Source organism: Emys orbicularis, chromosome 3, assembly GCF_028017835.1.
Source record: "Emys orbicularis isolate rEmyOrb1 chromosome 3, rEmyOrb1.hap1, whole genome shotgun sequence".
NCBI classification, from domain to species: Eukaryota; Metazoa; Chordata; order Testudines; family Emydidae; genus Emys; species Emys orbicularis.
In genome coordinates, this window is record NC_088685.1 from 201,019,491 (window position 1) to 201,163,669 (window position 144,179).

Sequence of the window (144,179 nt, forward strand, 5' to 3'; positions counted from 1 at the left end):
CAGCATCCCCACCACATATATTCCTTTTGAAATTTGAAAGTCCCCTTCCTGTTTGCTCGGTGATGGGTGCAGTGGTCTCAGCGCATCTTTCCAGGTGACCATGCCTGCTCCACGCACAAGGCAATTCGCTGCTTGGAGCAATGCCGAGCTGCTGGACCTCATCAGCATTTGGAGAGAGGAGGCTGTTCAATCCCAGCTGCACTTCAGCCGTAGGAATTACGATACCTATGGACAGATTTCACAATACATGCCAGAAAGGGGCCATGACCAAGACACTTTGCAGTGCAGGGTCAAAGTGAAGGAGCTGCGGAACGCCTACCACAAGGCGCGGGAGGCAAACCGCCGCTCTGGTGCTGCGCCCACGAGCTGTCAGTTCTACAAAGAGCTGGACGCGATACTCGGTGGCGACCCCACCTCCACTGCGAAGGCCACTGTGGATACTTCGGTGGCTCAGGTGCTAGTTGAGAGTGGACCGAGCCAGGAGGAGGAGGGGGACCCAGAAGCAGAAGATGACTCAGAGGTCAGAGATGCATGCAGCCAGGAGCTCTTTTCGACCTCGGAGGAGGCTAGCCAGTCACAGCTGTCAGAGCGCAAACAGGAGAGGAGGCCCCTGGTAAGTGGCTTTGATTTTGGGAATCACTGAAGCGAGTTGTTGGGGGCAGGAGGGTTGCAGAACGCAGGCTGTGTCTGTATGATGCGCATACCACCACATGCCTACTCTGAGCAGCGGAACAGGCTGTTGATTGATTCCCTCACTTCACGGGAATCTGCCTCAGAGATCTCCAGGAAACTCTCATGGAGATACTGGGCAATCCGCTGCCACAGGTTCTTTGGCAGAGCTGCTTTGTTTCTTGCCACTCTGCCATCACTGGAAGGGAGTGGGGGGAGACCACTGCTGCACACAGGCGAACCACATAAGGGCCAGGGCAGAAGCCGCAGGCTTGGAGAAGACCCTCCCTTGATTCCCTGCTCACCCTCAGCAGCGAGATATCTTCCATAATGAACACAGCCTGGGGAAAGTATGGGGACAGGAATGATTATAAGGCCCCCCTACAGTGCTGGCTCTCCCAAAGAGCCACATACCCAGTGTACAGTATGGTCCTGGAACACTGATTTTCCCTGCCCCTGCGGTGACTCACCATTTTGGGCGGTCTTGTGGCTCATGTGTGCTTGCCTGGGGTCAGCCACTTAGTGACAGGTATGTGAATAGTGGCTGTGTTTTAAATCACTGAATCAGTGGTCTCTGTGTTGCAAACAATACTGCTTCTGTAAAATGTTGCATTTTGGCTTCACAGATGTGACCTTAGGAGCCCAGCCTCCCTCTTTGTTATTGCTGGCTGAATGGCTGTGCAGAATTAGGAAGCGGCCATGAAGAACTAACGAGGACTTTCTGCGTGATGTTGTTATGCACTCCACAGCTGGAAAACAAGAATTGAAGCAGTGGTGGGACAGCAAGAAGAGGGACTGAAAGGAGAATGCAGCACGCTAGAATGAAGCCACAAGCGGCTCTTAAATGTTATGGAGCGCCAAGCGGACACGCTCCAGGCGCTACAAACTGAGCAGCTATGCACCCGCCCTCCCCTGCAGCCACTGTCACAAAACTCTTTCCCATGTGCCCCCAGACACCATCATCACACTCTTATCAACCTCCTGGCTCCAGTCTATACCTGCTGCACTCCACTCCTGCCCCATCACAGTCCAGCCCTGTGGACTCCCAGTACCCACTGCACTCAACACCTGTCCCTCTGCAGTTTAGCCCTGCTGAAATACAGTACCCACTGCACTGTACTCCAAAGGACAAGGCTGCATATGATATCTGGACATACACAAATCTTTAACGGTCCCGGGACCCCACCTCCTCCTAGGACCCTCCCTTCCCCCATCCCCCTCACTGCTGATGTGGTTATTTTTGTCTCTCTCCTCCGGTTGTTGTTTTTTAATAAAAGAATTGTTTTGGTTTGAAAGCAATCTAAGCAAACAGAGCCCTGCAAAGCAACAGAGAATTTTCTAAACCTTCACAGTGCATTGTCTGCACCAATTACAATCGTTTCCTTGCATAGCAACAAGTATTAGTGGCTTTCGGCTTCAACTTGCTGCCTCAAGGCATCCCTAATCCTTATGGCCCTGTACTGCGCCCCTAATAGCCCTGGTCTCTGGCTGTTCAAATTCAGCCTCCAGATGCTGAGCCTCAGCGGTCCAACCCTGAGAGAAGCATTCACCCTTTCCTTCACAAATATTATGGAGCGTACAGCACGCGGCTATAAGCATAGGAATATTGTCATTGGTCAGGTCCAGCCTCCCATGTAGGCAGCGCCAGAGGGCCTTTAAACAGCCAAAAGCACACTCAACAGTCATTCTGCACTTGTTCAACCTGTTGTTGAACCGCTCCTTGCTGCTGTCAAGGTTCCCCATGTATGTAGGGCGATCCCTAGCTATTCTGGGGACCTATGCAGCCCCAGGCCTCTGCGGAGGGGCGGGGCTGGCTTGTGGGGCAGGGGGAAGCACTCACCAGCGGCGCGGCTGGGGCTGGGTCACTGCACTTCCTGCCGCCGGTGAATGCAGGCCCGGCCCTGCTGCAGTCCTCAGGGGAGTGGGGCAGAGCAGGGGTGGGAACAGGTGGGGCTGGGGTGGGGGCCATGGGGAAGAGGTGGAGCAGGGGCTGGAGCAGCATGCAGCGCACCAGGAAATGTGGTGCCCCAAATTTCCTGGTGCCCTAAGCAGCTGCGTACTTTGCGTATGGGTAAGGACGGCTCTGCATGTATGGCTTCATAAGCCATGGCATTAAGGGATAGGCAGGGTCTCCCCGGATCACAATGGGCATTTCGACTTCCCCTACGGTGATCTTCTGGTCTGGGAAGAAAGTCCCGGCTTGCAGCTTCCTGAACAGGCCAGTGTTCCGAAAGATGCATGCGTCATGCACCTTTCCGGACCAGCCTGTATTAATGTCCGTGAAATGCCCACGGTGATCCACAAGCACCTGGAGAACCATAGAGAAATACCCCTTCCGATTAATATACTCGGTGGCAAGGTGGTCTGGTGCCATAATTGGAATATGCATACTATCTATCGCCCTTCCGCAGTTACGGAAGCCCATTTGTGCAAAGCCATCCACAATGTCACGCACGTTGCCCAGAGTCACTCTTCCATCAACGCAAGTCCAACGGTCGACTTTCCCACTCCGAACTGGTTAGTGACTGGTAGCTGTCTGGAGTAGCCAGCTTCCACAGTGTAATCGCCACACACTTCTCCAACGACGGGGCAGCTCTCATTCTCGTGTTCTGGCACCGCAGGGCTGGGGCGAGCTCATCACACAGTCCCATGAATGTGGCTTTCTTCATCTGAAAGTTCTGCAGCCACTGCGCGTGATCCCAGACGTGCATGACGATGTAATCGCACCACTCAGTGCTTGTTTCCCGAGCCCAAAAGCGGCGTTCCACTGTGGTTAGCACCTCTGTGAATGCCACAAGCAATCTTGTGTCGTAGCTACTATGCGTGGCGAGATCAATGTCGAATCCTCTTGCCTTTGTAGTTTCAGGAATAACTCCACTGCCACTCATGACGTGTTAGTGAGAGCGAGCATCATATTGATCAACAGTGCGGATCCATTCCTGCAGACCGAAGAGGCAGAGCATGTAGTACACAAACCATTGAAAGATGGTGCCAAATGCGGACCGAAGCACAGGGATTGCTGGGATGTGAAGCAGTGCATCACGGGGCTTTGGGACAGGACCCAGGATGCCCCGTGACCCCCTCCGCCTTCCCACAACTCTTAGCGGCAGAAGAGGAAGAGGTGCTCTGTGGGATAGCTGCCCAGAGTGCACCACTCCGAATACTGATGCAAGTGCCGCAAGTGTGAACACGCTATTGCGCAGGCAGCTGACAGTGTGAACATACAACAGCAGTTTCCCTTCAGCGCTCTCTGAGCGGCGATGTAACTCTGCCAGTGTAGATATACCCTAGGTTGTATCACTATTGTGGTAAATTCCCTTGTTTAGATAAGCCCTTAGAACCTCACTGCTTCAGTTTAAGTGCTTATGGTCAGTCCAGAGCTTGTTCTAAAATGGTTATGGCCTATTTGCATTAGCCAGTCAAACTATGTCAAACTACCACATCCAAGGTAGAAGCCAAACTCGAACAGCTTAATGGGACTAAATCGGGGGGCCCAGATAATCTTCATCCAAGAATATTAAAGGAACTGGCACATGAAATTGCAAGCCCATTAGCAAGAATTTTTAATGAATCTGTAAACTCAGGGGTTGTACTGTATGACTGGCGAATTGCTAACATAGTTCCTATCTTTAAGAAAGGGGAAAAAAGTGATCCGGGCAACTACAGGCCTGTTAGTTTGACGTCTGTAGTATGCAAGGTCTTGGAAAAAATTTTGAAGGAGAAAGTAGTTAAGGACATCGAGGTCAATGGTAATTGGGACAAAATACAACATGGTTTTACAAAAGGTAGATCATGCCAAACCAACCTGATCTCCTTCTTTGAGAAGGTAACAGAATTTTCAGACAAAGGAAACGCAGTGGATCTAATTTACCTCTATTTTAGTAAGGCATTTGATATGGTTCCACATGGGGAATTATTAGCTAAATTGGAAAAGATGGGGATCAATATGAAAATTGAAAGGTGGATAAGGAACTGGTTAAAGGGGAGACTACAACGGGTTGTACTGAAAGGTGAACTGTCAGGCTGGAGGGAGGTTACTAGTGGAGTTCCTCAGGGATCGGTTTTGGGACCAATCTTATTTAATCTTTTTATTACTGACCTTGGCACAAAAAGTGGGAATGTTCTAATAAAGTTTGCGGATGACACGAAGCTGGGAGGTATTGCCAATACAGAGAAGGACCGGGATATCATACAGGAAGATCTGGATGATCTTGTAAACTGGAGTAATAGTAATAGGATGAAATTTAATAGTGAAAAGTGCAAGGTCATGCATTTAGGGATTAATAACAAAAAAATTTGTTATAAGCTGGGGACGCATCAGTTGGAAATAACAGAGGAGGAGAAGGACCTTGGAGTATTGGTTGATCACAGGATGACTATGAGCTGCCAATGTGATATGGCAGTGAAAAAAGCTAATGTGGTCTTGGGATGCATTAGGCGAGGTATTTCCAGTAGAGATAAGGAGGTGTTAGTACCGTTATACAAGGCACTGGCAGGACCTCATCTGGAATACTGTGTGCAGTTCTGGTCTCCCATGTTTAAGAAGGATGAATTCAAACTGGACCAGGTACAGAGAAGGGCTACTAGGATGATCCGAGGAATGGAAAACCTGTCTTATGAAAGGAGACTCAAAGAGGTTGGCTTGTTTAGCCTAACCAAAAGAAGGCTGAGGGGAGATATGATTGCTCTCTCTAAATATATCAGAGGAATAAATACCAGGGAGGGAGAGGAATTATTTAAGCTCAGTACCAATGTGGACACAAGAACAAATGGAATAAACTGGCCATCAGGAAGTTTAGACTTGAAATTAGACGAAGGTTTCTAACCATCAGAGGACTAAAGTTCTGGAACAGCCTTCTAAGGGGAGCAGTGGGGGCAAGAGACATATCTGGCTTCAAGACTAAGCTTGATAAATTTATGGAGGGGGTGGTATGATGGGCTAGCCTAATTTTGGCAATTAATTGGTCTTTGACTATTAGCGCCCAATGGCCTGTGATGGGATGTTAGATGGGGTGGGATCTGAGTTACTACAGAGAATTCTTTCCTGGGTGTCTGGCTGGTGAGTCTTGCCCACATGCTCAGGGTTAGGTGAATGCCATATTTGGGGTCGGGAAGGAATTTTCCTCCAGGGCAGATTGGCAGAGGCCCTGGGGGTTTTTTGCCTTCCTCTGCAGCATGGGGCATGGGTCACTTGCTGGAAGATTCTCTGCACCTTGAAGTCTTTAAACCATGATTTGAGGACTTCAATGGTTCAGACATAGGTTTGATACAGGAGTGGGTGGGTGAGATTCTGTGGCCTGCGTTGTGCAGGAGGTCAGACTAGATGATCATAATGGTCCCTTCTGACAAAGTCTATGATTATATGATTCTGTTTGCTGACAGCAGTTTAAACCAAAGTTAATTAGCCTAATATATAACCAGGGCCCTGCAGTATTCTCCAATTTGGCAGCATTCACCCCTTATCACAGAATTATGGTCCAGAATCTAAACTTTCATTTCTTAAAAATTATTATGCTAATAACTGCCATCAAGGGGGACTTTCATCCAAAGGTAATCACAGACCTTATTTAAAACCAGTGCATATGCTTAACACCCTCTTTCAGGCTCAATGGAAGGAACAATTAAATCCCTTGATATAGCCAAAGAGCAGCAGACAATGCTGGAAGCACTAAACCACATGGCCAGGTTTGAGCAGAGCTAACCCAGGAGATTAACACTATCACTTTTTAGCTGGTTGCAGATACAGGGGCTGGAATGTTGATCTGAAGGGTGTGTACTTTGGATAGCGAAAGCCTGAAGAAGAAGCTGCGACTTGATGGTGACCCTGAGAGGAAGCAGAGAAAGAGATTCTTGGACACATACTTCACTGGAGCAGCAACCCTGCAAGACCTGGAATGCTCGCCAACCACTTGGCTCAAAGAGATAACGTTACGTAACTATCATTCTAGGTTTACACAAAGTCATGAATCATCATGGTATCTGACTCCCCTTGACGAAAAGTACACAAAAATCTCTACCAGCCAGCAAGAACAACCTTAAGGTTACTAGCAGCATAAAATATATGTATAAAGTGTGAAGATTATATGAGTTTGACAGAGTGATTATAGGAAAACTAAATTGAAGAAAAGAATTTTGTATTTAATTCTCAAGGCCTCATCTGCCATTATGTTGCCCATTTGATTAGCTTTGTTAGATCCCTCTGAAGTTCGAGAGTCTTCTGTCCTGATGTGAACCTAAAGAATGTCATCTGCAATTTTGCCAGTGTTCACCCTGTTTTCCAGATTAATAAATTGTATTAATAGTATGAACCCAGTGGTTCCACACTAATAAACTTTAGCCAGATTAAAACTGACCATTGATTCTTACTTTTTCCCTTCTCCTAGCCAATGTCTCATCCATGACTATATTGTGCCTGAATCCTTGACTGCTTGATTTCATTGGCAGCTTCTTGTGAGGGTTTTGTCAACAGTTCTTTTTGACCGTGCAAATGCATTAAATCAATTTATTATTTTATCTGCCATTTTGTTGACAAGCTTAAAAAATTCTAATGGATTATTAGTGAAGCACAGTTTTCATTTGCAAATATATATATGCACATATACTTTGTTACAAAAAATTAAATGTTACCTGTCCCGACGTAGCCTCATTTTTACTGGGGGTAGATTCACTTCCAACTTGCAAAGAATAATGTCCATCTTGGCTACAGGCAGCCTCTAGATCAGGGGTCGGCAACCTCTGGCACGCAGCTCGCCAGGGTTAGCACCCTGGTGGGCCGGGCCAGTTTGTTTACCTGCCGCGTCCGCAAGTTGGGCCGATCGCAGCTCCCACTGGCCGCAGTTCGCTGCTCCAGGCCAATGGGGGCGGTGGGAAGCGGCACGGGCTGAGGAATGTGCTGGCCGCCACTTCCCACCGCCCCCATTGACCTGGAGCGGCGAACCGTGGCCAGTGGGAGCCGCGATCGGCCCAACCTGCGGACGCGGCAGGTAAACAAACTGGCCCGGCCCGCCAGGGTGCTTACCCTGGCGAGCCGCGTGCCAGAGGTTGCCGACCCCTGATCTAGATTCAGTCCAATTGCAAACAATGGAATATAGTAGCCATTTTAATAAGGGCAAAATTTATGAGCACATCCCAATTCTATCATGACATTACAAACATTAAAATAAAAAAAAAGATATAATTGAGACACACAATTATATTAAAAAATGACAACACTGTCTTCTAAGGAACTGCCCCCAATATAGCTTTTCAATATAACCAAGCAGAACCATAGATGGCTCTACACATTGTTTATGTCTGCGCACCAGCTGACTAATACTTGGTTTGTAACCCTGTCAGCTAAGTATTTCACCCCTGCAAGCAGTCTAGACTGGCCTGATTGCATTCTTACAACCAGTTTGGTGCTGTCAGCTGTGTACCTGGCTTGGCCAGTCCTCCTTCCTTCCATCTCATGGTGTGGCAGAGCACAGAAGTGCACTACCCCAGGCATTGCTGAGGCCTGTGTGTATTTGCTTTAAGTACTTTATCTGTGCTTGTTGAGGCACTAAGGGACAGCTGCCCAGATTTTCCCAGAAGGCACTGATGCATGCCAACAGGGTTAGGCAGCACTGCCAACCCCAATTGTTCAAAAATCATGGGAGAAAAGGTGGGTGAGGTCATAACTTTTACTGGAAAACTTCTGTAGGTGACAGGTTTCAGAGTGGTAGCCATGTTAGTCTGTATCAGCAAAAACAACGAGGAGTCCTTGTGGCACCTTAGAGACTAACACATTTATTTGGGCATAAGCTTTTGTGGGCTAACTTATGCCCAAATAAATTCGTTAGTCTCTAAGGTGCCACAAGGACTCCTCCTTGTTTTTTCTGTAGGTGAGAGAGACATGCTTTCAAGGTTACACAGAGCTCTTCTTTGCATCCCTGGGGGAGTGCAGGTGGCTCAAGACTTGGAAGAAATGCTCTGTGCAAGCTCAAAAGCTTGTTTCTTTCACCTATGAAAGTTGGTCCAATAAAAGATACTACCTCACCCACCTTGTCTCTCTAATATCCTGGGACCAACACAGCTACAAAACAGCATACAAAAATGATGAGCCAGGCCTCACAAAAATCATGTGAGTTTAAATATATATGTACATATATTTTTTATGGGCCTTTGGATTTCTGAGCCTTTAGCGTACTCTCAGATCATGTTTTCGAGACATTCTCTGCAGCCACAGGGGCTAGAAACTTAGCTTTGGTTTCGTTTTATAACGAAAGCTGAGATTCTCCCGTAGGCACTTGATTCCAGGAGCTGGGGCTTAGAGGACCTCCCCCCCGTATTGCATGACTGGTGATTAAAATTGCCAGCGTCCTCAACGCCGCAGCTGGGGATGGATACAGGGGACCCCGACTTCAAGCATTTTTATGGTAAGGGGCTGAAGGAGCGTCCCAAAGGGTTGCAAACAGAAACCCAGGGCTCGCAGTGGGGCCACGGCCTTCCCCAGCTCCCCTGGCCCAGTCCCAGGGTCTGCTCTACCCCAGAGTCGAGCCCAGCCCCGGGGTTGGGGCAGGGCCTGCTTGCACCCCGGAGAAGGGGGCCCCGGCTGGGCAGGGTGCTGGGAGGGATGCTCGGACGCTGCTGAGGCAGGATTTGGCGGAGGCTCCTGTGTAACCCGCTGCCCCGGGCCTTCCCCCGTCCTGCCGGCGACTCTGGGGCTTTGTCCCTCCCTGTAGCGCCGGCGGCTCCTCCCCGTCTCCGGCGGGGCTGCGGGGAGAGGCGGCGCCTGAGCGCGGCCTGCCCGCCGCCGGCCCGGCACAGCTCCCTGAGCCGAGCAGTGGGGGCGGCGCTGGGCAGACGGGGGCGGCGACGTGTCGCTGCGGAGGCGCCGGGGATGCGCTAGGCCGCACCGGCTGTTCCGGTACCCGCCCGAGCCGCGGCCGGGGATCCCGCAGGTACAGAACAGCGCCCGGCCCGGCCCCACGGAGGCCCCGCGGTGGGACGGGGAACCCGGCCCGAGCCCCCCGTTCCCGGCCTGGTCCGGCTGCACTCCCCGAAAGCAGGGCAGGCTGGACACCGGGCACAGGCTGTGTCTGCCCTCGCTCCGGGGACAGGACCTGCCCTCCCTCCGGTGCATAGGCTGGACACCAGGTCCCTCCCCTCCACCTCCAGGGCATGGGCTGGACTCCATGTCCCCCCCCCCCCGGACCCCCGCCAGGGCACAGGCTGGACCCCATGTCCCCCCCGGCACGGGCTGGCTCCTTCACCTTTCCCCCAGTAGAGCTGCACTTCGCTAATGCACAGACCAGGCAGCTTTTCCCCTTCCTTCCACTGCACCGGGAGACAAGTGAAGTGTCCCTCCTCCACTATCATAAATCCTAGAGGCCAGGCCCGGTCCTTTTCCTCCCTTCTGCCAATCTGTCCTCAGCCAGGCAGCTCCTTCTCTCCTAACCTGCCATGCAACTCCACTGTCCCAAAGGACAGGCTGGCTCCTTCTCTTCTCCCCTCCTTCTCCTGCCATGCACATGATCCCTGGGGACGGGCTGGCTTAGCAGCTTACAAAAGTTACGTTTTTCCAAAATGTCATTTTCAGGTGCTTTTGGTGTGTTTGTTTTGACTCAGTGTTTCCCATTGTGTGTGTGTGTCTATGTGTTGGGGAGCGGGGAGAGTTGGAGTTTCACTACTGTATTTCCCTAGCCCTCCATACACACTGTCTTCTAGTCTGAGGATGACTTTCTGTGATTCCTTTTGGAGCCTTTCAGTGCTGATCTTGATTGGCTGAGAGAGGTTATGCTTCCGGACCTTTTCAATCTAGTAGTCACAAAGAACCAAGTTAAACTATAAGCTTGGATGTTGCACGTGGTGTTATCACACATGGGGACTTTTACTAGCTACCAAGCAAACCCACTCATAAACAGATTTGTTTCCAAGACCATATGCTGAGTAGTTTGCTTTTGGTATGGGGGGGGTGGGGGGGGGGGAGAAAAGGTAAAATAGAGTAAGCATTAAGGTGAGGTTATAAAGTAATGGGCATATATGTTGCAAAGATTTGCATTCTGCATTGCATATGCCTTACATTTGTATTTCCATGTTAAAATTTGAATATCACCTTAGAGTGAAACTGACAATTCTGAACTCCTGCTGTGCTTTCCCCCTCCTTACCACAAGGTTGAGTTAAGCATGGAAATGTTAACTTTAACTTGGAAGTTCCTGGGTGTTATTCACTTTTAGCAGAACCTTTACCTTAGTTTAATGTGGAGTTCTTCATTTAGGGCATCAAAATATTTTCGTGAGTTACAAAACCAGGATTTTTTTCTGCATGATGGAACTGGAGGAAATATGAAGACTGCCTTCTTGAGATATTCTTGGAGTATTGTCACTAAGGTACTGTAGAGTTAATGGCATAATTTATCAGATGTGTATTTTATAAATAACTGCCCCCTGCGTAAAGAAATAACATGCTTATATTTGTGAGAAATGCAATGGGTTTTCCTAGAGATAGTTCCAGTCCTAATGACAATTATGGGAGTAAGGACATAGAAGCAAAAAAAGTTTATTTCTTTGCAATAAGGATTTGATGGCCTATTGGAGCCATACATTTGATTTAGAAATACTTATGGGCTCAGGTAGCAAAAAACAGTATTTAAAAAAAAAAGGGTTAACATGATATGAGAAGATGGGGAATAACTCTTTCCTTGATAGAGTAGGTCTTGCTTATGTATGGGAGATACCTGTATGCCATAGCATGATGTTATCCTGCTATTATATTTTTGTATGAAGATTACCTTCTATCCCTTTGACTTCTCAGTTTATTTCTACTATTGGCATCTTGCAGGAATTTCTTTCTACTTGTTGACATTTTGTAGGTTTTCTCTGGTTTTAAATTTCAGTGAACCTAATTCTGTAATTTATTAACTTTTAGACAAATACAAATTTTTGTATAGTTAAATCTAACAGTCTATCTAACACCATTTGTCATCTTTTCAGGGCTTTAACTTTATTACTCTAGCTATATCATGGCTGAGGAAGACTATCTTAACAAGGCAGTCCTGTAGAGAATGGAAATGTAATGTAGACACAGGGCCTGTTCCTGTTCCCATGAAAGCCTTTGGGAGTAGGTATGAGTAAAATGTAGAATGCCTAGAGCTTACTAATTTACCAGACACCTACTGCCATCTAGTCGAAGGCTGATAGGAAATATGAGTGTGGCCTCCCTGGAGAAGTCTGGGGGTAATTCACTGTGAGAGGCTGAGGCTCTTCCATCCCACTCTCAGCTGTTGAGAAGAGTGCTGGGATTCCTACTGACTTCTCCCCCACCTCCCCCGAGGCTCTATCTTTTATCACCTGTGTGTAGCAGGTGTCTGATAAATATGAAGTCATATCCCCCACCCCTCTTTCCTTCACCTCCAGATAAGTCTTAACAAAACACTTGCTTGCGGTAAAATTGTGCGTGTGTGCATAGAGCTGGGGAGCCACTGATTTCTGGAGGGGTTGGGGAAGGCAGGGAGCAGAGTGATATAGGCACTACTTGCTCTTTTTTAGGAGCGCAGGGAGGGGTAGGGGCTAGAACTGCACCATTTTTCCTTTAAGAGGAACTGCACTATTGTGGAAACCACTTCTGTTATTCCTATTGAGGCTTTGGGGGAGCAAGGCGTAGGGGGTCCCTTGTGAAGAAGGGGAACTGAGAGGCCAGAGGCGGAGGTGGTTCATATCTGACGTGGGTGTCAGCTCCAGAGGAAACTTGCAAAGAAATAGGGAGGCCCAGTATTCATTATTTGGGTGATCCCAAAGTTCATTAATGGAGGGAGAGCTGAGAATTCATCAGTTGAGGGCAGTAAGACAAGAAGATATTCTACCTGTATGTGAAGTATGATTTTTTTCACAGGCTCATAATTCAGTTAAATCAAAAATAACTTTCAGCAGAACATTCAAAGGTGCTTCTTCTCAATGAGGGATATTTACCTGCCAAATTTTAACTTTCTGATCCTAGCCATTTCAATTGTAGAGTTGTTTAAAAGAAAGTCACAATGTTTTATTTTTATAATGGGGAAAGAGTCATTTGTGCATGTGCCTCCCACTCAAAAAAGGCAGAACCATTTTTGCTCAAATGTTCCAAAATATTCACTTTCAGACAGAGACCAAGCCTAGAACATTTCAGTCTGAAAACTGGGATTTGCAGAACTTTGAGTGACTTAAAATAGTGGGTGAGAATGGAAATGCTTATACAGTCTTTAATAAGCAGTTGCTGCTTCTTCTGAGACAAGTGTGGCACAGAATCCCTTTTAATTATTGAAAGTGTTTTAAACTTTTGGGGATATATATTTTGAAAAAGAATATTATAAACAGTGATGTAATACCATCTGCTTTAAACATTGTCATAATTGTATTGTTCTGAGACATGACAAGCTCGTGTTCTGCTTTTTAAATTTATATAAGTACATCCATTTATTATTTTAGAAAATGGAAACCGTCTGATGGCCATTCAGTGGTTTATGTGAAAAGAATTGATCCTCTCGCTTGAGTGCCTAGTGGTCCGGCGTTCATATCACAAAAGCTACCATCAGAATTGACACTTATTGGTGTCCTCGTTGATGGTCAGCAGAGAAGCAAAGGATTGGATGGTCTTTTCTGCTGTCTAGCTACTCACCCTTAGAGGTGACTTCCTGTCTAACCTCTCCCATAAATGCGTTGAGGCAGCGTGATGAAGGCTGAATTGCTACAGAGCATGCTGTACCTGTTTGTGGGTATACAGCTCTTTTGAAAACCTGACCATTATTTTTAGAAAGTTAGGGTTGGATTCCCCAGTCTGCTGTGGGCACTTTGCACTGCATAAGCCGCACAAATTGGCCCTAAAATGGCTGAAGATAGTTGGTGGAGAATTCCCTTTCCACAGGGGAACTCTCTTTGGCGTAAGGACTGCCTCTGTGCAGCCCTAATTTGTACAAGGGTTGGGTGGGCCTCAAACAGCTCTTAACCTGCCATGAAAATCAAGGCCTTAATATTTTAATCTTTTTGCCATGTTTGGAGTATTTTCTCATTCTCTCCTTAAAATACCCCATACTATAGCTATTTTCTTTAGCTGAGCTCTAGGTGGAATGCCTAATGAAGCTCATCAGTATTGCTGTTTGTTCAGCTACAGGTGTTTCTGTGAAGCGACGTGAGATGCTCCTCTCTCGCTCTTTTTCCAAGTGGACAGTGTACCATATCTGTAGTACTACCAGTCCATATCAGCTAAAGGAGCAATATATTTTACCCAGAAATTAAACCAGGGTCTCTCGTGTAGCAGTGTGGACTACTAACCACGAGGCCTGTTCTTATAGATTAATATAATATTTTTATGCTTTGTTACTTGTTTAAGAATAATTCCATCAGAGCTGACATTTGAAGAACTTGCCTTACAATGATCTAAATAGCTATATGTATTCAGAGCATGTCCACTTGGCATTAATTACAGAAGTATCAAAGAGCCGACTGTCAGGGGACCATAATTGTGTCATGTTCTAGAGTTAAAGAAGCTATCTCGTTATGGTCTCTGCATAGGGTTGCCAATCCTCCTGGTTTGGCCGGGAGTCTCCCGGAATTGGGCTCGATCTCCCGGAGGCTTCTGAAGCCAATCCGGTAGATTTGAGGTCGCTAAAAGTCCAGTGGCACAGCGGGGCTAAGGCAGGCTCCCTAACTACCCTGGCTCCGTGCGGCTCCCAGAAGTGGCCGGCATGTCCCTGCAGCCCCTAGGTGCGGTGGTGTGTGTGTGTTAGGGGGTCTCTGTGCTCTACCTCCACTCCGAGCGCTGACTCCGCAGCTCCCACTGGCCAGGAGTGGGGAACCTCAGCCAATGGGAGCTGCGGGGCCGGGGCCTGCAGATGGAGCAGTGCGCAGAGCTGCCAGGCCGCCCCTGAGCCTAGGAGCCACTGCCGGACATGTCGCCGCTTCCGGGAGCCACCCGAGGAAAACACCTCCGAGCCAGAACCTGCACCCCGAACCTCCTCCCACACCCCAACCCCCTGCCCCAGTCCCCTCCCACACCCAAACTCCCTCCCAGATCCTGCACCCCGAACCTCCTTCCGCACCCCAGCCCCTCCCCCAGGCTCAGCCCAGAGCTCCCTTCCACACCCAAACTCCCTCCCAGAGTCTGCACCCCCTCCTGTACTCCAACCCCCGCCACAGGCTCAGCCCGGAGCTTCTTCCCACACTCCGAACACCTAGGCCCCAGCCCAGAGCCCGCACCCGCTCCTGCACCCCAACCCCCTGCCCCAGCCCAGTGAAAGTGAGTGAGGGTGTGGGAGAGTGAGCAACTGAGGGAGGGGGGCTGGAGTGAGCGAGGGGGGGTGTCTCAGAGAAGGGGCCGGGCTGAGGTGTGGCCTTGGAGAAGGGGCGGGGAAGGAGACGGGGCAAGGGTGTTTGGGTTTGTGTGATTAGACAGTTGGCAACCCTATCTCTGCACCTGAAAGAAATGGGCAAGACAAAGTCTGCTGTTAAGTACAATAGCCACATCCTGATTTCAAATTAGTGCTTTTTGTTGTTTAGAACTAAAATTGCAGCAGATGAGAGGAAATGTGTATGTTACAGATGTTCTAACAATTCATGTGGTACCTGCATAAACTGTGAAATTTCAGTTTGGAATAGCTTGTTTATAAGGATACTAAAATATCCCTACAATTCTTCTGGTAGTATCTGTGGATTTCTTATGCCCTGTGTGCGGTTGTGTGTATATGTATATATACATACACACACACCTGCAGAATATACAGTGAAGTCTTGATTTCAGTCTTTTCGTTTTCTGTTCTGTCCTCCTCTTATATTTTAAAGGGATGACATCAACTTAAAATTTATATTTGTCTGTTTTTACTTGCTATTACTAAGATTACTTCAACTGAAAAATGAGAGAAGTGGTTTTGGTTTTTTTGTTTGTTTATTTTCTGTTTGACAACAGCTGCATAAAATTAGTTTCCTCTGAGATTGTGTGGGTTTTTTCAGACACACAAAAGGGAGAGAAAAACATTTTTTTTTTTTAAATTAAAAAATGTGGCAATAAAACTACAGAAATCGACTGGGGCAGTTTTACCTCAAATGGTTTCTAACTCATTTCTTATATTTATTAGATTTTAAGTTGACAGTGTCACTCACTTATTGTGAGACATAAGGAAGGTAATTTTAAAATAATATTCACTGGTGTATTTAAACTGAGCTGCCTCTGCTGCTGGTAGTCCATATTTTATAGAAAGGCATATCAGTCCTGCAGTGCTCCACAAGGTCCTCCAAATCACACTGCACTCAGCACTGCTTTTATCCAAGTGGAAGCCCATAGCATTAGTTTCAATTATCCAAAATAGAGAATATTTGATAAATATTTGACTATAATATTACTTCATCTGATTCCAGCGGAAGCTTAATTACAAAATTGCCATTATACCATTTGAGGTATGTATGATCTGCTGATTAGAACAGTGGTTATAGGCAGCATAGGCAAGCACGTAAATCTGATGCATTCATTTAGAAAGGCTGAGTGGCTAAGTGGATGAGACTTTGGGGCTACTGTGTTAGAAACCTTGGTTCTATTCCCAGTTTTGACCTTGTGCAGTTTGTGCAACCTGATCTACACTTTAAAGTTAGGTCAACATGGCTATAGCACTTAGGGGTTTGAAAAATTCTCACCCCGAGTGCTGCAGCTATGCTGACGTAGCCTCCAGAGTAGATGCATTTGGAAGAATGCTTCCGTTGACCTAGCTGCCATCCCTTGGGGAGGTGGAATTCCTACAGCGAAGGCTCTGGCACCATAGCTGTGCTGCTGTAGCACCCGTAGTGTAGACATCACCTCTCTTGCTTCATTTATAAAAAGTGGGGGAAATGATACTTGCCTGCTTCTTAGGGTATGACCTCACTGCAGAGTTAATTTGGGCTCTTACTTGGGTATTATCCATCATTCTAGGCTAGAATTTGGGTGCCACTTTCACTCGGGATGGTAAGCTGCCCACCTTGCAGTGAGGACATAGGCTAAGTCACTTGAGTGCCAATAGTCCTCCAATGGCTTCCCATGATTCCCCCCATCTCCACCCCATCCTCCCATGTGCCTGGAAGGACAGAGAAGTTCTCCCAGAATTCACTGGGAAAGGCTGACTGGTTCAGCTTACTACAACACAATAAAACATGGGGTATGCCACCAGAAGTCCTAGCACGCATGGGTGAGTGTAGCATCAGTGAGGGCTTTGTGATGTGGCTTCTCACACTCAGGCTGGGCTAGCCCAAGTGCTGATTACCTGAGTTAAATCTGTAGTGAAGACATACCCTTAGTTTAAGTCTATGAGACTTAGGTCACTGTTAAGGGATGTGACGTACATAAAAAATATTAAAACCTGTTAGCAAAAGAAGTGAGATTTCAATCTCCTAGCTTGTAGAGTGGGGAGGCTGGTACAGGCACCTCCTTGAGGCGTGGGAGAGTGCACAGTGCAGTTGGTATGCACATAAAATCTGGATGGATTTTCCTGGGGATTATAAAGGCACCTCTCTGACTCCAGGACTAAGTGTGACACTAAGCATCCCTGAATTCACACCTTACACATTATTGTAACAATCTTTCTACAAAATATGCCTTGTGTGGGATCATTTGAAAACTGATAACTTACTGATCATTAATATTCATGTGTGATGGGCAGCGGGTATTAGGAGTTACGGGTACATGCTAGATTTATGGCTGAAGTGTATTTAAACTAGGCATGTCAGGGGGATTTGTTAAACAGATCAATCCTAAACTTACATATAAGCAGTAAACAGGACCATCAAGACAGCATGGGGAGGAGATGGTAGGAAACAGAAAATTTCAGCAAACAGCAATTAGGGAAGAAAGAGCATGCAGCTTCCTTCACCACCAGACTCCATCTTGTTCTCCGGATAGGTTGAATAAACTTTACTCAGAAGAATCCATTTCAAAGGTTTACTGGTCTATAAAGACAGGGGATCTGAACCTCAAGTGATAAGCAATTGAATCAACTGATTGTATTATAACAGTGTAGAGAGTGAGATCTTTTCTGAAAGCTAATGACACATTGGTGATTAATATCACTATGAAATGTAGGTATCAACACTATATGAGGAAATAAGGATATTTAATGATACTATGTTTTAAAGTCTGTGGCAAAACAGGGAGAAACAAGTTCCCTCCCTGCCAAGAAGAAGGTGGCTATTTACCTTTCTCCTACGTAAATTAAGCATGGTGGAATCCAAACAGTGCAAGCCCCATTTAGGTACAGGGGGCTGGGAAGCCCACAGGAAGAGAAGAACAGCATGAGGCCATCCTGCCTCTTAAAGCAACGTCATTGAACTATGGAAAATATAAGGAAAGACAAAAGCCACCTTTGGCATCCATCACTAGACAGACACAAGGGAACAGAACACTTACAAGCTAAGAAAAATGGGCCTGTCAACCAAGGGGGTGGGGTTGAAGTTTCTGGGAACTGCATATAGGTGAGAAAAAAAAAATCTTGAACAAAGCCTATACTTGGCTAGATTAAGTTTTAGACTTTTTAGAAGCGTGTTTTGTTTTGTTTTACTTGTAACTCTATCCTCTATTCTTGATACTTGAATTCACTTAATCCTGTATATATATATATATATAGATAGATAGATAGATAGATAGATAGATAATAAATTTCTTGTATTTTTACTGTAAACCAACTCACTGCTGTCTTTAAACGGAAGAGTGTACTCACCCCAGTTAAATTAATAAGCTGGTGGGTTTTGTGTCTTTAGCGGAACAAAGGAACCTGATCGTTTCTCTGAACTGTCCAGGAGAGGACCTGGACATTACCGAGCACACAGTTTGGAGAAAATTCAGAACTGGGAGTGTGTTGGGGTCATCCTGCAAGTTGTAACCCAGGTTGGTAGAAGCCAGAGTGGGGCTGTAGGACGAGACACAGGCTGCTGGGGTCAGGGCTGTCTAGCATATAGACACTCAGGCCTGCATGCTGGTAGGTTGGCAATAAGCATCCCAGGCTGGGAGCTATAACAACAAAGAATTGTGAGTCACCCGGAGTTGCAGGGCAAGTGGTAACACAACCCCTTACTGACCTGGATTGGACCTCAAACTGCTCTCGCATTAATTCAATTTGAACTTCCTATTCTAAAATCCTGGAGTGTTAAAACTATTCAAAGAAATAGTCAGAAACAATTTTTATTTTGGCAAAACAACTGATTTTTCCCTAACCTCATTCTCCCAAACAGCTTAACCATTTTTGCTAAAACTTAGAGCGTGGAAAATTTCAGGCAAAGAGTTAGTCTGTTATAAGCAACTGAAAACAAGAGTTGTAATGGGAAGTGTAATACAGTCTTAATATAGATGTTGCTACACACTCCATCTATAATAGTTTTTGTATTATGAAATTAGAAGGATGTTATGTTAACCAGACTTTGTATGATAATGCAGTGACGAATTTAGACACTACTTAGCCAGAAGGCTAAACCTACCAGCACAGCAATAGATAAGGGCCATGAATGAGGTCACAGGACATCCTGTGGGAAGCTCAACTCCTTACCATCCACTGGTGAGAAACAGGAAGACTTGGGAATTTCTACCAGGGTGCTGTCCCTGGACTCTGTTAGAGGCTCCGTCTTTTGTTTCTGTCTCTGGCTAGTAGGTGTCCTTACATATTTATAGCTGCTATCCTACCCTCACCCTAAACTTTCCCAAGTTTCTAGGGGAAGACAAAGCTTTCTTTCTCTCTTCCTCCTCCAGTTCTTCTTGGCTGCTGTAAGGAGGAAGGGGAGGTTTATTTTCTACCTTTCCTCTTGCCTTTATTTTTTTTTGGGTCCTGTTCTCTAATGCAGTGGTTTTCAACCTGTGGTCCATGGGGGTCCGCAGACTATGTCTTATGGCTGCGAAAGGTGACTATGAAAATCAAGTTTCAGATGTCAGAAAAGGCATTCTGTTTTTCTGATCAATCAAAAGTATGTGAATACTCCCACCTACAGATCAAAACCCAGAAGTATTGTCCTTACCATATAAGCCCACAGTTAGTGTCCTTTCTCATGCTGTATCAAACGCTGTGCTGAGCACGTGCAACATTTATACTTGAATTCTGTTCAGTCAGTTTTCAGTCTAAGACTTCTATGGTAGGGGTCTGCAGACCACAAGTTCAATTTCCAGAGGGGTCCGCACCTCCATTCAGAATTTTTTAGGGCCCTGCAAATGAAAAAAGGTTGAAAACCACTGCTCTAATGAATATCTCTAGTGCTTACTTTTTCTGTTAATAGCTTTGGTAAGCTGCTGCAGCAGCATAAAACTAACATAATTTTTGACAGTTCCATTTCTGACCATGGAGCTCCCAATAGCAATAGTGATACTGATTAGAGTCTTGCTGTTTTCACCCTATTGCTGCTTGACAGAGCTGTGAGTAACAGCAGAGGCACTGGAGCTGTCTGTCTTCAGACTCGGGAATAGAACACTGAATCAATTTACACTGGTTCATGTTTGGAAAGTTATTGTTTTCTACTGGAAGGGCTAGGAACTTATTTTTTTAAATGAAAGCTGAGATTCTGTCCAGGGTGACTGGAATTTTCAAGTCGTATATAGGATATTTGAGAATTGTGCCGAAGATTTAACCTTTTTTCTTGGTTTTAACTTAAACGAACTACAGCTACTTTGTTAACCGAAAAGCTACAGAGCAGCTTGTAAAGTGCCATTGTATGTCTTGGTCCCTCCACAGGGATCTCAGTCTGTGAATTGTATACTTCAGCTTGTTGAAGGATCCAGGGCCCAGTTTAGTGAATTCTGATTAACTGTAAAAAGGTGAACTGCGGTTGTGCTTCTCTTTTTGTGATACTTCTGTATTGCATCATTAGGGCAATTGCTCTTTATTTGAATGGTCTGGGACTGCTGGAAAAGTGAGTTGCATTTTTATTCCCCTTCTAAACCTTTATCTTCTGTCTAATCCATGTAACAATTTGTCATGCTGACAAATTGGTTATACAAGTTGTCAGCCAGAATGCGATTAAATTATTTTTAAAAAAAATATTATTACTCTAATCCAGTACTTAATTGCAGAGCATCTGAAATATTAATGTCATTAACTTGCACAGTTGCATGTAGTTATTGCAGCACATATTCTCTTGTAACTAGGAGGCTCCGGAGACTGGGCAATTTACAGTTTGTATTGCACAACTCCCACACAATGGAATGAATTAAAATAATCTGTAGAGGCAAACCTCCACTCTCTTTATTTACTTGCTTTTGTTTCATGTTAAGTTTGAGTTTAGTTTTCCATGAGATTTAAACTGGACGATGTATGCATCACTGCATATTTCAAGAAATGTTTATAAAGTGTTTAGTATGCTAATACTATAAAGGCTATTTTGTAGGTAAACTAGTACAGTGGTCCTCAATCAGGGTTTGGGTACCCCCTGAGGGTACGCAGAGGTCTTCCAGGGGGGTACATCAACTCATCTATATTTGCCTAGTTTTACAGTAGGCTTCATAAAAAGCACTAGCAAAGTCAGTACAAACTAAAATTTCATACAATGACTTGTTTATAGAGCTCTATGTACTATACACTGAAATGTAAGTACAGTATTTCTATTCCAATTGTTTTTTTTTATAATTATATGGTATAAATGAGAACTTAAGCAATTTTTCAGTAATAACGTGCTGTGACACTTTTGTATTTTTATGTCTGATTTTGTAAGCAAGTAGTTTTTAAGTAAGATGAAAATTGGGGGCATGCAAGAGAAATCAGTTTCCTGAAAGGGATACAGTAGTCTGGGAAGGTTGAGAGCCACTGAACTAGTAAATCACAGTAACTTTCAGTGGTCAATTAGATTAACATACTTGGGAGGTTAGGTGCTAGTAAGGATTCTCATCCATTCATTGACTTGTTGTAGTCTCTTTTGTGACTTGGAAGGGATTCAGGACAACATATATTGCAGTTCTTCTTCATTCCTTAATGTGTTCTTATTTGGCTGATTTTAAAATCTGTTTTGTTAAACCACAGTTTTGTAGTACTGTATGAGGCCTGGTCTACACTACCCGCCGGAATCGGCGGGTAGAAATCGACCTCTCGGGGATCGATTTATCGCGTCCCGTCAGGACGCGACAATCGATCCCCGAATCGACGCTCTTACTCCACCAGCGAAGGTGGGAGTAAGAGCCGTCGACGGGAAGCCGCGGAGGTCGATTTTGCCGCCGTCCTCACAGCGGGGTAAGTCGGCTGCAATACGTCGAATTCAGCTACGCTATTCGCGTAGCTGAATTTGCGTATCTTAAATCGACCCCCCCCCTGTAGTGTAGATGTAGTGTTTTCCGTTTCATAGGTAGGTTTGTGCCTTTACAAATGTGGCAGCTTGTTGAAGTTAGTTATCTATAAGGTCCTAAATTATGACTACTAGAGTAGCTGTTACCTATGAATAATTTAGTACAGCATCATATTGCAGGCCATTTAGAAGATCTCTGCCAGAGATTCTTGTTGAAATCAACTCGATGATATGAAAGTTCTTTGCTGCACTGATATTTTAGTGCTACCTTTTTGTTCGGTTCTAAGATTTTGTTAAGACTGGAATAAGGGCACAAAGGTAATGTGAATATTTGACAATGATTAGCAATAAAAATAACTGCAAGAAATAAAGAATGTTTGGTTTTGAAAACAAACATTTGAAAGGTGTGTCTTCAGTGTTAAAATGTGTTCCTTAAATTTTATTTTAAATCTTGTACTGGTTAAATGCAGTTAGCATTTATTCCATTTCGGTTTAGGTAATTGAACTTCTTATTTTAGAAAGCACTTTCTTTTGCTGGCATCCTAATTTATCATTTTAAATAAATTATCAGAATAGGGGAAAACAATGGCTCACAAAATGCTTGATTTCAAGAGCAAAATGTTTCATTGCATGTATAATTTTAAGAAGGGCTTTACTTAATACAAACCATCAATATAGATACAACGAATGTATATCCATGTAACATGAGATTTCTCAGGAGACACTGCTAATGCAGACATTTGGTACAATTGTAGTTGCTGGAGCTCCTAATACCCACTACTTTGTATATTCCTTTAGGAGGCTTGATTTTTACCATTGAAAGCCTGATGTTTATTTTTCTAAAAGTGCTAAAATAAGGTATTTTTCCCCCTCAGCCGTCTGCTTCATGAACCAGTTTGATTAATGACAAAGCCCTAAAAGTAGTAAATGCTAGTATCTGGTGAGGAGCTGCTGAAGGAAGGAAGAAACGTACCTACCGTATATACTCGTTCATAAGCCAAATTTTTTAAGTAAAAAAGGGAAGCACCAGAGAAGGGGGTCGGCTTATGAATGGATATAGAGAGGGAGAGGTGGGACACAGCCCCTCCCCCCCAACAGTGGGAGCAAGGACAGCCAGCAGAGCCAGAAGGGAAGAGGTGGGGCCAGAGTCTCTCCGCTTCTGGCCACGCTGCTCTCCCCCCCAGCCTCCGAAGCAGCTGCAGCTCCGGGGTGCAGCCTTGCTGCTCAGCCCCGCCCCCCAGAGCAGGCTGTGGCCGCGCCGCCTGGCCCACCAAGGCCCGCTGGGGCCGTGCCGCCCGGCCCAGCCCGCTGGAACATGCTGTGGCCGCGCCGCCCGCTCTGGCCCACTGGAGCAGGCTGCGACCGCGCTTCCCAGCCTGCCGGAGCAGCTCCAGCCAGGCCAGAGACCTCCTCCCCAGATAAGATGGGAAGGGATGGGATGGGGAGAGTGTGGGGGTCCTGGGCTAGGGGTGGGCTCATGTGGGGGGTTGTTACTCCCCTGACCCCCAGCTTCTCCCCCCCCCCCAAAAAAAATTTCCCCACCAGTTGCTGTCCTGGCCCGTCAGGATAAGCCGCTGGCGCGCCTGGACACTTGGTTTACTTAGGTTTACCTCCGTGCCTGCGGGTGCTCGAGGTAAACAAACCATCTCGGCCCGCCAGCGGCTTATCCTGATGGCCCAAGAGCCAAAGTTTGCTGACCCCTGAATTATTGGGTCGGCTTATGAACGGGTTATAAAAATTTTCCATTTTTACTTATCCATCTTGGGGGGATCGGCTTATAAACGAACTGGCTTATGATTGAGTATATATGGTACATTAGAAATATGACAAGGGAAGAACAAGCATGTCCGAGCATAAAAATCTCTCAGTGGTGGAGGCAACAGCAAGAGAAAATAAATAAGCAGATTAAAAACCTTAAACAAAATATTTTCTGTTATGTTTGGAAACAATTCTGAAATTCTGGAAAGCTGTAATCTGACACAATGATCTTGTAGTTTTGCTGTGTGGCTGACATCTTTAGCATCTAAAGTGTTTCTGAAGAAAACAAGTACCCAGGAACACCCATTTGGATTTTAAGATTGTCATGAAGTAAGCTTTAAGGGAGTGTCTAAATTAAAAAAAAAAAATCACTGTAAGTAAGGGAACCTGAAAATAGAAAATAAAACTCCTGACTTTGTGCTTTGTTCCTATCCAGAAGGCCTGAAACTTGGTTAATTGAGAAAGGAAGTGATTGTTTTTCCACACACAGTTTAAAACTCTTCTGTTTGTTTTTATTAGCATCTGTTTAATTCTAAATGAACACACAAATACCTAGAAAAAAAGGTCTGTTTTTTAAAGATTAACAGATGATCTAAGTGCTGTGAAAGCCAAAATGCACACTTGACACCTCCAGCCCCCTCCCCCCTCAAAAGAGACAAGATTTGACATTCCTGATATTTCTCGGGTTAGAAACAAATGCAGGAAAAATATATTTTGAGGAAGGAGTTAATTATTAGACAAACAATTGAGCAAGTATTTCATGAATAAAATACTGGTAACATAAAGATTGTTATTGTAATATCTAATATTAATATTCATGTGAACAGAATTTTGTTAGAGTATAGTGAACTGTAAGGTTATCCACAGCTATAGTTACATAAACTTACTATTTCCATTATTTGTAATGGCTAGATTATTTAAACTGTACAATTCTTTGTATTTTTCTAATGTTTATTACTGTAGCAACATTAACTTTTTATTAATTTTTTTATTTATGTCTAGAATAGATTTTGAGCAAAACTGGTTAAGAATATTGTAGTGGTATTTGGTAGTTCTGGAAGTGTCGTTTGCCTTTCTGAATAGAGTAGCTCAGAGGGGTCTGTTGGAGGTGGGCAGGGAAAATTCTTGCCAACTATCTTGCTTGGGGTTTGCATACCCATTTCCAAGGACCCTGAGTCCTGGCCAATGTCTTGGTGCAGCTTGTAGAGAGATTTTAAAAACAGGTTGATTTCCTGCCAATAGCTGCTGCTGCAGAGAATAAATGGGAGGATTGGGGTGGCCTGTGCTTTCTCTTCTTCCTGCCCGAACTGCTCTGCCTTCCAAGTGCTCTGAAAGCAGGGCTGTAGGGGAGTAGATACACCAGGGGAGGTGGCCATAAAGGCCACAGAAACCATGCTAGCCCCTGCAATCAGTGCGGGGGAGGGGTAGCCACCCAAGTCTTCCCCTGTCCCAATGCTTAGAGGGAGCGAGATTGACCACACACAAGACAGAGGAGAGACCTACGCTGGGTGATGATTATGGAACACAGATGGACATTGAAGAACCGTGTGGGGATGCATCTGGGAATGGAGACATACAGAGTGGGGACCACAAAGAATGGGACCACAGTGCACAGTCAGCCTGTGGAACTTGTTACCTGTGGATGTTGTGAAGGCCAAAATTACAGCTGCATTAAAAAAAAAAGAATTAGATAAGGTCATGGTTCATCAGTGGCTAGTAGCCAAGATGGTCAGGGTGACCCTGAGCCTCTAACTGCTAGATGCTGGGACTGAATGACGGGATGGATCACTTGATGATTGCCCGGTTCTATTCATTCCCTTTGAAGCATCTGGCATTGGCCACCATTGACAGATTCCGGGCTAGATGGACCATTGATCTAACCCAGTATGGTCATTCTTATGTTCTTATGTCCTTATGATGAAGAAAACCCTCAAAATCTTCAACTGGCATGAGTGAGAGAAGAAGGGAGAAGGCTGAAGGGGACTGCTGCAGAGAGTGGGACAGAGAGGCCCTAACACCCCACATCCCAGTAGAGAGTAAGTGTGGGAGATTCCCCCGAATATACAGGGGAATGAGCCTGGAAAACACTGGGCCTCCTCACCTATAAAGGCAGGAGGGGGCAGAAAGGGGACGACTTTGAGATTGAGGGAAGAGTGCAAAAGGGAGGAGTAGAAGAAAGGAAGTGTAATAGCAATGGGGTTAAAGAAAAGGAAGAGTCATAAAAGGGACGAAAGCAAGACATGGGGACAGAGGTCACATAGATTGAGCTTTGTGTGTGCAGAGGAAGCAACCTTTTAAAAAAGGGGTGTTTCTCATGTAAGATGGGGATGGGAGCACAGAAGGTTTATGTCCATTCTGGTGAATATTCATTTTTCTGTGCTTTTTTTCTTCTTTTGTGCTTCTAAGAAAAAAAGAGTTTAAAATTCTCCAGGTGTACACAGAACACCCCAGTGGCTGGGAGCCTGATGGCCCCCGACCTGTGGCTTGCTTGGAAAATAGTCCCTGGCATTGAGGTAGAGGGACTTGGTTTTACATACATACATACACACACACACACACACTCTCTCTCTCTCTCTCTCTCTCTCTCTCTCTCTCTCTCTCTCTCTCTCAGAAGCATCTACATGAGGGCCATTGGCCCAGAACCCCCCATGGAGGGGCTGTGTTGCAATCCCACGACCTGCACTTGGTTTGGGGGAGTGTGGAATTTATTCCCTTGCACAGCATATAGTTAGCTCGCTGCACAAGTACCAATCACTTGGCCCTTGTGTAGGGAAGTATGAATTTCACCCTTTTAGTGAAGGTTCAGTATAAATAAAACTGCAGTTTACACATTACAATGTATCGAAACAACTTGGGACATTCATTCCATTACAGTCTGGAAACAGTGAATGGATTCCACTATAATGTAAAATGATAGACCCCTCCCCTGGAGTGCACGCATCACAGGATAAGGTTTTTGTCTGCTATCCATATTTTGTACACAACACGAATCATTCTCTTTAAATACTCTGCAAATAAATCTTTCAACCCTCACTACCAAAAAAGAAGAAAAATTCAGGGAAAAATATACCAAATCATGCTTACGTGGCATTATGAATGAAATTCGCTGCTCGTGTAATTCTGCTTAAGTCAATGGAATTAAATTAACAGAGAATTTGGCCCTTTATCTGCACTCACGAGACTTCTGATATGTGATCCACCGTCATGTCTGTGGGCTTGCACAACTTAGCTCCCATCGGTAGATTAAACAAAAATACCCATAACACACTGGCATTTTCTCTCATTCACAAACCTCCAGAATTTGCATGCCATTCCTGAGAGGAAATATTTCTATGATAATGCTTGAATAATTATGGAAACAGAAAGATTGAATGTGCTTGGGCATTTTTATGTACAATAGTTGTGTGTGTATAAAAATTAGCCCTTTCTTTGTATTTCAAATGTAAAATATTTTTCATACCATGGTTGAAAGATAACTAGTAGTGTTTTAAACTGTTTAGTTTTATGTAGGTGAGTTGTTAAATAAATGCCATTGTTATGGTACAATCAGTAATCAGAGCTGCATTGAAGACTTTGTGTTTATTTTTTCTTTCTTAGCTTCTATCAAGTGGTGATTTTATGCAATGGCATCAAGCCACAGTTCTTCACCAGTGCCTCAGTCAAACAGCAGAGATGCTTTCTTTAAAAAGGAAATGGATTCTGCTAAACGCTTTCGACCTGTGCAATCACTGCCTGATGTATGTCCCAAGGAACCTACAGGTAATTTTGGCTTGTAAGGCAGATGAAAATACTGTTACAGTCAGTGTCCTGAAAATTAACCTGAAAATAGTCAACAAAGTCCTCTTGTTTTCTGGATAATACTATGAAATAAAATGATGTATTTATAGGTAGAGTGGGATTCTACTTACTCCACCTCAAAAAACACCTCATTTTCTTTTTGGAGCACTGGAGATCTCCTGATTTCCACCTTGTTTATATCTCCACCTCACATTGAAGTAGGGTGACCAGATGTCCAGATTTTATAGGGACAGTCCCAAATTTTGGGTCGTTTTCTTATATAGGCTCCTATTACCCCCCACCCCCATCCTGATTTTTCGCATTTGCTGTCTGGTCACCCTACATGGAAGTCACCATCCTTATTATGAAGGAGAAGAGGATGAGACTTCTTTCAGAGCCTGTGAAACATCAGCCAGAGTATAGTTGAGAGACAGGCAATTCTCACCCTGCGGGGCTAACTGCATTGCTTCTGTGACACTCCCCAATCCTTCTGATGTGGGGAGCAAGAGATCAAGATGGGTAACTGGCACTCCCATAAGGCGGTTTTGTGGTTGTATTGATAGCTGTCATATGGAATGCTGAGGGTAAGGGGTGTAAAGTGGGGGAAATAGTGGGATTTTGAGAATTCCCTAAAGAAACATGTGAGAACATTGACTGTAGTTCTAGGTTGGGGGATGCAGTAGTTCTTCAATTTAATATATTTAGTATATCAAGTCTACAGACTTCTGTCTTTCAAAGGGTGCCTGAAGAATTAATTGATATTTGTGTAAAGATACTGAAAGAATATACCTCTAATTGCATGTTTAAAACTTGGTTTGTGCTATCTAAACACAAAAATGTGAGTGTGTTAGATTGTTGGGGAAGGGGATTGTGTGTCTTGGTACGCAATCCTTTCTGTAGATAATTCTAATGCTTTACGTAAATAAAATTTTGAAATTTGTTGTTTGCTTCAAGAATTACATTGAGTTTACTATGAAAAAAGTGCTTTCAAGTTTTTGTCTTAATGGACTGTCTTATCTTTTGTGCTTATAGGTGATCCTAATAGTTTAGATGACAGCCCATCTCTAGTTGCAGATCAGCATAGATGGACAATTTATCATTCCAAAGTAAATCTCCCAGCGGCGCTAAATGATCCTAGGTTAGCAAAAAGGGAATCCGATTTCTTTACAAAAACATGGGGACAGGACTTTGTGGACACAGAAGTCGCACCTTCATTCTACCTCCCACAGATCAACAAGGAAAATTTTGCATTATATCAACAGGAAATCATTCAGGTAAAGTACCAAAGTTAGGTACATTATGGGTTAAAAAAGAAACTTCAGAGCCATTTGAGTCTGACACCACTAACTGATTGTACCCATTAATAGTCCATCATATTATTACCTAATAACTACCTGTCTAGTTCTATGCTAGTTGACTCTTCTCTAGACCTTGGTATGGTGTGCTGTAAGTTCACCATTCTCAGCATTAAAAGCATTGTCTAAATTCTCTCTCCCTGCTATTTCATTATTTTTTAGTTCCTGAGTGCTATACTCTTGTTTTAAATGTACAGACCTTATAATTGCTGTTCATCTTCGCTATTTCCTTTGGTTATTGAAAGCTTATTCTTAAAGGATTATTCAGTAGTTACAGTCTATAATGTTAAAAAAAAAAAAAAAAAAAAAAATCCAGTCACCTGATCAAATGTAAAACATGACTAAATTGTTGCTAAGAATGTCTTTAAAATGGCCTATGTACAAAACACTTAAATATAAAATAATGAAGTAGGAAACAGACTATTGCCATCTGGTGAAAGCCAGAGCTGTTTTTAAAAAAGAACACAGCCTAAAAGAAGATGTGGAAATCTGCTGTGTTCTCTGTTTCTTTGGCTGTAGCTTCCTTTAACTTTTGGCTGCTGTGAGGACCTGATCGTCAACGCTTCCTGCTGAGTGTAGTGCTTACTCTTGTGAATAGTCCCACTGAAGTCAATAGGACTATTTATGGTAGAGAGCACTGTGCTTGGTTGTATTTGCAGGATCGGGCCCCAGAATGGCAGCCTTGAAGTGTTAGACAATTGTCCAGTTCTGATTAATGAACATTTTAAAGGTATTTTTAAATACTACCACCTATATATAATTTCCTTGTGTAATGTATGTATTCAGATTAGGTGAATTATTCTGTATTCATGTTTCTGCAGATTTTTTTAGTCATCTTTTCCCCTACAAATACATGTTATTTGGGTACAAGCTACAGAATTACAAGAGAGAGGGCTTTAATGCAGATGCAGGTTTAAAACAATCTATATTATTATTATTTATTTGTATTATTGTAGCACCTAGGCGCTCTAGTCATGGAGCCCCACTGCAGCAGTCACTGTGCAAACACAGAACAGAACATACTGAACAAACTTGGTTTAAGAGTCAATAACAAATATTGAAAATTTTCAGCATCATAAACCCTTAAAACACTTGTTTGGGGAGTATAAAAAGGTTTAACTGTTCTGCATCAAAATGGTAATAGTACTGGTAAAGTACGGGGGGGAAGAATTGTTTTTAGAGCCATATGTTTGTATAGCCAATATTAAAAAAATTAAATAAGCTGTTGCATTAAATTGAAATGTAACTATTTGATTGTGAAAATAAACAGCGTATTGGAAGGAGAGGCATGAGTTGCCCATGAAAGAATTTCTGATGGATCTTGCAGCTGCTATGAAAAAATAATATCTGAAGAAGAGGACAAAATAGAAGAGTCTTATAAAATGTGGAACCCATGTTTAAGCTTTATAAGTAAAAATAGAAGCTTAGCTTAGCTAAATGGGGTGTAAAGTTTCACTGTGGTGCATATAAGTAAGATGGGGAAGGTCAGTAAAAGGATGTTTTTATTTTAGTGTAGGATAATTTGTAGATTAGACTGCAAATAAATAATGTCTGTAAGTGTGTTACTGCACTCAGTGGATATTTATATTTCATTTTGTGGGGAGGAGAATTTAGATCATACGTCTTCAATAGTTTCATTGTCTCCCTTTCGGTGATGTGAAATCAAGAAAGAAATAACATGCCAACCAAATAACAAACAAGGATTTCAACCTCCAGAAGTCTGGCACCTTTCACATGCACTTAAAATTTTAAGCGGGAAAAAATTAGTTGTGAAGTTGTCAGAATTATTTGGCATAATGTAATATCTTAGATGGAAAATGTTCTGAATATTCCCTTTAAAAGAAAAAAAGATTTTTTCATTATTGTATTGGTGTCAGACTAGTTCTTTAATATCTTTTCTCTTTTATAGAGAGAGAAGATTCATGAAAGATGCAAGAATATTTGTCCTCCTAAAGATACCTTCGACAGGACTCTCTTACATACTCATGGTAAACGCCTAGTCTTCTTTTACTTGTTAAAAAGTCATTTTCTTTTCTATAATAGATAATATAACAATTCTAATCATCTCCTTTTGTTGTTCCTAAGATATTACCTGCAGAAATAGCTGCTGGTGATTTATTTGTAATGATCACTGAAAATCCAGGTATGATTGGATAGAGACATTGTAGGTCAAAAAACTAGTGATTCCTGTTCCTGAATTCTTCCTTGGCATTTCTGCATTCACAACTTGAAATTACATCCATGACACTGTTTCCTTTAACTTCCTCTTATTTAAAAAGAAAAAGAAGAAGAAAAAGAAACTAGATTATGTGATTGTGTTGAGTTTCTGGCTACTGTTCATGTTCTGAGTAATGAAGAATGGCCCCCCAATGGAGAAGAAAAATTGGAATTTGTGACATTGTGGCATCCCTGACATATTGAAAGATCATCATTAGCAAAGGCTGCTTGCATGGTTCTTTTAATGGAGTCTGTAGCTGTAACAAGACTGTTTCTTCTGATATATTTTTGGCTTTGTAGTGAGGTATCTCAGGTGATCAAGGATTGGGAATAGGCAAAAAAGCAGGCAGAGAAAGTATAATGGACAATCTGAAGTTAACCTGTATTACTTCATTCTTTCAGTTTCCCGTAAGAGAGTTTCACTGGCGAAGCACTGCTCATTGAGTGAAAGTTTGTCTGCATCCCCTGTTCCTAGTAATTATAGAATGCTTCCCTGTTTTCATTTACTCTATTGAATTCAGCTCGTCTTGTCAGGCTTTCTAATACCTCTATTACCAGTTTTTTTTCCTTTCCATGAAAAATGAAGTCCAACTTTTTTGTCTTTCATAGTTTAAGTTCTTGAGAACTAACTCTTATATTTAGCTATGCTTTACCTTTGTCAGGACAGTAATATCCTTCCTCTGTTAACTGCCCATAGTACTACACAGGGGATCTTGAAAGTGTAATATTATTGAACAATATCACAGCTTTTGAATGGATAGCCTTTATTGCAAATGAGTACTGTACTTGTTAAAATGTCTGTTTAAGGACTGTATCTAGCCCCCAGAAGCACCCCAGAAGGCTTGAGTAAAAATAACTATCCTGAGGAAAGGTTGGTCGGCTATGCAAAGCCAAACAGGATAAAAATCTCTGCACCAGGGAGTTGGAGAGTGGTTTTGGGAGACCAGACCTTCGGTAAACTAGCTCCACCCACTGCAGCTCCCAGTGTTGGAGTTGCCTATCTTTCTCCAGTCCTAGAAAACGCAACCTGGGGTCTCTCAGCTATAAGAGTTGCTACAGCCTGAGACTGAGGCCAGAAGGCTGCGGGATGGTTCCTGGGCTGCGTTGTCTTTTGTGTTTAATAAAGTAACAACTCTGCAGGCGAGAGAGGTGCTGGAGATGGTAAAAGGTCCCTTTCACCATGGTGGTTATGAGGGGAGGAGGGGACCCTCCAAGTGAGCTATGGACTTCTTATTTCATCTTCCTCCCTTTTTGGCCTGATGGGACTCTGTACGCTCGGACTGAGCTCCTTTTATGTGACTGAATTAAAGTGGATGGAGCCTTAAGAGTGTGAAATCCTCCCACTTCCAAATGAGGCCAGGGCATAGAGCTCCAGTGCAGCTCTTCTCCTGTCCTGATTCTTTCCTTCCCTCTGCGACCACCCCTTATGACCATCACTTCAGCCTATGGACTGGAACAGTACTACCTCTGTGTCACTTGCACAGATTGTTAGGGTCACTGAATCTGTGTGGATCCTGTGGTCCCTCCCCATCACCACCCTGTGTGCATCTGCCCTCTGGGTCTAACCCAGTGTGACTGCTCCACCGGTGACCTCCCTAGGGAGCACCAATGGGAAGCTTAAGTGGTGCAGAAAGCCTTATGCTGGTCCTCACCAGCAAGATGAATTTCACCCTGAGTGAGTTGGAAGCACTGGGTTTCTTTTATAATATGAATAATACATTTATTTTTAAAGCAGTCAAACTTGGACACATCTGAGTGCTGCACAGAAACCGTAGCTAAATCCCCAAAAATTGCAAAGGGCAACGAGGCCTTTAATTGCTGATTATTGAAATTAATTGTTTTAATAAGTTTGCTGATGATTGACTATAGAAGACTGCAATGAAGTCTTATATTTATCATGCTAGTTTACTTATATTTTATTTATTTTTAGATAAATCCAGGACAGATCTGGAACAAGTACCTAAGGTATGATTGCAGTACAGTATAGGCTTTATTAAGGAAAAATGTGCTTGTCAGATTTCTAGTGTAAGACTTAATAGTGTGTGTGTGCATATGTATGAAGGAGAACTATTTTAATAGGTATCCTCTGAGCCTCCTAAATTGTAGTAATGCACATGGAACTTAGACAATGTAATCCAAATGGATAATCCTTCAATTTGTTGGCTATTTTTGTCTCCTGAGCTGTATTTATTCTTTTAGCAGATATTGAAGGTAAAACACAACTGCCATTATTTTCAGGCTTTCGTCACTAAATGATCATAGAACCATGCATGAATAGACAACCACACTGCTTTCTACTGAAGTGTGGCCATGGTCTGCTGGGTACATTTTCCAGAAAAGAAACTTCTGGGAGGAAGGAAGATTTGGGGGGGCGAGAGGGGGAGTTTGATGCAAGTTTTTGAAGTTAGTTGTGTAGACCTGAGTCTATTACTATTTATTGTAGCACCTAGGAACCCCAGTTAAGGATTAGGGCCCCATTGTGTTAGGCACTGTACAGACAAGTTGTAAAGAAGACCATTCCTGCCCCAGTCAGTTCACAGTCTACATGACAGATAGGTTGTAACAGGTGGTCAAAACAGACAAACCTACATTCCATTTTATTCAAACTGAAAAAACTGTCCAGTTGATAAGTTATTAGCAGGTAAATGGTTTAATGTTGATCACTGTGCATGTCCTGAGGTGTAGCTAAAGTAGCTTTCACTGTAACGTTTAAAGTTAAGGCCAAGGAACAGACGGTGCTTGATACTGATTTCTCGCTGTTGAATCCTTTGATGTCACGTGTAATGCTTAGGGTGAACGGGAAGGAGATGGTTCAGTCCTCCTGGAAGTTCCAGGCATTATAGCCGTTTTAAGGAGTAAAACTAAGCCAGATGCAGATGCTTTGGAGACAGTGCTTCATTGAGATGAACAGAAGCAGGGACAAAATTATGTGGCTTTTTGTGGCCAGAGTTGCTGCACTGTGCCTGGGGAGGTAGGCTTTGGAGCTGTGCAGGGGTTGTGCACCACATCCTGTATTCTGCGGAGTCCAGTTCTGCAGGGGCTTCAGGTGTACTGTTCCCACAGTGGGAATCTAAGAGCCGGATTCAGTGAATTAATTGCAAGATGGATCCACCACCTGGAGGAAGCATTAGGAATGTGTAGCCTACTCCAACTTTAGGGATGGAGTACCAGCAATGGAGCATCTCCACTGCTGAAGAATGTCCCAAAGAAGGATTCATTCCTGTCCCATGGAGGACCTCCCCTGAGTACAGCTCAGGATTTGGGGCTTGGGCAGTTTGTACTTCTGTACCATCAGGCTGTTTACCTGCAGATTCAGGAAGAGAACCCTGCACTTGGTCACATTCACTTCACAGCTAGAAAGTGGTTCCAATCATAAGGGCTAGACTGATTATTTATTTATTTTTGTAAATGAAAATGTAGCTTTTAGAGAAACTGATGGGTAGGACCCCCAGAGGATATGTCAAACCTGGGTTTGTTTGTGTGCACTTTGTTTTAGAAGGGTGGGGAATAGTGACAAGGAAAGGAAAACAGAGACGAGAGAAAGATGTATTTATTTCTTTTTGTTTCAGATTTTTATGAAACCAGATTTTGCCTTGGAAGATTCCTTAACGTTTAATGCCGTTTTACCATGGTCTCACTTTAATACTTCTGGAGGAAAAGGAAATCGTGATGCAGCTTCCTCAAAGTTGCTGCAAGAAAAGGTAAATCTCAATACAGTAAACTGTTATTCAGTGCACCTGTTCACTGATTACAAAGAAGACTGTTCTAGACAAGTCCACTGCCGCTGTTCTCTGAAAGTTACATGACACATTAATTTTACCGCCCAGATATTACTTCAATCAGCCTAAGAGTTTTTAGTAGATGCCAGTGGGGGCCACCGTTCTGAGAAGAGAATTTTTTTTAAATAAACGTATCTGCCAAGGGTAGGGCCAACAAGTGACCATTGTTACATGCAATGTAAAGATATTCTAGTAGTAAGTACTAAAGCAATCAAAGAGGACAATCCTCATTAAGAACTTCTTTTGTGGCTGTTTTGAATATGAATAGTGATTGCAGGAAGAATGAGTGCATGGTGTGTATGTTGACAGTCCAGTAATGGTACAGCTTTCTCAAAACTTTCAGGAAAACCCCAGATTCAAGGCAGGGTGTCCTGTGCACTGCAAGGAAGTAGTAAACCTTCCTGGTAGCTTCCTGTTATCTTTCAGCATCATACCATAGATACTGCTTCCTTTTGCAGTTTCTATTGTAGCTGAATCACACATGCCCTGGGAGCACTATAGAGCTCGATGGCAGAGTACTTTCATCCACATGAAAAATAGGGGTCTTTGGGCTAATCACACTCAGAATTGTCATTATTTTAAAAATTGTACATATGCAATGGAAAAAGGAAAAAAAGCAGACACCTGTTTTGTTGGTATAAATACTCTTCAGAGCCTTCCAAAAGTTTAAAATCATTGTGATGTGTTTTGTTTTTAATTTAAACATTTTCCCTCTTACGTGCAACAGCTTTTAGGAGCTTACCCTTAAGTCTGTAGGTGATGATTGGGAAAAAACAGCATTAGCCTCTCTGTCACTAAGAAGTTCTTGCAACTCTGCCTTTCCTTAACCATGGCAGTGGACGTGAAATTGCAACAAACTGTATAAGATGCCATTGAAGTGATTACTGTCTGACAATGAAATGTCAGTTTTAAGAATGCATGTAACTTGCAGAAAGTGGCTGGGCCAGGATTTTAGGCAGTTGGGCAGAAATGAAGCAGGAGTTCTAAGTTAAGAAGAGAGAAGCCTCTCTCGTGCTTCAGGGGTTTTTTTTCTCCCCAGTGCAACCAAAATAAGGACTAGCATAGTCTCTATCCACGTTTCCTTCCTGCAGCTTAACAGACTTGAAACGCTAAAACAGGTATTAGAATATTAATGGGGCAGCTCTGATGCCTTCATTAATACCTTCTGATTCCTGGCTTTCTAATAATTTTGCTGCTCTGTTCATTACATGAGCCCCAAATCTTTTTAAGGCTCTGAGCCTACCTAGGCTCCATCTCATTATATCTGGTGTAGGTAACATGCCTAGTCCCCCTCTCTGTAGTCACCCTCAGCTCAGGGAGCTGTTCCCAGGTGGGACTCAGAAAACCCAGTCTGGACCCATTGCTTGGAATTGAAACCCTCCAAATCCCCATGGCACTGTCTAGGTCAGTGGGCCTTTCCTATGGACATACTGCATTACGGTTGCTGGGTGGAAGGAATTTGTAAATAAGCCTATTGCACTTAGACCAAGATTTGCATAGTCCATTGAGACTGTAAATCCTAAATGAAATAGTTGTGAGAAGGAACAACGTTTTGGGGCTGATTTTTCAGAGCTGTTTAGCAGACACAGCTCCTGTTGAAGTCATTGTGATCTTCAGGTGTTCCGCACCTCTAAAAATCAGGCCATTTGGGTATTAGCATTCAGATGACATATTCAGAACACCGAGTTGTTTCAATTTGAATAAAGTAGGGCCAGACCAGCAGTCTGGTAACAGTGCAGCAAAGGAAATTAGGAGTTCAGGTTCCAAACATGTACCCTGGCACCAGGCCTTGATTGAGGAGAAAGGGCTTTGCTTCACTAGATAGTGACTTCCACTGGCTGGCTGCAGGCAACTATGTCCAAGCCCACCTTCAGAGGGAACTTCTTTACAAAAGAGTGAGTTGAAGTGGATATCCTAGAGAACTCTGCCCTCTTTTGAACCCTCCCTCTCCCAACACTCCCCTTCCTCCCCAAGGAGCAGGAGCTACCTAGATCAGACCATCAAGCACAGACAAGTTTCATCCTGCTGGATGCAGGCGCCGACTTCTAGTTTTCCCCGGGGGTGCTCCATCCCCGCTCTGCTCTGAGGTCCCACCCCTGCTCCGCCCCTTCCCCTGAGGCCCCACCCTTGTCCTGCCTCTTCCTGCCCCTGCTCCATCCCGTCCCCTGTGGCCCCGTCCTTGTCCTGCCTCTTCCCGCCCCGCTCCACCCCTTCCCTGAGACCCTCGTCTGCTCACTGCTCTCCGCCCTCCCCCGAGCCCCGGCTGCCAATCAGCCTTTTGGTAGTGTGGCCGAACAGCTGTGGCTGGTGGGTCCTGAGCACCCACTCTTTTTTTTCCATGGGTGCTCCAGCACCAGAGCACCCATGGAGTCGGCGCCTATGTTGTTGGAGGTCCCCATCATGGTGTAGCAGCCTTAGTGCATGATAGAGTTAAGTACATGTGCTATTCTCATTTCCAGTACCCATCACACCCTCTCAGCTAGTGGCTTTAATGTAGGGGAGTTAATGTCTGACCTCTGAGATACAAAGCCTTGGGCAGGCTTGTTTAATTGCTTGCTTTTCTGCAAGCAGTACTTCGCAAGCATGATTTCACCAGGAAGGAGATGCACTAGCTCAACCTTCCCAATGCTTTTTGAACTCACTAACAAAACTGGGTAGTTATTCATTTGCCACCATGACAACAGCTTTTAATCCAGTGTTATAGTGGCCACAGTCAGCTGATCATTATAGCACAAAGAAATGTACTAGTAGAAATAATTTAAAATTATACCCACAAAATGCATTTTAGTGCTTTTGTAGTGTGATATATTTGCCAGGTGTTACAACATACGATTGTTGTTTTTTCTCTCTCTCTCAAGCTGAGCCATTATCTGGATATTGTGGAAGTAAATATTGCTCATCAAATTTCTCTACGCTCAGAAGCATTTTTTCATGCAATGACCTCTCAGCATGAATTGCAGGACTACCTCAGGAAAACCTCCCAGGCTGTAAAAATACTTCGAGATAAAATCGCCCAAATTGATAAAGTGATGTGTGAAGGATCTCTTCAAGTTTTAAGACTATCACTCACCAGAAATAACTGTGTGAAAGCGTACAATAAACTGAAGTTAATGGCTACTGTACACCAAACACAGCCTACAGTACAGCTGTTGTTGTCCACTTCTGAATTTGTTGGCGCATTGGACTTAATAGCAACAACGCAGGAGGTACTTCAGCAGGAACTTCAGGGCATTCACAGTTTCCGGTAGGTGACATTCACAAAACCATTGGAAGTAATAAAATGTAGTATAAATCATGTTGAATAATGTCAAGCAGTTATATTATTCTAAGAACATAAGCCCGTACTGGGTCAGGCCAAAGGTCCATATAGCCCAGTATCCTGTCTTCCGACAGTGGCCAATACCAGATGCCCCAGAGGGAATGAACAGAACAGGTAATCATCAAGTGATCCATTCCCTGTCACTCATTCCCAGCTTCTGGCAAACAGAGGTTAGGGACACCATACCTGCCCATCCTGGCTAATAGCCATTGCTGGACCTATCCTTCATTTACTTATCTAGTTCCTTTTTGAACCCTGTTATAGTCTTGGCCTTCACAATATTCTCTGGCAAAGAGTTCCACAGACTGACTGTGCGTTGTGTGAACAAATACATCCTTTTGTTTGTTTTAAACCTGCTGCCTATTCATTTCATTTGGTGACCTCTAGTTCTTGTGGTATGAGAAGGAGTAAATAACACTTCCTTATTCACTTTCTCCACACCAATCATGATTGTATAGACCTCAATCATATCTCCCCTTAGCCGCCTCTTTTCCAAGCTGAAAAGTCCCAGTTTTATTAGTCTCTCCTCATATGGAAGCCATTCCATACCCCTAATAATTTTTGTTTCCCTTTTCTGAACCTTTTCCAATTCCAATATATCTTTTTTTGAGATGGGGCAACCACATCTATATGCAGTATTCAAGATGTGGGTGTACCATGGATTTATATAGAGGCAATATGATATTTTATGCCTTATTATCTATCCCTTTCTTAATGATTCCCAACATTCTGTTTGCTTTTTTGACTGCTGCTGCACATTGAGTGGATGTTTTCAGAGAACTATCCACAATGACTCCAAGATCTCTTTCTTGAGTGGTAACAGCTAATTTAGACCCCATCATTTTATATGTATAGTTGGAATTATGTTTTCCAATGTGCATTACTTTTCATTTATCAGCATTGAATTTCATCTGCCATTTTGTTGCCCAGTCACCCAGTTTTGAGAGATCCTTTTGTAGCTCTTTGCAGTCTGCCTGGGACTAAATTTTACATACTTAAACTGAATCTGCTCTTATTCCTGTTCGTTCTTGGGTAACACCATTTAAAAAAATACTATATAATTACTCTGTAGTGTGACCGATCAGTGGAGTCCATAAATGACTGGTGAGTGTATATTGGGGAGAAGGATGTTTTTAAGGCACTTGAATGTCTATATGCTTTATATTACATATTGGGGCCCCAATCAGAACAGAAGCTGCATTATACTGGGTGCTGTATGACATGCAGAGACATAATCTCTATCCTGACCTGCATAAGAAATGTCAATATAACATGATGCCTTTCAGAATATGACATGCCTAAAGAATATTTCCTATGATATATGATAAATTAGTTCATCTAATAAAACTGTATAATGTACAAAGTTACCATTTTGGTGGAATATAACCAGAAATAATCTGCACTAAATTTGTACTGAAATTCAGTAGTGTCAGCCAGAGTGCTGGGATTCTATATATTGAGAGCCATACCTTCATAGTTTTTCCTAATTATGCAGTTCCTGTATTTTGAGGTTTCTGGGTGTCTGATTTGCATAATAGCTATATGTTATTACTAAGGCTGTGAGTCTTTCATGGAAGTCACGGATTCCGGGACCTCCGGGACTTCCACGGCTGGTGCGGCTGACCCCAGGGCTGCCCGAGCAGCTGGGGCGACCCTGGAGCCAGCCACACCAGCCGCTGCTCTGGCGGCCCCAGGCAGCTGGTCCCAGACGCTGCCCCAGAGCAGTAGTACAGGAGCAGCAGCGGCACCCCAGGCCGCCCCGGCCCAGAGGAGCAGCAATGGGGCCTCAGGCTCCCCCCACGCCCAGGAGCAGCAGCGACCACCGGAGCACCTCCCCCACCTCAGCACCTAAGGTTTAGTTAGGGGATTTTTAGTAAAAGTCACGGCCCTTGACTTTTACTAAAAATACCTGTGAGTAAATTGTAACCTTAGTTATTACTTAGTAACTGTACTCTGAATATGCAAAACTCTCTACTCTGGCTACTGTAATCCCTCAGCTCTGATTTGCTCCTCAGAATTTTTAAGATTTTTTGCTAGTAACAAAAATGGCAACCTCAGTAATTCCCTTCCAACTGATGCAGAAAAACTCATAACATTTACATAGAAGAGAAGAATGTGAAAAAAGAAAGAGAGTAGGGCTGTCAAACTACTGGAAGGGAAAGTGGTTTTTTAAAATGTGTTAGTTTAATTCCCCCACAGCACTGGTAGGGCTGGGGGTGGTACAGCCATGCCGGAGGACTCCTAAATCCTGGTGTAGGGAAGTGCTGGAAGTAGGAGATAATGCTGCAGCCAGCACTTAATTTGGAATGAAAGAGGTGCCAGGGCTCAAGCAATTAAGTGCCGGGACTCAAGCAATTTTTTTAGGTTCATAACTGATGTGCCAAGCCTACAGATGCCAGGGCTCAGCCCTGGCAAGCCCTGGTGCAAATTAGGCACTGACTGTGGCCCATAGGGCAGCCTGGGGGGGCTACCATCATTTGACCCCTGGTGCTGTCTAAACTACACTGGAGACCTCTCTAACCCCCTGAGCAGCCTAAGCTCAGGAAGGTTCAAAGGTGGCTTTTAAAGCCACAATAGCGCCCCCCACCACCACCCCCGCCACATACACACCTCAGTTGTGAGTTATGTTCTGTACCTCTTAGAGTCACAGCGCATAATCTTATGCATAATCTCTGATTGGCATGCAAACATTTCACTGTGTACTAAGGGAAAACATGATGCCAAAAGACCAAAATCTTCAAGAAAACTCTATGATAGAAGCTAATTTTAAAAATCCACTCATCACACAAAGACTTCACCTTATTCACAGAAATACTGAATGGATGTTCCAATTTTGTCTTCAGCAACAAAGCTGCAACAGTCAAGTGAAACAAAATCAGCAAAGCAGGTTGACCTCTAATTGAGTTTAAACGAAGACTAACTTGTAAGCAGGTAGTAATGATTTTAAATAAACTTGTGGATACTCTGGGATAGTGTCTCTTACAGCTCGTGGAGTTTGCCTCTTGTGTTGGAGATCATCAATTTAAATTTAGCAGCATTGCAGAATAATTTGTTGTAAAACAATTAACAATACCCAAAGCAAACATACATAACAAAATGACTGCTTTTATAATGCTACATCCAGACAGCAGTCATGTAAACTGGCTTCTGGTTAGAACACAAAATAAAAGTTTCTTAACTCTGCCCTGTTAGAAGAGGGGCAGGGAAGGGACACCACAAGTATATAATCTGATGTGTTGAAAAACTAGTGTAATCTAATTTGGGACCATAAGTATTTATATGTGTAATCATAGTTGTATGGTTATTGTATGGCATTACAATAGGGCAAAATTGAGTTTGTGTGGATGCCTTAAATGTGCATTTCCAGACCTTGAAAAGTTTGAATTACTTTTAAGTGTAACCTTAACTCTAAATTTCCTGGGTTTATAAAGCTTGTTTTTTGTAATTTTTTTTTAACCCAAAATTACTGATATGTACTCTGAGCCTTAACACTGTCTTAACATGGGTTTTTTTGGGAGGGGCGGAGGGGAATTTTCGATAGTATTTTGTCTTTACTCATCTTTACTCAGTTTCTCTACGTGTGTATAAATAATTTGCTATATATACGGAGACTACTTAGAAATGTCTGGAAAAATACATCTAGATTTAGAATAGTTGTAACTTTTATCTCATACTCTCACCTAGGAAAATTTCGATGTCTGATGGTTACACCGTCCACATGTGATGTCATTCTCCCTTAATATTGGTGAGGTCATAGATCAGGGTTTTTTTATTGCAGCATGTTTTTTATTGAGCTGTTTATCATTCTTGAATATCTGTTGAAGATGGAAGTGATTTCACTGTTAAGGTTCAGAGTGTGTCAGAAATAGCAGTGAAGGTGATGTGCAGGTGGCTAAAAATGCTGGAAACTTCCCCTTTACCTGGCATTTCTGTTTTTGGGGTGTGTGGGTCGGTTATGCCCAGGGGTGCAAGTGGAATCCATTTCTTACCAGTACAGGGTGGGGGCCAGCACAGGGGACACATGATCCTCCACATGACTCCTCCCTGCCCCCAGCCCAGGGTCCCCACGCTCTCCCCATCCCCTTACCTGGGGGGGGGAGGGGTTCTGTCCTCCTGCAGCTGCGCCAGAGATTTCGGAATGGCAGAGGTGAAAGGAGCAGAACATGGGGCCATCGGGCAGCCCCACGCCCACAGCTCCTCTGGCATGACTCTACCGCCCCAGCCCTTCCACACAGGGTCTCCTCCGTCTGTACAACAGCAGCCCTGTCGAAGGACAGGGCTGGGGGTGGCACAGCCGTGCCGGAGGAGCTGCCGGCCTGGGGCTGCCTGGTGGCCCCATGTTCTGCTCTTTTCCCCGCTGTGGTTCCCGGGAGAGCCCTGTGGCTGTACCGCCCCCAGTCCCAGATCCCCAGCCCTGTCCTCCAGCGGGGCTGCTGCTGTACAGACGGAGGAGACCCTGTGTGGAAAGGCTGGGGCAGTACAGCTGCGCCGGAGGAGCGGTGGGCATGGGGCCACCCATCAGTCACACGTTCTGCTACTCCTGTGTCTTTCCGATACGCCGTACTGGCTATAAATACCTTGCTGTTATGGCATACCAGACTGGACCGCCCTACTTGCACTGCTGGTTATGCCCTGATTCAGCCTTAACTGGCATTAAATGAAGGCCTTGGCTATGGTAATTTACACAGGTAAGGACATGAAATTTTTTTTAAGGCTGTTGATTAATCGCAGTTAACTCACGCGATGAACTCAAAAAAATTTATCACGATTAAAAAAAAAATTACCGAATATACTCGTTCATAAGCCGAATATTTTTGGTAAAAAAGTGACGCATCGGAGAGCGGGGGTCGGCTTATAAATGGGTCTACACCAAAATTTGGTGATTTTAAACTCTATGGAATCATTGAATTGAATATCTAATACAGGGATCGGCAACCTTTGGCCCGCGGCCCGCCAGGGTGCTTACCCTGGCGGGCCAGGCTGGTTTGTTTACCTGCCACGTCCGCAGGTTCGGCCGATCGCAGCTCCCACTGGCCACGATTCGCCGCTCCAAGCCAATGGGGGCGGCGGGAAGCGGCGGCCAGCACATCCCTTGACCCACGCCGCTTCACGCCGCCCCCATTGGCCTGGAGCGGCAAACCGCAGCCAATTGGAGCCGCGATTGACCAAACCTCTGGACGCGGCAGGTAAACAAACCGGCCCGGCCCACCAGGGTGCTTACCCTGGTGAGCCGCGTGCCAAAGGTTGCCGATCTCTGATCTAGTACATTGTCGTTTTGTTTACCTGGAGCGTCTGCAGGCCTGGAGCCCCTCAGCTCCATGTGGCCGCGGTTCGCCATTCCCAGCCAATGGCACAGGGAGCTGAGGGGCTCCATGCCTGCAGACGCTCCAAGTAAACAAAACGTCCCGACCCGCCAGTGGCTTACCCTGACGGTCTGGGAGCCAAAGTTTTCCAAACCCTGAAATATAGGGTTGGCTTATGAGAGGGTCATATGGTTTTTGCTACTTTTACCTATCCATTTTGGGGGGGTCAGCTTATAAACAAACGGGCTAATGAACGAGTATATACGGTAATCGCGGTTAATCGCACTGTTAAACAGTAGAATACCAATTGAAATTTATTAAATATTTTGGATGTTTTTCTACATTTTCAACTATATTGATTTCTATTACAACACAGAAAACAAAGTGTACACTGCTCACTTTATATTATTTTTTATTACAAATATTTGCACTGTAAAAATGATAAACAACAGAAATAGTATTTTTCAATTCACCTCATACAAGTACCATAATGCAATCTCTTTATCGTGAAAGTGTAACTTACAAATGTAGAATTCTTTTTGTTACATAACTACACTCAAAAACAAAACAATGTAAAACTTTAGAGCCTACAAGTCCACTCAGTCCTACTTCTTGTCCAGCCAATCGCTAAGACAAACAAGTTTGTTTACATTGACAGGAAATACTGCTGCCTGCTTACAATGTCACCTAAAAGTGAGAACGGGCATTCACATGGCACTTTGGTAGCCGGTGTTGCAAGGTATTTACGTGCCAGATATGCTAAACATTCGTATGCCCCTTCATGCTTTGGCCACCATTCCAGAGGACATGCTCCCATGCTGATGATACTCGTTTAAAAAAAAATGCATTAATTAAATTTGTTACTGAACTCCTTTGTGGGAGAATTGTATGTCTCCTGTTCTGTTTTACCCGCATTCTGCCATATATTTCAAGTTATAGCAGTCTCAGATGATGACCAAGCACATGTTCGTTTTAAGAACACTTTCACAGCAGATTTGACAAAATGCAAACAAGGTACCAATGTGAGATTTCTAAAAATAGCTACAGCACTCAACTCAAGGTTTAAGAATCTGAAGTGCTGTCCAAAATCTGAGAGGGACGAGGTGTGGAGCATACTCAGATGATGAAAATGAACATGCGTTGGTCCTCTCTGCTTTGGATCGTTATTGAGCAGAACCCGTCATCAGCATGGACGCATGTCCTCTGGAATGGTGGTTGAAGCATGAGGGGACATATGAATCTTTAGCGCATCTGGCATGTAAATATCTTGTGACGCTGGCTACAACAGTTCCATGTGAATGCCTGTTCTCACTTTCAGGTGACATTGTAAATAAGCATTCAGCATTATCTCCTGCAAATTGTAACCAAACTTGTTTGTCTGAATGATTGACTGAAGTAGGACTGAGTGGACGTGTAGGATCTCAAGTTTTACATTGTTTTATTTTTTGAATGTAGTTATTTTTTGTACATAATTCTACATTTGTAAGTTCAGCTTTCATGATAGAGATTGCACTACAGTACTTGTGTTAGGTGAATTGAAAAATACTATTTCTTTTGTTTTTTACAGTGCAAATATTTGTAATAAAAATAAATATAAAGTGAGCACTGTACACTTTGTATTCTGTGTTGTAATTGAAATCAATATATTTGAAAATGTAAAAAAATCCAAAAATATTTAAATAAATGGTATTCTATTATTGTTTAACAGTGCGATTAATCGCGATTAATTTTTTTAATCGTTTGACAGCCCTAGTTCGTTTTTTTTTTTAGATAAGGGAAATACAATAGATCTGATATACCTGAATTTCCGTAAAGCATTTGACATGGTACCACATGGGAAATTTTAGTTATATTAGAGAAGATGGGGTGTAGTACAAGAATTGTAGGATGGAAGGACAGTCAGGGTCCAGACATCCCAAGGGGAGAACAGAAGGTTTAACCCCAAAATAAGTAGTTAAACCAACTGATTGCATAATGTGTTGTTGTACTTAAAAATATATCAGATGAAGTCCGTTATGAAAGCTTGAAGTGTTCTGAATTTGATGGTCATTAGAGATATGTATACAGACCATGGTTATGATTTTATGTAATTGTGCATCTAGAAAGGTCAGCTCCACCTCAGAACAGAGCAGCGAGCTGTCAGGGAGGGAGGGACACCTCCCAAGCCAATTGTTTACACAAAACCAACTTCAAGTAACTATTCATTAGCCAGGCCAAGAAAGGACAATGGTAGACCATTAGAATTAATGAAAAGATATTGAAATGACTCAAAATTGAAAAGAACATCCTGGTTCCTGAGCATTAAGTCAAGAGGGAATTTCCCTGCTCTGAATAACCATGAGTCACCATGGACTGAGGCTATGTCTACACTACAAATTACTTCAGAATAATTTACGTCACTCGGGTGTGAATAATTCCCACCCTTAAGCAACGTAAGTTATACCAACCTAAACGCCTGTGTGGACAGTGTTATGTGGGTGGGAGAACTTCTCCCACTGGCATAGCTACCGCCTCTTACAGAGGCAGGAGTTATTTCCAGTCGGCTTAGAGTGTCTTCACCAGAAGTGCTACAGCGGCGCACCTGCATTGGTGCAGCTGCCCTGCTGTAGTGTAGACAGCCTAAGAGAAGTGGAAGAGGGGTGACAGAACCCTGAGGTACAGCCTGGAACTGTGGGACCACTGTGCTCCCTTAACTCTCCAGCCTCAGCTGTCTCTTACAATGCTATGCTAGTGACAAGCAGCAAACCCCTCCAGGTGCTGTTATCACTCAGCCAACAACATGCAGAGACGTACCCAGCTAAGCTGTCCAAGCCACTCATGAACTGTACACAGGGAGACACCAGCAAATTCCACTCAGACCCAGCCTTGCAGCCGAGAAATGTACCATCTTAAACTGCTCAAGACCCTCTTAAATAATGCAAGCTCGTTAATTAGTTTGCCACTTCATCAAAGGATAGTGGACATGCACCAGCCTTTGTAATCTGAGCAGATCCCCCAAGTGCTTAGGACACACTCACCGGTTAAGATTAAACATTAAAATAAGTTTATTCACTACAGAAAGATAGATTTTAATGATTATAAGGGGCAGGCATAAAGGTCAGAGATGGTTACATAAGAAAAAAAAGTAAATGCATTCTAAATCCTAAATTTTATCAGACTAAGCAAGAATTGAATCAAGCATTTTTTGGCACCCTGCTAGGCGTTGTAAGCAGTTCATAGTTCTTAATGCACTGGCTGAATTCCCTGCTCAACCTGGGACCAACCTCCCCAGTTCAGTGTCTTTTCCCCCCCCCCAAACATTCTTGTTGCCTTCAGAGTAGGTGGGAGGAGAGAGAGGTGGACTCATGATGCCACTGTCCCTTATTTTATACACTCAGTTCATGTGCCTGGAAAAATACTGGCTCAAACATGGAGTCAAGTATCAAATATCCTGAGGCCTTGCTGAATCACGCAGTTAAGCAATCCCCATTGGGTGGCGCTCGAGCAACTGTCTCTTATTGACAGGTTTCAGAGTAGCAGCCGTGTTAGTCTGTATCCGCAAAAATAACAGGAGTACTTGTGGCACCTTAGAGACTAACAAATTTATTAGAGCATAAGCTTTCGTGGGCTACAACCCACTTCTTCGGATGCATATAGAGTGAACCATATATTGAGGAGATATATATACACACACATACAGAGAGCATGAACAGGTGGGAGTTGTCTTACCAACTCTGAGAGGCCAATTAAGTAAGAGAAAAAAAACTTTTGAAGTGATAATCAAGATGGCTCAGTACAGACAGTTTGATAAGAAGCAAGTGTGAAAATACTTACAAGGGGAGATAGATTCAATGTTTGTAATGGCTCAGCCATTCCCAATCCCTATTTAGCCCTGAGTTGATTGTGTCTAGTTTGCATATCAATTCCAGCTCAGCAGTCTCTCTTTGGAGTCTGTTTTTGAAGTTTTTCTGTTTTAAGATAGCCACCCGCAGGTCTGTCCACATATCTATTCAAGTGACACCATCATAGGGCCTAATCACATCAGCCATACCATCGGTGGCTCGTTCACCTGCACATCTACCAATGTGATATATGCCATCATGTGCCAGCAATGCCCCTCTGCCATGTACATTGGCCAAACCGGACAGTCTCTACGCAAAAGAATTAATGGACACAAATCTGACATCAGGAATCATAATACTCAAAAACCAGTGGGAGAACACTTTAACCTGTCTGGCCATTCTTTGGCAGACCTGCGGGTGGCTATCTTAAAACAGAAAAACTTCAAAAACAGACTCCAAAGAGAGACTGCTGAGCTGGAATTGATATGCAAACTAGACACAATCAACTCAGGGCTAAATAGGGATTGGGAATGGCTGAGCCATTACAAACATTGAATCTATCTCCCCTTGTAAGTATTTTCACACTTGCTTCTTATCAAACTGTCTGTACTGAGCCATCTTGATTATCACTTCAAAAGTTTTTTTTTCTCTTACTTAATTGGCCTCTCAGAGTTGGTAAGACAACTCCCACCTGTTCATGCTCTCTGTATATGTGTGTATATATATCTCCTCAATATATGGTTCACTCTATATGCATCCGAAGAAGTGGGTTGTAGCCCACGAAAGCTTATGCTCTAATAAATTTGTTAGTCTCTAAGGTGCCACAAGTACTCCTGTTATTTTTGTCTCTTATTGAATTGTAAATCTCTTGTTTACAATTCCCCTGGTGGTCAATGGTTGGGGATGGTCGCTCAACACCCGTCTAGGTGTGGGTCATCTCCTTTGTTGCCACTGGAGAGCTAGCTGTGAGCGTCTCCCAGACTGACAACATATTTCAATAAGAACCCTAGAACAAAATCTCATAACTCCATATACAGTGATGACATACATGTTTTGACAGAACAATAAGTTTCAGGAAATCATGACTTTTCATATGATACCTTACAAGGCATTCTTTGTACAAAATATCATAACCATATACATGTTAATATGGGGGTTACAGGGTGCTATTTTGAGGTACAGTATGTCATGGGGGTGGGGGAGGAAAAAGTCTTTTAAAAGCAGGCTTGGAACAGATTTTTTTTTTTAATCCAGAATCTGGGGGACAGTCTCTAGGTGGGAAGGTGACTGTGAATGCTGAATTTCCCCTATAGCTAGGGAGTACTCTGGGATATGATTTTAAGGCGATCGGTAGCTCTTATTAGACAAGGGCTTTTATCTAATATGAAAGTGTAAAACCTGAGGTTGTGTCTTTATGGAGTTTTTTGGTATAACTTGTATGTGTGTGGTATAACTTACTCTCCCATCTTTGAATCTATGGTCTTTCTAGTAAATAACCTTTTTATTTTTATCCCAAGCAGGTCTCTGTTGTGCAAACTGTGTGGAATGTGTATGTCAAAGTGTGCTGGTATCTGTGGGGGCTGGTTTCAAGACTTCAAGGGGTGACAAAACAGATGGGAGAAGTCTGAGGGTCTGGCAGTTTAGAACTCAGGCAGAACATATTTGGGGAGACTTCAGACTGGAGGGCTGTTGGTGTCAAGCTTTAGAGAGTAGCTGGGCTTATGAGAGCTGGAGTGACACCTTATTCTTGTGGGTTGGCTACTGGTTGCAGGGATCTGAACCATAGCTGCACATCACAAAGGCCCCAGTGTTACAGGGCAGGTGGTGACAGAATTCCTTACTGGTCTGGGTGGACCCCAAAACATCATAGGCGGGTAAGGAACTGGCTAAAGGGGAGATGGCAACGGGTTGTGCTGAAAGGTGAACTATCGGACTGGCTGAACGTTACTAGTGGAGTTATTCAAGGGTCAGTCTTGGGACCAATCTTTTTCAATAATTGTATTAATGAACTTGGCACAAAAAGTAGGAATATGCTAATGAAATTTGCTGATGATGCAAAGTTGGGAGGCATCATCCATACAGAGGAGGATCTGAATATCATACAGGAAGAACTACATGACCTTGAAGACTGGAGTGACAGAAATGGGATTAAATTTAATAATACAGAGTGCAAGGTCATGCAGTTGGGATCTGATAATAAGCATTTCTGCTATAAACAGGGGGCTCAGAGGAGGAGAGGTACCTGAATGTGCTGGTGACTATGACTGAGCCATCAATGTGATGTGGCTGTGAAAAAAGGCAAATGTAGTTGATTACAGGACGCATCAGGTGAGGCATTTCCAGTAGAAAAAGAGAAGTATTAATGCCATTCTACAAGGCACTGCTAGGACCTCATTTGGAATACTGCATACAGTTCTGGTCACCCATGTTCAAGAAAGATGAATTCAAACTGGAACAGGTTCAGAGAAGAGCTACTAGGATGAATAAGGGAATGCAGTGTCTATCTTTTGAGAGGAGACTGAAAGAGCTTGGCGTGCTTAGCCACTCAAAACCCAGGCTGAGAGGGGCTATGATTGTTTTTCTTTAAATACATTGGGGATAAACACCAAGAGGGTGAAGAGCTATTTAAACTAAAGGACAGTGTTGGCGTAAGAACAAATTGGTATAAATTGGCCATGAACAAATTCAGGATGGAAATTAGAAGAAGGTTTCTAACCATCAGAGAGGTGAGATTTTTGGAACACCCCTCCCATTAGGAGCCATTAGGGGGCAAACAATTAGTTTTAAGAGAGCTGGACAAGATTGAGCGGGATTGTATGATGGGGTTGCCTGTGATGGTGGGGCACAGGGCTCTGGAGCCCTGGGGTTCTCTTCTGGTTCATATCTGATTATCTTAAATCTCATGCTTCATGGCTTCAGCTGGTCACCTGCAGGGGTCAGGAGGGAGGGGTTATTTGCTTCTTATGAAACATCAGAGATGGCTACAGCTGGAAGTGGAACCTGGGGTGGGCCTGTTCTCTTAGGTGGAATAGAGCATCCTCTCTCAGGAGCTTGGCTGGTTGGTACTTGCTCATGTGCTCAGGGTCTCCCAATTCAGATTGGCAGTGATCTTTTTTGCCTTCCTTTGCAGCACAAGGTGCAGATCACTTTGCCAGGATCAGTTAGGTATACCTCAAATAATCAATTCCCTGCCATTGTGTGGGCCTTGGCCATTGGTGCACCTCGGTCTCTCCTGTTCTCTGCCTCTGGCACATAATAGTTTAGTCTCCAGGGGGCTGATCTAATTCCAATTGTTGGGCTTAGTGTGCAACTGCTGGGTGGTGTTGGTGGCCTGTGATATACAGAAAGTCAGGCCACATGATCTGGTGGTCCCTTCAGGTCTTAAACTCTGATGCTGTTTATAGAAGCACTGTAATAGTGGCAGCTTGAAAACCCTTGTACTCTCGGAAAGCCACTCTGTCTCTGAAAGCTATTTCTATAGCTCATGTGTATGAATTTACTCTTCCATGTTTGTATGAACTACTTAAATGTTTGAAATGAATGCACTTCAAGACTGAATGCTTGAGGCTCTGGAATAACAGTGAAACAATCTTTCTTCCTTAAAGACCAAGACCTTTCATAGATTCATAGATTCTAGGACTGGAAGGGACCTCGAGAGGTCATCGAGTCCAGTCCCCTGCCCGCATGGCAGGACCAAATACTGTCTAGACCATCCCTGATAGACATTTATCTAACCTACTCTTAAATATCTCCAGAGATGGAGATTCCACAACCTCCCTAGGCAATTTATTCCAGTGTTTAACCACCCTGACAGTTAGGAACTTTTTCCTAATGTCCAACCTAGACCTCCCTTGCTGCAGTTTAAGCCCATTGCTTCTTGTTCTATCCTTAGAGGCTAAGGTGAACAAGTTTTCTCCCTCCTCCTTATGACACCCTTTTAGATACCTGAAAACTGCTATCATGTCCCCTCTCAGTCTTCTCTTTTCCAAACTAAACAAACCCAATTCTTTCAGCCTTCCTTCATAGGTCATGTTCTCAAGACCTTTAATCATTCTTGTTGCTCTTCTCTGGACCCTTTCCAATTTCTCCACATCTTTCTTGAAATGCGGTGCCCAGAACTGGACACAATACTCCACCTGAGGCCTAACCAGAGCAGAGTAGAGCGGAAGAATGACTTCTCGTGTCTTGCTCACAACACACCTGTTAATACATCCCAGAATCATGTTTGCTTTTTTTGCAACAGCATCACACTGTTGACTCATATTTAGCTTGTGGTCCACTATAACCCCTAGATCCCTTTCTGCCGTACTCCTTCCTAGACAGTCTCTTCCCATTCTGTATGTGTGAAACTGATTTTTTCTTCCTAAGTGGAGCACTTTGCATTTGTCTTTGTTAAACTTCATCCTGTTTAACTCAGACCATTTCTCCAATTTGTCCAGATTATTTTGAATTATGACCCTGTCCTCCAAAGCAGTTGCAATCCCTCCCAGTTTGGTATCATCCGCAAACTTAATAAGCGTACTTTCTATGCCAATATCTAAGTCGTTAATGAAGATATTGAACAGAGCCGGTCCCAAAACAGACCCCTGTGGAACCTCACTCGTTATGCCTTTCCAGCAGGATTGGGAACCATTAATAACAACTCTCTGAGTACAGTTATCCAGCCAGTTATGCACCCACCTTATAGTAGCCCCATCTAAATTGTATTTGCCTAGTTTATCAATAAGAATATCATGCGAGACCGTATCAAATGCCTTACTAAAGTCTAGGTATACCACATCCACAGCTTCTCCCTTATCCACAAGACTCGTTATCCTATCGAAGAAAGCTATCAGATTGGTTTGACATGATTTGTTCTTTACAAATCCATGCTGGCTGTTCCCTATCACCTTACCACCTTCCAAGTGTTTGCAGATGATTTCCTTAATTACTTGCTCCATTATCTTCCCTGGCACAGAAGTTAAACTAACTGGTCTGTAGTTTCCTGGGTTGTTTTTATTTCCCTTTTTATAGATGGGCACTATATTTGCCCTTTTCCAGTCTTCTGGAATCTCTCCCGTCTCCCATGATTTTCCAAAGATAATAGCTAGAGGCTCAGATACCTCCTCTATTAGCTCCTTGAGTATTCTAGGATGCATTTCATCAGGCCCTGGTGACTTGCAGGCATCTAACTTTTCTAAGTGATTTTTAACTTGTTCTTTTTTTATTTTATCTGCTAAACCTACCCCCTTCCCATTACCATTCACTATGTTAGGCATTCCTTCAGACTTCTCGGTGAAGACCGAAACAAAGAAGTCATTAAGCATCTCTGCCATTTCCAAGTTTCCTGTTATTGTTTCTCCTTCTTCACTAAGCAGTGGGCCTACCCTGTCTTTGGTCTTCCTCTTGCTTCTAATGTATTGATAAAAAGTCTTCTTGATTCCCTTTTTAGCCTAACCCAGAGACTCTCAACACTTCCATCTCCTATGTCCATCTCTACCTCAGTCCAAGTGTGTACGTTTTTAATATATAAGGCAACACCTCCTCCCTTTTTCCCCTGTCTATCCTTCCTGAGCAAGCTGTATCCATCCACACCAACATTCCAATCGTGTATTATCCCACCAAGTTTCAGTGATGCCAACAATGTCATAGTTGTATTTATTTATTAGCACTTCCAGTTCTTCCTGCTTATTACCCATACTTCTCACATTTGTATATAGGCATCTAAGATACTGGTTTGATCTTTCCTCCCAGTTTTGTCCTGACCCTCCTTTCTCTCTGCCAATATAGCCCACACTCCCTCTCGTTTCCGACCCATCTCCCAGGTCTCCATGTTCCCCACTTACCTGCGGGCTTTGCTCACCTGTCCCCGTCGAACCTAGTTTAAAGCCCTCCTCACTAGGTTAGCCAGTCTGTGTCCAAATACGGTCTTTCCCCTCCTCGAAAGGTGAACGCCATCTCTGCCTAGCAGTCCTTCCTCAAATAGCATCCCGTGGTCTAGGAAGCCAAAGCCCTCCTGGCGACACCATCTTCGCAGCCAGGCATTCACCTCCATGATGCATCTGTCTCTGCCCGGGCCCCTACCTTTGACAGGAAGAATCGAAGAGAATACCACCTGTGCTCCAAACTCCTTCACCCGTACTCCCAGAGCCCTGTAGTCACTCTTGATCCGCTCAGTGTCACACCACGCAGTATCATTTGTGCCCACATGGATGAGTAGCATGGGGTAGTAGTCAGAGGGCTGGATAATCCTCGACAATGCCTCCGTAACGTCTCGGATACGGGCTCCGGGAAGGCAGCATACCTCCCGAGATGAAATGTCAGGGCGACAGATGGGCGCCTCCGTCCCCCTCAGAAGAGAGTCTCCGACCACCACTACCCTACGTTTCCTATTTGCAGTGGTGGCAGCAGACCTCCCAGCCTTAGGGGTACGAGGCTTCTCCTCCTTTACTGTAAGGGGTGATGCCTTCTTTCCTGTATCAAGAAGAGCATAACGGTTACCTATTACCACAGCGGGAGGGTTCGGAGCAGGGGTGGAGCACTGCCTGCTGCCAGAAGTAACCAGCTGCCAGTGTCCACCCTGAGCCATCTCCTCCTCCACCAGTGGTGTATCAGCAGTCCTGTGTACTGGGACAGCTACCTCAGCTCTCTCCACATGGACACTGTCCAGGAATTGCTCGTGGATTCGGATGCTTCTCAACCTAGCCACCTCCTCCTGTAGCTCTCCCACCTGCTGCCTGAGAGATTCCACCAGCAGGCACCTTTCACATTGGATGGTCCCCCCAGCCTGGATATCAGTAAGTGGAAATTGCCAGTTACAGTCTCTGCAAAACCACACCAGGATCTGGGTAGAAGCATCCATGCTCAGGCGCTCTGTCTGGCTACAGGCGCAGGTGGAGGAGACAGAAGCAGTGCTGGCACAGGTGTTGCGGGTCTTCCTAACCATCGTAAGCCTCCCTCTGTCAAACTCCCGTCTGCAGCCCCCTGTCCGCTGAAAGGGTTGTTTAAGCTAGAAGTTTTAGGTTTTAAGGGGAATAAAGGGAAAACAGATAGAACCGGCAAGGGACCCTCGCCCCTTCCCACTCCCCTTCCAAACTCCCTTGCGAAACTCCCTGTTAGCAGCCCCTGTTCGCAAAAGCTTAACCTTGATACTAAGTATCCTCAACTTCTCTTAGCTTCAGTGGGAGATTGAGGTGGTCAGCACTTCATAGGATGAAGCCCCAAAGGGGGTCTTATCTCCTTTGATGCAAATTCTTAACCTCCATTATATTATTTATTTTTTGCTTCAAGGGGAAAATACACACTCAAATGCACCATTTCAGTTAGTCTAAAACATTAAAGTGTTGAACCTAACATTAAACCTGAGTTGATTGCATAGAAATTATTCATTGTGTGGCTGTTTTCCTTGGTCTTGAACTAATAATTAATTTGCAGGTTTTTCTGATTATTTAGCTTATAGCTCAATCACTGTTTTTCTTAAACAGGCATCTTGGATCACAGCTTTGTGAGTTAGAAAAACTCATAGATAAAATGATGATTGCAGAGTTTTCTACTTATGCTCGTAGTGATTTAAATAGACCATTTGAAGAGGACTGTCAGATTCTAGAAGAGGTACGTTTCTTATAGAAGCCATCTGACTAGTATAACATTTTTCATCTTCAGAGCACTTTATAAGTACTGTACTAACATTCATCCTTTCATTGCCACTATTGCAACATTCGTTTTATACCATTTTTCTTTTAGTTCAAATTTCTTCTTACCCTTTTTTTGTTTTGAATGATAACATTTTCCTGTTTCTTGTACCTAAATCCACAGAATTTTAGTCTAATCACGTTTTTCCTTTAAAAATAAATCAATTTATTGATTTTTTTAAAATGTTGGCAGTTATTAGTTCTGACCCATGATACAACTGAATGTGTAACTCTTGAAATAGTACAGAAAAGCATGTGTTCTCATACCTTGTAGTTAGTGAAAATACAGTAAGCAGTGAATAGATGATCATGTATATTATTCTCATTCTATCTTCCTTATGATTTTATCTTGCTTATGGATAATTGTTCGAAACATATTGCTTGCTGCAAGTTTAGTCACAGAGCTGTAAAATATTTTTTGCATTGTGTATTCTTAATTTATTTTTAAGGCCTTTGAGGTTAAGCTATCATGATCAGTGTCCTTCTGGCCACTTTTAACTGACTACAGCCAGGTCTTCACTAAAAAGTTAGGTTGGAAGGAATTTTCCCCCAGGTCAGATTGGCAGAGACCCTGGGGTTTGGGGTTTTTTGGCTGTTCTTTGCAGCATGGGGCATGGGTCACTTGCAGGTTTAAACTAATGTAAATGGTGGGTTCTCTGTAACTTGAAGTCTTTAAACCAGGATTTGAGGACTTCAATAACTCAGCCAGAGGTTTGGGGTCTATTACAGGAGTGGGTGGGTGAGGTTCTGTGGCGTGCAATGTGCAAAAGGTCAGACTAAATGATCATGATGGTCCCTTCTGACTTTAAAGTCTATGAGTCTGTGAGACCCAGCAGTGTTGCTCAGGGGTGTGAAAAATCCACACTCTTGAGCAACATAGTTAAGCCAACCTAAATCCAGGTGTAGACAGTGCTAGGTCGACAGAAGAATTCTTCAGTCAATCTAGCTACCACCTCTCTGGGAGGTGGATTAACTACAGCGATGGGAGAACCCTCCTCTTGCTGTAGTGAGTGTCTACACTGAAGTGCTACAGTGGTACAACTGCAGTGGTTGAAGTGTGGACATAGCCTAAAAGTAATCCCTCTCAATCTCATGCATGGAAAGGCGTGGTCCAAACATAGGATGTTTGGTCTTGAGCGCTAGCCATCAGGCCATTCCACACACTCTGCATTTTGATACATGAATATGTTTTTACTATTGTATGTTCTAAGTATCTTTCCTCTCCCTGCCCCTTTGGTGTTTTTAATAGGAAAGACTTATATCACTAGTGTTTGGACTTTTAAAACAAAGAAAGCTCAATTTTTTTGAAATATATGGTGATGAAATGATTATTACAGCAAAGAACATAATTAAACAGGTAAGCAAATCACTTCTAGCTTATCTCAAAGACTTGCCCATCTTTCAGAAATATTTTTGTTTCAGTGGTTAAGAATGTATTTAATTTAATTTCATAACATCAGATTTTCTCTTATTGTGAAAAGTTGTACTTTAAAAAGATAATAATTAATTCTGTTGTATTAGTGACCTCATATCTGTAGGTCTGTTCTCCTGATGGCCTTCCCCAGCCATTGTGTGGCATCAGTGTAGAGGAAGAACACATCTTTCTCTGTGCCTTGGTATATAGACACTTACCTTCACCTTTCTCTGCCTGCTGTGAGTTCATTTGATTTTTTCTTTCTCCGTTAGCCTGGAACTTCCCCAGATAAGAGGGCTACGCAATTCCATTTAGTTTCAACAAGACTAGTATCTATTTGCAATTTTACAGAAATAGGAAGAGAACCATAAAATAAAGCTTATTAACACACACTTCCCTGGACACTTGAACATCTTAGGGACAATCCTGCATTTGTGGGGAAGAGGGCTAGATGATATCCATCTGTTGAAATTCTGTGACATTTAATACGTAAATATTCCTTGCCTGGATTGTCGCTGTTGGGACAGACCATAATACAATAATACATGGAGATATACCTGTCTCATAGAACTGGAAGGGACCCTGAAAGGTCATGGAATACAGCCCCCCACCTTCACTAGCAGGACCAAGTACTGATTTTGCCCCAGATCCCTAAGTGGCCCCCTCAAGGATTGAACTTACAACCCTGAGTTTAGCAGGCTAATGCTCAAACCACTGAGCTATCCCTCCCCTCAATAAGGTCAGTGTGCTGAGCTAGCCCTTCAGTAAAGGTGCTGAACTTCTCACCAGCCCAGGAAAGAACCAATGCCATACGCGAGACTGTTTCAGGCCTTTGCCTCAGGGCACAAAAACTTCATGTGGAACACCAAAACAAAGCAATTCCCCTTCCCAGCCTGGACTGCAGTCCCCAGCAGCCTTTCACTTGCCTTTCTCAGTTGTCATGTCCCCTTGGTAACAAACAAAATATAATACAACTTCAGATATAAATTTCTGCCAGATAGTGTGCCATCTTGTTACACACATGGGAAGTGGGTAATCTAGAAAGATCTTTTAAACCATTGTTTTCCCACTCCCAGTTTCCTTCTGTCTGGTATTTGGATCATGTTTACATGTTGCATATTTCTTGTAGATCCTTACAGATAAAGGTTACTCCTGGGGGAATTCTGAGCCAAAAAATTAAAAATTCTGCACACAATATTTTAAAATTCTGCATATTTTTTGTCAAAATAACGCAATATAATCCATCTGGTTTCAATTATTTTTGTAATTTATTTAAACTACAATACAATGGATGGAGAATGGGAGTGGGGAGCATTGGAGGAAATCACCAAACCCCCTCTGTCTAATAGTAATGTAGCTAGTATTGACCATTTACTTCTAGTTATTAGTCAACAGATATATGCATCTATATGCTTAGTGTTACATCATAGGCAACTGAAGAGCAAGTGAGGGCTGGGGACTCAAACTCACAGTTTATACTGGCTACTGACCATCTCTGAAAAGGTCAATAGCAAACAGTTCCTGGAGCACATTTTGATAGGAAATTTTTTCAGTCCAAAAATTTAGACCAGTTCTAATCACTAAAGCACTTATAAGGCCATACTGTCCTTTACACCATTCTGGCAATGTAAAAGGAGTGTAAAATGTAAATGTAAAATGTTTTACACCCATTTTATACTCCTGGGGGAATTCAATAAGAGCAATGGGAACAATTCACTAAGCAGGCAGTCTCCTACATTCTCCTCTGCCTGAGGGAACAGAGTCTGCCCCATGCCTACCTCTTCAGAAACACCCCAAAGCCCTGCCCCTCCACGCCGAGCATGCCGCAACAGCAAGTTAGAGGAACAGAGTGTCTCTCTCACACGCACGACTACCCAGACATGCACACCCCTGGCGGTGATTTACATCTCTACCGGCTGCTATGGGTGCCCAAACCGACCTGCCTGCACTGCCGGGGAGTTGGCAAAAGACCATTCTTGCGGTTTCCCTTTGCTTCCCCGTCAGAAGTAATTTTTCTGTGGGGAAGCAAAGAAATCTGCGGGGGCCATGAACTCTGTGCACACACAGTGATGCAGAATTCTCCCAGGAGTAAACGGTTTTTCCGCAAAGAAGGAATACTGTTCTCCACCCAGGTCTTGCATATGTGTCCATCCACACTCCCCTTTGTAGGGCTACCCACTTGCACCCACACTTGTAGTACTTTGTGACCATGCAAATAGAGGAAAAGAGGTGTAGGCCTCTAGCATTCAGCATAGTTCATGAAGAAGAAATGTATCCTTAAGAACAGGGGTTCTCAAACTGGGGGTCGGGACTCCTCAGGGGGTTGCGAGGTCATTATATGGGGGGGTCATGAGCTGTCAACCTCCACCCCAAACCCTGCTTGCCTCCAGCATTTATAATGGTGTTTAATTTATTAGGGGATCGCACTCAGAGGCTTGCAATCTGAAAGGGGTCGCCAGTAAAAAAGTTTGAGACCCAGTGCTTAAGAACCATCTGTGCAGAACACCAGTTATTAATATCACCAATATTTAAATAACAGGACGTCATCCAGCACCACTGTGGTTTATAGAAATCCACTTACAGGCCAGATGAGTTCATATGCTGTTGAATCATCTCGCACATCTGAGCGATTCTTGATCACATTGGAGAAAATCTCGAATTTAGTCTAAGTGGAGTTGCTTTGTTTCTAGGTTTAACAAAACAGTAATAACAAAGATGCCTCAATAAACTATCTCTAAAACAATGGAAAAGTTTGGAATAAAAATTGATTTTGGAGAGCTAGAAATTTGACTGACTGGCCATTTTCTTTCCAGCCACTCTTCGGCTGGAGGATGTTTTGTAGTGGTAATAGACCTCGAGGGTGAGGATATAATGTAGTAGGAAATAAGGATGTGGGAAAACTTTCTGGGCTGAGATCGATACGGACAGTCCCTTGGGGAATCTGTTCTGCACCCACAGCCCGCTTCTTACAGTAATGCCATCACAGTACTGTTCTTCACATTGTTAGTTTTTTATGAATCCTCTGTTTAAATAAAAAAAAGATCTTCATCCCAGACAAAATATTCAAATAATTGGGCATTTTGGGGGCCTCAATTTTTGGGGGCCCAACTTTAGGCACTTTTAAAGGAGCTTGATTTTGAGAAAGTGCTCAGAGAAAATCAGGCCCCTTTAAGGTGTGTCAAGTTGGGTATCCAAAATCACTAGTCCTTTTTGAAAATCTTGGGTCCCATATTTTGCAATTAAAAGAAAAAAGCTGTAAGAATGTAAAATGACCCAAATGTCTGTCTCTTTCTTTTCTTTTTTCTTGTTTAACTTGAGGTTCTTTTAAATTATGAGACTCAGAAGGGTTGGAAAGATGCTAAGACACTTTTTTTTTCTTAAACTTCACAGTGTGTGGTTAGCACGGTATCGCAGATAGAAGAGATAGATACAGAAGTTGTCGTTAAGTAAGTATATGCCATGGGTTTGTTGTGGCAGGTTGGGTGGGGAATGTGTGCTTTAACACAGATGATAAACTGTTTTTTAATTTGTTTTTCAAGTGGTGAATAATTAAGAATCACCTTGTTCTTCTGTTTCTCCCCAACGGTCCTCTGCATCTCTTCAGGAACCCTGAGTATTTCCCTTCTTTTTGCAGATCTTAACAATTATACTCCTGTATTTTTAACCTTACTTTTGAAATTCTTTTTAAAACAATGTTAATTCCATTGCATATTAGGAAAAGCACAGGCTAAAATATTTAGGCATTTGTTTCCTGACTATGTGAGGGGAAAAGCAGGCTTTCCCGCTGATAATATTCTAGTGCTGTAATAAAATGTGCCTGTAGGTCAGTACCTCCTGCATGAAAGCGATTAGAGGCACATCTTACTACTCCAATGGAAGGATACTGAACAACCATAAGCCCTCTTGGCTATGAGCCCAGGGCCGTAGCAACAAAGAACGTGGCCCCCTCCGAACATATGTCCGGGCGGGGCCCCTTACAATGCAGAAACTGAAATGCGGTATTTATTTTGCCACTTTTAGGGGCCCCCTTCCTTGCGGGGCCCCCTCCGGTCGGAGGGTACGGAGGGCGCTCGCTACGCCTCTGTATGAGCCGCATGTATGTGCCTAAGACAGGGATTCACAACCTACCCCAGAAGAGCAAAATTAGACCCACAGATAAGGCCAAACCAGAAGCCATTATTGCGTTCAATTTGAGAATTGGGGCCAATTTATTTTTTACAATCAGATCTTGAGAGCAGGTAACCTCCCCTTTGCTGCTAGCTTTCAGACACACGGAGGATTCAGTAAAGGTTGAAAAGCTTCATTTCATAGAATAGTGACTAATTCTGTTAGGAGACAAATTGTATATTATGAAATTTTACTTTGGTTTTGGCAATGCATTTTTCTGCCTTTTGCCAGAAAAATGTGTTGCATCCTTGCAGTGCAGCAAAAAAAGACCATAATCCCAGTATTTTTGCTTTGCCAGCAAAAATATATCTTCATAGTCAATCTTGGTTATTTTTGCTCTGTGCTTGATGATGATGGTCATTAACATGCACCCTGACTGTAATGGCGGCTAAACAGCACTTTCTGTTCTTACAGAACAAGGACATTGTTGCTTTAAAAAGCTGTGAATGTTAACTGAGGCATTCACTTTTCTGGCGGGATATATTTTTAGCCCTCCCATTTATTTGTTAATCAAGACTATGCTTCTTATATTATTGTCTGTTTTCTTGATTGAATAGCTATTATCATGCTGTGTGCTTTTCTATAAATTTACAATGTTTTTGACATTTTCCCTTTAAATGTCAGTAGTCAGTCTTGTCAGTAGATCACTTCAAAGGTAAATAATCGTTGCCTCCAAAATGCTGTTCTTTTTGTAGGCTTGCAGATCAAATGAGGATGATGAATTTTCCTCAGTGGTTTGATCTACTGAAGAATATTTTTTCTAAATTTACGATCTTTCTCAAAAGAATTAAGGTAAGTAGGTTCATTTCTTAAGGGCTTCACATCCTCATTTCAGACACTGATGCAGAATTGAGCTAGAGTTATTTTCTAGTTGGAATGTAAGATGTTGATTTTGACTACAGAGTCCTAAACTTTAATTCCAAGAGAGGTTGGACCTATATGGTTAACAGAGAGTGGGTTGGAAAGTAGATAAAACTTCTTGTTTCATGATTTATGTCAGGCTCAAATTATTAGCGATTAGGATGAGATCTTCCCGGGGGACAGATTACTCCACATGTGTGGTTTCTTGCACCGTTCTCAGAAGCATCTGGTGCTGGCCGCTGTTGGAGACCAGTTCCTGTGACTCGAAGTAATGATTACACAATATTAAAAACAAATAAAACCAATAAATATTTAAATATTCTTGTTTCTTGTCAAAAGAAAACATCTGTTTGTCAAAGTAAAATTGTGTTAAATTTTTTGTTAATAAACATTATATTTGATTCTAGGCAACCTTAAATATTATTCGTAGCGTGGTTCTCTTGGTTCTAGACAAGAACCAAAGGACCAGGGAATTGGAGGAAACTTCAGTACAGAAGAACCCTGCAAAAGACAATGCTGTGGATACAGAAGTAGCTTATCTGACTCACGAAGGCATGTTTATAAGTGATGCATTCAGTGAGGGGGACCTCCCATCTGTAGCAGTTGACACTACCTCTCAAAGAAATACTTCTCCAAGCAGTGAGCCCTGCAGCAGTGATTCAATATCTGAGCCAGAATGCACTACTGACTCTTCGTCCAGCAAAGAACAGATGCCATCTTCTGTTATACCAGGGGGAGTAGAGATGATGTAAGTAAACATCACTGCTAGAGTATTTACCCAGTGGTGACTCCTGGCCTACCAATTTTAACGTTATAATGTACCATTCAGGCATTGGCAGGTTTTGGTGACGTGACGTTACAATGTAAAATTCACTCTGGTTCAGTTTGCTTATCTAGTTATTGGATGAACTGGCTTCCAGAGGCTCTTAGGCATCCTCCCCCCCAGGGTGCTATGGGAGGATGGCAGGAACCACAGACTGCACTTCCTTTGGCTCCTCCCGGGGCCACCTGTTGCCCGCAGTGTGCAGCTGCACGGGGAGTTTGCACACCAACCCTTATGCAGCAGAAACCCACTGCTTTTCCTGTCTGGGGAGTCTCTGCACCTGTGGAGGAGTAGGGTGCATAACCTCCTCTGGCCTTGTTTACATTAGAGACAGTTGATCATAGTATCCCTCAACTGGTTGGAAGTTCCCATGTGGCCACACACATTTGCTACAGTTGATTGTTCGCTGGCTGTCCGTTGATGAAAGTTGCCTCGGTAAGTTATAGGGGTAAGTCTGAATCAGTGCAGTTCATTGAATGGCTGAGTGGATGCAGCTCCACTACGGCGATAACACAATCAGTGCAAACAGTCCTCCTCTTGCTGTCCCACAGTTTGCCAGCCACTGCAGAAGTAGCCTTTCTGGTCACCTGCATTCCATTGTTCAGGGCTACTTGGTGGGAAGCTACCTACTCTATAGCTTTGTACAGTGTGTGGAACTCAGCTGCTGGCCATTTTCATAGCAAGCAGCTCTAGATGCAGAGCTTTATCAAACAGAACCATTTGAAATGCCACAGCGTGCAGCTGCCTGACAGCTGGAAGACATCCACAACGTCATCTCTCAGTAGGATGAGGAGCTTGTTCAGTTCCAGCTGCAGAAATACAACAGGAACTCCAAGATCTATACATGTGTGTTGGAGCAGCTATCCATGCTTGGTGTAGAGCCCTCCAAAGCATAGGGATGGCCAGAGGGAAAGGATTTGAGATAACTATCCTAAAAAACCCATAAAACAAACAAACAAGGATTAAGGTCCAGTGATGCCTCCCTGATGTGTCAGGTAGTAAGCAACTGGACAGGGTCTTCAGCAAGGATCTCACCACCCAACTTAACCTCGTGATGGACAGGGCTGGAGCTCCCAGAAGAGAGATGCACCATGATGAGGACACCAGCCAGGAGAATTAAATCCGAATACAAGCAGGAGGGGAAGGAATTGGACACCAGTCTAGAGCTGTTTGCTCAGATGGCCAATGGATATGGTGGCCTTGCTGGAGGTGGAGGACTTCAGTGACAAAGGACCTTCTACAGCTGATTGAACAGCTTTTTATTATAAAATGTGCTATTGTAGCCCTACATGCTTGTTTGGGCAACTCTCTTTTGGGTTCACACAGCCGCCTTTTAGCATTTGTAATAGGGCACATATAACTACATGAGAGTGTCTGCCTTCTTGCTGCTCCCACCTCACCTCCTTCACAGCACCCTCCCATTTCAGTCTCCCTGTCCTGCAGGTTCTCTCTCTCTGCACACACTGTCAACACCTACAACCCTTGCAGCAGCCACACCAGACCAGCAAATTACAGACTCGACTTGCTAAGCACTGGCAGAGCTGTGCCATGCAGTGGGCTCAAAACGGTGGCCAGGCCAAAAGCAGTTTTCAGAAAGGCACAAACCTAAGTAGCAAGGAGCGGAAAGCAAGAGAGGATACTGATGGAGTCATGGAACTGGTGGCCTCTCAGAAAGCTTACAAGCTGAAGGAGAAAAAGCTGCAAAACATTTATTGCAGGCATTGCATGTCACGTTGGAAAAAGCAGTGTGTGTATCTGTCACAAAATGATGATGTGTAAATAATGACATGGGCTGGGTAACTTTTAACCAACAGCAGTAAAAAATAAATTAATAATCGCTGTGCAATGCTCTGCCTGAAATACCTAATTTGAGTGGATTTAAAAAAAATATAGAACAGAACCGTGCATTCGCTTGTTATGAAGACTGATACGACATTGACAGCAGGTTAGGAAGCTCCAACTGTCCAAAGTTACATACTGCAGTTAACTTGCGATATCTGACCACTTCGCTGCAGCAGTGTTCTTTCCTCCCTCAGCAAGTGATTGGAAACTGCATGTAAAGCGTAATATTTGTGAAATCATTTGCAAACAAACATTTCTGTCATTTTCAGGATCAGTGAAGATCTGAAACTGACTGATCTGGAGCTGGAAAAACTGGCAAATAACATTCAAGAGCTACTTTACGGTGCCTCTGACATCTGCCATGATCGTTCTGTCAAGTTCCTCATGGCAAGAGCAAAGGTAAAGTGCTTGGCTCATCTGGCTGTTGCTAGATACAGCATCCCTAATAAAAAACTTCAAAAAGCTATTTGCTATTTTTTTTTAATATTGAGCAGTATTTTTTTTTTTTTGGTAGACTTTAGACTTTTGAAGTTACATGCTTATTGAAATCAAGTCACTGCTCATGCCATCAAAGGCACTTTGCGCTACCTAATGCCCGGAGTTCACTGGCATTAACATAACACATCATTTGTAATGCACTGCTTAAATAATGAGTACTTCTACTTTCCGCTGAAATGAGCAGCCCTGAAATTGGCTTTAACAGTAGGGTTGTTTCCCTATAATTTCCCACCTGTGCAGCTACCACCTATCATAGCAATGATGGGAGCATTAGCATAGACGAGGCGCTGGCACCTGGTAGTATTTTAACCAGTCTCGACCTACTTTGAGCAGAGTAAAGTGACACAGTGTTTTAAAATGCCAGCAGCCCCTACATTGAGGACTTCCCAACACCCCTGTCTCCAGAGGCATTGAACCAGTGTTAGCAGTGGTGGGAAATTTTAGGGGAAAAGTCTTTGTCTAGGCAGAGCCATAGATACCAATGTTAACATTTTTAAATAGTTCTCGTTATGAGTATTCACATTTCAGACTAATGAGGGTGGGACATAGCTCCTCTGGAGCTGTTTTTTGTGTCTTTCTCTGCAGACCATGTAAGACAGCTGTACCTTGGGTCACATTGGGGAGATTAGCTTCAAACCAGAAAGGTCAAAAACTTAAATTCTGTAGAAATGGATGGCACTGTCACAGAAGCGATGGAACAGCGTTCTGGCCCAGGTGGTTCACTTCAAGACCTAGCCTAGGGATAGTCCTTTCCAATAAATCATGATCCAGTGGAGCAGCTAGGCCAAATAACCACCAGTGAGCTTAGACAAGGAAAAGTCATGTTCGTCATCATCCTCATGTCAGATAGTCAAGGTTACACCTGGGTCTCATTAATTTTTATGGTTTAAACACAATAAAACTCCCTAATGTAGATGTGACTTTAGTGAGCCCGTGCTGTAGGGCTTAAATCCACTACCAGGGTTTGAAGCTTCACCATTTACAACATCTGGAAGGGTGCACCTGTGTGGAGGCCCAGCGTGCCAAGTTGTGCCATTTAGGATACAGGCAGGCAGCTCCTGAATGAGACTAGCCAGTGGTACAGGTCACAATGCGAGTTGTGGTGACATACTAGTGTGGGACAGGCTTGGTAGAGATGTCTTGCCAGCAGTTTAGGTTCGGTTCATTTTTAGATTATAAATAACAGCTGCCCCACTGCCCTGTCTCTGTCTTTAGCTATGCCTGTGACTTTGTGGTGTTCCATCTCCTAATAGCAGTTTTCTTTGCATTTAGGATGGCTTCCTGGAGAAGTTGAATTCCAACGAGTTTGTTGCCCTATCTCGATTAATGGAAGGATTTATCTTAGACACTGAACAGATCTGTGGCAGAAAAAGTATGTCATTGCGAGGAGCACTTCAGAGTCAAGCCAATAGATTTGTGAATAGATTTCATGAGGAGAGAAAAACAAAACTCAGGTATCCTTGGACACACTCTGCTTCCATGTTTTTAAAGGAATAATTTTAACAGTCATGCATGAGACAAATGGAGATCTTTTACTGCCTGGCACACAGTAACCCAAATTTTATTTATAAGTGAAAAATTGTTTTTGAAATCTATTATAACGATTTGTTGTAGACTGCTCTGTTCCCTCTATATATCTGCTCTTTATGCATCGTTTGATCCCATTGAGCTGGACTGCCCAAACATGGTCCAACTGAGGACTGTATTAGCTACAAGACGGATTGAAGACCTCCTGCAACTTCTGCCTCGTGTTACAGCTTGGTCCACTTGTCCTGCACAATCATCAGGGTCTGGTAACATCCCTTCTTTAGAGTTCTAAGGAGGACCATCTGCTCCTGATATCCATGGCAGCTGCTCCCGGGTGTTACCAGTCTCTGATGATGGTGTAGGGCAACCCTTCTCAGGGATGTGTGGGTGGGTGGTTATTAAAGGGGTCAACCCTTAGACATTACCAATCCCCAGTAATGGAGAAGGTAACTGACTACTGTCAGGCTACACCTAATTTGCATTAAGTGGAAAAGATGGCAGCTACTTTAATCTTCAATTTGTAGGTGTGGCCTACGTAGACAAGAAGTCCCAGCCAATCATATTATGGTTTGATCGTTGGGGTCAAACTGATCTCCTGACTGCTCCATTTTTCTTCATCACCCACTCATTTCTTCCATGCTTTCTTTGGTATGTGTTTAGGTTTTCTCTGACGTGAACTCATGGAACAGTTTTCAAGTTAATGTACAGCAAGCCCCTTTCCTGTCATTCATTCAAAACCACATCATTGCTGCAAAGCTCCCACAGCACTCTATATTGCCCATCAGACACGTTTTCAGTTTCTAGTGTTTTGCATTGTGTTTCATTTACTCAGTCTGTGTATTCTTCAGGCAAGCACAGGGGTGTCTGACTTATTGTTGTAAAGCACCCCTATCTAAATGTTGATTGCTAGTAACATTTCAGGCCATTGAATCTTTTCCCACTTTGAATCCCTTTTAACCAATGCAACTTTGATTCCATTGCAGTAGAGGCAAGAGAGTCTTCAGGGTGACACATTTTATTTACTTAACCTCCTTTCTTTTATGTTTATAAATAGTTTGCTGCTAGATAACGAGCGCTGGAAGCAAGCTGATGTTCCTGCTGAGTTTCAGGATCTTGTTGATTCTGTATCAGATGGCAAAATTATTCTACCTGAAAAAAAAGCAGGGGGTGTGTATTTTGTTTTTTAATATTCTCTCCATTTCTTGTAGTGTAAGTGCCACAGTTAAGGGTATGTCTACACTATGGGATTAATCCGAATTTATATAATTCGAATTTAGGAAACCGATTTTATAAATTCGAATGTATTCGGCCACACTAGGCACCATTAATTCGGTGGTGTGCGTCCAAGCTACCGTAGTAGCATTGATTTCCAGAGCGTTGCATTGTGGGTAGCTAATAACATCTAATTGCCAATAACATCGAATTGCGGCCACACTAACCTTAATTCGGATTAACAATACCGGTTTTGACGCTACTCCTCTCGTTGAGGAGGAGTACAGAAATCGAATTAAAGGGCTCTTTAATTCGAATTAAATGGCTTCGTTGTGTGGACGGGTCAAGCGTTAATTCGAATTAAAGCAGCTAAATCCGAATTAAAGTCGTAGTGTAGACCAGGCCTAAATGTTGCAAAAATTCTGCTATAACTCCTTTATTCACAAGTTCCTTGTGTTCTGGGGGGAAAACAAATACCGCTTTAAGGCTGAAATGTTCTAGGCTTCATCACATCCTAAAAGATTTTTGGGGAAAGTTGAAGGAAAACCCATTCAGCCATTTGTGAATGGAGAGCCTAGGAACAAACCCTAACTTTAACACAGGGATTCCCATCTTAAGGGTTGCAGACCCTTATAGGATGCCAGAGACTGCCCAGGATATATCGCTGACGTGTCAGAGGAAACTGCTAAGTGTGTATGCTCTCAGCATATCCCCTCTGCCAAATAGAGCTCACTCCTCCAGCCAGCATGATGGGCAGTGTGCAGGATAAGGCACTGTGTAGCCACTGGGTTCAGTTTCAGACTCTACCCCAGACTTGTTATGTGACCTTGGGCGAGTCACCTAATCTCTTTGTGCCTCTGTTTTCCCATCTGTAAAATAATAGTCCTTCCCTATTTCTCAGGGGTCTTGTGAGGATAAATACAGTAAAGATTGTGAGGCAGGGCCCATATAAATATCTAAGACAGAAAACAAACACAAGAGATGAAGAAAAATGGCAAAGACAAGAGAGAGGCGCAATTACATAACCTCACTGGGGTAAGGCTTGGCATAAAGGGACACAGTGGAAGCAAAGGACATCCCAGGACCCAATGAGTGCCAGGGCTGGTTCACCAACGTACGGTTGAAAAACCACTGCTTTCGATAGGTCTTTTTAGCTTCCCTCAATAAGACAGGATCGCGGAGATGTCAGATTTATCATAGGAGCAGCGTCAGTGAGGACTTGTATTGCTAGGCTTGGCTTGAAGAAATAGGTTTGGAGCTAAAATAGCGATGGTCATTGAAAATCTGTTAGAGATTTTCTGCTGTGCATTCTCGACTTTTTTCTGCCTTTGTTTTAATCTTTTGTACTCCGATAATCCCATCGTGCTGCTCTTTGCCTCTCAATCACTGCAGTGTATAAATAATTATAATAATTACAGTAGGTAGCCAACTGGACTTTGCATGTTGACATAAAAGAAAGGATTGGTGCTCTGGAGAGTGATTGCTTTTCAGACCTCAGCAAGGGAATAGTTTGTTTTTCGATATTACAGTTTTCTCCACTTCTTTTTGGTTCAAGTCACCTCACTTTTCTGTTTAAAAATATCTAGCTGCTGAAGAAAGAAAGCCAACTGACGTCCTTATTGTTGAAGAACAAAAGTATGCTGTGGTTGGGTAAGATGCACTTTTTTTCCCTTAATGATGAGTTAGTTGGGTTGTGCTTTGAATAGAAGTGTATTGAATACTAACAGCTTTAGCAATCTTGCCTGAATAAAGACAAGCCTCCTCCTTGCCAAATACATTTCTCTTCAGTTCTGGAGCAGTTATATAACATTAGATGTTATGTATCTTTTAAAGATGCTACATCAGCTTAAAACAGGGGTGGGCAAACTTTTTGGCCCGAGGGCCACATCTGGGTATGGAAATTGTATGATGGGCTCACGAAATTGGGGGTTGGGGTGCGGGAGGGAGAGAGGGCTCTGGCTGGTGGTACGGGCTCTGAGGTGGGGCCAGAAATGAGGGATTCAGGATGCGGGAGGGGGCTCCGGGCAGAGGGTGGGGGGTGAGGGCTCTGGCTGGGGGTGCGGACTCTGGGGTGCAGGAGGGTGGGACTGAGGGCGGGAGGGGGATCAGGGCTGGGGCAGGAGGTTGGGGTGTGGGAGGGGGTCAGGGGTGCAGGCTCTGGGCGGCGCTTACCTCAAGCAGCTCCGGGAAGCAGCGGCATGTCCCCCCTCCGGCTCCTACTTGGAGGCGTGGCCAGGCGCCGCCCCTGCAGCTCCCATTGGCCCATGTGCTGGCCAATGGGAGCTGTGGGGGCGGTGCTTGAGGTGGGGGCAGCGTGCGGAGCCCCCTGGCTGTCCCTACGCTAGGAGCTGGATGGGGGGATGTGCCGCTGCTTCCGGGAGCCGTGCGGAGCAAGCCCCCAACCCCGCTCCCCGGCAGAAGCTTGAGGGCCAGATGCGGCCCCCTGGCCGTAGTTTGCCCACCCTGGCTTAAAACATCAAGCTGAAATTTAATTATTATTTTTTACTTGTAATTCTTACATCAAGGTGTGCACACGCTAGTATTTTTGGTCCCTGCATAAGTTTCTACTTTCGTTGTCCCAGTGGTGCTTCAAAATAATATCAGATACACTGCTACCTCGATATAACGCGATATATAATTCGGATATAACGCGGTAAAGCAGTGCTCCGGGAGGGTGGGGCTGCGCACTCCGGTGGATCAAAGCAAGTTCAATATAACGTGGTTTCACCTATAATGCAGTAAGATTTTGTGGCTCCCGAGGACAGCGTTATATCGAGGTAGAGGTGTATCTCTGTTCCCATATGTGGACAAGTATATATGGGTCAATGGTGAATAATAATTACTCTAAGCTCAGTAAAATTCCCTTTAAAAGCAAAATATGAGGTAAAGCAAGTAAATCCATACATCTTTGGTGTTTTGTTCTTGGGTACATCTGATTTCCTGATATTTCTGGATTGATGGGGGAGAGGTAGATACACTGGAGGGTAGGGAGAGGGTCCAGAGTGACCTAGCCAAATTGGAGGATTGGACCAAAAGAAATCTGATGAGGTTCAACAAGGACAAGTGCAGAGTCCTGCACTTAGAACGGAAGAATCCCATGCACTGCTACAGGCTGGGGACCAACTGGCTAAGCAGCAGTTCTGCAGAAAAGGACCTGGGGATTACAGTGGATGAGAAGCTGGATATGAGTCAGCAGTGTGCCCTTGTTGCCAAGAAGGCCAACGGCATATTGGGCTGCATTAGTAGGAGCATTGCCAGCAGATTGAGGGAAGTGATTATTCCCCACTATTCTCACTGGTGAGGCCACATCTGTAGTATTGCATCTAGTTCTCCCTCTCCCCCCCCCCCCCCCCGAAAGGATGTGGACAAATTGGAGAGAGTCCAGCAGAGGGCAACAAAAATGATCAGGGGGCTGCGGCACATGACTTACGAGGACAGTCTGAGGGAACTGGGCTTGTTTAGTCTGCAGAAAAGAAGAGTGAGGGGGGATTTGATAGCAGTCTTCAACTACCTGAAGGGGGGTTCCAAAGAGGATGGAGCTCGGCTCTTCTCAGTGGAGGCAGATGACAGAACAAGGAGCAATGGTCTCAAGTTGCAGTGGGGGAGGTCTAGGTTGGATATTAGAAAACACTATTTCACTAGGAGGGTGGTGAAGCACTGGAATGGGTTACCTAGGGAGGTGTTGGAATCTCCATCCTTAGAGGTTTTTAATGTCCGGCTTGACAAGTCCTGGCTGGGATGATTTAGTTGGTGTTGGTCCTGCTTTGAGCAGGGGATTGGACTAGATGACTTCCTGAGGTCTCTTCCAATCCTAATATTCTATGATTCTATGATGTCACCGTTTTTAAGAAACTAAATTTAAAACAAAAACAAAAAAATTGTTAAAAATGTTTCTGGGTGTTTATAAAATGTTTTTCTCCCACAAAGTCATTGTGTAAAGATATTTTGTACTTTCAAATCCTGAGAAATAAATAAGAGCTATGTGTAACTTGAAAGCTTATACTTTCCACAAACAGAAGTTGGTCCAGTGAAAGATATTGCCTCACCTATCTTGTTTCTCAGAATACCCAAAACTCAAATGAAAACTTTGGAACCAGCTGTCATCTTTTGTGGGCTGTCTGATGATGATATGCCACTGATTACTCAAAAACGAGTGGCTCAATTTTTTTATGGCAGCATGAAGAACAGGCCTTAAGCTGATCTTTGAGCATTGTCACCGTGCCTCCGTGGGTCACAACTGAGAATACCAAATTCAGGAGAAACTGCTGAGAAATAGGGCAGACACACCCCAAAACTGGTGGTTATTCTCCCATAAGATATACCAAACCAGCAACAAAAGTAAACTTCTGTCTCACCACACTGGCTGACAAGAAGTCAGAAAAGCCATCTCCTTATGCATTCCAGTCCTTGTATCACCACCAAAAACACTAGACTTAATGATGAGTGGCTATTTAAAACGAATTTCATCAAACAAAAGGGTTCTTCTGATCCCAAAGGACCAGCCACATACCCAGGTAAATATATAACTCAGATCTTACCCAATTATCATGCTGTTGCCAATCCTTTAGTATCTAAAATCTAAAGGTTTATTTATTAAAAAAAGGCGAGAGTTAAAATTGGTTAAAAGAATCAAATACATACAATAATTGCAAAGTTCTTGGATCAGGCTTGTAGCAGTGATGGAATAAACTGCTGGCTTAAGTTAAGTCTCTGGATGCTTCCAAATCATTGAAAGGTTCCCAGTCCTTTGGTTAGAATGCTCCCATTAGTATAAGTTCATAGTCCAGAGGTTGGAGCATGAAAGAGGCAAAATGGAGATGTTTCCAGGGCCTTTTATAGCTTCTGCCAAGTGGAAAATTACAGCTAACAAAATGGTGTTTGGAGTCACATGAGCAACTCACATGTCTGTGCATGATTTCGCTTAGTCATACCAGAAGCCATCACAGGAAAGTCCATTAAGTGTAGATGGGTGTCTCCCATGGTCCATTGTGAGTTAAGTGTTCTTTGATGGGCCATTCAACTTGAACAGTTCCTTCACAGTGTGCTGGCTAAATACTTTGTTGTTGTTACCAAAGGAGCAAACATTTGAAATACAGGTACATAGTTAATATTCATAACTTCAGATACAAAAATGATACATGCATACAAATAGCATAATGATATTCAGCAAATCATAACCTTTCTAAAGACACCTTACTTGGTGTACTTTGTACAACATTTGTTGCAATTATATAACAGTGGTAGCAACAATGATCTACATGGTCATATTTTAATCAGATAACATCAAAAGCATCTACTGCCACGACCATGAAAGAGCATCTTGAACTCCTTCAGCAGTACAGAAATATCCTTTAAAAGTCAGCATAGACTCTGGAGTGGAACTACCAGAATGTACCATGCATTGAAGTTGCATTTGCTAATCCATGTCTGGTCATTTGAGGGAGAAATGTGTTTTATTTATTTTTTAGCTCCTTGAAGAAATCAACTTTAGTATTAACTAGAACATTTTAATTCTACAGATTTCTACAGACATTTGTATTCTACTATTTCACCTGATTTTTTTAAAAATACCAATTTAACAAAAAATAACCCCCAAATCAGATGGCCTACAAATATCACACAAATGCCTGTTTTGGATGTATGTACATCTTCTTTCTGTACCCTATTGTGTGGAAAGAAGATTTTTGCTTTGCAATGTCAGGATACCTGTTTGGAATACTAGCCTTGCCTGACATGGATGGCCTGGACTGTATTTTCTTGCCTTCTTCATATCTGAGTTCAAAGGATTGCAGATGCTCTATATGGGTGAAGTCTGATGCTGACAAATACCGGGTACTTGCAACTACCATTAAAGTCAGTTGGAATTATGGGTGCTCCACGTCTCTGAGCACTTGGTGCTATATGTATAAAGCTGCTCAGTCTCTTACTGATTGTGCATTCATTACAGCCTCTTCAATGCCCATCATTGTCTGTGTGCTACGGATTTTTTTTTCTTGCAGCACTTGCTCAAAATTGGCAAGGATTACAGAGTATTTTAAGAATGGAGCTTTATATTTTCCTACTGATGTGTGAATAGATCCCTCCATTCACACAATAATTATTTCTATAAAATAACTTTCTCAAACTCCAGGAACTATTATTCTTGCACCAGTTAAGTATTTTTATAAGATTTTTTTTTGCCCATCTTTACAGGTCCTTTTGGATTCCAATTATTTTACTGATCTGGAGACAAATTTTCAAAATCACCTAAGTTTCATGTTCTCAAAAGTGATTTAGGAACCTAAGTCCCATTGATTTTCAGTGATATAAGACCTAATTATATCATCAGGCCTGTACTGCTCCTGCAGTGAGTCACTTGTGCCTCCTTTACAACCCCTTTATGCTGGAGCAAGGGCCAGAATTGGCCCTGAGGTCTCCTGTAATGTTATCATTTTACTGTTTCCTTAGTCACCATCAGGTCTTCCAGGATAGACAAAACCTGGATTTACTAGTGTAAAAAATCAAACAGGAATGAGTAATGTTCTTACACAAAAACTTTCTTTATACATCATGAAGAAGCAGCAAAAAAGGCATAAATCTGTTTTCACGTCAGTCCGCTTTACCATCTTTAAATTTGAGTGAGGGGGTTTTCAGAGGAAAAATGGTACTTAATACTGTAATCTCTAGTACTGGGGGAAACGGTGTTAGGTAAACCTTTTTTTATTCTTTTAAAAATTTAGATTAGCAGCTGCACACAAACCTTAACAGAGCTGAATGCAACAAATGGAAAAGGAGAGCACATAAAGAATATGTTAGAACTATCCCTGCTGTCTACAAACCTGTGGTGTTAGTTTGATTTATCAACTGAAATTACATATTTGACTCTGTTTCTTTTCTTATAGGACAGTGTTGCTATTAATAAAAATAATACTTGAGTACTGCCAGTGTGTGGATAACATCCCTTCTATTACTACTGACATGCTTACTCGTCTGTCTGATTTATTGAAGGTATGACTATCAAATTTGTAGCCCATACTATACTAAGATCTTCAGGGCAGGGAATGCATGGGGTCTCTAATACTCCATGAAAATGTATGATTCAATGTCAATGATTAATAATAATATTGAAAAATAGCTTGACTGTGATCTTTGGTGTAATTATAGGAATCACAAAGCACATTTTGCAAGGCGTAGTTGGGTAACACTGTGAACTAATCTGAACACAATTCAGAGTAGATAACGTTATGTGAAATAACTAAAGGAAAGCCATTTGTCCCCTTGTTTACCGGCACATTAGAGATCCCTGGTAGCCAGCCGAAGAGATGTTTTGATGTTGATTTTTGGAGTCAGATAGTCATTTGTCCTTCAGGCTGGAGGAAGGTGTTGTGAAGCAGAGGATTGTGGCTAGGAAAGAGCAATGCAAGCCAAAATGTCATTGGGAGTGTATATATGCAGGGAGGAAACCAATTCCTTGATTTGTACAAGTCACCTTATTGTGATTAGAAGGATGAAAAATAGTTCTCTGCTGAAACCATTGCTGTAAAATGGAAATTAAATTAAAAACTGTCACCTCTTCATTAACTGTTTATTGCTAGAGGAGTTAACCGGAGTACATGAGTGACCTTAAAACCGTCATTGCTGTGATCTAACCCAAAACCTGCCAGTTAATTCAGTCTGGGGCAATGGCTGCTAAGTTTGTCTGCGAAGGTTTTCTTATGCGTTAAAGTATTGAAAATAGAAATGTATATCAAAATAGCAGCCAACTGAGAACTGCAAATGGAAGGGTTTGTTTTAAACTTCATTTTTATTGTTTTATAGAAAAGATAAACACATAAAGAAACTATATATATAATATAAATATCTGCACAAGATGGAAATAGCATATGAATTACAAAATTCACTGTTCTTTATTTGTAAAACCTGGGGAAAAACAAAAACCCTGAGTCTGTAGAGGTCATGTGGGGCATCAGTTATTACAGTGACTAAATAGATAAATAAGTGAGAACATAACCTTAGGAGTTTCAGGGACTAACATATACTAAACTGCAAACGTATGCAATAGTTTCACATGTGACCAGGCAGCCTCATATCTTTTCCAAGTGTTTCTATTAAACACAGTCATTTTTTCCATGCATGCAAGAGAGCTCACTAAGCCAGTCTGTGTATGAGGGAGGAATTGCAGATTTCTCTTTTCCATATTTCTTAATACGCTCTTCTAGAGGTGAGAGAGTTGAAACAGACCAATTGTCCCTTATCCTTGCTTGAATCCTTGAGCCTAGCCATTGAAAGAAGGAACTGTGAAACAGTGGTAGCTGATGTTTGTTACACTTATAATTGAAGGAGGCCAGTCTGTCAAGGCCAACTCCACGCTTAAGACAATTTAGATAGAAAAAGGATTAACAAAAATTAAAGATATAATAGAAATGGAAGTTTACCAATTTACTAGGTTACAGACCTTCTAAATATTCCTTTCTAGGTTACAGACCTGTTAAATATTCCTTTTAAATATTTCTTATATAAGGGCTTTTCTTTCCTTGGAGTCATCATTCAAGTTCATCCTTAAAACTTTCCATTAATAGGTCAATTATGAGCATTCCTGTTGGTATATTTCTTTTTTCATTGCCAAAATGGCTTGTGCATTTTATTAATTTCTGTAGTTCCTATCTCTGTGGCAGCTAGGCAGGCTTCAGCTGTAGCCAGTCTTATCTGAGGTATAGGGTGCAAAGCGGTTCTCAGATAATCAGGTCCCAAACCATTTGTGGCTTTGAAAATGACCACCAACACCTTGAATTGCACCTGGCAGTGAACAGGAAGCCCGCGTGTGGACATATGCACAGATGTTGGGATTGGAGTATGCAGTTTTGTTGGTCTAGACTTCACAGATAATATAACCACAGAAGAGAGACCAGTCACTCCCACAGCACAGGAATGCAGAAGTTCTCTGTTATAAACTGTCAGACTTAGGGAGTCCTACTCCACTAGCTCTTCAGACTTCTTCCCTGCCTCTTTGCTTGTCAGACCATCTGATACCCTGATGACCAGCAAAGTTGATACAGGGAAGGAGTATTGAGGAGTCAGTCTGTCAGGAGTCCTGGATAGCAGATGGTTACGAGTCCAGCACTCTGCTAAGCAATCAATGAACTGACTCAAAAGGTGAATAATAAATTCCCTTAGAACAGCCTGAAACTCCATGTTCCTACGTTTCTGTGCTTGTACCACAGGAGTAGGTAGAGACCGTCTAGATTTGTTCAAGAGGCTCTAGGGCTTGGCAATGTTCCTTCCATCCCCACTCCACATCCTCTGCCTCTGGCAGAACAGGTTGTGGACGGTGGTCCAATACTCATGTCTTATCCATTGCAGTCCTGCTTTGGATAGCCAAGTGTAGGTAGCTGCACGAAGAATCTTTTCCCACACTTGCTACTCTCTTAGGAGACGGGGGCCCTGATCTCTGAATGGGATCATGCATCAGTGGGATCATTAGTACTGCTGAGAAAAATGTTGCTCCTCTCTCAGTACTGATTAACTCTTTCTCCCTAACTGATTTTTTCATACTGCTTTCTATGTCCCAAATGTGCCAGGTTTGGCATGGGGGGCGGAGGAGGATGGGAGATAGGTCAGAATCTAAATCAGAAAATTAGTTGTTTGATGATTTCCATGGGACTAACCTTTCCTGCAGTCTGCCCCATCCAGCCAAGTTCAATGGCACTATACCTGTTCACCTCCTCTGAGGGCCCTGTGCAAGAAGTTTTTATTTAGTCTTCTAGTAAGAATTCACTGCTTCCATGCATTCATCTGGAGTTAGGATGGAAGTACCTTAGCCACACCCCATGACAAGTCAGAGCTGCCTCTAATGTTTTCAGGAAGAGAAGCACAACCCAAATACCTCAGATGGAGGGAGCGGTCAGTCCCAGAAATGAAATAATTGGGAAATAATTGTCCATTCTTAATACCCCCATTTCCATTCCTGTCCCAGAAATCCAATCCAGAGAGCCATCATTGGCATGAACTGATTCAAGAAACACCAAGAGCCTGATTCAGAGCCCAGTGAAGTCAGTGGAATGACTCCTAATGACTTCAGGGGGCTCTAGATCAGGTCCCGAATAAGTCCTATGCGGATTATGAGATCCTGAGTAAACACACAAGAGGAATCATTAGCAAGAGCATGGGACTCTCCTAGAACGAGAAATCTGGGTAACTTCAGTACCACGCCCAATCATCTGTCAGTGATTAAAGTCTCGCTCAGTTTTATCTATGGCATTTCTAAGGTACCTATCATCCCCATACTCCCCCTACATTACATATAGATCTTCAACTCTTACTTTTTTTTCCTCTTTCTGATAGTATTTCAACTCCAGAAGCTGCCAGCTAGTTCTCGGAGCAGGTGCATTGCAAGTTGTTGGTTTGAAAACAATAACTACAAAAAATTTAGGTATGGATTTCTACTGTTCAGATCTCATTCCTCGGTCTAATAAAACACTAAATATTCAGGATAAGCCATCTCCAAGTTGCAGTGCTCTGGAAAAGATGTGAAAGGATAAGAAGGGGTTACCATGATGTGTTTACTTTGAATATAGAATTTGTATAAGAGTCTATGAATTGTAGCATTGAAGAAGTGTGCTGCAGTGTGTGTCAAATATGTTACTTGGAAGTAGAAGAAATCAATCTCTTAGCCAAACATGGTCTTCAGTCAAAATAAGTGACTTTGGAAGCTGGAATTACTTCTTAAATCGTGACCTTGTCACAGGTGGGGTTGTTTGCTATTTGGAGTTTGAAATTTGGAATACACAATTCTTCCATTTTTACAAGTAGCAGCATCCTGCCTGTGATAAATCAACCCCTGTATTTCAGTTGAATATAGTACTCTCTGCTTCCTGTCCTAAGCTGTTGTGAAATGTTGCTGCGCTCTGTTAAATAGCTGCCAAATTCAGCGCCAGAGGTGACTGCATTTCACTAGTGGGTGAAAGGGTTTCTTTGTGTAGCTCCATATCCTACAGTCAGTCTTTACTTAGCTAAAACTCCCCTTCCAGTCAATGAATGAAGGACTGTGTGAGTTGGTACCCTCAATGTAAAGTGCTCTGGATCCTTGACCTGAATATAGTAAAGTCACATGTTTGTATTTTCACTAAATGACTTCGTAAATTTTCACTTCCAGTTTATCTTCTAGCTTGTTTTCGAGTGTTGGGTCTGTATTCTGTTTTTTAGAGAAGGTGCAGGCTGTACAAAATGACTATACTTGTATAATAATTGAGCTGTTTTTTCCCTTCTCTTACTTCTGGGTTTACAGCTCTCTCTTCACGCTGCCTGCAGCTGATCGTACACTACATTCCTATTATCAGGGCTCATTTTGAAGCTCGACTGCAGCCTAAACAATTTAGCATGCTCAGGCATTTTGACCACATTACTAAGGTAATTCTTTGTGTATCTTCTAATTAAACTCTATATGTGCTCTTTCTCAATTGTGCTGTGAAGACTATGAATGTCATTAGATGGTAAATAAAACCCTATTTTTCCATTACAGGATTATCATGACCACATAGCTGAAATTTCAGCAAAGCTTGTAGCCATAATGGATAGCTTATTTGACAAACTGTTATCAAAGGTAATGATTTATGGAAATAATTATACTCCACACTGCATTTGGGTGTTTCATTATGTGCAGAATCTTAGACTAGATGTTTCCAACAAAGTCTACATTTTCCCTATCTAGGCATTGTTTAAACTGGTTTAAACCTATATACACAAGGCCCTATGCTGGACTTAAGAAAATATACTCTTTAAGAGTCAATGCATGTATGTCATTAACCTTTATAAAATCAGCATTGGTCATAGACCTCTCTGGCTTCAAGATTAGGCTTGATAAGTTTATGGAGGGAATGGTTTGATGGGATAACGTGATTTTAGTCAATTAGGCATTAACGTGCCATCGCTGCTAAAATGAGGGTCCGGCTGTAGAATCTTGCCTGTATGCTCGGGGTTCTACTGATCGCCATATTTGGGGTCGGGAAGGAATTTTCCTCCAGGGTAGATTGGCAGAGGCCCTGGAGGTTTTTCGCCTTCCTCCGCAGCATAGGGCAGGGGTCGCAGGCTGGAAGATTGTGTGTGGGTGGGTAAGCTTTTGTGGCCTGCATCATGCGGGAGGTCACACTAGATGACCATATTGGTCCCTTCTGACCTTAAAGTCTATGAGTCTATATCTTGAATCTCTTTTTGATGCAATAAATTGTTACACTTTCCTTGGTGCAGTAGATACTGTGAATATAGTAGCTCCCATGCTTTAGATTTCCCATGCTTTAGGGGGGAGGGATAACTCAGTGGTTTGAGCATTGGCCTGCTAAACCCAGGGTTGTGAGTTCAATCCTTGAGGGGGCCACTTGGGGATCTGGGGCAAAATCAGTACTTGGTCCTGCTAGTGAAGGCAGGGGGCTGGACTTGATGACCTTTCAGGGTCCCTTCCAGTTCTAGGAGATGGGTTATATCCATTAATTAATTCATTTACCAAGATGCCTGGCTACTCTGCTTTCTTGGACGGTCTTATCCAGCTGATGGCTGTTGTGGCTAGCATTTCCAGTCATGCTGCTGGCTCCCAATGCCATCCCTGAGAGCAACTCCTATTTCCTGCTCTTCTGCAGTGAAGAGCCTGCATGCGGCTGCCTATAGAAGCAGCTGGAAGCAAGAAGGAGCCAGTGCCATGGGCACCCTAGGTGGAAAACTGATGAGCTATAGGAAATTGGCATGAGAGAAAGGATGGTCCAGTGGCTGGGCCACCAGCCTGGAGCTTGAGAGATCCGGGACTTATTCCATGCTCCGCCACATGCTTCCTGTGTGACCTTGGGCAAGTCATTGTCGCCCTGTGCCACAGTTCCCTATCTGTAAAGTAGGGACAATAGCAGTGTCCTACCTCACAAAGGTGCTCTGAGGATAAATTCATTTAAGTTAGTGAGGTACTCAGGCACAGTGGTAATGGGGCTGTATAAGTACCTAAGATAGATAGATTGTATCTATTTGTTGAAATCAGGGTCAAGTGATCAGTTTAGCCAGGGGTGGCCAACCTGAGCCTGAGAAGGAGCCAGAATTTACCAATATACATTGCCAAAGAGCCACAGTAATATGTCATCAGCTCCCCCCACAGCTCCCAGCACCTCCCACCTGCTGGCAGTCCCGCCAATCAGAGCGCCCCCCCCCCTCCCTGCACCTCCAGATCAGCTGTTTCGTGGCGTGCAGGAGGCTGGCGGGGCAAGGGGGAGGAGTGAGGGCACGGCAGGCTCAGGGGAGGGGTCGGGAAGGAGTGGAGTGGGAGCAGGGCCTGTGGCAGAGCCAGGGGTTGAGCAGTGAGCACCCCCCAGCACATTGGAAAGTTGGTGCCTGTAGCTCCAGCCCTGGAATCGGTGCCTATACAACGAGCCGCATATTAACTTCTGAAGAGCCGCATGTGGCTCCGGAGCCACAGTTTGGTTAAACCTTATGGGCCAGATTCTGCCGCCCTTACTCACAATGAGTAGTACTTGACTCTGCAAAGTGTTCCATTGGTCCTATTGGGCCTGCTGATGGTCTGAGGGACTACTCAGCAATAGTAAAGGTGACAGAAGTCGGCTGTCAGTTTTGATAATTAAACTTACGTAAACCTTCAGCCTGTTTTATTTGTTTTTTAAAGCTGCTTCATAAGGAAATATTACCGTAGGAAAAAATGAACCTTTGAGTGACCAATTTGACTGGTTCATGCAAATACATTTATTATAGAAGCCACTTAAAGTTCAGACGTTCATTGTCCAGTATGAAGTGGGTTGGGGAAATCTAGTTATGTGTTTGGTTATTGACACAATTACATAAACAGCGCCTACACTCTGTTTCAGAAACAGTAAAATACCGGGGACAGGGACAATCTTTGGGAATATATTATGTTCTCCCCCTTCCTCCTCCCTTCCCCCTGACATTTTGTTAGGCTAGCAAGAATTGCTGCTGATGGGGAGTGTGGGGTCAGATTGCCACAGAGAGGGAATGGGAGAAGGGATTATTTTTTTTCTGTCATATTACAACGTCTTTTCATTGATTAAATGTGTTTAAAAAGACCAACACCGGCAAGGTGACAAAGTCCAAAATAGTGTTCTAGCCACCAAAGACCAAATAAACTTCCAGTTTGTCAAATGTCTTCCCTGTTACTTTTATTCTCATCTCTTGAAAATAAGTGTTTAACTCCTGGCCCCTTGAGTGGGAGGTGCACAACAACACACCCATAGTGCAGGGCTTGTCTGGATTGTGGCTAACATGCATGTGCCATGCCGTCCTTCCATCTTCCCTGCCCACTCTTTCTCGTGAGCTGGCAGAAGATTTAAGCTGGCAAGATTCCTGCTCTCTGAAGCTCTTGAAGGCTAGGATTGTTTTCAATTTCAGCAGCCAGCAGGGAGAGGGGAAGAATATTATGACATGTGCTAGCTTGCCTACCTTACCAGTAAACCCAGTCCCTTTGGTTGTTTGGTACCTAATAGAGCTGAGGATCTGGGATCTTAACCTTACTGCTACTCTCCTCTTGGGTGAATGACAGTGAAAACATTGAAGGACCTCTTAAAACAGAAAATATGCAACAGCTAGGGGACAGGAGTATAGCTCATTAATTGTAGCCTTGTTAGCATTGCAGGGGTATGTGTCAGAGTCTCAAGGCTTGAGTACCCCATAAATAAAAATAATCACTGGCTTTAAATGTATAAAGCTGAAAGAATGAGCAAGTCATTCTAATGGCAATGTTCTGGAGCTTGGCAGTGCGGCGTTAAGTGTGTTTAACAAAAATTAATATGGTCTAGAAATCACAGACTGAATGTTGGGTGACATGCTCCTCTTCACGAAACAATCAGCATGGTCCAGTGGACAGGGTACTAAACTGGGACCCTGGAGCCCTCAGTTCTCTTGCTGGCTTTGCAGCTGACCTGCTGTGACCCGCAAACCATTTCATGCCTCTGTGTCCCCTCCTTCTCTTGTTTAGATTGAGAGCTCTTTGGGGCAGGGGTCTGTCTCTTACTACATGTGTGTAACAGTGTCTAGAGCAATGGGCCCTGGTCTCAGTTGGGCTCTGGAGGCACTGGTGTGACACAGTTCTGTTAGTTGTAGAGGTGCAGGTAGAAGACAAACAGGGGTACTGCATTAGTGAAAATGATATAGTCCCCTAAGATGCCATGGCTCTCTTTGAACCTATACTTTTGTTGCCATTTGGATGCAGCAATAAAATCTCTGAGCCTGCTCCGGCGAGGTGTTGACCACGATAGAGGCTGGAAATGCTGAGCAACTTGCAGGATTGCAACCCATGATACTTGGGCTGAACAGCCACAGCTTTAGCTTGCATGTTTTCTATGAATATTCCACTTCACAGATACATACAATACAACACAACCATTTTAAAACCAGAAGCCTGTAATTCAAGTCACTTGGAGCCCATTCCTGCAGATACTTCCATTTATAGTACTCATTACCCTAAGTAGTCCAATTAGCCTTAGGGGTAATCAATCTTTGATAGGCCATGTTTGCAGGATCGGGCCCTTTGTCTCCAAGACTTCGTTCTCAGATACAATTAAACTATCGGCTTTCCTTTTCCTCAGAACTTTATAGATAACGCCAATTTTTCTCTTTCAAGCAATGGCCAAGCAGAGTTCTCCAAATTCAGACCTACTGCAAGCAGCTGTAACTCCTTTTAGTTCAGCAACGTTTATAAATTAATAATAATCTTGAGTAATTCATCCATAGACCTCAAAGCTCTTTACTAATTAGAGTAAGTATCACGATCGCCTTTTCCGAGAGGGGGGGCACTATGGGGCCTAAACCAGGCCTAGACTTGGAACCTACCCTTGGCCATGAAACTACAGATCGAGCTTTACTGAGGAAAGTATTGCAGCTAGGTCGTTGCTTTGAAAATCACAGTACGATCTTTCCTTCTAGGTGTGGGAATGTAAGAATTTTGTTCCCTTGCAGCATATCTCCTTTCAATAGCTTGTTTCTCAGATACCAGCCCTGATCAAGGAAAGGTACCTCTCATCTTATTCACCCCCGGTATTTTTCCTCATTCCTTAGGGTGAGTCCATACTGTCAGCGACTGACTTCAGCTGTATTTTTACGTGTTCTTTGGCACGTACTGTACTTGGTTTTCAGCAGCTTTCGTCTCTCCTTGTGTCAGAAACTTCCAATTACGTGTTCTTGTAGGACTTGCTTGTTTTCTTTTTTCAAATATTTGTACCGGAATGAGAAGTGGTGCATACGTCATAGACGGAATTATTTCCTGTTACCTGTGGAGAGAAAGCACGTTCCAAAGGGGGAGATGGGACTAGTATAAGGCATGGCATATGCACATTTAACTGTCATGTTAATCATTCTCTCCCTAAAATATAACTGAGAGGTGTAATGTAAGCCAGCTAAAAATAATGAGCAGGAAGCAGCAATTAAAACTAACCAAGACAAATGGATCAGGTGGGGGGAATGCTTCTTTGATCCCTGTTTGATTTAAATTGTCCTGTTGAATTATAAAATGTAAAGTGCCAATGATTCTATAATGCAAGCTGCCCATGGATCAATAACAGCTCTTAGACAATGATATCTGAAGGCCTAGCGGCATAGGAGGCAGCCAAGAACATTTTCCTTTTGACCATTTTCTAAAGATGTTGGAAAACAAGTGACCAATGTTGTCTTTATTACCAGTATGAGGTGAAAGCTCCTGTTCCTTCAGCCTGCTTCAGGAATATTTGTAAGCAAATGGCAAAGATGCATGAAGCTATATATGACCTCCTCCCTGAGGAGCAAACACAGGTGAGCATTTTAAGTTGCTTTGTAGCTATTGTAACACTTCCCTCATAAACACACGTCATTACCAGTACTTGGGACACTTTTGCTTTTCACAGACAAAAAAAATCTAGTGAATATAGTCATGTGTGGTGACCAACAAATGGGATTGCAAATACCATTGCAGTGAGTTCAGTTTGAATTGAATCTTTTTTCAGTTGGGGGGGGGGGTCTTTTTTGCAATATTTGCTCAACTCTAGCTCCCCGGGGCAAGACTAAGCTGCCTCACTTCCCTTTTGCATCAACCTTGTTCTTAATATCTAGATGTAGATATGCTGAATACAGGAGTTAGTGGTGAAATTCTACACAAGGGCAATAACTTGGCTGTTGTATGTGGTCATGTTGAGAATCTCCCAGAATTATTACTGAAATCTACACTAGAACAGCCATTTTATGCAGCTGTAATACAATTCAAATTTAACTACAGCACTGGATTATTCATGTCACTAAATCTGCTATGAGCCCAGTCTTTTCTAAGTGTGCTCGTTATAATAATAGGCTACAGTCAGTGCTTTTATAGATGGCCAGGAAGGACCATTCTGTCACCTAATGCATTGGATTGCAATCTGCCTCTTATGTTAATAAGAATTGTGCTAAAAAACCCATAGATGATAACTGATCCTTTTGTTTTATGTAAGGGTTACAGTACAAGAAAGATATTGTTTATTATTTTATAGCACCTACAAGTGTGCTGGATGCCTCCTAGACAGAGAAGACAGGTCCCTGTCCCAAAGAGTTTACAATGTAAATACTGGACTTGATAGACAAGTGAGAATATACCATCCAGCAGGAGCAGAGAGGTTATGGAGGGAAAGACACATTATATAAAACATTAGTTTAGGCATGCACCCATTCTAAAGGTTCAAATGTTTGTACTTCATTAGTGTTAGCACACTTTTTTTTTTTTTTTTGCTGGCAGTGCTAAGGAAGAGAGTTTTGGGGAAGAATTATATGAATGAAGTGAAGCTCCTTATTCTGATGCTATTACACACAGGTTACTGGGTTTTATGGTTTTGTTGTAGATGTTGTTTTTAAGAATTAATGCAAGCTACAAACTCCATTTGAAGAGGCAGCTGGCCCACTTAAATGTAGTCAATGATGGAGGACCTCAGAATGGGTATGTATGGACACTTGTTTTAATACTAATTTCCACAGTAGCTACAATACTTAGTTCTCTTAATAAATGTACCTACTGTAATCAAAATGCCACTGTATGCTGTATTTAGAATGCAAGATCTATTTGGAGCCCTGTTCTGCTAAAAGGTGCAACTTGAACAGGGCACTGCTTTTAGAGAAAATAGGGGAGGGAGAGGGAATGTAGTCTGGTGAGTAAAGAAAAGAATTGGGAGTCGGGAAATCTGGGTAATATTCCTTGCACTGTCACAGATTTGAGAGACCTTGGATGTGGTGTTTCGTCTGCCTGTGCCCATTTTCCCCCTTTTATAATGGTGACAATCATTACTTACCTCACAAGTCACGTGACACTTAAAGCACCTTGGAAACATGAATTAATTCAGATGCGTGGCTGGAAGGTGCTAACTATTATCAGGAATTAGTGTTTTATCTGTGTATAGGGAGCTTCCCTACAGGAAATGTTTTTAAAGCAGAACCAGCATTAGGGCATTTTTCTCCATAAAGAATTCTGATTCTTTTTAAACAGAGGCTTTGCCAATAGGTCTCACATACTGCTTTTTTATCTCCCCCAAATATATTGGTAGGAATTACCATACCTGATTAGATCAGTGATAGTTCTGCTGCAGTATCTCATATCGGACAGTGGCCAGCACCAGATACTTCACAGAAAGGTGCAAAAAAAACAAACAAAAAACCTCCTTGTGGACAATTATTGAATAATCTACCTATAGTGGAAGTTTCTCCCGAACTCCTTTTACAATTTTCTTCCTGAAACATGAGGGTTTATTCTCCTCTTTTTTTATCCAGTCTAATGTATTGAGGATGTTTTTGTTACCCATATAAATATTTAATTCATTGGCTTCAATGATACGTAGTTGCAGTGAATTCTATAGGCTAATTATGCTTTGTGTAAAGTATTTCATTAGATTGCTTTTTTAGATTTGTTACTTTTCAATTTCATTGTATGTCCCTTTGTTCTCCTATGATAACAGGATTAATAGGAGTGCTATTCATCATCTCCAACCAGTTTGATACTTTGTACACCACTCTTTTGTCCCCACTTATTCATCTCCTTTCCATCAATTAAACAATCCCACAGGAGTGCCATTCAGTAGTCCATGCTTAATTGTCTTCCAGGTGAGGGTGTACCACTAATTTATTGACTGGCATTTTATCAGCATTCTCTCTCTCATTCTTTATGCATCTTAAAATTGTGGTTGATGATTGCTGCTACTCACTAGAGCTGGCCAAAACTCAGGGATTTCAGCTTGCCTAGAGTTTTGGTATTTTTGAATTTGCCTTTGTTCTGATTTGGAATGAAAGCAAATTTACCAAGTGTCCAGCCTCCCAGCAGTGCCTGAATATTTTGTTTCAGAAACACCAGAATATGGTGTCCCTGAAACTAAGGGCTTGTCTTCACTACCTGCCTGGATCGGCGGGTAGAAATCGATCTCTCGGGGATCGATTTATCGCGTCTCGTCGGGACGCGATAATCGATCCCCGAATCGACGCGCGTACTCCACCAGCCCAGGTAGGAGTAAGCGCTGTCGACGGGGGAGCCGCGGCGGTCGATTTGCCGCCGTCCTCACAGCGGGGTAAGTCGGATCAGATACGTCAAATTCAGCTACGCTATTCCCGTAGCTGAATTTGTGTATCTGAAATTGATCCCCCTCCCCCATAGTGTAGACATAGCCTTAGTGTGAAACTTACATTCCTATTAATTTTACAGCTGCTGTTCAGTGGATAGCTGTAGGCAGGGCTCCTACCATAGAGTGGAAACCCTGCCAGAGCTCCAGCTGTACAGAAAGGAAACCTGCCTGTGTTCTGGTGAAGGTTTTGTCGGTTCAGTGAATTTCTGACTAGCTCTTACTGCTCACCCAGATGCCAACATCTCATCCTGTGTGGCTATAGTTACTTTAGAACTCAGTGTGCATTAATGAATCTACTCATACACATTTCTGACTTTAACCTGCCATGGTGCTTGGCCCATTCACTTAGCTTTGATAGGTCTTCCTGAAGTTTATAATCTTCTCCAGTCTAACTGCTCTAATTTTTACCTACAGATTTTTCCAAGTCACTTATAGTACATTTTAAAATCCAATTCTATTGTGAATGTTCGGACACCCCACTATTTTACCATTTATTCTTATATCTTAGCCAGTTTCTAATTCATGACAGGACTACAATACAACTCACCCCAATTAGTTCCCATGGTTGTCTCTTATGAGGAATGACGTCAAATGCTTTTTGAAGTCTAGATTGTCAAGGTGTTCTGCTTTGTCTATTTTGTTGATGTGCTTAAAGAACAGATGAGGGAAGCATGATTTTTCCTTATTATATCAAGCTCCTCTCGGGGCTGCAATTCAGCGAGTTAATATTGCACAGTACCAGAACAGTCAGGATTTTTAGGCTGGGATTATCAAAGGGGCCTAAAGGGAGTTAATGTCCAATTTCCTTTGAGTTATCTGACCCTAGATCTGTTTTAAACTGGTCAGAAAAGGAAAATGGAACCAGACATCTACCTAGACAAAGATATTAGTAACTTTATTGGTAAGTAGTATAATATTACTCCTGTGACCTAGGCAAATATTAACCCCCTTTATCCCAGTTCACAATTGCATAATGGAGAGGCATTAGTTACCACAGAGATGGGTTGTGTTTGAACTGATGTGCTCAAATCAGATCCTGTTTCAATTAGTGCTTTAGCATCGGAATTATAACAAAAATCTATTTCACTACAGATTGGTTACAGCAGATGTAGCTTTTTACACTGGAAACCTTCAAGCTTTGAGAGGCCTTAAAAATCTGGACCTAAACATGGCTGAGATCTGGGATCAGAAGAGGTGATAATCTACTGGAACGAGTCAGTTGGTTCTGACCACCAAATGTCTTGCTTTCAAGAAGCTTGAGGCGAATATTTGAGTGGAGTCCATGAGAGGATGCTATTATTTGGGGAAACTAGATTCAGAGAGTGAGTGACCTTTTGAGTGTCCTTCAGCAAGAAACAAGCAATCAGCTGTCTGTGCAATTTTTTTTTTCATTCTCTCTGGAAACAGACTCAGGTTTCTTTGGACCAAATCCAAACAAACACATAGCTGTAACACAGCTGTAGTTGTCTAGAATGCTCTGTATATCTTTATATTAAAAAGATGCTTTGCATTTCCTCTAGTGCAATGAAATTCACATGGTGTCCCACCTTATTTAATGATGGTATAATATAAAATCTTGCAGTTGAACTCTGTAGAAAATGTTTTTCTCTAGAAAACTGCTGTTCTAAAATTTATTTTTTTACAGATCTTTATGAGAAATAAATGGCTCAATTGCTTGCATGTAGAATTCAGATTTATTAGGGAGCAGATGTTTCAGGGTATTTCTTTCAGCTGGGCTCTGAACTGCCACCGGAAGATACAACTTTAGTGAACAGTATGTTCACTTAAGCCATTATCTATTGGATAGATTTTAAAATGATAATCATTAGTGCTGATCGATACTTCACTGATACCAAACCAATGATTTAGCTCTGCCTATAGTTGCAAGATTGGCAGAGGCCACATTGGAGGCTAATTACTCTACCCATCCCCTCTCCCACAATTTTTAAAAGTGTAATTGAGTGCATACATTAAGAAAAGAGAGGTGGGGTAAAAAGAGTAGAATTAAAAGTTTTAGGCTGCTGTTGCCCTTGTTACACTACTGCAGTGGATGGGAGAGGTGATGGCTGAAACTAGTTTAGGTTGATTGAATAAAGACTCTTTAATACTACCTTTTAAGTCTGGAAGCTGCCAGTACTAAGTAAAAGTGCCTGTGTATTTCACCTCCACAACTTTTTACCTAAACATAGTCTGAGTGCCTAACCTTGTAATGATTACATATGATGGAGTGGTCTACAGTGTTTGTGTGCCTGTTAGCATAACAGATGTCATTGTCAATCAAAATAAAGCTATAAAATCACCCTTGTTTTTAAAGACCAACTTTTTTAATGATACATATCAGTCTTATACTAAACATAAAAAATAAGTTTTACAGGTAAATACTATAGAATTGAAAGAATGAACATCAGGACAGGGAACTGATCCTTATTTAGGACACCATGATTGAACAACATTAGCATAAGTACAGTCAACATGTGATTTTTCCATCTTACTGCAAAGGGGGGCAGATTAAGAATGCACCAGAAAACATACACTAGCTGCATTTTAAAAAATTAGATTCTTTGGGTAAATTTAGAATACTTTATTCCAGCTTGAGCACAAGATCATAATGACAACCTTACCCCTCAGTGTTTGTTAGGAATACATTTGTGATATGACAGTATAGCTTAACTATTAACTTACGTGGTGTGAAGTGACTAGGTTAAGTATGATTTGTGAACACAAACAGAATTTCTAACATTCTATTTCACTTAGTAGCAGTAGTGAAACATTTAATCATCATACCTGTCATTTACACTTCATAAAAAAATTACATGAAGGAGCTAACCATCTGTTGCTTCACAGCTTTTGAATTGCTTGTACCTGCAAAAATAAACTATTGACTATCAGAGGCAAACCTCTTAACTTCTTATAGAGAAGTTCTGTCCATCTTGTCTCAAGACCAACAGTATTGCACTTTAAGGTTATATTAACTGAGTTACAGACTCCTCGAAAAGACGAAAGCATTACTGCTGCACATCCTTTGCACTGTGTTCAGTTAAAGAGAAGCACGGAAAGCTATTTACAATTAATACTGCAGGGTACAGTGAGTAGGTGACAAAATGTAGGCCTTGTGTGCCACTTATTTTAATGCCTACAAGTTCTTCCATCATAAAGTTGTTTTAACAGGATCTACAAACTGAACATTGACTCAGTGGTCCAGGATCCTAAGATTGCCAGATACAATTTTGTTCTCTAATACTGCCCCAGGCGGGATGTCAATCCGGTCACCGTGGTTTGCAATGATGATAACTGTTCCCTAGATTAAAAAAGAAAAAGGCACATTGAGGTCCATTTAAAAACAGACTATAAGTATCTGTAAGCAAGCAAGGCTTCTCAGGTTAACTGTGCCACGAAACACCTAGCCGCCTGGCTAAGCTGTGTTGTACTGGGCTGTCATCCACATCTTATTTTCTCAGACAATAGAGTGGGAGAGTAAGCTTAGTACAATCGCTTTTTAAATGTTGTCTAACAGGAGATAGTAAAACCTTTTCACTAACTACGCAACTTGTTTGGTGAGTAGAATTTCACTCCCATTTAAGTGCTATTATGGGCAGAGAGATCCTTATTCAAAGGATCTGCTTCCTGTGTGTATTCTGAGTTATACCTGCCTACTTAAGGGTTGAGCAAATTTTCCGCTTATTCCGTGTCACACCCCAGAGCCACTTCAGAGAGTGCACTGAACCCACACCTCAGACAACTGGTAACTAAAGGCTATCCCAAGAGATGGCGAACACCTATGACTCCCACTGACTTCAACGGCAGCTGCCAAGAGCTCAGCACCTCCTGACTAGAATACAAGTTCTACTTCCACAATTGTTTACTGCTAATACATGGGCAGAAAAACAGTGAGTTTGAGGTTTGCAAGTATGCTCACTTGTGGAAATCAGAGAGACAAATCTAGAACCTTTTGACTAGAGGGGAGAGGAAGACTGGTCCAGCAGTTAGGGCACTAGCATAGGTCTCTGCCAGACTTCCCATGAGCTCTTGGGTTAAGTCTCTGTGCCGCTGTACTCCATCTGTAAAATGGAAGTTATATAGTGCTCCTCTACCTCAGAGATGGTGAAATACTTATACTAGAGTAAGGGGAGCAGATAAGTGTCTTAGCTGCTTAGTTTGCAAAACACTTTGTAGATAAAAATGTTAACTACAGTAACTCCTCACATAATGTAGTTATGTTCCTGAAAAATGTGACTAAGCAAAACGATGTTAAGCAAATCCAGTTTCCCCATAAGAATTAATGTAAATGGGGGTGGGAGGGGTTAGGTTCCAGGGAAATTTTTTTCACCAAACAAAAGACTTTATATAATATAATACAATGCAATACACACATACACACAGAGTGTAAGTTTTAAACAATTTAACACAGCAATGATGATTGTGAAGCTTAGTTGAGGTGGTGGAGTCAGAGGGTGGAAGAGGGTGGGATATTTCCCAGGGAATGCCTTGCTGGTAAATGATGAACTAGCACTCAGCTGAGTCCTCAAGGGTTAACACGTTGTTAATGTAGCCTCACACTCTACAAAGCAGCACAAATGGAGGGAGGGGAGACAGCATGGCAGATAGAGAGACACACCCTGTGTGTGAGAGACAGAGATGTGCATTGCCCCTTTAACTACACTGATCCCACTCTAAGTACATTGCCTTTTTAAGTAGATCAGCAAGTTGAGACAGCAGCTGCTGCCAGCAAGCTCCCTCCATCCTGAGCCCTGTTGTGTCCCCCCCCCCCCATGGAGATGGGGTAAGCAGGGGGGAGGGGGCCACCCTGACATTAGCCCCCCTCTTTCCCCACTCTCCGCACAGCAAGCAGGAGGCTCCCGGGAGCAGCTCCAAGGCAGAGGGCAGGAGCAGCACATGGCAGTGGGGGAGGGACAGCTGCACTGCCGTCAATTGATAGCCTGCTGGGCAGCTGCTGCACAGGGAACTTAGAGGAGTGGGGAGCTGATGGGGGGGGCTGCCGGTCCACCCTGGATCCAAGCCCCCACCAGCTAGCTCCAACGGGCTGCTCTTCCTGCAAGCAGTGGACAAAGCAGGCGGCTGCCAAACGACGACATTATAAGGGAGCATTGTGCAACTTTAAAGGAGCAAGTTCTCTAATCAGCAACGTAACAATAAATAAATAAAATGTAGATTGACTCAACTCTTATCTATGCCACTCTGACAAAATAGAATTTTATCATTTTACCCAAGTCAGCCTCATTCGCATACACACCTTTAATGCAACATTCTTGCCAAATGTAACATCACCCGAAACCGTGAGATGATCCAGTTCAAGCATATCTGGTATACTTTCAAACCTACTCAGGTAATCTTGAACCTTTTCAAAAAACAAAAACAGCAATAGTTTAGAGGATGCATTTGCTTATGTATTTTTTTCCCCAAAACTAAGGGTTTAATCCTAGAAGAAAGTATTGAAACAAGTTATGAAAGGATGAGACTAAAGCTAAATGTAAAGTGTATAAATACAGCAGGATTAACAATCCTTCAAGAATGTATTTTGTGAATGAAGAGTTCCTATCCCTATTCTAGGAAACTAGCTCCAAAATCTGTTCTTGAATCTACATCAGACAGAACCACAAGTCACCAACTATCCCCATGATAGCAGAGAGAGCTAGTTTCAACATAAAGTTATGGGAAACTAATTATGGACAACAGTAACAGTAATACACGCTGTTTAGAAATTAGGCAGTTTAAAGAAAACCTGAACTTTAGACTGGACAAAACACTATCCTCATCTTTACTATCCCCAAGTAAAAAGGATAAGGGAGTACGAGATAGCTATTATAATGCTGTGAATATTCAGATGTTTTTAAGATGTTTGAATGCAGCTATTTCATGACTCAATGAAGCAGTCATAATTTGCACAGTTGGAAGTAATTAAAGTAACTGTCCTTGTAACCTAGTCTCCTCTTACTGGTATGTTAACGTATGAAGGACATCAGTGTTTACAGTCTTTTCTTGAGAAAAATATGTAACTATGAGGGTTTACCTTGGTGAAAGAGCTTCCCAGTTTGACCAGAGGTACAGTTGGAAATTCACGTTTCTCACTCATAGTTAAGGATCCAGCATTAAGGCTATACAGGTTGGACATCACAAGCAAGAGATCTGATGTGGTCTTGACAGGCAGAAAACGACTACGAGGTACATTTATCCCCAAAGAATTCTCAAAACTTTTAACAGCAGCACCAACTGCAGTCTCCAGCTGAATAACATTTAAACCTCCATCCAAAGTCTGAAAAAGAAAGTTGTAGCATGAACATGACCAGACAAACAAATACTTGTTCACCATCAGACCTTTAAATAGTCAAAAGCACTAACGTTGTTTTAAAAGGGGACAGTTATGCAGAATATAAAGACATTCAGGAAACAAAGGTGAAGTTGGAGAAGTTAGCACAGTTGGACACCTCTGCACAGTCTCTGCTGTTTCCCCTCTGAAGTCCTGTCATGAGCTTACCTTTGGATTAACGATGATCTCCATATCAATAGCGTTTTGCTCTTGCAGTCGTTTAATTGCAGGCAAAGAAATCCACAAGTTGTTTGTATTGAATATTTTGAATTTTGACACAGACTTGAATTCATCAACATGTGCTTTTGGAACCTGAGCTATTTCTACCAGTCTCAGTTTGTTATCATATTGCGTGAGTGTACCACCCTGCAAAGGCAGAACAGATCTAAGTACTATAATATATGTAACAGCATGCTATACGTACATATAAAATCTTTATAACGGCATGCAATATATATCTTCTTAAAACACACTGTGAAGTGAGGTGCAGTTGGAAGTGTTTTGCCTATCACATTCCAATACCAAATACCTAATCTTAGGGCTTGTCTACACTTACATTTTATGGCGCTCTAACTTGCTGGCTCAGGGGAGTGAAAAATCACCCCCCTGAGCGCAGCAAGTCTGAGCGCTTTAAAGCGCTAGTGTAGACAGGCTCTGCATGCTGGGAGCCGTGTTCCCAGCACTTGGAGCTAATCCCCTCATGGAGGTGGATACCAGGAGCGCTGGGAGAGCTCTCCCAGTGCTCACGGGCGACCACACTCACACTTCAAAGTGCTGCCGCAGGAGCGTTCCCGCGACAGCGCTCTGAAGTTTCCAATGTAGCCATGCCCTTATATAAAACTTGTTTAACTTATGATAGAAACTGACTGGAACACCAGCATTGTTTATGCCAGTTATTGATATTGGAAAACACTAAGTTTTTTATGAAGCATTTAAATAGCTGTTATCCACAGTGGCTCTAGACAGTGGATAAAATTTTCCAAAGCACCTAAGTGACTTAGATGCCTAAATCACCTAAGCACTTATGGAAAGTTTTAGTCAATTTAAAAGTCACCTTTAGCTTGTGATGGATAATTAAACAATGGAGAATTCTATAAGGTTACATGTCAGGATCTAAATCAGGGGTTGGCAACGTTTGGCACGCAGCTCGCCAGGGTAAGCACCCTGGTGGGCCGGGCCAGTTTATTTATCTGCTGACGCGGCAGGTTCGGCTGATCGCGGCCCCCACTGGCCGCGGTTCGCCGTTCCGGGCCAATGGGGGCGGCGGTAAGCCGCGGCCAGCACATCCCTCGCTCGCGCCGCTTCTCGCCGCCCCCATTGGGGGGGCGAACCGCGGCAAGTGGGGGCCGCGATCGGCCGAACCTGCCGCGTCAGCAGGTAAATAAGCTGGCCCGGCCCACCAGGGTGCTTACCCTGGCGACCCGCATGCCAAACATTGCCGACCCCTGATCTAAATTAAACCTTTTCACAAAAGGAAATTCAAAAGTTATGGTTGAAATAGAAGATAGTCAGCTGACTATGTACTGTAGGTTAGGTGGCACTTACTACAGTATCAGTTAACTTTCCCCATGGGGCTTCAAAGGATAAAAAGCCCTGATCTTACATTACATTTCCTTCCTTTTATGGGTTGAATCAGATCCTTTACAATAATATCAGATGAATGGGACACTAGCAGTATTTTTCATGGTTAAAGAACATAGGACAAGACCCTTACAGGTGGTGGTACAAATCACTATGTGATAAAAATGCTTACAGCATGTACCAAACATGTCATTGTTTTGGTTTAAATGTTGGCCAACAATTAGCCAGAGAACCCGGTTTCACCACCTGAAACTAGTCAGGGCAGGATGCTGGGTCAAGACTGCCAGAAATTTAGGCTATAGAGTATTATATATTGTATTTTTAAAATACAGCAGTGGGTTAGGCAGCCCTGAACTAGCAAGAGAGGCTACTACTGTAGCATGGTGGTTCTCAGCTTCTTCCATATTAAGACTCCTCTTAGATGTTGCTATATGGGAAGGGAAGGGTGTCATGACCCCCAGGTTGAAAATCCATGTGGCCTATACAATAGGCTGCCCTGTCTAGTAGTTCAAGCCCAGGAGATGTATATATTTTTTTAATACTTGCATATGACTGACCAAAACAGCATGCTATACGGCACTCCACGCCACAAAAAACTCTAAATAATGTCATAAAACCTGCTGACTTTACATCTCTTTTTCAAGTTAGATGTACAGCTGACTGCTGGGTTCAGGTATATAAGCCTTAAAGATATTTGAGGTGATATTTAACATCTGGTTGAAACTACTGATACAAAAGAAAATGAGACTAATATTTGCTAAGTCAGTGAGTGGATGAATTGACTTGAACAAATATATTTTTACCTTAACATCTGCCCGGGTTTTATTTGTGACCTCCATGACAAATTCACAACATTTTCCATTTGGTGGATTCATAAGATGGTTAAGAATGTAAAGATCCACAGTTGCTCCCAAGTTATCTATATTGGACACAAAAATGTACTCTTTCCCCTCTCCTATAAGTGTGTCAAGCAGACCAGAGTTATAGAAACTGGAGTAGATATCGCCGTGACCTGGGGGATACCACGCCTCAGTATTCTCTCCTGAATAAGATACGTCCTTGGCTATTGGCAGTAGAGACTCTTTATTAATTCTAGGATACCTGCAAAATGACAATTATTAGATCTCATCCATGTTAAATACTGATACAGACCTTAGTGCAGTAGTAATGCAGTCACATGGGATACTCCAGACTTGGTGTGGCTTTAAAATTATTACTTCTTAGGCCAGTTAATCAGATACACAGAAACTGGAGGAGACTGTGTGTGTTCATACTTGGATATCGGGGCAGAAACTGCAAGTTAATATTTAATTAAGTATGAACTTAAATGAATCATCTCTTTGAAGTCAGAGGTAATGCAAGTTTCTTCCTCCACAAGGGTTCAGAACATGTTATATGCAGTCAGTGGAACCTAGGAATTCACTTTTTAAAAAGCAGGACCCTCCCGAATCTCCCATGACCAATTCAGGGCAAACTTCATTGGTGGTCAGCCTACAAGTCACTCTATACCTGCTTCCGACAGCCCCAACCCTGTGGTTTCACAGCCAAGACAGTTCAGAATTCAAATCCCACGTTCCTGCGTTCCACTGCAAGTCTGATCTCGGAACACAGATCTCTTCCACCCATTTATTTTTAGTTATTAATTTTATCTGGCTATTCTTGGGCCCTCTCACTTTTTAAACTTCCAAAAAGGCCCGTTTAAAGAGGTAGAACATGAAAGTACGTCACTATTAATACTCAATAATATTGACTCTGTCTGAAAACTCTAACAAAAATATTTAATATGCACAACACGGAAGAGCTTGCTTGTTTCTTTTACCCCAAACAGAAGAAAAAAAAATCTGATACCTGCTTTGATTAAAAGTATATATTTTCACACGACTGTGGCTGTACTTCTGCAAGATTTTCTTTGTGTCTTCATCAGTGTTAAAGGAGTTCATTAGAACAAGAGGAACATCTGTGTTGTAGGTTTTGTTTAGATGCTGAGGAGAAAAAAAGATCATATTCAGCAAAAGTTACTGGGTTTTATTTCTGCCACCTAAACAATGAGACTTTAGATACTATTTGCAGACTGTGTCAAACAATGGTTATGAAAAAAATCTCAAAAAGATATTTAGACAAATGTGACAGTTAACTAAAGACAATCTTCATAGCTACAGAAGTATTTATGATGAAACAACAACAGTTATTGAAGGTCTAAATTAAATGTGCAAGCGCACACACAAATCATTCAGAGCTAACACAACAATTGAGTTTTTAACTCTTCAGTTCTAACTGGACAGTGCATCAGACAGGCTAATGCATACAAGGTGTGCCACAAAATGGTTATGTTGAAGGGACTCTTAGCTTTCTTTGAATTTCAGACATACATACACCCAGAAAACCATTTGTCCTTCTGCATGATATTTTATCCCAATAGGCAATTTAAAGCTTTTAAAATCCACTCTGTATTTAGGATTCTTTATAAATGGATTACAATCTCCTACCCACAACTGCTTTGAAGCTTTTTTTGGCAGATTGATGACATGATCAACAGTACAGAGCAGTTAGGATGTTATGGTATTGGTTATGGGGGGAGGGATAGCTCAGTGGTTTGAGCACTGGCCAGAGTTGTGAGTTCAATCCTTGAGGGGGCCATTTAGAGATCTGTGGCAAAAATCTGTCAGGGACAGTACTTGGTCCTGCTGTGAAGGCAGGGGACTGGACTCGATGACCTTTCAAGGTCCCTTCCAGTTCTATTAGATAGGTATATCTCCATATTATTATTATTATTATTATTAATTTGTTATTCAGGAATTGGTTAAAAACAGTTGGAAAATGGTGCGAGTAGATCTATAATCCCCACATTGGTTAACCATGGGTTATAACAGGAGACTGAGCCCAGTTAGGCCACTGGCTGGCACCTGAAGGTATTAGGCATAACATGATAAACCCAGCTGGGGAGGAGCTGGGTCTTTATGAAGGAGAGAACGTAGGGCAATGGCAGGAGGAGAACCAAGAATGAGTGAGATAGGTGACAGTTTCTCTCTTGGGTTGAAGACTGAGAGACACCTGAGAGACTTGGAACCGGACTAGAGGGTCCTGAGGCAGCAAAGCCCAAAAGCAGTATAGTAAAGCCTAAGGGGACTTTGGAGAGGAGCTCCAGGAAGGATAAGCTCCTGTAGCAGGCCCCTGAGGAGGGGGGATTCCAGGCAGAAAGCTCTGGGAGGCAGCATTCTGAAATGAGAATGAGAAAGAACTCTGCAGACATTAGGCTGAACCCCAGCACAAGGCCATGAGGAAGGAGGGCATGGGACCTGAAAAGGAAGCCCAGGAAGCTGAGGATATCAGGGAAGGCCGCTAGAGGCAAGGAAAACCCTGGGTACAGAGAGAAAAGGTGAAGGCTAGAGGAGATGTTGATTCTCACTGTTGTGGGCCCAAAAGAGGGTTCAATATGGAGCTGAGATTGAGAAGGAGAGGTTCTCAATATGGCAGTCAAGTGGGATTAGAAGTACTTGAGCTGTGTTTTCTTTGCGTGGTCTACGCTGAAGATCCCACAGGAGGACTCTGTCTTAGCAACTCCCAAACAGAGGGGCGGAAGAAACTGGAACTTTGGGTATGGTTTCATGTGGACTTGTTCCACCTGAGGGGGGGGGGGGGGTGTAACTCAACCATGATCTGGACAGAGGGCTGAGTTGCAAGAAGAGACAGACCACCTCCAGACTGGCGTGACCATCGGCAGGGGGTACTAGACAGGAAGAGCTGCTACACCATGTCCAGCCATGAGGGGGCACGCATACAGAGAGTCCAACTTTCTATCTATGGAGAATAGTTAAGGTTAAGATTTTGGCACGGGGATTTTTATTAAGATTCATGGGCAGGATGCAGGCAATAAACCGTAAGTCACGGAAGCCAGAGCCTTGCATGGGGGGGCCTGGCGGCCAGAGCCCTGCTACCCGGGGCTGAAGCCACAGATGTCTGTTAAAGTCACGGAATCCGTGGCCTCCGTGACCAAATCATATCCTTAATGATTGTCTAACATAGACAAAGCACACAGTATAAAGTATTAAAAAATTCAGAACCCAAAATGAAGTGGCCCCTCCCTTAACTATATGAAGGGTGATAATGAGCATTATTCTACTGCAATAAGGAGTGAATCAAATCAGCTTCATTGGGACTGTTCTGGAAAGAAGAAGAATATTCACTCCAGATATGGTTTGAGGCACTCACTTGTGTAATTTTTAACTGCTGGTACATTCAAAAAGGTGCGGGCACATTCTCAGTGTCTTTAACCCTACTCTGTGTGTTAGGATCTATACTAATAATCTTAAAAGTGATTAAAAGACAAGTTTTGTAATATACTTCTTGCCATGGATCTCCAAGAACTTCTGTTAAGTGCAGCTTTCATGTCAGCAACGGAGCAGCTATTAAGAACTTAAGTTTCCAAACCTCTGTGTGTGTGTGAGTGTGAGTGCGCGCGTGTGAGAGTGAGGGGGGGGGGGGACACCCAAAAAGTGGGCACATTAACCTCCACCTCAACAAAGACCCTCAAAAGAGAACACCCAAAGCATCCTCTTGGATATCACACTGAATGCAAGAATTGGGCACAAGACTAAATCTTTGTATGGGGCTGCAGCTCACCTTCCTAGCTCTTGGGGAAAGTACCACCGGACACACCAATATATGTACTCCAAACTAAAATACTTTGGTAAGCACCTAAAACTAGAAAGAACAGCGTGAGGAAACTAGGGCAAGCCAATATCCTACCCTTTCATGGCCATCTTACTTATCTACTGTAAGAATAACTAAGTAGCACTGTAAATCTAGAACAGCCAAAATGCCCTCCCAAAACCTGCAATTTTTCACTTGCTTTTCGGAGGAATAAATGCCAATCACTTCTAAAATCTGGATTTTACTGAGAAGAGAGTATACTTGGAGTGATGCTAACAACATTTGGTGTGGCAAGAGGGAGGGTTAAACTTAGAGAAAACAAAGCTTTTAAAGCTACTCTTGGGACTCAGATCTGGGGGGGGAAATCAAACGTGTACCTGGGATTTTGCTGCTTAAGGCCCTGCTAAACTCTGCAGTTTGATCCATGGTACTTTAGAAGTACAAGCACTGTCTGGGTTAGCATGCACGCTGATTTAAACTTGTCCAGAATGGTGTGAACCAGCAGTTCTCAAACTTTAGCAACCTGAGGACCCCCATTTTGATTTTAAAATTTTGGGAGAGCCCCAACACCCCCGCTCAGCCCCAGGCCCCATCCCCAGTCTGCCCCAGGCCCCACCCCTTCCCCCACTCACTCCCCCCTACCCTCACTCACTTTCACCAGGCTGGGGCAGGGGATCCGGATGCAGGAGGGGATCCAAGCTCTGGGAGGGAGTTTGGGTGCAGGCTCAGGGACAGCGTTTGGGTGTGGATAGGAGTTCCAGGAGCGGCGCAGAGCCAGGGCAGGCAGGGAACCTTAGCTCCACTGCGCCGCCAGACTTTTAGCACCTAAAATCTCCCGGTTTGGCTTCAGTAGCCTTCAGGAGATAGAGGGAGGCGGAGGAGTTGAGGGAGGAAGGGGGAAGAGTTGATCAGTGGGGTCTGCAGACCCCAGTTTGAGAAATGCTGGTGTAATTCAATTATTTAAGGTTCTCCACCCATTCCATCCACATAACATATGCGATACTTTATTTTTATCCTCTTTTCAGTGCAATTCCCTGCATCCCAGCGAGTTGGGGGTCTTCCATTTCCCTGCCTATCTTCTTTTGGGAAGCTTCCATCATAGTCACAATCTAAGGACCATATGGGATTCCCTACCATCTCTGTTAATGCTGCTACTTACTCTGCCATGGTGGGAGTGGCCGTGTGCATCACTACTAAGTGGTGCTCATAATCCAGTCCCGGTGCAATAACTCTCAGTACTCCCAATCGCTAGTGACAGAGAGCAGAACAGGGATCGGATTCCAGTTTCCTACCTAGTAGGTCAGAGCAGTACCCCTCAGATGGCCCAGTTTCAATTTTTAATCGAATCAGATTAGTCAGTGGAAGTGTTTCTAAATTAGCAAGAATTTCAATAGGAGTTTTAGCCTACGCTCTGATTCACAAAGTCTGTTGTTTCCACAATGGCTTTCAGAGCAGATCAAAAGTTTCTTACCTCAATCTGCTGAACTGTCAGGTCCAAGAAGGTGTTTTCATTCCGCACGCCGATAAGACTTTTGGGGCCTTTACAGCCCATGCTAGTGCCCAAGCCACCATTTAGTTTCACTACAACCAGTTTGTTCAAGACTGAGGTGATGTTAACAGGCAACCCCCTGGCCCTTATCTTCTCATAGGGCTGAATCTGTAAGGAAGCAGCAATTTTAGAAGGTATTCAAGTAAATTTGTCAGAGGTGACTGAAATAAACTAACATCTTTTTGTAGCTCTTGTTACCCTTCCCCACTGCTAAGAAGGGATTTCTAAAGGAACAGGAAAATATATCATGTAATAGAAAGGCTGAACTCTGAACTACAACTCCTTGCCAAAGTTCTCAACTTTCATGTGTTAGGAAGTTACTCACCCCACCCCCACCCCCCTTCTCAAATTTAAGAAGTTAATCTTCAACAATACCCAAATTTATTTGTGAGGCATCATTAGAGTGCCCAGCGTATTACAGACATCTAGGAAGATAAGGTTCCTACCCTAGACAGCTTAAAACACCACATACAATACAGTTTGTTAAAAAATAAAACACATTTTCCAAGAGGAGAGGTTATTTAATAGACAAAAGTGTCAAGGAAAGTTTAAGCTTTATCCAAATGCAGATACTCCTCATCACTTCCCTCTTCCAGCCCACAGGGAAAGTGGGCTGGGTACAAACAGAGCACCTTAGGAAGTCTCTCTCTGTGCAAGAAAAAGGTTCGACTTTTTCTTCCTTTTAAAAGCAGCTTTCTCTTGCTGCAGTCTCTTGATGTTCTGTACTAAGGTCACCAAAGCAAACAAGCAGAGCAGGCTAAGTTTTAAAAATTCTTTGCAAGAGTCTTTAATCAGATTAATGTTGGTTCTCGGTACTAGGCCTGTTAATTTTTTTCCACCTTGCAGCAAAAGTTCCAAAATGCTTCTAACCCTTCTATTTTCAGAGTATTCTCAGCCAAATCACTTCAAATTTTGCAGAAAAAGTTCTATCAATTTTAAAGGCGATATGACTTTTCTGGATTCTGGGGTGGGTTGGTATGTATACAAAATTAGGCCTTATAAAAAAAAAAAAAAAAAACAACCTCAGTTGTAACTTCATTAGAGAATGCCTACAAACACACACGAAAATGGGAAGGTATTGTTAAAGTGACATAGTTGTTTTAATCATTCTGGATTGATCTAATTCAGTGTTTCCCAAACTTGGGACGCCGCTTGTGCAGGGAAAGCCCCGGCGGGCCGGGCTGGTTTGTGTACCTGCCACGTCCACAGGTCCGGCCGATCGCGGCTCCCACTGGCCGCGGTTCGCCGCTCCAGGCCAACGGGAGCGGCTGGAAGCGGCGGCCAGTACGTCCCTCAGCCCGCGCCGCTTCCAGCGGCTCCCATTGGCCTGGAGCGGCGAACTACAGCCGGTAGGAGCCGCGATCAGCCGGACCTGCTGACGCGCAGGTACACAAACTGACCCGGCCCGCCAGGGGCTTTCCCTACACAAGCGGCGTCCCAAGTTTGGGAAACACTGATCTAATAGAATAAGGCTATAGAATGTTTTTCTACATTTTTTCTTCTGAAGGAAGCTTTTTAGAGGATTAAAACATTACACAGATTATTTATGGCATTTGGAAAAAAAAAATCTGAATGCTTCAAAAACTTCCAGCACAGTGACACAGAAATTACTTCAATTCTGGTTGGAATGTAGCAGAAATGCATCTGATTTATAACAAGACATGGACTAAATAAATTTGAGGACTTCATGTTCACTTTGGGTATGCTGGAGGAAGGGGGGGAGGGAAATGGAAAACCACATTACACGAGAACAAAAAGTTCATGTTCTGGTTGAGTGCAGAGGGAAAAAAAACTGTATTGCACAATTGATATTCCTGACCAATACAACGAGATGGTAGACTAGAAGGAAACTCTTACATTAGAGGAGTTCTGCCATGTACAACTAGGAAGGAGCTTGCTTTCCATTAAATGAACTTATCTTTTCTTAATTGTCTAGTTAAGTCATTGTGCCACAGCTACCTCGTTATTCAAATAGTGGAAGTTTGCCTAACCAAAGTGTCATAGTGCAATCTATTATAGTTATTCCATTACCTTAGAACATTGGCCCAAGGCCAAAACTATTTATTCAACAGAAGTAATTGATTAACCACCTTTAAGGCAACATGCCAGTTTCCCTTCCTTTAAAAAATTTTAATAATGAAGTTTTGATTTGTGTTTAATATGCATGGTATTTCAGTGGAGGAAACGGAAAGTTTTAATGGATTTTTACATAAAAGGGCATTTTAAATTGTGCTACAAGATTAGGAAGTTTACAAATGAGGGTGGACAGTGTCCTATACCCTAATACTAGGACACGTCACAGAACAACCTTAGCTACTGAATGGCTAGGTTTTGGAGAGTAAATAGCATATCTCAAACTTAAATTAAATTATGAAGTTTACCAAATGCAAACAGAGGAAATCTCTGTAACTTTAAGGGCTAGCAATTTATTTCTATAAATAAGAAAACTTAGATTTTCCTGCACAGTAGCATCAGTTGTAGAGTTTCCTACTTGTCCTTGGTGTGTGGATTTTCCAAAGACTTGAGGGAGTAGTGCTCCCCAACACCCTTTGCTGCATGAAGGGAAGATCCAGGGAACAAGCCAAACCATTTAAGAATATTTTTATAAAAATTTTGTTTAAATAAGTTCCTCCTTACTTACCTAACAAAATGAGAGTCCAGAGTTTATTACTCGTATAGCACCATATACGTATATGCTGCATTTACACCCCAAGTAATTATAGGCCTGTGAGTCTGACATTAATCCCAGGCCAAGATAACGGAGTGGCTGATATGGTACTGGATTAGTAAAGAATTAAAGGAGGGTAATATAATTAATGCCAATCAACATGGGTTTATGGAAAATAGATCCTATCAATCTTTTTTTATGAGGTAGAAAGTTTGTTTGATAAAGGAATAGTGTTGATGTAATAGACTTAGATTTATGTAAGCCATTTGACATGGATGCGCATGACATTTTGATTAAAACAGTGGAACAATATAATTAACATAGCCAGTTTTTAATCCATTTAATATGTGCTGATAGGTCTTAAAAGGTAATTGTAAACAAGGTAATCATCACAGAACGGGTATGTTTCTAGTGGGGTCCTACAGGTATCAGTTCTTGGCCCTATGCTATTGCACATTTTTATTAGTGACCTGGAAGAAAACATAAAATCATCACTGGTAAAGTTTGCAGATAGCACACAAATTAAGGGAGCAGTAAACAACAAAAAGGACAGGTCACCGACAGAGGGATCTGGATCACTTGGAAAACTGGGCGCAACCAAACAATATGCACTTTAATATGGCTAAATGTAAATGTATACATTTAGGAACAAAGAATACAGGCCATGCTTACAGGATAGGGGATTCTATCCTGGGACGCAGTGACTGAAAAAGATTTGGGGGTCGTGGTGGATAACAGCTGAAGATGAGCTCCCCGTGCAATACTGCAGCCAAAAGGGCGAATGCAATCCTTGGATATATAAACATGGGAACCTCAAGTAGGAGTAGAGAGGTTATTTTACCTCTGTATTTGGCACAGGTGCAACCACTGCTGGAATACTGTGCCCAGTTCTGGTGTCCACAGTTCAAGAAGGATAATTGGAGAGTGTTCAGAGAAGAGCCATGAGAATGATAAAAGGATTAGAAAGCATGCCTTATAGTGATAGATTGAGCTCCCTGAGTCTGTTCATCTTAACAAAGAGAAGGTTAAGGGGTGACATGATTATGTAAATACGTACATTGGGAACAAATATTTAATAATGGGCTCTTAATTCTAATAGAAAAAGGTATAACATATCCAATGGCTGAGAGCTAAATTCAGATGACCGGAAATAAGGCCTACATTTTTAAGGTAGGGTAATTAACTGCAACAATTTACCAAGGGTCATGGTAGAGTCTCCATCACCGACAATTTTTAAATCCAGATTGGATGTTTTTTCTAAAAGATATGCTCTAGGAATTATTTTGGGAAAGTTCTATGACCTGTACTTTACAGGAGGTCAGACTAGATTATCACAGTGGCACCTTCTGGCTTTGGAATCTAAAAAGTCAAGATGGAAAAGCTCTCCCAAAGATCTTAGTGTAAGTTGTCTCTCTTTCTGTTCTTGAGAGAACACATGAAGTGGTGAAGGGGATGAGGAATCAGTAAAGTAATACATACAGAGATCCTTAGTGACTCTGCAGTGTGAAATTAGGAAATCAAATACCAGCTCTCAAAGTTTCAACCTGGAGATGCAAAGGCTCAGCTACTACTACTACTCTATTATATCAGTAATAAATCTGGAGTAACTCCATTATGAGAGTCGCATCAAATTAACATTGCTGCTCCAGATTTCCACCTCCCTCCCTCGATATAAATGAGAACTGAATCTGGCCAAATACCTTACCTTACTTGTTAATTAGCTTGTTTAAAGCAGTTATCCGGGAAAACAAACCTTAAAAACCCCACCCCCTCATTTAACACCTTTTTAAGAAAGAAAGATTAAGATGAATTTACTTAACTTTCCATTATAAATTAACTAAAGATGTTACGTCTTCAGAAGCTAGTCACATTCTACATGCTAGACAAAATGGAATTGTTCCTCAGAGGAACCAGCAGCATACACTTCTAAAACCTGCTCTCTGTTACTCTACAAAGATGGCTGTTTATTTTTGATATTGCAAATATAAGCCCAATGAATCTTCATCAAGATTCCTCTTAAGAAATTTAGAATTTAATTTAATGCCTCCGTTATGTAGCAGAGCTTCCTAAATGGTATTTAAGTGGTATTTAAGTGATGTAAAGATTAAAATATTCATACCCCCAAATCTTATGTGAAGTGATACGTTTCAGATTTCAGATTCTAAGTACACTGCTGTAAACACAACAATCAAATTGATTGTTTCAGTTGCCTTTACCAGGAGATTGCAAATAAAACCACAAGCTGAACACTCAAACTTGTCAATTAAAACAAGCCTTTACATCTATGCCAGAGCGTAGTATCTTGATTTCTATTACTATAATCCAAGATTTCACACACTTAAATTAATGACCTCTGTAACTACAGTAAAATCTTGAGACAATACATTTAACCAGAAGAACGAACCCATCTTTGTATTATCAGTCCTATAACAGGTTTAAACAAATCTAATAGTGTCTTTTTACACCATCATCTAGAAAAGATTTATGGCAAGTTTGGGTTTTTTTTAAAAACTATACCAAAGACAGTGATTTATGTATCCACTGAACCTAATGCACATTTCTACTATATTAATGGAGGGGGTGTGGGCTCTGGGAGGGAGTTTGGTGCAGGAGGGGGCTCCGGGCTGGGGCAGGAGATTGGGGGGCAGGGTCTGGGAATGAGTTTGGGTGTAGGAGGGGGTTCTGACCTGGCGCAGGGGGTTGGGGTGCGAGGTACAGGCTCTAGCTGGAAGGCGCTTACCACAGGTGGCTCCCGGCCAGGGGCAGGGCTCAGGCAGGCTGCCTGCATTCCGTGGTCCCACGCCGCTCCTGGAAGCGACTGCGGCAGGCTGCTGCTGGCACGTCTCTGCGTGCCCCTTGGGGGGAGGGGGACAGTGGGTCTCCGTGCACTGCCCGCCTCCACAAACACTGCCCCCGCGGGCCATATTTTGCCCACCCCTGCTTTAGAATGAGCTTCAAAGAAGACTGCCATCTAGCCATCCTGGTCAAACGAAAGAATCACTACAAGTGATCCATTTGTTGGGAGGAAAAGGACATAAACAAGTCCATGAACTCTAAAATATTAGAAACTGTAATAATGCAGTTTTCACAAGTCAAGCAACCAAGCTTTCATGAACAACATTTGACCTTAGGCATTATCATACTGTATCAGACCAGGGGTTCATCTACTCCAGTATCCTTTCTATAACAGTGACCAGTATTAGATGCTTCACAGTAGGTTTGAAACAAAATGCATATAAGCCTGGCGTAAGACAAGTTTCACACAACATACCAGCACAATTAAAAATCCCCTACATCTTTTCCCCCCTTGCAGACTGTCAAGTATAGCTGGTTATTCAAGAAACCCGACTCATCTCCCCAGCACACTCCTCAGAGCTAGATCCTCCCATAAGGGGACAAATTACCAGCCAAAAGCAGTAAGGACACAGAAGGTGTGGGGGGAATGAACTGAAACACATTGTTCCCCTTCCCCAGAATTTATTCCACACGGAGTGGCAAAGTCTAGAGATTGCCATCCCCTTGGAAGCCATGGGAATCGCCCAGCATATAACAATGACTAGCATATTAGCATTATCCCTTACAAAAATCTCCACCTCCTCCAGAGGAAAGGGTTCAAGGCCAGCTGAAGACAGGGCCTCAGTCTGTGGTATTAGCCCAACCCCCGCCCTTCCCCCACAAAAGACAGCCAAGCATGTGCTTGAGTGACACCTGAGAGTGCTCGGCACTCCCTCTGCAGTGTCTTTTTAATGCTATCCCCCCTGCATGTAAGAATGCTATCCCTCCCCTTGCCAGAGGGTGATTATTTGGAAACTGCACAATTTGAAACTAACAGAAGTTCCAATCACTTTTGCAGAAAGGATGAGTTGGCTACAGCTATCAAAGCTCAGCACCAGAACGCCCCACATTTGGGAGCAAACCACAAGGGTTGGCCAGAAAGCAGTTGCATGGCATGGAGAAGGTCTCTTCTGTTGAGCAGATAATGGCCAATGCTAGAGCAACACCACCAATATGTTTGGACTTTATAAGGAGTGTATGTGCAGGGAAATCCTTTAGCAATGTTATCCGGGAGCTAGGTGGCATAAGTAAGATCCTTGCAAGGGTCTTTGTTATGAGCAGGTTTTCAAAACATTAACATGCCAAACCATGGACAGAATGTGATCTTTATCCCTGATGGCAGTCCCTCTGTGCTATTTCAGATGCACATCCGTTCAGGAATACCATCTGTTCATAGCAAATTTACTCTGTCCATAGTTCATCTATTCTGCTATATTTTCAAGAGGAAGCACACAGAATAAATGGAAGAGGCAGGACTCAGGATACGGTAACTTCACCGCATGCAGGATGTATCTGAATAAACTACAAATGGGAGGGAAGCAAGTATGGATTTGTCAAAAAAACATGAGTGACTTATACAGCATAAGAGGGCATTTATATAAGAAAGTGGAAAGACTGATGAGAGGACAGCTACCTGATTCTGAATGTGTGTTTAGGGAAAGCAGCAAGCCGACATCTGCTTTCTGCAATTCCTGCCTAAATGACTTGTCAAAAAATGCTGCATCCTTTAGATCATTTCACTCAGCTCTTATACACAGCACTGTCTTATTACCCACCCATGAGCATGCTAAGTGCTTCACTGAAATGCATAGGAAATCAATTCCTGCTCTAAGGAGCTTACATTATAAACATTGGATATGACAGACAAGTGAAGACAGAGACATACTGAGAACAGAAGGGACAAGGAAGGACATGATTTACAGAAATAAGATTAGTGTTACTCATTTTAGACATATATACTTCTTGGCAATGCAGAAGTTGTGGGGGGGGGGGGTTTAAGCTACATATTTTTTTTTAGGCAATGCTGATGTGTATTTTTTAGGAGTGATGTGAATGAGGTAAGGCTCGGAGTTTGACTAATAGATTTTACAAGTTTGTTCCAAGTGTAAGGGGCAATGTGGATGAAGGCATAGAGATAGCTGTGGGAGACAAAGGGAGAACTGAGACTGGCATCACAGGCAGAGTGGAGAGGAACACAGCCCCCATGTTGGTCAATGTGTACACAAGACATCGAGGGCATTTTTTTAAAAATAGGGTATAATAATGTGTTAATGATTCAACTCTAGAGGACTGCTTGAGTAATAGCACAAGATGGATACAATCAACTATCTTGTCCTCAACCCTGGGAAACATAAGACTACTTGCTAGTGGGTAGGAGTTGTTGATATTGGTTCTTTTCCTTCGTAACTTAATTTACTGAGATGAATTCAAGTAGTAGGCAAGTTTAAGTATATTTTTGATATTCAGTCATGTCCTTATCAAAATCCATGTATCACAAGCCCCTCCCATGCCCGAATCATGCAGGCTGCTCCCCTCACACCCCAGGTGACCTCACCAGACCACCTCAGGACTCCATTAACGCAATTCCCTCCCAGTAGATTTTCCAGCAGGCCTTTTCCATCACTTGCAATTTATGCAGAATGAAGTGCCAGGCTTACTCAAGTAGGATTAAGTTACATCCCTCTCTCCATCCCTCCCATGTTCTTTACTCTGGCTTTCTTAAAAGGGCCAGACTAACGTTAAGTTGATCCTCTTCTTCCTTAAGGCTCCAAATAGGAATAGGTCCTAGCTGTAAAACTGGAGCCTTCTGACAGAACATTAGGAAAAAAAACTTTTATTCATTTCATCTAAAATTGGTGACCTTTACTGTCACGGCCCCTAGGGTGTTAATTTTTCCCCAAACTGGTATTTGTTTCATCCCTGACCTCCATATTTTTCATGCCTCCTCATCCCTGGGAGTTTATTATAAAGCTATCATCATCCCATTTGATTTATAAACAAGTTTAATGATTGCTTTAGTATATTTTTATAATGTACTGTTATGGAATGTTCCAGACATGTTGGCAGAGGGAACTGAATACCCACCAATGCAACCAGAACTCCTGGGCAACAAATGAGTTGCCCTGGCTTGTCAGCACATGGAAGCTCAATTAGAAATTCTGTTCCTGTTGAGCTCAGATATGCCATTAAGCAGAAGCTCCCATTGAAACGTCATTTTTACATAGCTGGTGAACTTTGTAAACTTCCTTGCTTTCATGGCTCTAACTCCTTTTGGAAATTTCAAAACACATCCAAGTAGCAGGAGAAATTAAACCACCACAAAGGCATATGACATCTGAATTGTTTACAGGCTTTTAAGTCATTTAAAAATTCATGCACTCAAGTTTTCCAGCTCTGCACATCTTGAACTCCATCAAATATGGGTCAAGATTATAAATGCCAGAGTTCTCATAGGTTTAAAAAAAAAAGACCACGCACCAAATTGATTCAACAATAATCAAAGGCACCAGTTCTCATTAGGGATACTATAATAAACCATATTTGGAGTTTTGAGGTCAAAGTGTTTGAGATACAACATTCCCAAGTCAAAAGTCAGGAATTTTCAAGAAACTGATCGTTTGAAAAAATCAAAAACTGTCATAACTAATGCTTTGTCAGATTTCCAACAAACTTCCCAAAAAGACAGCCTCTGGCATAATATCCTCTACATGAGCAGCTTTGGCAAAATCTGGGGGATGGAGTTTGTGTGTTAAAATATGAGTTGGACACAACAGAAAGTTAGTCACAACTTTAATTATGGAAGACTATTATAACTGGAAGAAAGGAGATCAATGAAAAAGCTGAGAGCATAACAGTGCTAAAGACACACATACAGATTTCTCCCTTTCTCCACAAGTAAACATTACTCATGAAGAACTCCGTGTTCAAGTCGGTATCCTGAGGCCTTTCTAAAATTATATCTTCATCCCTGCTTTTGAGTTACCTAATGTTCCACTGCTTAGATCAACTTCTGTGAGAACAGAATTATCAATATTTATTTAACGAATGCCCTAGCCATGCTCACTAGCACAGAACATCACTATAGAAGTGATATTCAGTAGAAATGTGTTTTATGTGAGCAGCTTTCATTCTCTATACATCTGAAAGTCCTTTAGAAAAAAGTAATGGGTTAAACATTGATAGTGTACCAAGAGGTTAGGCAAACAGAGAATAGCTCTCAGCCTTGGACAGCAGAACTGCAACTTAGAAAGTCAGGGTGTAGAATTTATTCCCTGTATCTTTTTGAAAGTGCGGAGAGATTTAGATTCCACTTAGCCCATCACATATCAACTCAAGAAATCTCTGTGATCCATTTTATCCCAAGGATGGCAACTATCACATAGTATTGTTAGCACCTAATGTTAGCACTGGATGACTCCAAGTTTTCATAGATTCCAAGGCCATAAGGAACTATTATGATAATCTAGTCTAGCCTGTGTTCTACAGGAGGTCATAGAACAACCCCAAGATATTTCCTTGGGCAGATCTTTTAGAAAAACATCCAATACTGATTTAAAAATTGTCAGTGATGGAGAATCCACCATAACCCTTGGTAAGTTGTTGCAATGATTAATTTACCCTCGTCTAAAAATTTAGGCCTTATTTCCAGTCATCTGAACTCAACTTCCCGACACTGGATCGCATTATACCTTTCTCTGTTAGATTGAAGAGCCCATTCTTGATATTTGTTCCCTGTGTAGTTATTTATATACTGTAATCAAGTCACCCCTTAACCTTCTCTTTGTTAAACTAAATAGATTGAGCTCCTTGAATTTATCACTATATGGTAGATTTTCTAATCCTTTGATCATTCTCATGGCTCTTCTCTGAACCCTCTCCAATTTATCAACATTTTTCTTGAACTGTGGGCACCAGAACTGGACACAGGATTCCAGCAGCAGTTCCACCTGTGCCAAATACAGAGGTAAAATAAACTCTCTATTCCTACCCAAGATTCCCTGTTTATGCAACCAAGGATTGCATTTGCACTTTTGGCCACACCATTGCACTGGGAGCTCATCTTCAGCTGTTATCCACCAGGACCCCCAAATCTTTTTCAGAATCACTGCTTCCCCCATCCTGTAAGTACGGCATACATTGTGTTCCTAGATTTATACATTTAGCCATATTAAAACATATATTGTTTGCTTGCATCCAGATCTCTCTGTATCAGTAATCTGTCCTCTTCATCATTTACCGCTTCTCCCAATTCGTGTGTCATCTCCTAACTTTATCAGTAATAATTTTATGTTTTCTTCCAGGTCATTGATAAAAATATTAAATAGCATAGTAGAAACACACCCGTTCGGTGGTGGTACTCCATTCACAATTACATTTTGAGACCTATCAGTTAGCCAGTTTTTAATCAACTTAATGTGCGCGATGTTAATTTTATATCATTTTAGTTTTTTAATCAATGTCAATCAATCAACACAAATGCCTTACAGAAGTCTAAGTTTGTTACATCAACATTATTGCCTTTATCAACAAAACTTGTAATCTTATAAAAAAATATATCAAGTTAGTTCGACAAGATCTATTTTCTATAAACCCATGTTGATTGGCATTAATTATATTACCCTCCTTTAATTCTTTATTAATCAAGTCCCATATCAGCCACTCCATTATCTTGCTCAGGGTTGCTGTCAGATTGACAGTTCTCTAACTACCCAGTCGTCCCATATGTCCTCTTTATATAGTGGCACAACATTCACTTTCTTTCAGTCTTCAGGAACTTCCTGGTGACTTATTGAAGAAAAAAAATAAATCATTAACAGTCCAGTGAGCTCCTGAACCAGCTCTTTGAAAACTCTTGGATACAAGTTTTCTAGACCTGCAGATTTAAAAATATCTAACTTTAGTAGCTGCTGTTTAACATCTTCCTAAAATATTTGTGGAATGAAGATAGTTGTTCCCTCTCGCCAAACACAGAACAGAAATGTATTGAACACTTTGCCTTTTCTCCTCTATTATTGATAATTCTACTATTTCTATCTAGTAATGGACCAATACCATAGTTAGGATGCCTTTTGTTCCTTATATACTTACTCTGTATTGTCCTTAACTCTGCTGGCCATAGATTTCTCATGTCCCTTTGCTTCCCTTATCAATTTTCTACAATTCTCAGCTTCTGATTTATATTCATTACTCTCTACTTCCCCTTTCTTCCATTTGTTTATTTATTTTTAGAGTGCAAATGAAGGCTGCTATAAGTCACATTGATGTTTCAATCAGTATGGCTTTCTTCCTTGATTGTGGCTTTTTGGCATCTAGTAAAGTATTCTTACAAAATTTCCAATTATTCATATTTATCTGATTAAATTCTTCCGCCTAGCTGATTTAGCTCATAGTTGTTTCCACCTTTGTGAAATTGGCCATATTAAAGCACGACGTACATATAACTGGTCTGGACTTTATTCTGTTTGCACATTAAAAATGTGATAAGGTCACAACCACTTGTACCTAAGTTACTATAAATTTTTAGTTGTGTTCAGTTCCTCTTGGTCAAGGGGAGGTGTAATGTATAATTCCTCTGTGTTGGATATAACACTTTTTTTAGTTAGGAAACTGTCATCTATAATATTTAGAAATTTCAAGGATGTTTTAGTACCAGAAACGTGAGACATCCAGCATAGATCACTTAAATTGAAGTCCCCCGGGATCATGTAGCTTTTTTTCCCCTTCACATTGTAAATAGGTGAGTAAGGAGCCAATCACCCTGTTCCCTATTGTGATTTGGTGGTCTGACCTCCACTAACATATCTTGTGCTTTATCCGTTAGGACATTGATCCATAAGCATTCAAGATCATTTTCTTCCAAGTTATCAGTGACTCGGAAACACAATGCCACCTTTGACAGAGAGCCACTCCCCCTCTCCTGTTGCCCACCCAATCCTTCCTAAATAGATTACCATTGATTTTAACATTCCAATCACGAGAACTATCCCACCAGGTTTCAATAACAACTAGATCAAATTTATGCTCACAGATAAACAAGAAGAATTGGAATCGCTCGTTACCCAGGCTCCTAGCATTGGCACATAAGAAATTATTTGATTGCGTCTCTTCATGTCCTCTGGTTCCTTAATTAATTTTGTTCTCAATATCTTGATTTTGTGCTGAGAGCTCATATCTTCCCTTTGTTTACTGTCCCCTTTTGTTATTACTTTAATGTCCTCCTATTACTACAACTTTAATTTGGGACTTGGACACATTACTTAAGGGACAAACTTAGAGTTCAACTTTACACACAGTGTTAACGTGCAGTTATGATTAGAATATTGTCAACTGACAATGTAGGTGCAGGTAACTCATACTGCAGAATAGTTTTTGAGAATAATTTAAAAGGAACTATGTTATGCAGCACCATAGATATTCAATATGTCACCAGCTGTAAAAGCTTGAGCTCTCCTTTGTTGCAACAGCAACTGGGTTTTGAGCCTTTAGTACCAAACTTAAGACAAGATACTTTTATACACACAATTTTTATAAGATTTTTCCCTTGGATACAAATAGAAAATGAATTTCAAGGGGTATCAGGGAGATTTACCATCATTCATATGCAAGAAAAATTATTGGAATGAAGCTATAAGCTTCATGTAAGTTCCAGATGAACTTTGTGGAGAAAATAAAGCTGTTTATTGGAGCAATAAGATACAATTATTATAACATAACACCAGAGATAAATTTATTTAACTAAGAATAATTATGTAGTAGGAGGAACAGGGAAGGAGGGTTTCCCCCGCCCCAAGTAGTTTATTTACCTCAATAGTATTTGTAAAGTAGTGTGGTTTGATTCTGAGTTCATGATAGGTAATGGGATAACATCTATGGTTTTGAGCAAGGCACATGAATAATTTAAGTGGCATGATGATGCAGAGCTATGGAACGATACAATTTAAAAAAAAAAGTGAGCATAGGTCACATGAACAGGCTGTATGGCTGAAGGAAGTTTAGGCTCCAGGTGAAGAACCAGAGAAGCAGAAGACAGGTGAGATACTCATTTCCCCCCCCAATATAGCCCTTCTTTCAGCCATGAGCTAAAATGACCCTTTTATTTGTGCTTTGAGAACAGACACTGACATTTATATCATAGCCCTCCAACTACTAAATATTAATCAGCAATGACTAAGATATTGCGGAATTGACATTTTATTTTATAACTGGCTCCAGAAGTCACACCAGACCCAAACTGAAGAATAATCATACCGGTACTGGCCTCTGCACTATGTAAAGCTATTTTTACACAGTATTGTTATCTGGTACATGGGGCAATACTGGAGGCACATTTTCCTCCCCCCAGGGAGACTTCACACAAAGTAGGACAGAGTCTCATAGAAGGGACCATTGAGATCATCTAGTCCAGGGGTGGCCAACCTGAGCCTGGGAAGGAGCCAGAATTTACCAACGTACATTGCCGAAGAGCCACAGTAATACGTCAGCAGCCCCCGATCAGCACCCCCTCCCCACCCCCGCTCCCAGCGCCTCCCACCCAGCAGCAACCCTACTGATCAGTGCCTCCCCCTCTGTCCCCACATCTCCCGATCAGCTGTTTCATGGTGTGCAGAAGGCTCTGGGGGGGAGGAGCGAGGGCATGGCAGGCTCAGGGGAGGGGTCGGGAAGGAGTGGAGTGGGGGCAGAGCCAGGGGTTGAGCAGTGAGCACCCCCCGGCACATTGGAAAGTTGGCGCCTGTAGCTCCAGCCCCGGAGACAGTGCCTATACAACGAGCCGCATATTAACTTCTGAAGAGCCGCATGTGGCTCCGGAGCCACAGGTTGGCCACCCTGATCTAGTCTGACCCCCTCCACACTGCAGGCCAGAGAACCTCACCCACCCACTCCTGTAATAGACCCATAGCCTCTGTCTGAGTTACTGAAGTCCTCATAGCATGAAAATAATTTTAAAGTTAAGATGACTAGATTTGGAAGAAATGTAGAGCTTGTCTACACTTAAAATGCTGTAGCGACGCAGCTGCACTGCTGTAGCACTTCAGTGAAGACACTACCTATGCCAACGGGAGACGTTCTCCCATTGGCATAGGTACTCTAGCTTCCTGAGAGGCAGTAGCTAAGTGGACAGGAGAATTCTCCCATTGCCCTAGTGCCGTCTATACCGGGATTAGGTCCGTTTAACTGTGTCCCTTGGGGGCATGGATTTTTCACACTCTGAGCAACGTAGTTATACTGACCTAATGTAGACCAGACCTTAGACTCGCTACAAGACTTCATCTTTCAACACCACTTTGGAGAGCAGCATCAGCATCTATTCTGCAGCTTTTCAGTTGCAAAGTGGATCTTTAATTCAATCACTGCTGACAAATAGCATAGGGGCAAACAATGCCAGTCAACTCATGAAGATACTAACATCTCATGACTCCAATTCAGTTTTAATATACCAGGTTACCTCTTCTGGGAGAGCAAAAATTCTCACATTCATAACTAAAGGTTAGATGTGTAAACAGCCAAGAAAGAGCCTAGGGCGATAGACGAATTAATTTAAAAACAAGGTTTGGTTCAGTGAACAATGCTTACCTTTATAGAAATACTTGTGGGAAAATCTACTCTTTTTTGTTGCACCCTCTCACTTCAAAAGTTATTTTCTTCCCACACTTTATACAATACTGCAGGGAAATTGTGCTCTTTAAACAACATTAACTGTATTCCTAATTCCTTGATTTTATATAAACTATTGTAAAGCAGAAAAAGTTTTGAGCTATAAAATCCAGGCCACTTACTATGCATCTTTTTCAAAATATTTAGTAAAAACTGATTGTCAGAGTCAATGTCATCTGGGATTTGCAACATGTTTTCATTTGGGGAAGGGGTGAGATGGAGACTCTAGATGTCCTGCATACTCCCGACACTGCAAATTACCTTTCATTGCAAAGCATCAGATTAAACAGCAAAGTTGTACTTATTACCATTTTTTTTTAAGCAATGGACCAGTTAACAGAATAATACTAGGAGAGAACTTATGTACATATGTTAAGGAGGACCTGATATTCATGAGTACGTACAACATAGACCCATGTTTTAGTTCTCTCTGCAATAAAGATTTATTTAAATTGTTATTCCACTTTATCTTAAACATGGCAATTATGTGCTTTGTATTGTTGACAATATATTTCAATGCAAGCAGTGATTACTAATTTTAAGATCCCATTGGTTGTTGTCATTTTATTGCAACTTACAGAGTCTTCTGGAGGTCTCTGAATTTTCTCCCAGTTCACAGAAGGTCCCTTTTCTTGCAAGAATCTGTGGAATAGCTTCTTAAACCCTTCAAGGTCTTTTTTAGTGTGCTACAAGAGGGAGAGAGTGGATGAGTTTTAGAAATAATGGTATTTTGTGTTTACATAGGTTTATCACAAAAGCATTTTACAAATCTGATGTACAATCTGTTCATAAGAATCATTCATCCAACATTTAAATGCAGCCAACTTTGGGGTGAAACACAGCAACACTGCATAACACCTTAGGACAGGAAGCACAGAACACCTTATCCAGTTGAAACTGCAGGGAGAATAAGGTGGGAAAAAATGGCCAAAGTTTTCAAACCGAAGTGCCTGTAGTGCAGGTCCTAAATAAGTACTAAATGTCACTAAGTTAATGGTGCCGAGTACCTGCAGCTCCCACCAAAAAAATCAGGACACTTGTTTGAAAATGTTGGCAAATACACAATTACCTAAATTAAGTTTGGCCAGGACCTCAAGGTATAATGTTCCTATTCCTTGGAGTATGTAGGATCTTTAATAACCAGAAATGGTGAAAAGTTCAGTAATAACTCAGAGGCAAGATTGCAACCCTCTGCATCACCAGCATCACTTCCTTCAATAACTTAAGTTTTCCTTGGAAGTCTCTCCTCCACATAGGGTCCAGGCCTAACCCTACTCTTCCCAAGATTACACAGAATCACAGCACATTCTAAAAGTAGGGATTATATTAGTCTGACTACACAACTGCAGTCATATACCAAGCATATTGTCCTATACACAGAAGATCCATTAAAAAAAACCTTGAGAGGGAAAGACTACAAAGTCTTCCTCACAAATTTCAGATAATAGACAACTTTGTGTGCATCTTGCTACAATTTTCAGTTTCGATCAAATTGTTAAACAATCACTGAATAAAAAGGTCTTCACCTTGACTACTTTGTCACATTTCAACAACTTGACTGTTTGTTACTCTACTTCTGTTCTCTTCTCAAATTGGCTCAGTTTTAAAAAAAATCAGAGTAATTTTGGTGATAACCCACTTCCAAGCACCATGAGAAGTGATTAAATTCTCTGAACTAAGTTAACATTTTATGTTCTTGGATATGTTTCTGTGGACTACTATAAACATTTACGTATTTTTATAATTTCAGTTTCAATTTGATTGGGGAGGGAAAATATTACAGCTTGAACACATCTTTTCAAATTCTTCATATTCTTTCAATTGAAATTTAAGTTTTACATACAGTATGGAACCACTAGCAAGTTAGACTATTGGTTAGTCTATGTATTGTATGATTTAAAAAATTTAACAGAGAGGGTCAGTCACATTTACTTGTCTGTTGGAGACATGCTTTTTCAAACTGTGGAGCAGGAGAGGGAGAAAGGTTTGGAGAAACAGGTTTTATTTGTGAATGTTTCCAGCTACCAATTCAATAATTCATTATCTTGGTGGCCAAAAGCCTTGAGTACTAGTCCTCCACATTCAACCCTTAAACTAAGCATTATCTCTCTTCCCCTTCCTCCTATTTTGTACCATATCTTCCCTATTGTGTATTTTTGACAGTCTCTCTCTCCACAAAATTCATTTAAACAAGAGAAGTTATATAGAGGCATTTTTAGAGTTACATCTTTTGTAGTCCTTACCTCTAGCTCATTCTCAGGTGCAGTTGCAAGTATTTTCTCAAGTTCAACTTTCATTAAATATTCCAGTTCTTGTCGAATGACTTCTTGAAACTGGGACGTGCCAGCTTGAGACATTGCTTTTCTATAATCTTTTTTAAAAAGATAAGAAAGAAGTTGAAGGGTGGGAAAAATCATGCCCTCACTAAACTCCAAGCAGCTTGTTTAATGCATCTAAAAGCAGCAATGCTGTAGGCATCTTTTTTAAAAAAATATATAATCCAGACTTGTTTTGTTATATTAGTGTACCCAGAAAAATACAAGTTGCCCATCAAAAATCTCTTATGTATAAATACCAAGAAGTTTGGAGGAGAATAAAAGGCATGGAAAAACAAGAATAATTTCAAGAAATAAAATTATGGAAGACCCACAATCTAGATACAAATATCTGTGAAGAGAAACCTGGACTCAGTCAACTGCATCACGATATTATACTAGAATAGCAAAGAAAATATAATTATAATGCTCTTCAGCAATACATGTTTGTTTTCCACAGTGTGCATTTTATAAAGACTAACTTGTCTGACCAAAAATAAAAAATATGTTGTAGTAATCTAGACAGTGAACTTTCAGGCTGTCCTCAGTCAGTTAGTTCCTGGTATATGTCTACATAACCTGTTTTTATCATGAGCATTCTCATACTGTAATATGTTACTAAGCAACCTAAAGAAATAGTTTGCCTGTCACTTCAGCATGCACTTTGCTGCTGAAAGCTGATCATTACTCATATTTACAGAGATAAATAAATGATCAATAAAGTCTGCAAATATTGATCCATAGTATGTCAAAGGGGAAATCAGAAAATAGTTGCTGCCACTTTTTTCCCCCCTTCACAGTTACCAAAGCAAGCGAGTGGACATGATTGTAATCTCAGAAGAGTTTGCTTAATTTAATTTCTGCTGATTCCCTTAAACAACCACTTCTCTGTAACAGAGGAAAACTATTGCCAAATAAAACTGGGATTTAGAAACATCCTGAACAGTTGTTTAAGGAGGAATAGGGAAAAAATGCTTCAAATTGAGTTGTATTTACAAAGATTATTCAGAGAGGAAGCTATGCTTAAAAGAAAAGTTTATATAGAGTAGTCATTAAATTAAAATAATATTCCACTGAAATATTTTTGTAATAATGCAAGAGGCACATTTGTTTTAATAGTGAAATTGTTTATACAAATCAAAACTGTGTCAGAATTCAATGACTGTGTAATTACCGCTTGGAAGCTCACAGTAGCCATTTTCCTGACTGCACTGTCTTGCAGGTAGGAAAAAAGAGTGCTGCAATGCACATACTGTGGTGCAACATGGGGGAAATGTAAAGTCAGGACACCTGCTACAATTCCTAATCACTAAAAACAAACGTTTAATTTTACAGAAAAAGAATAAACGTTTAGAACCTATTAACTACATTTTCGCTTTTTAATAATTTTCAAATGCACATGCAGCTCTTCTTTTAAGAGAAATTCTGGTATTTATTCCTACAATAAAAGAATTGTCTACCAGTTTACTACTTTTTTAAAAACAACTGAAAGTGCTATTTTTTCATTCGCAGTTTGAGTTGATGTAGCAGGTTCCTTTACAGAAGCTTAAGCAGCATCCCAAGATGCAACACACTTTGTAAGTGTTTGTAGTCCTTGATACATGTTGTAACATGTCTCCAAATTCAGCAACAACTTTAGGGCCCAATCAGTACAAATCAGGATCCCATATTTCACATATCAGAAGAAACAATGCAATTACCAAATTACCTGAGACAGAGTACTGTTATTGTGAAATACTAACTACTTTTAAAAAAAGCAAGTTAACTTATCCAACCTGCATTTATGTTGGAAAACCCTGTTAATTCCCGTTGCAAGTCACTAGGTATTATGACTTCGCACATAAGGGAATAAAACAGTTTGTGACTGATTTATTTGTGATAATACTTCTAATCAGTGTTTTGAAATATATTACTAAAATGCAATTACTTTTACAGAATGAGACCTCACTAAAGTACTAAGCTATTAAATTTGTGCTAAAAATCTGTGCATGTGCGACTTATGAAATGTGGAAATTAGCAGAATCCTGACTACACAGCCTTTCATTCTAACTCTAAGCACCCAAAATCACTGACCTTGAAGGCCTTGCCTTCATACAATCATTTTTTAAAAAAAATAAAAAATCATATTTAAATCCTAATATAGATGACACAGGTTGTAGTTTTAGCATGTTAGCTGGTCAAGGTTAACTTTACTCAAGCAGCAAATAAGTGTCAAAATTACAACTTGCCTTGTCCACATTAGAATTTTAATATGTGGTAGTGTTTTGGGGTGGGGGTGGAAGGCAGAAAGGGTTAAGTGCACACAGTCCAAAATTATACTTTTAAACAAAAAAAGTTATGGAAGTGGAAAAGTTATTTTTAAAATTTAGCCTATTAATAGTCTTGTCAAAATGGAAAAAAAGGCCACAGTGTATTATTTGTTGAAAAGACAAATACATGTAGGTCCAAAACTGGATCCAACTTAAGTTAAACAAGTCTGGTAAGAAATTACAAGTGATAGGACTCCTAAAGAGTGCAGAGTTATAAGAGAAATAGTTGTGTGAATTTCAGCTCCATTCTATTAACATCAAGCTATAAATGAAAGCTGAGATTTTTGTCAACAAGTGGCAGCTCTTTTTAAAGCAATGTATATATATTTAATACAGCATCAACAAGATTTTTTTTTTTTTTTGTTATTATTTGATGCATAGAGATGTATAAGTGCACGTGCTTAAGGGAAACATATGTAATTATTCATTCAGATGAAGACTGGCCTTTATTTTGGACTACATATGTCCTTAAATACTTTGCTGAATAAATGCCATAACCCTATATTTTCTGCCAAACGGTCTGTAAAAGTTTACCTTGTGTTATTTAATCAAAAATAATGGAATTATCAGAAGAATGTTGTTTAAATGTACAGAATATGACAATAAAATAAAAGAAAGCCTTCATGTTCTACTGCTTTAAGTATTTAATTGCAAGCCACAAGATTTCTCCCATTGTTTCTAAATCCTATTAGGCTCTTAAACTTCCTTAGCGTGAGCAGGAGAATGTCATGATTTCCTATGCCTCTAAAACCATCCCACAAAGAGAATTACATTCGTGTGTCTGCAGCACCACTGCTCAAAGCAGAGTGAAATAAACACACTGCTTGTCAGTTTCACGTTGCTGCTCATGCTAGAGAACTGGTGGGAGGGAGGGCAGGAAGGAGGGAGACCAACTGTTGCCAATTGCTACCATATTTCATGATCTTGTCTTTTTGTTCTGTGTTTGTACAGCACCTAGCACCAGGGAGTCCTCATCCATGACTAGGGCTTCTAAGAGCTACTGCAATACAAATAAATAATCCATTTTCTTTGGCATATAACTAACTGTTCATTTCCAACTTTAACTTCTATAAAGCTAGAGCCCTAATCATGCAAACACATACAAGAGTAACTACATATAAGCAGACCATCACAGGGTTACTCCTGTGATTCAAGTTACTCACCTACCTATGCCTCAATCCTGCAAGCATATGGACAAATCTAATCCAACACTAAACCAAAGCAATTGTTAAATTTACCAGCCCAAGCTCATGGCTACTCCCCCATATTGATAACAATGACAGAAAAAAAATAATATTAATTGCTGATCTAAACACAGGTTTCAGAATGGTAACCGTGTTAGTCTATATCAGCAAAAACAACTAGGAGTCCTTGTGGCACCTTTGAGACTAACACATTTATTTGGGCATAAGCTTTTGTGGGCTAGAACCCACTTCATCAGATGCATGGAGTGGACAGGACAGGCCCAACAAAGAAAGCAACAGAACGCCACTAGCCATCACCTACAGCCCCCAACTAAAACCTCTCCAGCGCATCATCTAGGATCTACAACCTATCCTGAAGGACAATCCCTCACTCTCACAGACCTTGGGAGACAGGCAGTCCTCACTTACAGACAGCCCCCCCCACCCCCCAACCTGAAGCAAATACTCACCAGCAACTACACACCAGACAACAAAAACCACTAACCCAGGAACCAATCCCTGCAACAAACCCCGTTGCCAACTCGGTTCGCATATCTATTCAAGGGACACCATCATAGGACCTAACCACATCAGCCACGCCATCAGGGGCTCGTTCACCTGCACATCTACCAATGTGATATATGCTATCATGTGCCAGCAATGCCCCTCTGCCATGTACATTGGCCAAACCGGACAGTCTCTATGCAAAAGAATAAATGGACACAAATCAGACATCAAGAACTATAACATTTAAAAACCAGTAGAAGAACACTTCAATCTCCCTGGACACTCAACAACAGACTTAAAAGAGGCAATTCTTCAACAAAAACACTTCAAAAACAGACTCCAACAAGAAACTACAGAACTGGAATTAATTTGCAAACTGGACACCATCAAATTAGGCCTGAATAAAGTCTGGAAGTGGCTGGGTCACTACAAAACCTAATTTCCCCCTGCTGATACTCACACCTTCTTGTCAACTGTTTGAAATGGGCCACCTTGATTACATTGGCCCCATTAGCACTACAAAAGTGATTTTTCCTGTCTTGGTATTCACCCCTTCTTGTCAACTGTTGAGAATAGCCGACTTCCACCTTAACTGAATTGTCTTGTTAGCACTGACCTCTGACTTGGTAAGGCAACTCCCATCTTTTCACGTGCTGTGTATTTATACCTGCCTACTGTATTTTCCCACTCCATGCATCTGATGAAGTGGGTTTCAGCCCACGAAAACTTATGCCCAAATAAATGTGTTAGTCTCTAAGGTGCCACAAGGACTCCTCGTTGTTTTATGTAAACACAGTTAGTAGCCACAGATAAGTAATTTTTTTCAGGACTATAATGAAAGGTAATAACCATGGCTGCATAAAATGAGATTGCACACAAAAGCATCTGATAATTGCAAAAGCAATTCATCAAGACTACATTGTCAAATGTCCCAATTACATATAAATAACAGACGAAAAAAAATTCTTGTCTTCCAAGTGATCTGCAGCTACCTCATACTTTAGTGGGCATGCTGTGTTTAAACTGTTGTCTGAGGTCAGACTGGGGTGAGATTAAAAAGCGAATGACTGTTCACAGGAGTGGTCAATGTAGAAAATGAGTGACGCAGTATGAAAGTGTCACAATAAGTTTGGAGTTTCAGAGAAAATTAAGTTTTGAAGGTTAACTGGCTGAGATCTTATTTATTAAAATTATTTAGTTATGATACAGCACAAAGCTCACCCCCAAATACCTCTGCCTGCATGAGGCACCTTTCATCGTGTAAATTAGTAAAAGTGGTTGAAAGGTGGAGAGTCAAAACTCAAGGCATATTTTATCCCTAATTCCAAGTATAGTTTTATCTTTGTTGTCTTCATTTGTGATCCTTTTCAGCAACCCCCAAATGTATCTATGGCATGTACCGACAGTTATTTTAACTGCCAGGAAACCTACAGACAAATAAAGTAATTTATATATTGACGCTTGCCTAAACCTTAGTGATAAATTAGGCAAAAATAGTAAACAATAGGTTTTATTACCCTGCCAAAAATCAGAATAAAGACACACACTCTTTAAGGAAACAGTTTGGACTAAAATTCCAGTCCAATCTCAACACTAACTACTCTTTACATTGGAAAACCTGTCACTAGTGCCAGTTTGTTTAGTTTTTTAAAGGTTCACAATTCAGCCAAAAGAGAATGTTTACAATGGCTTGGAACTTGGTATACAATGTCCCAGGAGGAAACCATGGTTCAAGAAACTTGTTGTGGCTAATATCTACTTTTAAGAACCTTTTAAATCCATTTGGTGTTATTAATTTAGATGATTGCTTATGCAGAGTATGCACAGTGAAGGCTGTCCATCAGGGTGGATTTGATTTAAATCACTAGTCAGGAAGACTCGATTTAATCAAGGATTTCTACATAAAAGTGCATTCTTGTTGGTTGTTATAACCTTAATACATATTCTTCACAACTCAGAGACAGATGAGACCCAAACTGGGTCTCTTTTACGGCCTGCTGCCATTATAGGTTTGCCCTTCTAGTGAGAGATGGTATGGTAGATCTCAAATCAATGAAGGCTACACTCAGAAAGACCTCAAGACACCTGGAATATGCTGCTCAAACAGTTTCACTTTTGTTTCTACTGCCTGTCCCTCCAGTCTCACATTTATCTCCAGACTTCTTCTCCTTGTCCAGATCTATTCCGCCCCCAACAATCTTCTATTCATTGAACTTTTTGAAACTTTGCACTTTTAGAGAGGTAAGAGATTGACTCTGTGTACACAAATTTGCAGAGGGACAATAGGGTTGAAGTCTGTTATTTCTCACCTCTATATATTATTTATTTAAAAACATTTTTACTGTTAACAAGCATGTTATCTCTGGAGCCAAAAATCCACAGTTTGAGAACTGCAAAACTAAGCATCTCTGATGGTATCTTCTAGACTTAGCACTGAGTCCCATTGGGTAGATAGAAAGATTAACCTAAATAATCTATACAGAAGCCCCTGGAACTCCATAAAATTGGGTCCCTAATTCCATGAACTATTGGAACTCATTTACAAAACTTTTCTTAAACATTACATAACTATATTGTCTCACACTATAGAATTAGAATTTATAATCCCTATTCCATGATGAGATATCTTTGAGCTATAATGTATCTTAATTAAAACTATCTTTAGATAGGTTTTTTCCTCAAAAAGCATTTTATTAAAAAAGTGGTTTAAATAAAAAAAAATCCATTTTTTTTTAAATCATTGTTTTTTATCCACCCTGCTGTCCATGTGAATTAAGTAAAGAACAGCTAAACCTCAAAAGCGCTATCAGGAGTTCAGGACCTCTGTATCTCACAGGATGAGACTTTAGAAATGTGCATTCTCTAATATACTAAAGTAATTTGTATTAGTTCATTCCATCTTTTGAGAAGCCTTCCATATCCACCCACCCACTCCTCACAACCATCTTCTTTGATTTTCTTTTTTATATTGCTAAAAAGAACCTGTGTTTTAAGGATGTACGCGGACATTCCACTCATTATAAGATATATGAAGCCATTCTGCTCAGGCTAATACTTTATGTGCACAAGCTAAGAAGCAGTTTTGCTATTAACACATAGCCAGTTTAGATTTTAAGGTTAGACATAAATGGATTTCTAAGCCTAGTGATGATATTATCATAGTGAAAAATATCATTTGACATTAGCAGTGCAGACTAAATTTCCAAGTGTTTTAATATTGATTTAAATGGCAGGAAAAAATGTAAATACTCTGTCAAATTCTAGGCAAATAGTTTTTGAAACCTGTTTATAGTCTTACAGAGGTTTCTAAAGTTGTCAGTTTCATAAATGATACCACTTTTCTGCAAGATGGCCACCTCCAGCAGTAGCCAGAGAAATGCCAATTGTAATTTTAAGACATATTTTAAAAAGAGATACATTTTGCAGTTTATTAATGGTGAAAAGTGGCTTATCTCAGTAATTCTGACTGCTGACTTGAGGAAAACGGCTGTAGGTTTCCCCCTTTAATTCATCATATTCTGCTCAGATGTCACAGGGTGACTGCAAACAGTAGATCCATTTACATAGTAAGTGTTCTGCAATGCCTAGGCACACATGCAGAGTTAATAAGACTTGTTTTCAAAGCCAAATTTTTACTCAGTCTTCTCTACTACACATGTATACATACATCCAGAAGATAGGGTTATCACTACTACCCTTACTATAGGGAGGGTTATTTTGTTGACAGGCCCGAATATGCTATGTACATAAAGCACAGACATTCGATTTGTTTTTATTTTCAAAAATCTTAAGAATCAGTTCAAAGGAGGAAAAAATGCAACAGCAATGCGAAGTAATTTCGCCTCCTGAAGTGACCACTCCTGGTCTAGTCCCTTGTTTCGCAATAAATGAATCGGAAACTCTGACCACGTATACGCATAGAGCGAGGAGACGGCCAGAGCCTACCCGAACCTCCAAAAAAGGAGAACAGACACACAAGCTCAGTGCCTCCCCCCCTCAAATAAATGAAGGGGAGACATTTGAGCATTGCGATAATCCTCTGTGGACCCCAGATCTCGTCTGTTATTCACTACAGATACAGCGGCAGCTGCCTCAACCCGGTTTGACTGTCGCTGCAGTAAAACGGAAAAGAAACATACACAGATAAGTGAGTCCAGCCAGGACAGAATGGCAGGCCCCTATCGTCAAATTTAGCGATCAAATCAACACCACCGCCACCACCAAAATCTTGCAAAGGGTAACTCTGCAACCGATCAAACTGACGCGTCCAAGCCCCCACCAACTATGCTGCCAGGACTACAGGGAGCTATTGAAAAAATAAATCAGCCAACATACAGAGCTGAAGCCGCTCAGAAAAATAAAAACACACCCACTTACCTTGTGCAAGTGACATTTTCCCGTTCTTTAATAAAATAAATATTTTCCTTTTATAAATAGAGAATTTACCAAAATTACACTATAAACGCCAGGCGAGGCAATTTTCCCCTTGTCGCCCCCTTGTGTAGCAGAAGACGTTTCCCTGTCTGGTTTAGTCAACCAGTTATATAGTATCAATAATTTTAAAGGGTATTTAATCACTCCCTTGGGGGAAGAAAAATCCCACCAGAGAAGCCGCCCACACACGCAAAAAGAAAAAATAATAAAGGAACTGGGGGAGATTTTTCCTCCGCTCGGTTCCTCCCAGCTCCCTCCTACACTTGTCCCCTGGAATATATGGCTCTTAGTCTTGGACAAACTGGTTAAAGGTAAACGCACAAGAATTTAAATTTCATCAATGAGAGAGGCGGATCTAAAGCCTCTCCGCTTCACCACCCCACCCCTCCCGGCCCCCGAGGGCAGGACTGCAGCAGGAATGGGGCGGCCCCTGGCTCAGGCTGTTGCTTTCCCCCTGGGAACTCGCTACAGCCGCCTTCCAATAGCAGGTTCCCCAGGAAACCCCCAGCAAACAGCGGCAGCTGCTCCTGATTCCGCCAAGGAGCCGCCCCCCTCCCCAGGTTAGCGGGAAGGCTCCTTCCATTTACTGGCCGAACTCCCCGCCTGTCCCCACACCCCGGTATGCTGCGGTGTGGGGCTGCTAGTGGCTGATGGGTCTGGGGCTCCTCCCCAGCCCATAGTTTCGGTGACACCGGAGCGCGCGGAGGCTGGGCTCTGCCTTTCCTTTTGCCCTAAAGGACAGGGAGGGGTGGGGGGGCCTCACGTATCTCAATGCTCGGCCAGCCGAAGGGTGTGTGTCCTCAGCTGCCCGCTGCAGGGGCAGAACAGTGGGGTGGCTTCCTCAGCCAGCCCCCCCTCGTGCCAGCTTCCTGGGGGAGGGGCGACAGGGCCGGGGCCCCCGGAGCAGCTTTGGGGGAGAAGAGAAGGAAATGGGGGGGTATCCGCAGCTGTCCCCCCTCCCCGCCAGCTGTGGGGGGGAAGCCTGCCTGGCTCCTGGCCCGCCTTAACACGTACCCCCCACCCCCGCGCTGTGCGGCTCCCCAGGCGTGGCACAGGGGACTCGGCTCCCGCCTAACTCCACCTCCCCAGCCCGGCAGGGAGGAGCGCGCAGCGGCGAGGGTCACACCCGGAAACAGCCGCACGGCGGCGGGCTGGGCTGGGGGAGGCAGCCGGCTACACGGGGACACGCTCGGTGCAGCCTCTTCCTGGTCCCCTGACTGAGGAGGAGGGGACGGACCCTCCCCCACCAGGATTACGTCACGTGTCCCCCGGCCGCGGGGTCCCAGAGCAAAGCCCCCCACAATGACCCAGGGGGGCGCAGCAGCCCCGAAGCCAGCCGAGATACCCACCTAGTTGCGGCAAAGCGGGGGCGGGGCGGGGGCTAGCGCTCAGCCTATGGCGACGCCCTGAGGGGTGTATTGCACAAGAGGGGTTCTCGCTCCGGGGGGGGGGAAGGGGAGACAACGCCTCACTTGCGCCGGCCGGCTTCTGGCGGCGCTGCCAAGCGGAAGTTCCGCCTCCGGCCCAGGTTGGCCGCTCCTCGCACGGTACAGGCCGCGTCGGCCGCCAATCAGAGCGCGGGGCGCTAGCGGCGGGGGCGGGGTAGCGGCGCACAGACCCGCGCTGTACCTGGCGGGAGCTTGTGTGTCAGGCCGCGAGCGAGGGGCCCCGCAGCAAGCGCGAGCCGCGCGCCTGATTGTGCGTGTCACGCGCCAGCAACTGAAGCCGGCGGGGCTGGGGTGGGAGAGACAGGAAAGGGCAAAACCCCGGCTGTGGGGGTGGTTGAGAAGCGGGGGTCACACGGGCCATCCCCGCGCCACGGCTTGTGAATTGAGCGGGGCCAGCACCGCGATGACGGTGGGTGGCAGAGCCAAACCAGGGCCGCACCTGGGTGTGTGCACAGGGGGAGGCGGCGGTGTCACTGAGCAAGATTCATTAATGTGGGCTCAGGACAGCACTGAGGGATAGGGGAGCAACTAGTGACAGGTCACAGGCGTGGGGTAAATGATCTGATGAGTATAAACAAAGTTCTCTGCAGCCTCCGTTCCAAGCTTTAACATTTCTAATGGAAGTAATTTAGAGGCATTAACAGCCGACCATGCCCCATATGCAAATTTCTTGAGCATTGCGTTGCTTTATCACCAGCTTGCATCACTGTGTGAGATGTTGCTATAGCAGGGCTCGGCAACCTTTCAGAAGTGGTGTGCTGAGTCTTCCTTTATGCACTCTAATTTAAGGTTTCGCGTGCCAGTAATACATTTTAACGTTTTTAGAAGGTCTCTTTCTATAAGTCTATAATATATAACTAAACTATTGTTGTATGTAAAGTAAATAAGGTTTTTAAAATGTTTAAGAAGTTTCTCTTAAAATTAAATTAAAATGCAGAGCTCCCCGGAGGCCAGGACCCAGGCAGTGAGAGTGCCACTGAAAATCAGCTTGCATGCCACCTTCGGCACGCGTGCCATAGGTTGCCTACCCCTGTGCTATAGCAAATCATAGTTGTGTTGCATCAGAGTATCTTTCAATGGGACCTTTGCCCAAGGAAGGGTTCCATGTTTGAGCCAGAGTTTGTATGACTTGAGAGTGAATGCATAGATGCAGTAAATTAATATTCATGTTGACAAATGTGCTATATGTAGGACCAAGTCTGATGACTTTTGAGGTGTCATATGGGATCACTAAGAGTTTGAGAAGTTCTGGTCCAACAAGGTAAATCACCTGGAGTTATCCTGGACAACCACACCATCAGTTAGCCATAACGCTATATTCTGATTTATCAACTTAGTTCAACAAAAAATTAGTTGTATAGGAATAGCTTTATCTATATTATGTATCATCACTGGAGGAATGTATTTATATCATCTGCAAAAGAATGAACTAAAGGGACCTACTGTTACCACAGGCAGGGGAGTAGAGGGTTTTTAATCTAATGTGGTTAAAGGCCTGTGCTGTTCCAGCATTGCTACTTATGTAGGAGCTGTCTAGTAATTGTCTTGTCTGCAGTGTCTAGATCATCTTCACCACACAATCTGTCATAGCACCATTTGGGTAGTCATTCTGCCAATTAGCGGTAGAATATGTGGGTGCTTGGCAGTACTAAAACTTGTTCCAACCAGTATATCCCTTTGTAATGACATATACAGGAGACTTTATCAAAGGTCCAGTAGAATAATTAACTTGCATCTATCCTTGATAAAGATCTTTGGGCCAAAACTTTGGCTCTTGATTATTTGTAATAAAGGTAACATAATAGAGCATATGCTTTCTACAGCAGAGGAAGTCTATATTTTAACCATCTCTCCACTGTTACAAAATAATTCAACTATATTGGATATGTATATAAATAATTGAGACTACTAGCTCTTATTTTACTGATATCTGCAGTTTAAGGGAAGAAACATCTGACTGCAAGTACACTACCAATCAACTATTTCATTACAAGAGATCCACAAATCTGGTGCTTTCTCACTTTTATAAAATGATGAATCTTGAAACTCAGCTTACAGAAAATTTAATAAAAATCAAGGAAATCACATCTACATCAATCCAATTTTCTGTTTTCTGCTGTCTGTCATTTTTAGGTCTTTTGCACTTATTTTAAAAGCAGTTATACATTTGGCTGTTAGACTGAGAGGAAGTGTAAAAGGACACAAGCTAGATTTTCAAGTGTTATGAATCAGCATAGCTCCACGGCCCACAGTATTCACCAATGAAATCCCCAGTTTAGAAGTTCACCTCCACCCTGTATATGTGAAGCAATTTGAAACACCTGTTTCAATCCATGTAGTAAATAATGCACCTGTATAAAAATGTAACACTGAGATTTAACATTTTGATAGTTAAAATGTGAAACACTCATAGGGGAGCGTGAATATAGACTTCTGATGCTGTAATTATATACGCGGGTAGTATGTGTAGGTGCTGTGTTTTATACGTTCTGATTTCTGTAAAAATTTTACTGCAAACTAAAAAAATGAATTAATCAGCATTAAGTGTCATTTGTACCCACTAACCAACTTCTGGGAGCTGTTCTACACAGAAATACTTTTAATTGTTAAATATTTACTTTGCTTCCTGTGCAATCCTTCTGGCATTCCTTGGTTTGCTAAATCTATCCCAGAGTATAACATTCTATTCTATTACATCACCGATACCACAATTTACATAATATGAAATTCTAAAAAATAATTGCAATTTTTATTTGATTTGTTCATGTGATATGACAAAGACTTAAGTTTATCTTAAATTAGTTTTAAGATATACATGATGCAATAAACCTCATCCAAATGTCCACTGGAATCAATGGGAAGACTCCCACTGACTTCAAAAGACATTGGATTGGTCCCAGTATGTTTCTTATATATTGCAATGAAACATGGTATTGTGATGTAACAAAATTATGTACTCTGAGATATCTTTAGCAAACTAGGAAGTGCCAAAAAGATTTTTTTTTTAAACTATAAAGTTAGGCCTAATTTAATTCTTTGCTGAATACACCCCCACACACAGATGCTTGTGCTCAATTCAAATTTCACTAATCTTTGCAGTTCACCTTTAAGATTTTGACAATTATTAATAGCAGAACAATCAGCATTTACACTGTTCATAACATACAACACTGGAAAGAAGTCTCACCATTGCACAACTAAATTTTATTGTGTGAGTGACTTTCAGTTGCATATCTTACAATGGTTTGTGTCACAACTAATATTTAACTTCTAGAGTGCATATTTCATAACCATTGCTTCTACATTTTTTCTGGAGCAGCTGCAATTGTTATGTAAAGATGTAGAGTATGGCTGCAGAAAACAAGTCATCTCCATTTTGCAAGGCAGGTTGCTTGACTGAGGGTGCTGTAGGCTTCAGTTAATGCTAGGCTCTGGTGGCTGTTGTGACTTACATACCGTTTAAATAAAAAATAACTTCGTTATTTAAATACAAGCTCATCAGATTTTACTGTGAAGAACACAGTTGCAGGAGTGGATGGATTTCAGAGCAACCATGAACTTTCACAGCAATTCCAGGCACCTGGACTGGATGGATAAAACCCACACGAATGGACAGCCTGAAACCACCACCACCAGAATTACGGTTGAGGGCAATATAGGGGAATTTAAACATTGCAGATGTTCTTATATTTTGTTGCAGAGGATGCAGACAAAATGAGTAGTGGTATGAAAGTGGCTCTGTTAAGTGTAGTAATGTACAGGCCCTAGATATTTGTAATAACTTTCAACTCTCATCTGTCCTGGTTTTGATGGGGACCTACCATATTTTGAAGATTAGTATGGGTTGGGTGAAACCTTGTTGAAGTTGGTGGATGTTGCTGCCTTTAATTGTTTCTTCATGTAGACCGTGAATGACTCTCCTTTATGTAACCATGTAGCTGAAACAATAGGAGTACCACCCAAAACACAGGCACATAGCAAAGCTTGAATACAAGTTGAACTGTGTGGCTCAAGGGTTTTCGCTGTAGATGGATAGAGCAGATGTGGGAGGTAGGGTTCTGATTGGTGGAACTGTGCCTGAGACAAAAGGCAGAAAGCCCAGAGAAGCTGAGAGGTAAGGCAGCAATGACCCCAGCCACAGCAGCAGTGGTAGTGTAGCTCTGAGAAAAAGCTAAGAGCTTTTGGGCTGGGTGCTGGCTAATTGGAGTTTGGAGTTGTGGGCACTGAAACTCTCTTGTTTGATTCCTACTGTATTCTGGGAAACAGGACTTTGTATATTCTTTGTAAATAAGCAGGATTGTCTCAAAGATGCATACTCCATCAATTTTTCCTCTTAATGGAAACAATGTGGCAATGACACTAATACTGACTAACCACTTGGGCCAAACCAAGAAAGATTCCTCATCCGCACCAGAGTGCAAAATGCACATTCAACTACATGTTACAGACTAGAATCTCCAGAGCCAGTTTTGCAATTTTTGCCTCTTAAGGTATTCCCTGAGTAGAGACAACAAGATGATGGGCTGCAGTGATAGGAGGATACATAAGCACTGGCTAAGAGATTGTGAGATGACTGCGGTTTTGTGGGGCTTTTTCTAAAAAATGATAGACCAGGGCACAATTGCAAGTGCAAGCTTTAAGTGAGGAGGGCAGTCAGTCTCGTGTATAGGCTCTTATCACACAGCAGAGTCTGAAGGATGGGCATGAGAAGAAAACATGAAGAAATCAGGCATTGCAAGAAAGGGCACAAAAGCGTGTAAGAAACAAAAGACAGCCCAGGCAAATTTATTGTTTTGAACGCAGTGTTGCCAACTCTTGCTATTTTATCACAAATCTCTTAGTATTTGGTGTCTTTTTTAAAGGCCCAGCAGTTTGAGTTAAATAACAACTACATGAGACTCTCAGCTTACTTTAAAAAAAAATGAAAGTTTCTGCATTCATAGCTATGGACAAAACTTGAAAATGTGAAGCCTAAGGCTTCAAACGCCAGAAGGCAAATAAAAAAAACCCAAATGTGGCATGACTCAAGATTTTTGAATCCCCAAAATGGGCAGACTCTGAGATTGTCCAGCATTTCAGCAAAGGTATAGAGCAGGGGTCGGCAACCTTTCAGAAGTGGTGTGCCGAGTCTTCATTTATTCACTCTAATTTAAGGTTTTGCGTGCCAGTCATACATTTTAACGTTTTTAGAAGGTCTCTCTCTATATGTCTATATTACGTAACTAAACTATTGTTGTATGTAAAGTAAATAAGGTTTTTAAAATGTTTAAGAAGCTTCATTTAAAATTAAATTAAAATGCAGAGCACCCTGGACCGGTGGCCAGGACCCGGGCAGTGTGAGTGCCATTGAAAATCAGCTTGCGTGCCGCCTTTGGCATGCGTGTCATAGGTTGCCTGCCCCTGGTATAGAGTCTGCCTTAAGTACAACCTTTTTGCCAGATAATTCAGGTAAAAGAAAACAGTAAATGTAGTGAAATAATTCATTAGTGGCTCTAGCAATGAAGAATTGTATATCAACTTCGTAGAGCTACCATTCCAAGCTCTGCTAGATGGGGAGATCCTGCTACAACCAGCTAAGTGGAATATGGACAACAGTGGCCCAGTCTAGTGAACTCCGTGCCATTTAATCCACAGAAGAGGAGACTGAAAGTGAACTTCTGACTTTCAGCCTGATGGAGACATGGCATTTAGAAGCAGCTTGGTGAGAAGACCATGCTGACATAACATTTCCTCCTCACCAGGGGATGCAGATGGTAGCAGAAACAATAACGGGGGATTAGAGCTCATTCACCACAGAGTTAGGAACAGACTCTAAGATTTGGTATAAAAATGGATTCTATCAAAGCTTTGCAATTCTGGCACTGGATTTTTAGCTCTGTACCAGATATGGTTTTGCATGCATGAGAAGAAAGGAATCAAAGATGGGAAACTGATGCTTGAAGAACAAAATTACCGTGACACCTTTGGCTAATCATGCATTTGTTAAATGACACCAAAAGGAGGATATTTGTGTACCTGCTTTCAATGAAGCTAATTTTTAAGTATGTGTTTCATAAGTGGAAATTTCTCCCTGCTCCTTATCATGCATGTTAGCCTGGGAAAAAAATATTGTACAGTGATAAATCTACAAAATAGGGGTAGGCAAATGTTAAGCTAAACTATTTAGAGTACTATAGGGTGCTTGTGATGAATCAGAGAAACTGCCCCACCAGTATACAAGGGAGTAAAGAGAGCCTTTGGACCCAGGTAGCCCGGTCACATTATACCTGCAGCCAATGCGAAGCCTGGAGGGAGCGGGGGGGGGGAAGGAGGGAACCTGGCTCACTTTGGGCCTGACTGGTGAAGAGGCAGGAGCTAGCTGCCTCCCTACTTCAGGGGAAGGATCACTAACTAGTCTGTCAGCCAAGGCAGCACCTGGGAGTAAGCACTCTCTCTCCAGTGAAGGGAGAGACTGTGAAGGAGACCTAAGAGCCTCCAGCACCTGAGGTAACTAAGGCCTTGTCTACACTGCCACTTTACAGCACTGAAACTTTCTTGCTCAAGGATGTGAAAAAAAACACACCCCTGAGCGATGCAAGTTTCAGCACTGTAAAGTGGCAGTGTAGACAGTGTTACAGCACTGGGAGCCATGCTCCCAGCGCTGATAGCTACTCCCCTCGTTGGGTGTGGCTTTTTTCCCTGTAATGTCTGTTCAGTTTTGCTTCGCTCACTTTGGATATGTCTTCACTACCAATGTTAAAGCGTCCCAGCGCTGGAGCCGCAACTACACAGCCACGTTAAAGCGCTGCCATGGCAGCGCTTTAACATTGGTAGTGAAGACATACTCAAAGTGAGTGAAGCAAAACTGAACAGACATTATACGAAGTAACCCAGGACAGTGAATTTAGACTCCCTGTTGGGAGGCATCCCCCTCTTCAGGGGTTGATGCACACTGGCCCCTGGGCTTGGACCCAGTGGTGAGGGAAGGCATGAGTCCTATCCCCCTCCGCCTTAAAGACTGAGGCTCCTCAACCAATCAGGAGCCAAAAAAAACCCCAAGTGCTCTAACCACTAGGCTGCCCAGCCCTCCAATCCCCTTGCTATAGTACTTCTCCCCATGTCATCTAGGAATAGCCAGGCACAGCTAATAAAAGACAAAAACACCATATCACCTGTGGGCAAACACTTTTCACAAAGCGATTGCTCTGTATCAGTCCTCATCCTCAAAGGAAACCTACACAACACTTTCAAAAGATGAGCCTGGGATCTTAAATTTATAACTTCGCAAGACTCTAGAAATCAGGGACTGCATAAAGACTCTGGATTTATAGCTTATTACAACAATCTGTAACCCACTAACAATACCCACAGCTGCTTCCCCACCCTTTTCCTCCCTATGATTGGAAGGGTGTTAATAGGCCATCTCACCTTGAATGGTCACCTTGAAATATGTGTTAACTGCTTATGGTAAATAATCTGTTCAAACCTTGTATTTAGCAGTGACAGTTTGAATAGTTTCCCAGACCTGAAGAAAATCTTCATGTAGCTCTAAAGCTTGTTGGTCCAATAAAAGATATTACCGCATCCATTTTGTCTCTAATATCCTGGGACCAACATGGCTATGCCACTGCATACTGATAGAAAGTGGCACTTCCACCATGAGGAAATTTCAGATGTACATAAGAACTTCAGGCAACCAGACTTGAAAATTCTGCCCATCATTGTTTTGTTCCATCAAGTTACTGCACAAAAAGAATTAACAGCTGAAGCCAGAGATGCAGGTGCAAGTGAAGTGGTTTGACCAGTAAAGGATTCTCCAAGGATGTACATACATATGGTCCCTTTGAGTTACTTGCTGCAGTCTGTTTTGATTTTGTCTTGAGGACCACTGGAAGGGTAGTCACTAACAAAAAAAAATTGCTATGTTTAAGTGATTGAACTTATTTCACTTGATACTGGAATACTCTATCTAGTCATGTCACTGGTCATTGAGCCTGGTGATGCTTACAAGAAAATCTCATTGAATTCCAGTAGTAGAATCCTGCTCACTCAGTAGCAGGTGCTGAGGGAATTGTGCATTGTTCTATGGAAGAGAAAATCTTGCTTAGAATGAGATAAATGTTTGTATCGTCATTCTAATAATGCACAAAGCCCTAGCCACTTGGATGCTATTACAGAGTCTTACAATAAAGTTTTTAAAAAAATTAAAGCACAATCATCTTAATTTGAGATGCCACGTCTCTTGTGGTAACATGTTAAAAAAAAATTTCCACTGTAGATTGCATCACACTTCTGTTTTTCCACTGAATTCTGATGTATGAGTCACAATGTGATTGTAATGATGATGACCTGCACTTACTTTTCACAGCTCAAAATAAGTATTCTTAACAATGAGGAACTTTTCCATGTCCTCATGGATTGGGTAAGTGTAAACTCAGAAGTTGTTGCAACAGAGAGGAAGGGAGTTGGGACTGAACTTTATTGAGAACATTCAATCTGTGTATTATTACACTTTTTAAGCTGAGTGGTTAGCCAAACATTTGGTGTCTAGTAGGTTGTTCTAGTTAGGAGGAAAAATTCATGACAGTCATGTATTTCTTTATTGCAGTCTTGTTTATTTATAAAGACTGTGCAAAGTCTGGTGGCTGTGAACACAGGGGGAATCAAACAGAAACATCTTCTTTTGCTGACAGCACCAAGAATACTCTTTTCAGCCTATCCCCAAACCCAGAAACTTCACAGGTTTCTGCCAGGGTCAGACACAGCTTTCAGCTGCTCCTTCAGGCTGTCTGTGTGGCTGTCTGGGGTCCTCTGCGTTCTGCAAACACACACCCCTAGCCCAGACACAGCAAAGCCCCACCATCCACTCAGTCCAAAATTCCTGGGCAGGTTCACATACCCCTTTTGTCTTAGATGGGGACATGTGATTAACTTAGTTATGATAATTGAAGGATAGGTTCTCAGCCATCAATGTCAAGAAGTGTTTGTGATCCATGCAGTCACTAGTACCTCTCGGCATAACAGTAGTAAGAGTCAAGGAGAGGTTTATCACTGAAGCACTGCCATGTACAAGTTTAGCACATGTACACAACCGTCTAGTAAAAAAAAAAAAAAAACAGCAACAAATTTGTTGGAGGTAGCTAACAGCACACACAGGTTCAGATTTGCAGGACAATGGAGGTAGATTCAGATGTGCAGGTAGGGTGACCAGATGTCCCGATTTTATAGGGACAGCCCCGATTTTTGGGTCTTTTTCTTATATAGGCTCCTATTACCCCCCACCCCCGTCCCGATTTTTCACACTTGCTGTCTGGTCACCCTATGTGCAGGACAAGTATAAACATCTGTGCCATATACAGCCTATCCACAAGTCTGTATTTGGTGGACAAGTCTAACTCATCAAGAATAAACCCTAGCCCCCTCCATAAGCACTTAGGGCCTGAACACACTGGAACAGGTGTAGCTGCACTGCATGGATAGGAGGGCTGCAGAATGCTAGGAGTCCACATTTCCATATCCCAGGATTGGTGCTTCATGGAGACTCCTTCCAGGATGCTGTGGAAGGGGTCTACAGACCTGCCAAGTGTCACACATCTTATATCACACGTATTGGGTAGGTCTGTTATGTTTACCTGCATCTCAGGCAAAAATTCTTGTGCAGTTTGTGTGTGTGTTTGTGTGTCAGCATGACAGTCTCCCTCACAAATTACCCTGTAACTTAGTCTTAGGGGAATGTGCATTGAACTACAAGCCAGGAGACCAACCATTTGTTCAGGCATTTGAATTAAATAAGTATCCACAGAAACAAATGAAAAACCCAAAAGTTTTAAAAGTCAGAATTAAAGCCAGCTTTTGCTTCAAAGATACCTGATGTCATAATCTTACTAATTCTCTAGTCATTCTTACTATACCAGGAAAAAACAGGCTAGACTAGCCTTGAATTTCTAATGTAAAAAACAAGCTTTTTAGCTACAATGTTCTTTTACAACTGTTTTGGTAATTTAGCAACCTGGGGCAAAATCTCCTCTAAGTTACATGGGTTCAGCTCCTTCTGACTTAAGTAGAAGTTGTACTCACTTAATTCAGAGCAGAATTTTGCCCCTTTAACTTTAAGAAAATGTAATTTTTATCTGTGAATGTAAATTAAAGAGGCCCCAATTCCCCTGACGTCAATGGGAGTTTTGCCACTGAGTTTAAAGGAAATAGGAGCACACCCCAGGTATTCATTGGCCCCACCTTACAGAAACTTTTCTCTGAATCTCTCGCACACATGTGCCTTTTAAAAGGATGCAGGTTTTTTTCCCTGTTGTTAATTGTGTAATGGTGTGTGAAGCTGACTCTTTGTTTGCAAAGCTACTTTCAGCTTCTAAGGTGCCATTATTATGTTTTTCACTGTTTGCACACTTGACCAGATAGATTAACCCTTTACTTCTGGCTATTTCTACTTCAGGCAATATATTTTTGTTGGAGTCATGATGTGAACCATTCAAGCGGTAAAATGTCATGCGGAAATTTCTATCCACAAAAAGGCTGATAAAGGCAGCAGAATAATTCAGCATCTATTTTTAGCTTGTCTGGTTGTGTTAATTTTTCAGTGCCTGGTGTCTTTCAGAGCATGGCCAGCATGTGATCCTAGGAAAAAAACTGCAAGTCCTCCTGCTTCTAGCACTTCCATTAAAGTAATGGGCCCTCGGAGTGTTGGGTCTTGGCATTCCAGAGGCGGAAGCAGAATTTCTATAGACCCTGTTATACGAATAGTTTCTCAGCAAACTGAAGGTCTTTTATCAGATATAATTAGCCCAAACTGGCTTTTGATTTTGTTGTAGGAAGAGAAGTCCCCAGGCCAATGTCTATATCAAAAGGCAGATAAGTTTTGCCTTTATTATTTTCCAATCTTAGAGTTCTTTTGCATTTACTACTGACCTTATTCCCACCATTATTATTAAGAGCAAGTCAGGTGTTAGCTTTCCATTTAGCTCAGCCATAAAAATTCTTGGCAAACAATGTTGCCTTCTGGGACTGGGAGCAAATTCTTTTGTATGGACATTGGAGGAAAAAAACTTGTTATGGCTGTTTGAAAATTATATATATAGGAGAATTAACATTTCCAATTTTTCCACGAACTCAATAAAGGCTTTGATTTTGTAAACCAAACTTTCACATTTCATCAGTCAGTGATGTGACCAGTGTCTGTCTGAATAGATAACCACAGAAACAATGGAGCTATTTCAGGTGGTAAGACAGACAGGCTTACTATGAAAAGTTCATAAGTATTGTTAAAAGGTGGGCTTTAAGCATATACACGAACACCAAAGGGAAGAACTGTAAGGGCCCAATCCAGCTTCCATCAAAGTCAAAGTAAAGATTCCTGAAAAATTACTGTAAATGTGACAAGAGAAAACTGCAAGTAAAGTCTGCTGAACCGACTTTGGTTTTGGTACATTTACTTTCTTCCACTCAGGAAGGAATGCAGGCATTTGTAATCTTGGATCCACATTCATTCCTAAATATAACACCCTTTCTTTTGCAAAACAGAACAGGAAAGGATTTTAAATGTTCTTAAATTCCCTTGCTTATCTCTTGCTATTTCACTCCCTAGAGTGCTGTTCTTTTTTCCTCTAAAAAAAATCAAACCCCCAATGGTTTCTTCAAAAACAACAAGGAGTCTGGTGGCACCTTAAAGACTAACAGATTTATTTGGGCATAAGCTTTCGTGGGTAAAAACCCACTTCTTCAGATGCATGAAAAAAAGTGCAGGTTTTTACCCACGAAAGCTTATGCCCAAATAAATCTGTTAGGGTATGTCTACACTACAAGAGTAGTTCGATTTTACTTAAATCGAATATGTGGAATCGATATTACAAAGTCGAACGTGTGTGTCCACACTAAGGACAGTAGTTCGACTTTGTGAGTCCACACTAACGGGGCAAGCGTCGACATTGGAAGCGGTGCACTGTGGGCAGCTATCCCACAGTTCCCGCAGTCCCCGCTGCCCATTGGAATTCTGGGTTGAGCTGCCAATGCCTTCTGGGTAAAAAAATGTGTTGAGGGTGCTTTTGGGTAACTGTCGTCATCCGACCGTCACTCCCGCCCTCCCTCCCTGAAAGCGCCGGCGGGAAATCAGTTTGCGCACTTTTCTGGTCAGTGACAGCGCGGACGCCACAGCACTGCGAGCATGGAGCCCGCTGCGACCATCGCTGCAGTTATGGCCGTTGTCAACACCTCGCACCTTATCATCCACCTTTCCCAGAGGCAGATGCTGAGAAATCGGGCGAGGAGGCTACGGCAGCGCGGTGAGGACCTGAAGTCTGAGAGTGGCACAGACCTGTCAGAAAGCACGGTACCCCGCGCCGAGGACATCATGGTGGCAATGGGTCATGTTGATGTTGTGGAACGGCGATTCTGGGCCCGGGAAACAAGCATGGACTGGTGGGACCACATAGTGCTGCAGATCTGGGATGAATCACAGTGGCTGCGAAACTTTCGCATGCGGAAGGGGACTTTCCTGGAACTTTGTGAGTTGCTGTCCCCTGCCCTGAAGCGCAATGACACCCGGATGCGAGCAGCCCTGAGTGTCCAGAAGCGAGTGGCCATAGCCATCTGGAAGCTTGCAACGCCAGACAGCTACCGGTCAGTCGCGAACCACTTTGGCGTGGGCAAATCTACTGTGGGGGTTGTTGTCATGCAAGTAGCCAACGCAATCGTTGAGCTACTGCTCTCAAAGGTAGTGACCCTGGGAAACGCGCAGGTCATCATAGATAGCTTCGCCGCGATGGGATTCCCAAACTGCGGTGGGGCTATAGATGGAACTCACATCCCTATCCTGGGACCGGACCACCAGGCCAGCCAGTACATTAACCGAAAGGGCTACTTTTCAATGGTGCTGCAAGCACTGGTGGACCATAGGGGACGTTTTACAAACATCAACGTCGGATGGCCGGGCAAGGTTCATGACGCTCGTGTTTTCAGGAACTCTGGTCTATTTAGACGGCTGCAGGAAGGTATTTACTTCCCGGACCACAAAATAACTCTTGGGGATGTGGAGATGCCTATAGTCATCCTCGGGGACCCAGCCTATCCGCTAATGCCCTGGCTCATGAAGCCCTATACTGGCGCCCTGGACACTGAAAAAGAACTGTTCAACTACCGGCTGAGCAAGTGCAGAATGGTGGTGGAGTGTGCTTTTGGCCGTCTCAAGGGGAGATGGAGAACCTTACTGACTCGCTGTGATCTCAGCGAAACCAGTATCCCCATTGTTATTGCAGCTTGCTGTGTGCTCCACAATCTCTGTGAGAGCAAGGGGGAGACCTTTATGGCGGGGTGGGAGGTTGAAGCAAATAGCCTGGCTGCTGATTACGCCCAGCCAGACAGCCGGGCGATTAGAAGAGCCCAGCGGGACGCGCTGTGCATCCGGGAGGCTTTGAAAGCTAGGTTCCTGAGTGAGCAGGGTAACCAGTGACTATTAAGTTTGTGTACAGAGAAGCTGAACCTGCCCCCGTTTCTTTACCAAGTAAATATTCACTATCCTCTCCAGTTACATACCCCGTTCCTCCCCTTCCAACACACGTTTAAAAATAAAATCACTTGAATTTTGTTAATCAACACCGTTTTCTTTATTACTGTTTTCTCGGTAAAGTGTTGAACCTGGGACGCAGACTGTGGTGGGGAGCGAGTGTAGTGTAGTGATGCAAAGGACGCTTCTAAACTCTGTGTGGGGGGGCTATGTGACTTTGTGGCAGGGGGAGGACGGTTACAGATCCCCTGCTGCGTGGCTCTGTGATCCAGGATAAGGACCCCTGCATAAGATCTCTAACTGCCCTCCCCCGCCACAAAGTCACAGAGCCCCCACACACACACACAGAACATGAAAACCACCTCCCAGACTGACCAGGGTAACTAGTGACTGCAATGTGTGTGTGCCCTGCTGCTGAACCTGCCCCCGCCTCTGTACCCTGGTAAAGGTGACTGTCCTGTCCAATTACCAACCCCCTTCCCCCCCTTCAGACAGACTCTCCTCTAAAAGAACATGATGGAAACAGTAATTAACAGAAACGTATTTTTTATTAGCAACTACACATGAAACTGGGGGATGAAACTTGGACGGGGGCTTGGGTGAGGCGGGAAGGAAAGGACTTATCAAATTTTGGGGAATGAGAGCCTTCTGGTACTTGAGCAGTCTGCAGGGGTGGAGTGAGAGTTTTCACGGACTCTGCCGCCCCTCCTTCTTGGGACTTTGGGTGAGGGGGGTATGGGACTTGGTGGCGGGGGAGGGCGGTTACAGATATACTGCAGCGGGGCTCTGTCCTCCTGCCTCCGGTCCTGCAGAACATCCACAAGGCGCCGGAGCGTGTCCGTTTGCTCCCTCATTAGTCCAAGCAGCGTTTGAGTCACCTGCTGGTCTTCCTGCTGCTACCTCTCCTCCCGTTCCATGTGTGATCGGTGCATTTGGGACAAGTTCTCCCTCCACTGGGTCTGCTGGGCTGCCTGGGCTCGGGAGCAGCCCATAAGTTCCGAGAACATGTCCTCCCGTGTCCTCTTCTTCCTACGCCTAATCTGCGCTAGCCTCTGGGAGTGTGATGCCAGGCTAGGTCGGGAGACAGTCGCAGCTGTGGGATGGGAAAAAGGGAGTGAATTCCTCAGAAAGATAAATTTTTGGGTGAACAAAGAACATAGTCTTTCTCTGTGAACTAGACCATGCACAGCACCTATCACATGCGCACTCAGGACAAGGTCGAATTTTCGGCCTTCGCATTCAGTGCCTGGGGTCTTGCAGTGCAGATCAGAGAAGCGGGGCAGGACACCGGAATTTGTGTAGCAGGCCGACATGGTAAGCCGTAGACTTGTGGCTGCTTAAAACTTTAATAATAGCACTGGCCTCCTTTCACGTTGAAAGCAATGCCAGTCCCTGCTGCCAGCAATCCGGCAAGCATGAACTCTGCCCCTGTCCCACCCCTCGCGGCTGTCCCAGGGAAAGATCCCTGTATGCTGCCCCATCCCGCCTCCACCGCATGGCTGTAAGCCGCCGGTTACAGTTCTGTAAAGGAACAGGCAAGCAGTCCCAATACTAACATTCCCCTACCTAATTCAAAGCAGGTCACCATGAGCGACATCACTCTGATGAGGATTTCAGAGACGGAGAAAGAAAGGATGCTTCGGGAAAGCCTGCAAAGACCAGGGCCGTATGCCGCCATGCTCTGCAAGGCAATGATTCCCGAGTACTTGCTTGTCTCCTGGCGCGGAAACGTTTCCTACTACGGAGGACCCAATAAGGCCGCTCTCCCAAGGAACCTCATGCAAAGGCTTTCCAATTACCTCCAGGAGAGCTTCGTGGAGATGTCCCTGGAGGATTTCAGCTCTATCCCCGGACATATAGACCGCATTTTACTGTAGCTGCACTGGCAGGGACTAAACAGTAGAGCGGCTAGGGCAGAACAATCATGCTAAACCGGACATTGTTAGATTTTTTTTCAGTAGTTGCACTGCCAAGGACTGAAACGTTAAGCGCCTAGGGCAAACTAATCATGAAAAACCCATTGTTATTATTGTTAATATTCCTGTTCTGTTAAAAATAAATGTTTAGATGTTTAAAACACTTACTGGCTGATCCTTCCCCTGATTCTGTGTCCGGGTTAACGGCTGGGGACGGTTGGTAGGGGATCTCTGTAAGGGTGATGAAGAGATCCTGGCTGTCGGGGAAATCAGCGTTGTAAGCGCTGTCGACTGCCTCGTCCTCCTCATCTCCTTCCTCATCTTCCCCGTCCGCTAACATGTCCGAGGAAGCGGCCGTCGACAATATCCCATCCTCAGAGTCCACGGTCAGTGGTGGGGTAGTGGTGGCGGCCGCACCTAGGATGGAATGCAGTGCCTCGTAGAAACGGGATGTCTGGGGCTGGGATCCGGAGCGTCCGTTTGCCTCTTTGGTCTTCTGGTAGCCTTGTCTCAGCTCCTTGATTT

At 42.6% G+C, this 144,179-nt stretch overlaps 2 protein-coding genes across 3 annotated transcripts; one reads left to right on the top strand and one right to left on the bottom strand.

Annotated features, from left to right (window-relative positions):
- The first annotated feature begins 27,251 nt into the window (after positions 1 to 27,251).
- Positions 27,252 to 87,988, top strand: VPS54 (VPS54 subunit of GARP complex). 2 transcript variants are annotated; one of them, XM_065401133.1, is made up of 22 exons: positions 27,252 to 27,387; positions 28,438 to 28,679; positions 30,670 to 30,748; positions 32,908 to 32,942; positions 34,547 to 34,678; positions 37,615 to 38,000; positions 54,663 to 54,789; positions 56,119 to 56,226; positions 59,674 to 59,729; positions 61,146 to 61,242; positions 61,719 to 62,059; positions 64,246 to 64,375; positions 65,747 to 65,928; positions 67,056 to 67,168; positions 68,800 to 68,863; positions 74,095 to 74,200; positions 77,534 to 77,621; positions 78,477 to 78,598; positions 78,711 to 78,791; positions 83,867 to 83,974; positions 85,030 to 85,124; positions 87,883 to 87,988. In XM_065401133.1, the coding sequence occupies exons 1-22, from the start codon at positions 27,252 to 27,254 to the stop codon at positions 87,986 to 87,988; spliced, it is 2,934 nt and encodes a 977-aa protein (XP_065257205.1). The 2 variants fall into 2 exon arrangements, with proteins under 2 accessions (XP_065257205.1, XP_065257206.1); XM_065401134.1 differs by having other exon boundaries at positions 28,474 to 28,679.
- A 1,119-nt stretch (positions 87,989 to 89,107) lies between these two features.
- On the bottom strand, positions 89,108 to 118,406 carry UGP2 (UDP-glucose pyrophosphorylase 2). Its single transcript, XM_065401548.1, has 9 exons — positions 118,293 to 118,406; positions 116,628 to 116,735; positions 100,818 to 101,003; positions 96,545 to 96,678; positions 95,500 to 95,797; positions 93,284 to 93,481; positions 92,819 to 93,061; positions 92,042 to 92,146; positions 89,108 to 90,088 (listed from the first exon to the last, which is right to left on the bottom strand). Exons 1-9 carry the CDS (start codon positions 118,404 to 118,406, stop codon positions 89,981 to 89,983), a joined length of 1,494 nt encoding a protein of 497 aa, XP_065257620.1. The 3' UTR covers positions 89,108 to 89,980.
- Between the last annotated feature and the right edge of the window lie 25,773 nt (positions 118,407 to 144,179).

Excerpts from the sequence above, each read along its gene's own strand:
- VPS54 (XM_065401133.1), top strand. The coding sequence starts at position 27,252 with ATGGCATCAAGCCACAGTTCTTCACCAGTGCCTCAGTCAAACAGCAGA. Across the intron at positions 68,864-74,094 it reads CAAAAGTATGCTGTGGTTGG|GACAGTGTTGCTATTAATAA; the intron begins GTAAGATGCACT and ends CTTTTCTTATAG. Across the intron at positions 74,201-77,533 it reads GTCTGTCTGATTTATTGAAG|TATTTCAACTCCAGAAGCTG; the intron begins GTATGACTATCA and ends TCTTTCTGATAG.
- UGP2 (XM_065401548.1), bottom strand. The coding sequence starts at position 118,406 with ATGTCTCAAGCTGGCACGTCCCAGTTTCAAGAAGTCATTCGACAAGAA. Across the intron at positions 116,736-118,292 it reads CACCTGAGAATGAGCTAGAG|CACACTAAAAAAGACCTTGA; the intron begins GTAAGGACTACA and ends TCCCTCTTGTAG. Across the intron at positions 93,482-95,499 it reads AAACCCGGGCAGATGTTAAG|GGTGGTACACTCACGCAATA; the intron begins GTAAAAATATAT and ends CTGCCTTTGCAG.